General features: G+C 45.4%; 1 protein-coding gene across 1 annotated transcript; it reads left to right on the top strand.

Moving 5' to 3' along the window:
* The first annotated feature begins 95,032 nt into the window (after positions 1-95,032).
* Positions 95,033-134,771, top strand: MTHFD2 (methylenetetrahydrofolate dehydrogenase (NADP+ dependent) 2, methenyltetrahydrofolate cyclohydrolase). The gene is made up of 8 exons (XM_069617644.1): positions 95,033-95,199; positions 105,901-106,085; positions 113,626-113,748; positions 122,025-122,177; positions 123,148-123,255; positions 123,339-123,431; positions 128,025-128,150; positions 134,087-134,771. The coding sequence occupies exons 1-8, from the start codon at positions 95,111-95,113 to the stop codon at positions 134,224-134,226; spliced, it is 1,017 nt and encodes a 338-aa protein (XP_069473745.1). The 5' UTR covers positions 95,033-95,110; the 3' UTR covers positions 134,227-134,771.
* Positions 134,772-138,397: the final 3,626 nt, after the last annotated feature.

Below are 138,397 nucleotides of genomic sequence, written 5' to 3'. Positions count from 1 at the left end.
TTTATTGGTTACGCTGGAAGGTGTTTGGGACAAGCTGTGACTAAGCAGACTTTGTCTAGATGGATTATCTTGGCAATTTCTGAATGTTACCGCTTGGCGGGTAAGGACCCTCCGGTAGGCTTATGGGCCCATTCTACTAGGGGTATGGCTGCCTCTACTGCCCTGCAGAGGGGTGTTCCTATTCGTAACATCTGTGATGCAGCCACTTGGGCTTCAGTCCATACTTTTGTACGTCACTGCTCCCTATATTCTATCCGTGGGCAGGATCTTGCCTTTGGCAAGGCGGTCCTTTACTCTGCAATTAGATTGGGCATTCTAAATTTGTATATTCTAAATTCTTTTCCCACCTCCTTACGTTGGTACTGCTTTGGGAGTCTGTCATAGATATGGAATACGTCGGATGACCCAATCCCCTCAAAGAACAAGTTACTCTTACCTGGTAACGTTCTTTCGATGGGATGGTCCGACAACATATTCCATATTGCTCCCACCCTGCATACTCCGCTACAGAATTTCTTCTGCGTTTGCAGCTTACGTTTCCGCAAGGCTTTCTGTGGTCATAATGGTAGTAGATTGGTGCCACATGTTCTGGGAAAAAACTACAACTGAGGCTACGGGCGTCGTGCGTCCTACTTATAACATCCGGTGATGTTGGCTCGACGGAGGCCTTCGAGGACGTCGTATCGACGTCATCGACGCAGGACGCAGACGCCGAAAGATTTTCCGAAGCAGCACAGCTGTGGTGATTACTGTCATAGATATGGAATACGTCGTCGGACCATCCCATCTAAAGATCGTTACCAGGTAAGAGAGTAACTTGTTCTTCTGCCAACTTTGCTCAGACTGTTTGCCATTCTTTACCTTCCTACACAGTACAGTTGCCCTCACAGTTCTGGCCTTTCAATAACGGGCCATGTCAACCACTAATACCTTGGTCTGTCTGATTTACCTCACAAAGAAACGACTACAGAACTCTGCAGCAAGACTATTTCTCAGACTCCGCTGGTGGGAGCACATCGTTCCTGAACTAAATTCCTCACTGGCTAGTGGTTGTAAAATAATATACTTTAAACTCTACTTTGCCCACAGTGGTCTTCAGGGCGGTAGAGCCACATTTATTTAAGCAAATATCACCCAATGTAAACCATGGACACTAAGATCCAGCAGAGATGTACTGATGGAGACTGTGCACTAAACAAGAGGGACCCAGTGGATCAGCCTTCTCCAACATGGTATCCAAACTCTGGAACACTTCCAAAGTAAATCCGCACAATCGAGGACCCACCTGATTCTCACAAACACAAAGCATCTGGCTTTTTAAAAATCCTTAAGCAACTAGTAAAGCCCACAACTGCTGTTTCACATCAACCAACCCAGTCCAGAGAACAAGACTACTTTAAAGAGAGAGCCTTAGTGGCTCTTCCACACCTTCACATCCATGCCCAGTACAATCCACCAGAGGTAAAGCATGTGCACACTTGAACTCTGGTGCAGGAAGGAAAAAGTGAAAAGATGGACCTCTGTCTACGGACCAAGGCCCTGGAAACCTCCTCCCAATCAACATCTGACACATCCCCTCGCTTCTACAGTTCAAGAAGGAGTGGAAGACCCTCCTTCAAGGAATTGCTCCTTCCTAACACCTAGGTCCACACACTACCTTACCTGAGAATGGGTCATCTGATCCCCACTATTCAGTCCCTTGCTTACTTATAGATGCATTGCTGACTATTGCCCTCCCTCCCCTGTTGTTGGATCCCCACTCCCTTGTTTCTATGCTCCTTAGCCCTATTCTTACCCCTATGAATGTAAAGCGCTCTGTTGCTTCCCGAAGCTTGGTCCATACAACTCTTCCCTACCCAATCTCCTTTTCAGGCTCACTCACACCCACCACCACTATTCATTGTCAAGTAGCCACACCGGATGGAACCTCCAAATGGCCCTCTAACTAGCCCACGCCTCTCAGATCTGCCAGAGTTGTGTACAGTACAAATCGCAAAAACACAGCATGTTTTTGCTTAGAAAGGGCCACCTGCCTGGCCAAATAATGCACCTGGAGGAAAATGATAGGACGTATCGACTGGGCACACAGACCACTATTGAGGCTGGGTTATTCAATTTAGCAGCCGCAATGACAATGAGCACACAAAATCCCAGTGACCCTACAGAGGGAAACTTTTTTAAGTGAAAAGCTAGGCGTACCACCTTGCACAGAGGCAGTGTACTGGTGATGGAGACTGGAAAGGCTACACAGCAGCCAACCCCCACACCTAGGATGAATTGTAGCATTCATGAGGAAAAGTGAAGCCATGCATTTGGATTTGATAGGGAAATGAGTAGCAACCTAAATAGGAGTGGTCGTGTGGTGGTAATAACGCAACATGTTTTAATCAGTTAGGGCTATTGTATGTGGTAGAGAAATAACGGAAAAAAAAACAGAAGCCATATATAAAGGGGAAAACTCTTTGATAGACATGTGTGGAAGATTCATAAGTGCTAGGTGCCTAATTAAAGAGTCCCACTTAATCTTCGATTAAAGATTTTGAAGGTTATGCTGGCCAATAAACATTGGAGAGGGTAGCATGACTAGTCTTAGCAAATATGTCTGGCCCACCTTGGACTGAAATGCAGAAGAACATTAAAACACTTGCTGCTTCTGTGGTAGCATAGTTGCACAGAACTACTAACTTTTGTCACGCGCCATGTAATCTAAAGAGAAATGTTATTCACACAACTAGTATTTTGAGGTTCAGGGAGTGGGCATCGAGATGTTTGGTAGTATATTTTATCTATTCAAAGTGATTTTACAGTAAAGCTTGTAGAGTTCAATGGAACCTGGTAGCCCCAAATTCTATAATGTGCTTGTGCCAGTTTTCATGCAAGTTGGTAGGACCTTTTTCGATCATGATGCACACTGCAATAACATTAGCCATTACATATTTGGGAACAATTCTCTAATGGTTCCTTCATATGCAAGCTTGTAAGCCGTAACTGCAGTTAACCTACTATAGTACCCTGCCACTGACTGGAGGCTGCACGCTTCCCTATGTCTTAATGCATTTGTTTCAACACAGTGGTGCAATGTTTCATTCTTGAACCTTAAATGGCATTGCAGTTGCTGCATGGAGAGCAGTCACTGCAGGGAGATGTTGGAAAAACAGGAGGCCGATTGGAACAATAGCTTTGTAAGCATGCTACACCTTTAAGCAACCTCAGACTGTGGGCAAATTGTAAAACACATGCTACCTTCAAATTGTGTTTTCCAATCTCACATTTCTAGATTGTGCTACAAAACATGGCTATTCTTTCGCACTTAATGGATCCCACTTTAAGACTCCCTGTGCTTAGGTTTGTGGATACTTTGTGCAAACGTGTTGTGTGAATAACCTGTGCCTGCTGAAAGAAATGTCCATGACTGCTAAATTACAGATTCGTTTTCAAGTGGTTACTATTGTAATCCTAGATGTCTTTCTCCATAGATAAGGTGGCTGTCCGAGAACTTAATTATTTTCCTTTTTTCTTTGAGGGAAATGTCCTGCCGTGTTTTTGTTTTTGTTGCTCAATTCATTGCCACCACCGCAAGTCTGACACTTCGAAAGATAATGTGTTTTACAATCTGATCATATTTTCAGGTAGTCAGTGAGTCCGTCAAATAACTTTTTGGATTTCAAATAAAATCCATCAAAGTACAAACAGATGAAATAAAAGGCACGACAATATAAATATGATCATTAAGAATATTTCAAGTAAAACAAATACTAAATAGGGTCATAAAGCAAGAATCTAATTCATTAATGATTTCCTGAGACTCGAGGCACATTGTGGGAATTGGAGTAGAGTCCAAGCCATCACAGAAGTATTAGCCGATAAAATAAAAACCATAGCTGGCCTACACTGCCTAAAATTGCATTGTATCTATTTTATGGTTCTACCCCTGATTGACTTGTAAACTGAGCAGATAAATGCATAATATCTTCAGTTTCAGCATCACATGGCAAACAAACCTGCACCATTTGAAATTGCCGTTTGATCTCGTGACCATTTAGCATTAACAGCCCTTGGGGGCAAAAGATTGAGTCTTATCCCGGTTATCAGAACTTGCTCTCTTTTGAAGTTAGTCCACAAAAGGTATTTAGAAATAGTGGATGTGGACAAAAGAGCATACAAAGGGTTGGTGATTTTTATTTTTGTACCTTAATTTGTTCACGTTCTAAATTCAAATAAGCAATGGTATTCTGCATTATTGCTTTTCATGACCGGATATTAGTAATGGAATGCTTAACTAGACAATCTGCAGCAGATGTTTCTCAACATAAAATTCGCAGTTTGCCTCCGACTCTAGAATATGGTTTAAAAGCTAATGGGTCAGACTAGCTTTCATATGTAGCTAGTCTCTGAACCAGTTTGATTGGCTCAATGCAAATCTCCTCTACAATATATTGCATCCCAAGCTGTGTGTACAGCAAACGTATGGGCCAAATTAGGTAAACCCCATAAACATTTAAATGATTCTCTTCTAGTTGTAAGCCCTTCACATCTGCCATTGCCCATAAAGTTGTACCATATCTAGCAACCGCGTTAGCCTTTGAAGAGTATGTTCTCAGCACTATACTCTCTGTCTGTGCTTTGTATAACTTAGTAAAATGCAATACAACTGCACATGCCTGTGGCATTTTGGTTTTGGACTTCTGAATATGTGAACCCCCATTCAATCTGGAGATACATTTCAATCCCAAATAGTCATAACTTGTGCAAACCTTAACTAGGTCTGGCACTGTGACGCAGACTGGGAGGTTACATTTCCTGCAACCAGCCTGACACACCAAAATAGCTGATTTAGAGGTGTTGATGGATAGATCCTTATTGGACATAAAACTGAAATAGGCAGCAATCCAAGCTTGTAATGATTGTGGGGTTCTTGCAATTAACACTGTCATTGGCATACATTAAAACCAGGATCGACATACCACCCAATTTAGGAATGGCTACATTAAGTTCAACCAAACTGTTGTATAGATTGTTCACATAAAGAGAAAACAACAAAGGAGTGAGAACACCGCCTTGGTGTACTCTGGTACTGACAGAAAACTATGATGTAGAACGACCTTTACCTCTGGATCTTATGTAACATAGTAAGAACTTTTACAAGTGATGAAGGAAGGTCTCCACCTAAAGGGACGTTTGATCCCCTGCACACCATAACACTGGCAAAAACCAGTTGAAGTAGAGTTGCAGAAACTTTAGGGTTCGATTTATGGAATTTAAAGAGAAGTTTAAAAAAGGTGTGTTCAAAAATAAACAGACGAAATTCAATAACATTTGTATAAGAACTTCAAATCCAGCGAGATGTGATTGATTTGAATATTTATTCTTAAAGGGCTCTATGCATTTTGGGAAAACATTTGCTTCATCAGGAGCAACATATTCAAATTTGTAGCTATAAAAAGAGAAAAATAATATTTCAAGTAAGATTGTATTGTCTGAAGACTTCATGTTTTCAAGTGTAAATTATTTATACATAACCACATGGGCTATACACTTAAAGAAACATTGTAGACATCTCTATATGCAACTAGACAGAAATTCAGTAACTTGTGATGAGACATAGATTCATGTAATGAAATCAAGTGTAGTATGCATGATATACTGTGTGGTAAACTTCAGATGCTGTATACTGACAAAGTAAACAAATACAAGGATCCGTGATCTTTGGTGCTATTCTGTATTGGATCATATGAGAAAAGAGGGAAAAAATACCATCAATTTGTTCCTTTAGATGATTGCCCAGTTTAGTGTGTGTATAATGGAACTGAGGGTATAGAATGGAAGAATACTGTTACCTCCCAGGCTAAAATGTAAAGAGAAGAGACTGATCATGCTAGTCAATTAACTTACCGAAGAATTTCATAAAAGAATCCTGTGAGCACAAATGCTGGCAAGAAGAGTGCTGTGCAATGAGATGCATGTAAATATTCAGAAAAGATGGCCGCCATAACGTGGACGAGCGTGGGGACTTCATGCCGATAACTTCACCACGTTAGAACTGTGTAATGGGAAGAATTATTGGGCACCACAGTGTCTATAGAATAAACAGAGGTAAATAATGTTATACTGACGTTTAGTGTAACCAGATAGAGGGCAACGGTGAGCATAAAAAATAGCAAAATTAGGCATGTTTAAGGACAAAAGGAAAATTGAAGGGGTTCCCATTTTAAGATGGTAAAAAGTGTATTACAAATTAACTGTAATTTCATCACTTACAATCTAATAACGGGAAGGTGACAATGCCAAGTTGCAGAGTTATTTTCTGGGTGTAGAAATATGCATGTTTAAATACTAATTGATTAACCCTTAGAAAACATAGACAAAATATAGGCTGGTGAAAAAGAACGATAACTTGTTGCTGGCTAGCAAGAACGAAACTATGTATTAGATAATATAATTTTAGGAATCTAATGGGCAGATTGAAATAGGAAACAATCCTAATTTTGAAGGAAAAGTGATGGAGCAATACGATTTCTGATGTGCAAGCAATCATATTCATATGTAGATGACCTGGATATGTGCTCATAATATGTGGTAACATGTTTCAACAATACAAGGTACTTGACCATAGATTAGATTGTAAACACAAAAGGCACATTAGGGTAGCAAATTGCAATCTAGAAGCCATGTGAATAGCAGTAAACTGTACAGTGTATACTAGTCTGCACCAGGCAATACAAGAGCATTAAATATAGCAATGTAAGTTACACTTTTTGTTCGGTCCTTTAGGAAATAAAGTATCAAAGTGATCTATCCAGAATAGCTCTCTGGGACAATTTTCTGCTCGGGTCCCCTCCTCTAAATGGATTTTGCAGTGTTGCATATGGCATAATCCTTTCTCCTGAATAAGGACAAGTTATAATATTACCTCTTTGGGTGTTATTGCAATTAAGACAGTGAAACATCCCTGGCTTACGTTTGTGTAATGTGCTTTGAGATTACTTGGGAGGTTTCTTGGCTTTGACCAGTATGTCTGAGGATGCTGCCTCTTTTGTATGACATTAGTGGTGGACTAGGAAATAGTTTTAGTTTGGGCATCCATACTGTGAATTGTCCAGTTCTTTCTCATGAATGTGGCAGTCTGATAACTTTGTTTCGATTTAAGTACTCACGTACACTAAAGGAGGGTCAGATGGGTGTGTAATCTTCTCGAAGAGTTAACATCCATTGCATGCTAATGCTTTATTCCAAAGCTGCTTCGAGAGTCTCACTTTGATAACCTTTGATGATGAATCTGTTAAAATGGCCCATTCTATCTCCAATTGTGCTTAGTCATTAATAATCCAGTTTAGCCTTAAGAATTGACTAAAAGGTAAATTAGTAATGATTTTGGATGTGAACTGTAAGATATTATTAACATCAGTAGTCTTTGATCAATTTTCTGGAATGTGTTGTCAGTAAATTGCATTTCTACATCTCGAAAAGTGGAGCTTAGAGTTCCCCAATTCCATTGAATTGAATCGTAGGGTGTACCATATAGCCAATTCTTGAGACTAAGACGGATTGTTAATGACCAATTCATCATCTGGTTTAATGGTGAAGATTCTGATGAATGTATGTGCAGTTCAGGAATGGTGGTTTGATGCAGTGCTCATGGAAATCTGGCCTGTGAGGGCCACCAGGGTTGGTATGACAGCAAAGAGGCTGGTAAATGGATGTGGTTACTAATCGAGAGTATGTCCCATCTCCTTGGCGTGGAACCGCCCCAGTTGAGGCTAGGGAGAGATGAGCCTACTCTGCAAGGTCTTTTATTCCCATGAGGAACTATCTATATTAGCAACAATATCTGCTTATATGGGTTGTATTCTATACCAAGTCAAACGTCGTCTTTTCTATGGATTTCAGGTAATTCTGAATGAACTAGGAAATCTGAAGCTGGTGTCAGAAGTGGGATGTACACTAACTGACAAGTTGGGTACCTGTTCTATTCACAAAGGAATCCCATGACTAGGAACCCCACCATAGCTACCAATCAGTCAGTAGGATTTGACCTACAGAATATAGAAGAGGTTATAGATGCCCCTCAAGAACGACAAGTAATCCCTACGTGACTCGGCTGTACCTCCACCACAAAGTACATATATGAGATTGACCTCTGAATCGGGACTCGCCTGGAGATGTAGTATTGACATCGTAGCAGGTGAAATCGACTGTGATTTTAGGGGCAAAGTTAAAATTCTGATACATAACCAGGGTAACAACCCCTGTAAATTTTAAGGAGGGCGAGAAGATGGCCGAAAGGATTTTAAAATAACCCCCTATTTCCCATCCCAAATATGACACCTCGGGGCCCAGCAGCAATTTTCTATTTCTATGCATTTATAATGTGCCGAAAGCCCGCAGGCATCAGGGCGTGGGGAAACGAAGAATAAGATTTGCATGAAAGGGTAGAGGTTTTAGATTCTAGAGTACCCAAAGCTGAGTCTAGAAGATACCCTAGAGCATAGGAATTTACTGGAATAAGAACGTTTTCAATGATTTCCTAAAATTGAGGTAATTTCCTTCCTGTCTCAGGGTAGCTGGAAGCCTATTCCAAAATTTGGCTGCCCTGACCGAGAAAGCTCTACCTCGACCCGATGCCCGTTTAGCATCTGGAACCATCAGGAGACCTATGTCTGCTGATCTGAGGCATCTCTGTGGCACATAAAGCGAGAATTGTTCTTTGAAGTAGGTTGGAGCCACTCCAAAGAGGCATCTGTGGACAATCGTCATGGCCTTAAAATTGACTCCATCTTCTATTCTAAGCCAGTGTAGATCCTTTCCTCCTGCCGATATGTGCTCTCTATATTAAGTTTTCTTAACTATATGAACAGCATCATTCTGCAGGACCTGACATCTTTGTAGCTCCCTCTTTGTAGCTCCCAGTAACAAGGCGTTGCCACAATCTAGGCTAGACAGTAAAATCGCCCTTGCGATGGTTGCGATATTTACTTTGTTAATGAAGGGTCTGATGGCTCTTGGGAGGCGCAAATAGTATGCATTGTTTTTAGCTAGGTAATTGACTTGGGCTTCGGCACCAACTGACGCTTCCACCATCATGCCCAGTGTTTTAACTTGTGGTGATACTGAAATGGTAACTTCTTTTATAGCGAAATCCTTGTATTGTGCTCCCAGTTTAGATCTTGCTTGACGGGATCCAAAGATCATAAGCTCTGTCTTGTTGTTGTTTAGACACATCCAGTGTCTCTGCATCCAGATGTCTATGACCTTCATAGACCCCTCTATTTTGGCACTATCTGTGGCGTAATCTCCTGTTAGTTCAAAGATAAGCTGTGTATCATCGGCGTACTATGTGAAGAATACACCGATGCTTTCCAGTAAGTCACAGAGGCTTTGCATGTATAGGTTAACAATGGAGACAAGCTAGCTCCTTGAGCAACTCCAAACCGGATAGGGGCCGCTTCTGAAAATGTATCGCCCCAGTGTATTCTTGCCTTCCTGTCACTCAGGAAAGAAGCTAGCCAAGCCAATGCTGATGGAGAGCACCCTGCAATGTTATCTAGTGCTGCTTGGAGTAGCTGGTGGTCAACCGGATCAAACGCCGCGCTGAGGTCTAGCAGCATGAGCAGCCTCGATTTGCCCTTATCAGCTCCAGCATGTGTAATTATAAATCAAGCATGGCTGACTTGGTACTATGTGCTGCTCTGAAACCCGATTGCTGTTTGTGGAGTGTCTCATAAGTCGCCACATGTTTTTGCAGCTGGTTTGTGGCAATTTTATCTAATATCTTCAAAATAAAATTCGAATTGGTGATGCCACGTAGGTTGCTTGGATCCTTAGGGTCGAGACCCGCCTTCTTGACTAGGGGAGTTATTGTAACATATTTGGTTTTTTGAACTATTCCCTCTGTAAAAGAGGCATTGATTATCCTAGTAAGTGTGGGCACAAAACGTTCTTGTTGTCCAGTATGATCTTAGTGGGGAGAGTGTTTTCCGCACATGATGTTGGTTTCGTTTTGGCCAGCAACAGACAAAATTCCTCCTCAGTGATAGCTGCGAAACTGAATCTTTCTCTAGTTTCAGATGGAGGGTTTTCTATAGGGGGGGGTTTCTGAACTTGTGGTGTCCCTTGCCTGTGTAATATTGTTTCTAGCTTTTAGAATTTTGGCGGCAAAAGCTTCTTGCACTCTATTGCAATCTTCTTTAGATGGATTGTGAAGTGGTGAGAGCACCTTGGGTTTTTCAATTGCCTTAAGTATTTCAAAGAGTTTGCTGGTTGAATTGGGGGCTGCCTCAATTTCTTTGTTATAGTAGTTTGATTTTGCTTCTTTTACTGCCTTTCTATACTCTTGGTTGGTACATTTCCAATCTTCCCTGTTTTCTTGGGTTTGGTTCTGTTGTCATACTCTTTCCTTGGCGCGTTTTACTTGTTTAAGTGTATTGATTTCCTCATTGTACCATTTACATTGGTTATTGTTTTTTTCTGACTGACTTGTTTTTAAATGGATCATGCTTGTCAACTAGCTCTTGCGGGTGTATGGTGTATTTCGATAACATGAGCTCAAAGCTTTCATTGTCTGCAAATGACTCAAGAATTTTCTGTAGACATGGCTTTAGGGGGGCGTGGCTTGGTGGCCATGTAGGAAGATGTGGGTTTGCCGTGTCTCCCGCGAATCCTGAACAGATCCTGACAAATAAACTACTAAATGCGGCCGTGGAGGATCACAACTACATGTATGTGCTTATGAAGGAAGCATGCACGGGCAGGAACATTTGTAACTAGCTCGGCGCAAGAATTGAGAAGCTATGCCCAAGTAAAGATCGCTATGAAAATAAGCAGAGCGGTCCCAAGATGGCAGTGAGGAAGAACAAAGGGATCAGCCGCAGTGACAACAGCTGACCAGAGATTGCGCTCTGATATCTGTTTCGCTTTCTCCGGCAGCACCACAAAGCGACCCTGCACTCCCAGGAGCAAGGAATACGAGACTGGATGCCGTACCATCAGCGGGTCCGTGAAGGTGAAGGTGAAGGGGGACTGAGGTTGCGACACCTCAGACGGCGCCGGGTTGCTGAATGCGGGAAAACTAGCATCGGCCCTCTTAAAGCTGGCGAGGCTGGGATCAATGGGTCCGCACGGCGCTGCATGTCACTTTCCCCTCCTGGGGAACTAATGCCAGCACGCTCACTATCTGGCAATCGCTGGCTGCAGAAACTAACAAGGACTCCGCCGAATTGGCCATCCCCGCATAGCAGCACGTCCTCTTGCAGCCACGCGGAGAGCAAGGCCTGGCGAGCTGGAGGAACGGGTAGAGGTATACCCCCACACCAAAGCGAGCTGGACACAGACCTTACGGCCTGGCCTCTAAACACCAAACGCACAGGCGCTGTGCCAACAGGAGGTGAACTCCTGCTCAACATTGTGTACACACTGCCTACACGCATGAGGTTAGCGCCTTGGAAGACAGTGACAAGCCCCACAGAGGATGTGAAGCAGGAGACCTGAGTTGACGGAGCCAGCACAGGTGGTGTACCCAGACCACTTACACAGTGGCACCGAGAGGTCCTGTAACCCTTACCCAAGCACCACGAACCATATGATTGGGTAAACACAAAAGACCCCAAAGCCCCACCACATGATCCCTGGGGCAAATAAATCACCTACTCGGGAACCCTCACAAAACGCTGCCAAGGGGGAGTCAGATCTGAGTGTCAGAGACCAGACCATCGCTGGCCATATCCGGGGCACGTGACTACATTGAGATGGCAACCAAACAGGGCAAGAACAAAGGGAAGCAACCCACACAAGAAGAATTTACAAGAACACCACAGGCATCGGAGGGGGCCAGAAGCAAGGATAAGACCCCGCCAATAGACACGACCATGGTACGCAATGATCAACAGATCTTAGAAGTGATAGCGGACCTGAAATTATCATGGGAAACCACACTGGAGGTGGCCATGGCTGAACTAAAGACAACATTGGAACTCAAAGTGGGCGCAGTCCAGGAAGAAGTGAATCTGTTACGACGAGATGTGAAAACACTAAGGGAACGCACAGGCAAAACAGAGAAATAAGTGACCTCGAATACGGCTGCTTGTGGTGCTCATGCCTCGGAGATCCATATAATGAAGCAACATGTAAGCAATCTGGAAAATGGAGCCGAGGAAGCTGAAGGACGTGTCCGAAGAAATAACATACGCATCGTAGGGCTCCCGGAAGGTGAAGAAGGAGCTAACCCAACAAACTACGTTGAGATGATGCTACTGCAGGAAATAGGAGGAGGTGCGCTTACCCAAGAGCCCTATCACGGAAGCCACCACCGGGAGCCCCTCCGAGACCGATAATCGCTAAAATACTGAACTATCGGGACAGGGAGAAAATCCTGGAATACTTTCGGAAGGGTGGTACTATACAGAGAGCATCCACTGCAGTGATGGCATACCCGGATTACACACTATTGGTACAGAGGCAAAGGATGATCTATGGAACGGTGAAGAGATTGCGGGACGCGGGCTATAAATACATGCTAATGTACCCTGCGAAGCTGAAGGTGTTCCACAGGAACAGGACCCTGTTCTTTGAGACTCCTGAGGATGCAACTGAATGGCTGGACGCCCAGAACTGCCCATCAGAAACAGACAGCCAGAAGGAAGGCGGAAGGCGGAACAGATAAATGAAACAGCATCAGCAGTAACTAAGGTGCTGTATATTTTGTACATTGGGACTTGAATATAGGATAGGGCAATGCCATCTAGAATATACAAACTATGTGTTGAATAAAAAGAAGTGATCTGACACGGCACAATAATGCGAATCGCGGGGGGCGTGACGGACTCGCGCTCATACCCCTAGAGATAGTATAGTTGGGTTACCGATTACCGGCTGCCGGGAAAGGGCTAAATGCAGGCAAGCCTGAGTTCCAGGGATGGAGCTGGGCATCAGTTGGGAAAGGAGAGGGAGGGAAAAGGGAAGGGAGCAGGAGGGTGTAACGGGAAGGGCATGTAGAGAGCTAGGAGGGTGTTTTTGTTTTGAGGGAGGGAGGGATTAATTATGAAGATAAAGAAACTTAACACGGAAGGTTCGCAAGCACAACTATATTTGTTTAAAAAAAGGTGGGGGAGAAGGGCTGGCGGAGTAGGCTATAGCGGAGATGGGGGACCTTAAAGTTGGGACCTGGAATGTACGCGGGCTAAACACCTATAATCAAATGCAACAAAGTTATGATGTAGATACGCCAACAGAAGATAGACATAGCAATGCTACAGGAAACCCACTTAACCAAAGAGAAGCTGGAACTGGTGAAAAGGAAGTGGTGGGGGACCATAATAGGAGCCACATATTCAGGCTATGCTAGGGAGGTCCTTGTATGAATAGCGCCCCACGTCCCTTTCAAACTGTTGCAACAGGAGGTGACAGAAGATGGGAGAATGGTGCTAGTGAAAGGGATAGTGGGAAATAAAGTGGTCAACCTGATTAATATCTATGCCCCAAACAATGATACTGCATATTATTTCAAAAACATGTACGCCACTGTTAGCCTATACATGGAAGGAGCAGTAATAATGGGGGGGGGGGGCCCTCAACTACACATTGGAACCCAAGATTGATAGGCCAGACAATACAATAACCAAGCCCAATCCGGGCCGCGAGGGCCCTGACAACGTTCATACGAGAACTCCAGCTCAATGACATATGGAGGAAAGCTCTACCCCAACTGCTGGGAGTATTCGCACTACGCGGCCACACATGATCTATACACTAGATTAGACTACATACTAGTGTCCAGCTCTGTGGTGGAAGAGATCAAAGCAGCGGAATACAAAGCAGCAGTGCTATCAGATCATACACCACTGTTGGTAACATAGCAGATCTCGCCACCCAGGCCTAGCATCCCGACATGTAAACTTTGTGCGGAAGCACTGAGGGATACCATGTTTAGGGAAGACCTAAGACGAGCAATACAAGAATACTTCAAAATAAACACTGGCAGTGATTTATTTCCACTTGTGTACGAGCGCGATACAAATAAAATATCATATCATATCATGGGTCAGCAGGCACACTCTGGGAAGCATTCAAGCTAGTAATAAGGGGGGTAGCGATAGCAAAGCCGACTGGGCTGTTTGGGGGGGATAATAGCAGATCTACAAGCCACAGAGAAGGAGAGGCTAAAATGCAAGAAGGTCCAGACTCCCAAGAAAAGACTAAAGCGATAGGACACCTGACCGAAAAAGCTAAAGCTCGCTGTGGGAGACTGTGTAACCTCAACTACAGGAAATATGTAGAGAGACAACATGCGGAAGGGGATAAACCATGCAGATTGTTAGCCTGGTTGTGCAAAATAGAAACCCCGAGGCCGGTGATCCGGGAGATGCGCGGGGAGGATGGTGCACTCGAGGACACAGGAGGGAATAAACGAGTGCTTCCGGAGATATTATTGTAAGTTATATACCAATAAAACAGAAGCAGAAGACATCAACATAAACGAAGTGCTGGAAGACATAACCCTACCTAGGCTAGAGGCAGCTGATAGAGAACGACTTGAGGCACCATTAGAATTGGTGGAACTAGAGCACGTAATCTGCAAACCTACCTACCAATAAGACGCTGGGAGCTGATGGCCTTCCAAGTGAATTCTATAAGACACACATGGCAGACCTGCTACCACCAATGTTGGCCATGTTAAATGAGGCGTTCGAACGGGGCAGGTTGCCAGAAACTCTGAGAGAAGTGGTCATCGTTCAGACCCTCAAGCTGGGCAAGATAGACACTGATTGTGGATCCTACAGACCGCTGTCAATGTTAAATCAGGACAGCAAGATCCTTACCATACTAATGGCCAACAGATTGAAACCTCTGATAAGTGCCCTGATGCACCATGACCAGACAGGGTATGTTCCCCAGCAAAGCATCTCCGATAATCTCAGGAGATTGCACCACATCATTGACCAGACTGCAGGAAGCACTCAGGAGCTGGCGATAGTCTCATTGGATGCAGTCAAGGCGTTTGACTCTGTTAAATGGACCCGGCTGTTAGCGGTCCTAAGGAAGTTCAGAATAGGACCGGTGTAGTTGCAGTGGGTAAAACTATTGTATAGTGCACCGATCGCTAGGTTCTGGATGGGGTCGGTGATATCCAAAAAGTGGACACTAGGCCGGGGAACTAGGCAGGGCTGCCTGTGGTCCCCGATGCTGTTTATACTTGCACTAGAACCTCTGGCGGCATACCTCAGACACCAATATGGGGAGGTGGGCATCATGACGAGAGGCGGACAGCACCTAATTTCACTGTATGCAGATGACATGCTGTTTGTACCTAAGTTACCCTGAGGAAAACCTGCAATATGTGCTAGAGGTACTAGACCGTTATGCATTAATATCGGGTATAACAGTAAACCCCTGGAAGTCCATGATATTCCCATTGGGGAGATATGTAGGCATACCGCAAGACAGGTTACCGGTGTTACAGATCGAATGGGCGGTAGATACCTTCAGATACCTAGGGATAAATGTGTACCATAACTTTAGAGATGAACATAGGAATAATGCAGAACGGGCAGTTGAAGGGATACAACGTAGTATGACATTCTGGTCGAGGTTGCCCCTAACCATGATCTGGAGAACGGCATTGCTTAAAATGATAGTACTGCCCAGGCTGCTACACAACTTCACAAACGTCCCGCACCTGATACCTAAACGCTTTTTTAACAAACTCCACAACATTTGTAGAGGGTTCATCTGTCAGAATACTCGAAACCGGGCAGCCCTATGGAAATTACAAAATGCACACGACCGGGCGGGTATTACTTCGAGGTGTACTACCTAGCAAGCCAATTGCAATATGTAGCCAGATGGCTCTCTGAAGATACAACTTCGGAATCCAGACTGCTGAGGGCTGAATGTACACTTTTTTCTTAAATGAGTGGATGTGGGTCACTGAGCCCCCAAAAAGCAAGAGGGCGGCTCTTCTGTCCCTGGGGAGGAGGATCTGGCATAGGACATGCGTAATGCTAGGAAGCCAGATGCTGTGCTCCCCGCACGTCCCCTTGGTGACATTAATGGGGATAGATGATCAGTTGTGACGTAATATAAGGGAACACTGGCAGCCGGTGGGGGTGACAACAGTAGGGGATGTGTGGCAAGGGGATGGCAGAATAGAATTTCACAGCCTTAGCGAGAATACGGGCCTAAATGGAGGGCGGTGCATCACGTATGCAAGGTTGATGGCAATATTAAAAAAGGCGTGTACAGAAGAAGTACTGACCCAACAGCCAAACGAAGCTATAGAAATGTTCTACTCTGTGTCAGACGGGGGTCACGAAGTCTCCAGAAATTACGATATATTGATGTCTAAAGTGGGAAAGGAGGTGGTTTAGACGAGGCGTGACTGGGAAGAAGAGAGCGGGGAAACAATTAGCTATGGGAAAGGGCACAGAGGTATCACAAGAAAAATTGTTGAGGAATGCCCGACTACAACAGATTCAATTATACATTACCCATAGAGACAAATGCAGCTCCACAACAATGCCCGAAGTGTGGGGAAGAAAATGTCGGGATGGTACACGTGTTTTGGGCCTGCCCTGAAATAGCGAAGTACTGGAAAGAAATATCGGATCGACTGGCATCCAAGGGGATTGAATTAGTGATAGACTCCCTGTGGGCATGCATGGTGGTAGGCTTCCCGAGACCGTGTAAACTCAAGTATTTGGGCAAACTCAAAGACCTGGCCTATATTTTAGCAAAAAGGATAGCTATGGGTTGGAAAGCCCAAGCAAGACCTAACATAGATACCTGGTGGAGGGACCTTCTGCAATGGGGGGAGGCAGAAACCGTGGCTTGGAGGGAGGCAGCATGCAAAGGTGCGGATGAGGAATCGGAAACATATATGGCGTGGCAACAGCTGATTGCATCTCTGTCGGGTGCGGGACCCAAAGAATCAGACACTGATAGCTTGTTGGATAATGGAGAAGAAGAAACAATAATGGACTAGTGAACCGTGCTGGCCTTTTGTGTTGACACTGAAAGGGGGGAGGGAGATAAGGTGGGGAGTTGGGGTTTGAGCAGTTTTATGCACCATGTTTAGGTGCACTGTTTGATGTTTGTTATGAAACCAATAAAATGTTTACAAAAAAAAATACATGGTTTTAAATGCTCGGGCCCTAAATTCTTGAAGTTTCTGCTCCAAACTTTCACATGAGGGTTCTCTTGCTGTTTAGATGGGGGTTCTAGTACTATCTCGTAAGTGACCAGACTATGGTCAGACCAAATGCAAGGCTCTGTTGAAACCTGTGCTGACTGCAAGTTACTTGTACAGATCCAATCCAACTGATTCCCTTGAGGTGTTGTGGGTTTGTTGTTTATTATTTGGAAGCCCATGTTGTTCATGGTACTTTCCAAGGCCTTAGCCTCCACCTGCTCATGTCACCCACTAATAAGGTGGAGGAATTTACCGAGACTAGCTTGCTGATTTGGGCGGCGACCTCATCAAAATCCGAGATTAAGAAGGGAGGTCTGTATACCACAATGATGTTCAAACAGTTATTAGGTGTATGAGTCAGCTTTAGTTGAATAGTCTCTCAACCTGTACATTCAAAACTAGCTTTAAAAAGGTGTAATACCTCTTTGGCTATTACTGCCACTCCTCCGCCCTGTCCCTTTTCTCTATTTTTATTATACAAAGTATATCCCTCTGGGACAGCGTTTAAGGCTACTGTGCCAATTGGCTCCTTCAGCCATGTTTCCGATAAACACAGAAGGTCTTGGTCCATGTCTTTGATTAAATCATGGACACTGAGTACGTGTTTGTTAAGTGAGCGTGTGTTTAGGAGGCCTACTTTCAGGGTTTCTGTATCATATTTGCAACTTTTTTCCTGCTCTATCTTACTGTTCGACTGTTGCGTGGACCTCTCCGGGCTCCCTTTGACACGCGGTCGTGCTGGTATGTTACTAAAATGCTGCGGGAGGCCGACTCTTTCCTGCTTGCTCGCTGCCTCCTTTGGAGACCCCAACATTAATGTGGCTGGTTGGCCTCCAAATTGGGCTATTAAGTCTAAGAGTCAAAATAGGCAAAGGGAGAAACTCTACTGCTAGCTTTAGCCACCCCTATAAACGTACAGGGGTGCTGTCTCACTCACGTCTGGGGCACTCCTAGCACCTCCTTGCACAGACTGAAGCAGACTGTAGTAGACTGTGCCTGCCCGTGCGCGCCTGCGCATTCGCACCGGGTTTCAGGAGAAATGGGATTGGAAGACTACAATCCTGCTGGGGATTGTAGTTTTCTTATGGAACTGAACGTGTGCAGAGAAAACTAGTTTCAACCCGCGTTCTGTTTCTTACGAAAAGGAAAGCCTAATGCTAGTGTTTGCCTTACAAGTAGAAGCACAATGATTAAACCCAATAATGCAGTTACAATGAAAATTAAAACATTAAAACCAAGCTAAATGTTAAAATGCCACTGACAGGGGAAATGTTACTACATGCAACATTTTTAAATGCGTAATACCCAAGAGGTGGTGGAGCTCAGCACCAAAAAATGTTAAATACCACTGTTCTAAATGGGAGACATTGGGATATTAAGATCCGCTGTGCTCTTTTTGCTGTCCTTAAAACCGCTTGAGCAAAACCAAACGTTGATGGCTTGAAGATTTTGAAGAAATCATAACCATGGGCACAGTTCTGGGCAACCATCCAGACCATAGTTTATCAGCCTGCCAAGCCATTACAGAAGGGGAAAGGCCATATGCAAATCAGGCTTGGTCCCACCCCAAAAGGGTCAGTCCAGCCTGAACTGCTAGGTCACATCCTTTCTGCACGAGACCAAAAGCATCCACAGACATGTTTTGCCCTGGCCTGCCCCTTTTGGGGTGGGACCAAGCCTGATTTACATATGGTCTTTCCCCTTTTGTAATGGCTTGGCAGGCAAAGAATGATGGTCTGGAAGATTGCCCATAGCAATGACAGAGGTTAAGATTAATTCTAAACCTTCCAGCGATCACCTCTTTTGTTTTGCTGTAAGACCACGCAAGCCTTCCTGTGATACTCCCCCTTTGAGCTACTCTATGGGAGTGTACCTTGCAACGTATTGGACCTCCTTTAAAAGAAACCTGTTAGGAAAGGCCATTCTGACAATTTCCCAGACCACACCGAAATTGAGAAATCACATGATCGCTGTGAGGGAGAGAGAGAGTGAAACAACATCTAGGCCAAGTGCAGGAGCATCAACAGGCTAGTTATGACAAACCAGCAGTGGCAAGGTCCTTTTCAATAGTTCAATCAGTCTTGGTTCTCCCTACTTCGGACAACAAGATGATTTCCAAGTGGTATGGGCCGTATAAAGAAATACGGCTGTTAAACTACTTAATATCACAGCCTGAAAGACGTCAGAAAACACAAATCTATCATGTGAATCTGTTGAAAGAGTGGAAGATGGATCCTAGAAAAACCACCACGATAACCATAGCCACCCTCAATACAGAATCTGATGTTGAGAATCTGTTGTTTCCCCCAAATCCTTGCCCCTCTCCCAAAAGGGAGACCATAATGATTTACTGGGGCAATTCCCAGAAGTATTTTCTGAAAACCGGGTAGGATCTTGAACTTTTTTTTCCCTTGTATACAGACTCCTGCAGGGCAGACAGTGAATTGAAGGCCATACAGAATCCCAGAAGCTAGGAGAAAAATTGAGGAAGAACTAGAAGAATTAATAAACCTAGGCTCAATAGCTTTCGGTTTGGGTTAGTTTAGTATTTTCTTTAAATTACTTAATGGTTCAAAGAAATGCATGAGAGATAGTAGTTAAGGAACGTGAATATTAGAAATTCAACCACACCATGGATGTTAGGGTGTGCAACCCACACCAAAGGCTATTGAGGCTAGGTTCATTCATTTATGTCTACAATTTGAGTGCCCAGTATGGAGGCACTAAATTGTGGGTCTGTACCCCACTCGTATTTTATAATGAATTTTCTTAACATAAAAAAACCTGCTATTACAATAACTGAAAAACGATGTGCCAGTTCAGTAATTGAAGAACTAAAAGAAACCTTACGACTGATAACATTGAGCCTCAGACTACCTGGTCTTCTCCCATTGCATGCTCATGAATATTCCCTGTCAGGCTGGGAATCCTTGGTAAAAGAAAAAACAGTTTCACGTTCATTTCAAAACTGTATTTCTCCTCTAAGCCAATGACTGTCCTCTGGATCATACTGCCCCTATCCAATGACAGTCCTCTCCCTATGCCCTGCCTCTGGCAGCCATGTTCAGATTGTTACTGTATGCTTCAGTGTTGAGTCCTGAAGTTGCCCTCTGAGCTATTTTGTACTTTTCCCATGTTTTTTATGTTCCATTGGAGCCTGTGTGCTCCTATCTTCATTGGCCGGCAACCGGGATCCGTTGTCGGTGAAGTTGCGCACACCTCAAGGGCGATTATTCGTCGAAGTTTCTGGAAGTGTGTCTTGGGCCTACTGTGCGCCCTCTGACCATGACAGAGGAGAAAAAGGAGGGAAGGACACTTTTCAGGCTCTGCACCTAATGCAGGCTAAGGAGCGTCTTTGTGTAGGACAAACATCTAACATGTCTATATTACCTGCACCCAGACCACAATGAGGATGGGTGTGAGATATGCCTGGGCTTCTCGAAGAAGATGAAGAAAGATGGGTATAGCAGGCTGGTGGCATGGCTCAAGTCGAGCAAGGCCTCTGATCTGTGCTCCGAGCAGGGCCATGCCTCACCAAGGACCGCTTGGTCCAAGGAGCGTTCCCCATCTGTGGGGGTCCAAGCCAAGGCCATCTGCCTCCTTAGCCAGCCTGCAATCAGGTTCCTCCTCAAAGAGGAAATCCTCCACCGCAGCCAAGTTAAGGGAGAAATTGGAGAAACAAAGGCCGGAGGAAGAGAATAAGGCCCAGAGGCTCATCAGGTGTAGCCAAAGACGCCATCGACAGCTTTGACATCCTTTGGGGTGACAGATACGGTGGGTGGTACCGATCTGGCGAGGGTGATCCCTACAGCGCAGTGTGTCCCTGCCTCCCAGGTGCGACATGGCCGCCGAGGCAGAAGTGAAGGCTGCAGGCTCCCCTGCAGGGATGGGGGGGCACCGGTTCTAGTCTCGGTGCATGGCCCTGAGGGAAAAAGGGTGAGGCGAGGAGGCACCAAACAGCCCTCCAAGGTTTACATTCAGCCAATGGACATCTCCACGGACGACGTCCAAGCATCTGTCCATACTGTCCACCAGGAGGAGGATGACGGTGCATGGCCTAGCACTCAATCATTCCTTCTTCAGCCGAGGGACATATCCATGGACATCCTGTCAACTCTCCACATCCTGGTGACGGAGATCCAGCCGAGGTTGCCTCCAGCACCGGCACTTGTTTCTGCAGGCCCCTCACCAGCCTCCACGCAAGAAGAGGAAGCGTTGCCCAACGCCGCCGCATCAGCCTCCTCCACCACGTGGTATGGAGACAGCCACGAAAACCGATGAGGATGTGGACTGTGTCCCGGCAGATGTCGAATTGTTGCACCTGGACGCCCCTCATAGTCTCACCATCAGGCGAGGTGGGTTAATTACACTCTATCTCCAAGGACTCCAAGCTGTTCCAGCTGGTGCCAGAGGAAACCAAATAGGAGGGCTTCCTAGAGAAACGACTGGTGTCCAAGAGGAAGACTATCATGGCTGTACCCTTTTTGGATGACATTTGAGAGGAAAGCCTGGCCCTCCCGAAGAACCCATGTACTGCTCCAACCAAACGGAACAGGTTGGAGAAGAAATACAGGGTATCGGACTCCGCACCCAAGTATTTGAGGTCACAACCGTCGCTGGACTCTGTAGTGTCGGCTGCCGCAAGAAAACGTTGAGCCAACCCGGCATCCGCATCATCAGTCCCTCCGGACAATGAGGGGAAGAAGATGGACACCATGGGGAAGAGAGTCATCTACATGGCTGCATCCACGATCAAAGCGGCTAATGCTCTGGCTATCTTGTCCTGATATGACCGGGAGATCTGGTATGGGCTGTGCCCTATCCTGGAATTCCTTCCCTACGACAAGAAAACCGGAGCTCTCACCCCCTTCCAGGAAGGGGAGGTGGCGTCGGACCATGCCATTACAGTGGCACTAGACATCGCCGACTCGGGTTTCCAGCAGATGGGGAATGGTGTTTACCTTTGTTTGTGCAGGGATGATTGAAGGCCACTCACTTTCGCCAAGACGGTCATGCAAAGGTGCTGTACATGCCGTTCAGAGAAAATCTGTTTGGGAAGGCGGTCCACAAATCCTTTTAAGCCATTAAGACGGACACCGAGACAGCACGTTCCCATGGCACTCTGCTGCAGCAATTCTCGTCTTTTCGCTCCGCCAGGGGGAAATCAAGCAGATCATCCAAGGGATACTCCATGTCGTACAGACAACCTCCCCGATCTCCACGCAGGAAGCCTACAGGAACCGCTCCCAGGCCTATGGTAGTGGAGGTCAGCGTCGCCCACAGGACAGGGTGCCGGCGCCCAAGCAAGCCTGAACCGGCCAAGATGTCGGGCCCCCACTCATGCACCACAGTGGGAGGCCGGCTGACTAGGTTAGTCATTCATTAGTCATTGATTGGAAGAAGATCACCACCAACAGATGGGTGCTGGACGCTCTCGCCCATGGACACACCTTGGAGTTCCAACGCAGGTACCCTCGTATCCCACTGATTAGTCTTCGGGAGCAGCACATCCTTCAGCTCATGGAAGAAGTGCGATTCATGTTATGGAAAGGGGCGATAGAGCTCGTTCCCCAGAGGCCCTGGGGCTCCAGAGTCCATTCCAGATACTTTCTGGTCATAAAGAGGACAGGGGTGTTGGAGACCCATCCTAGATCAACGCTGTCTGAACATGTACCTGAAGTCCCAAAAACTCAGGATGGTCATGTTGTAGCATGTGCTCGGTCAACTGGAGGAAGGGGATTTCTTGACATTGTTGGATCTCGAGGATACGTACTTCCACAACCCCATCCACAGGAAACACCGAAGGTTCCTATGGTTCGTGGTACAAGGCCAAGACTACCAGTTCAAGGCTCTACCATTCTTCTTAAAGTTGTCCCTAAGAGTGTTCACAAAATGCCTGGCCCCGGTGGCGGCGCACCTGCATCTGCAGGGCATTCACATATACCCGTACCTGGATGATTGTCTGATATGCGCCTGCTCCTGGGAACTGCCCGATAAGCACACTGAGACTGTCCGGCTACTGAGGGAGCTAAGGTTCTCCGTAAACTATCCAAAATCCTGCTTAATGCCATTGCAGAATGCACTGTTGGCCGCAGTAATCGAACGAGAAGGACCTCAGGCTCTTTAGCGATCAGACCACTTGCAAAAACCAAGATATGCCTCATTTGACTAAGCGGAATTTATCACATTGTCAATATTGACTCCACAAACTTATTACATTAGTGTCAACATACCCAACACTCCTTCTGAAGAACCACCGCGACCCTGTGACGGGGAAACACGTGTTGAGGAATTGTATTGTTTTGTCTTGCATTATACCGACAAGTTGAGTCCACGACAGGACCACTGACTTAAGGAATTATTCAAACCAAAGAGTCAACCGTACTGGAATCAAGAATCGGGATCTATCAACAAAAATTCAGGCCACAGCCAATCTGCAATTTTCTCTTTGAAACTTTGATCCAAATACCAAGACTTAGTGACAGCAACTAAGGATATTTCAAGTCTCAGCTAATCTGCAATCTTTCTTTTTAAAACTTAGTGAAAGCAACTAAGGACATTTAAAGTCTCAGCCAATCTGCAACTTTTCTTTTTGAAACTTGGATCACAATTCCAACACTTAGTGCAAACAATTAAGGACACTACAATTTTGCAATTGATTGGACTCTACCACAGATTTAGTGAAAACAAATAAAGGCTAAGTGAATGCAACGAAGGACTTTACAATTTAGCATCAATTGGATTCCAACACTGACTTAGTAAAATTAACTAAGGACACTTTATTTTTGTATGTATTAGATTCCACTTTGATAAGATTTCCTCTTGAATAAGATTCTCTTTTCATATGTGTTCTAATATTTATGTTTCCAATTAACCCGTTTTTTTGACCTGCATGTGCCCATACCCACGATTTGTAATTAAAAATCATTTATCTTTTTAAATGTACTACTTGTGTCAACATTAAGTTTTGAGAAGCGCGACAGGAGGGCTTTTTTCCTTTCAGAATGCAGTGTTCCTCTGTGAAGACTCAACAGAGTGGCCTGCCTGGAGTCACCCTCTGAGGAGAGACTAGCAGCCATTCAAGGGTTGGTGCAGCAAATGTCGGCAAAGATGGCCATAGTTCGGGCCATCACGTCATTGCTGGGCATGATGTCCTGCATCTACCTCGTCTGTCGCTGCAGGTTGCAGATGCGATCCCTACAAGATTTCTTGGATGCATGTTGGATACAAGTGTCTGGAAATTTTGCAGACAAGATCCCCCTCAAGGAGGAGTTCTGTCACGTGATAGTGTGGTGGGGGGGGTGTTACCACATTTCAAACTCGCCATACCAGGAGACGGTCACCACAGACGCATCTATGGAGGGTTGGGGGATAACACCAGACATCTACACGCCAGAGGCCTGTGGCTTCCGGAAGAAAAGGATCTGCACATGAACATCCCGGAGCTATGGGCAGTGTTCTTGGCCCTCAAGTCTTTCCTACTGTCTCTGAAGGGCAGAGGGGGTGAGGATCTTGGACAACACCACCACCATGTTCTACAACAGGAAGCAAGGGGGCACTTGATCCCCAGCTCTCTCCATGGAAGCTCCGGGATAGTGGCACTGGGCCATCGGACGGGGGATGTTCCTCATCCCGCTCCACCTGGCAGGCATCAAAAACACTATTGCAGACTCCCTCAGCAGGGAACGGCGTGCCTGCCATGAGTGGGAGCTTCATCAGGATCAGGTGGACTGTCTGTTCTTCAGATGGAGCAGACCCCAATCGATCTTTTTGCCACAGTGGCAAACTCCAAATGCCAGAAGTTTTCCAGCAGATTCCACCAACTGAGGAGCTTGGGGGAAGTGTTCTCCTTCCCGTGGGAGGGTCTGTTCCTGTACCCCTGACCCCGTTTCCTCTCCTCCTACATATGATCAACACACTTGGTGTCAGTGCAGGATGATACTCATCGCCCTGGCGTGGATGAGGCAGATTTGGTATCCGGACCAACTCGGCCTGTCCGCGTAGCCTCCTTTCAAGTTGCTGGTACTTCCGGATCTGTTCACCAGAGAGGGAGGCGCAATCCTTCCTCACGACCCAGGATCCCTGAACCTGATGGCATGGCTCCTGCAGCCTTAGAGTTTGAGTGTTATAAACTTTCAGCAGACTGCCGGGAGGTGCTCGCCAAAGCCAGGGCGTCGTTGACACTGAAGTGCTACGGCCATAAGTGGAAGTGTTTTTCTACCTGGTGCTGGTCACAGAAGATTACCCCTCTGAGGGTCACAGCCACACAAATTCTTCCGTACTTGCTTTCCTTGGCAAAAGCTGGTCTGTCTCGTGCATCCATCAAGGTACACCTGGCGGCCATCTCACGCTACACCAGATCCCCAGGAAGATCCTCATTGTGGTCACGCAGACATGTGAAGGAGTTTCTCAAGGGGTTTTTTTGTCTTTCCCACCAGTGAAGGCACCTGCCCTGGCATGTGAACTCAACGTAGTCCTGACTAGACTTATGGGGGTACCCTTCAAACCTATGCATCAAGCCCCACTCAAGTTTCTCTCGAGGAAGACTGCATTTTTCATGGCCTTCACCTCCGCCAGACGAGTGGGTTAGCTCCAGGCCCTGTCTTGCAAGCAGCCATACCTGACTTTTCCATGAATTGAGGGTGGTGCTGTGTGCGCACCCCTCTTTCATGCCGAAGGTTCAGTTGGAATAACACCTCAACGAGCCTTTGGTGTTACCCGTTTTCTTCCCGAAGCCTTTGTCGCCGGCGCAGAGGATCTTGCATTCGCTGTATGTTTCTCGTGTTTTGAAGGTCTGCGTGGCACGCACAAAGAGTTTTCGGAAGTCTTCTCAATTGTTTGTGAACTTTGAACCTGTGAATAATGGGAAGGCCTTGTCCAAGGCTTCCATCTCAAGATGGCTCTCGAGCTGCATCATGCACTGTCATCTGGCTAACTGCCGGGCTGCCTGAGAGCCCACTCCACCAGGGCGATCGCTGCAATGACTGTTACTTTCTAGTGTACCCCTGCTCGACATCTGCAGGACTGCGACGTGGAGGTCCAGGCATACCGAACAAGGTTCTACTGCGTCAACAGATATTCCAGTGAGGAGTCCAGAGTCGGCCAGGCAGTGCTATGCAACCTGTTCGCTTGAGGTGAGTTTGCTCCAGGGTTAAGTGTTGATTACTTCTGTTGAGCCTTGCCACCTGCTGTGGTTGTGTAATGTGTACTGCTGTGTATTCGTTATTCATGAGCATGTGAATCCATGCCAGACCCAATACTGGAGAATGTTTAAGTTACTTACCTGTAGCAATTGTTCTCCAGCATGGGTCTGGCATGGATTCACATGTAAACCCTCCCTCTGGCCCCTCTGCGGCGGCTCTTGGTCATACTGCCACTTTATGTGCTTGCCAAATCTAAAGATGGCTGCCAGAGGCGGAGCTTAGGGTCAGGACGGTCATTGGATGGGGGCAGTATGACCCGGAGGACAGTGATTGGTTTAGAGGAGAAATACAGTTTTAAAGTGAAACTGTTTTTTCTTTAACTGAGGATTCCCAGCCTGACTGGGAATATTCATAAGCATGTGAATCCATGCCAGATATATGCTGGAGAACAATAGTTACAGGTAAGTAACTTAAACCTTCAATATCCATGTTTCACAACTATCCCATGGCCTGAATAGACAAATTAATTGAAATGATGGGTACTGCCAAGTACATCTAAACACAGGCGATGGAGAGAAAATTTCCTGTTCTCGACCACAAAGCTTGTTTCAACTTGAGATGCTTGTCTTTGGCCTTCACAGAGCTCTTGCTACCTTTCAACGGCTTATGTATAAAATCTTGAAACCTTATGCTGCTTTCTATGGAGCCTTCCTGGATAACGTAGTACATAAAGATACCTGGCTGGAACATTCAAATCGTCTGTATATCATCGCCTGTACCCTCAGGAAAGTTGGTTTAAAGGCTAACCCCTGAAGATTTTACCTAGCCCAATCAGTTGTATGTACCTTGGCATGGCCTTATTCAACCCCAGGCTGATAAAGTGGAGGCGGTGCAGCAAACACCAACGCCGAAATCAAAACGAGATCTTCAAACCTTTCCTGGGTTGACCAGATACTACCGAAGTTTCATCCATGACTATTCCACCCTGGTGGCTAGTCTCACCAATGAATACAAAAATTCTCAACTTCAAAAGTTAATCTGGAGGCAAGAAGACACACAGCTTTTATGGGTTGAAACATAACAATGAGCCAAGAACCTTTGTTAAAAATGCCAGACTTTAATGAGGAGTTCATCCTACAAACCGACGCTCCTAAAATGTGCCTGGAGCAGTACTGTTTCGAGCACAATGGTATAGAACATCCCACACCATGTTCTCGAGGAAAGAGTTTCCTACTAGTATAGTCATATACTACTGTAGAGCTTGATGCCCTGGCAATCAAGTGGGCGGTAATACACCTACGATATTACCTCACAGGATGTAAACTCCACGTCATAACAAATCATTCCCCATCAACATAGCTGAGCCTAAGAAAAGACTCTAATCCTTGAGTGATGCAATGGTTGCTATATCTGCAGCCATTTTGTTTCACGGTGGAACACAGGGAGGGGAAAGAACAAGGATACTTGGTCTTTTTAAGTAGATTCCCGCCACACACATAAGGCAGAGGGTATGTGAGGAACCGAGAGGATTTATCCCTTCTCACCAGGAGGGAACCACCCCATGTGAGGCTAGGGAGTTGAGCCTGCTCTGCAACACCCTCTCTAGTGGGTCTGGGCAAGAGGGACCTCACTGTGGGCGACTACCCTCTAGGGGATAAGGACTTTTCATTCCCATGAGAAACTCCATATAACAGCAACAATATCTGCTTCTATGGGATTATTTTCTATACAAAGTCAAAAGTCTTCTATTGACTTCAGGTAATGCTGGTTCAACTAAGAAATCTGAAGCCAAATGTAGCGCCTATTTGCATTCCGACGTATATGCAACTGAGACTAATTGATTTAGGGAGAGAAATGAGCCATACGCAGGGGAAGCCCTCCATTGCTATGCCTTGGTGGGACGGAGCAGTGAGGAACCGCAGAGGCTGCGGTTGTCGTGAAGGGGAGAACGTCAACCGAGAACGCTCGAAGGCTTGTGCTGCAAGTGGGGGTGAATCTGATGGTAGGATAGAGTCCAGGAGACTGTCCAGTGTGGTGGCATGACCACAGCAGATCGGTGGTGGGCCTGGGGCCCAATGAATGACGCAGAACACAAACTGGAGCAGGAGAAGTGAAATCTCTCACCAGACGAACAATGCTGAACAGCCAGAGTTGACCAGACGCATGGAGTGACTCTGGCTGAGTCAGGAAGACAACAGCAGAACCAGAGCGAAGCTGCTCAGTCTCGATGCCAGAGTTCAGGAATCTAAACCCTGGGAATAAAGGTTCCATAGTAAAGCAAAAGGGAGGAGGCAACAGACTACAGACAAAATATGAAATTAAATATAAGAATATGCATTGCAGAGAAACCTGATAGTGTGTACTGGGAGGAACCCTGGGAGTTGCCAAGTGTCAAATTTGTCAAACATTGGATCATTCTAGAAACAAGCAGTGAAAGGCATTCAATTTTAAGTTCAAGTATAAGGCCCAAGATTAGCAGAGAACAAGAGTGTGGGTAAACCAGTGAAAAGGCCCCAGAAGTGGTGGAATCATCATAGTGAAAAGGAGGTGCAAGAGAATCCAAGTCCTAATAGAGGTGGACCCCAGTACGAGTACAGCATAGAACTGAAAACAAGAGGAATAATCATAAGGGACTATATTCACAAGGAAAATAAGACTGATATTAAGGTCCTCAGGAAGTCTGACAAAAACCAGGAAGGATTAACTAGAAATGTGTACTACGAGCTACAGGAGCGCATGAGACACCTTGTGAAAGTTCGGACCAATATTACTTGTTGACTGATTTTAAAACACAAAGAGAGCCGAAACTTTTCTTGTTGAGAAAACACTACAGGAAAGGTTGCACATCCAGCAGGCCAAAAGGGAACGTACCAGAGAGAATACAAACTGGTAATCTTTAATTATTACTTTCATTGATGGAGCAAGTTAGAAGTAAGGTGTTGGACTGCGGACATTTCATTTTGAACTCTTATTGACAGAGGAGCACCCTTATTTAGTTCTGTTAGGCAGGGACTATTCCCAATAGCAGTACGATAAGATAGGCATTTTATCTTACTGTTTAAATAAAAGCTTCATCATGTCTACAATGTAGCGAAATCCTCCTTCTGGTTCACCCCAATAACACAGTTCAATTAATGCAGTGTTCAATTTATGGTTCCATGGGGCCACAAGTATTGGTTCAACTGTTGAAGATCAGCAATGAAGATGTAGGTGGCTTGAACGTGGCGGGTTCAACAATGGGTGTTTAGTTTGAGCCGAGGCACTGATGCTCTTCACTGTTGCGGTGCAGCAGCTAACTGGTTCATACATGCGGTACAGCAGTTTGTATGTGAGCAAGTACCAAAGGCAGCTCCGGCGGGTCCTGCTGTTTTGACGTGGGTCTAACTGACTAATCATGGCTTGCAGTAGTTTGACAGCAAAACGGGTGTTCTGGCTGTATGGTTCTTGGGATCCAAGTCCTCGGGAACAAGATTAGCAGGTCTTGCTCCAGCAGCATGTCACCCCTATGTGCTCTGAGGATGGGTAAGGGGAGAGCTTCCCTCTGCCTTAGACACTCCCTGTTCACCTCACTGTCGGAGGGCTTTGGAAAGTCAACTCTCCCAACAGAGGTCCAGTGAATTCTTACTTAGATATTTGTTCAAGAGTGAATAAGAGAAGAAGTGGGAGACTCCTTCTTTTAAAGGCAAAATTCCACAGGAATTTGGAATAAAGCAAGCCTGCTCTAAGGGGGTGCAATCACTGTTCTTGAGACAAGTGGTCTTTGTCTTCTGACATCATACCCAAAGTGCTTTGTGCTAAGAGTGGTGGAGGGGACAGGAACGAAAGAGGAGAGGTGTGCAGAAAGAAACAAGATACTGGGATCATCCTCCAGCTATACTGGGCTCCCTCTGTCTACACTATCTCCTCTCCCTTCCCATGTCAATCGCATTAAAGGCCATTTTGGTATTGGATTGTATTTACGTTTGTAACGTGCATAACCCGCAGTTTCCAAGCATGAACTGCATCTAGGTGCTGATGTTATGATGGCAATTAGCATAAGTTACAGAGGGATGTCACATGAGACTCTCAAAATTGGAAGTACAGATTACATGAAGAGAGGTTTTTAAATTGCTTCCTAAAGATAGTCAGTGACTCAATCAGTTGACGGTCCAGCGGAGGAGAGTTCCAGGACTGAGGTCCAAAAGAAGAGAACCGCCTGTCTCCCCAGGTTGTCGTTTTGACAAGCAGAGCTGTCAGAAGGCACTGGTCCATGGATCAAAGTAGTCAATGTGGGCAATAAGGTTGAATTTTTGAAGTTGTGTATGCCGGGGCAAGACCATGAATGTACTTTAAGACCAAATGTAAGACCTTAAACAAAATTATTTGATGCACTGGAAGTCAATGGAGGCCCTTCTGATATTGCGCAACAGTTGCCTTTCTTGACAGTGAGAAAATCAGACTAATAGCAGAATTCTCAGCAACCTGCAGTCTCTTAATTTGACATTTGTGAACACCCATAAGAAGGAAGTTACAGTAATCTAATTTTGAATTAATGAGTATACCCACCAAAGTTGGGTTGTCCCTTTCAGCAATAAGAGATAAAACAGGCCTTATACATTTGAGTTGGTAGTATATGGATTTCACCGTCTGGCTAACATGGACACTACAGTCCATCCTCGACTGCCAGATACACCCAAGATTTTTTACTGCATCTGAAAATTTAGCGAGGACCCCAAACCGGGAAGAACACACAATGCATTGTAAGGCACTCATTGCCCTTTTCTTAGAACCAAGTACAATGACCTACGTCTTTGGTGGATTTAAGTGGAGTTGATTTTCCAGCATTCAGTTTGTGATTTTATCCTCACAGGATACAATTCAGTCTATTGCCTCCAACAGTTTTTAAGTCGTACATAGATTTGGGTGTGTCAGCATATGAGTGATGGTACAGACCAAAACCAGAACAAAATGTCAACAATGGATGAATATAAATATTAAACGGGGATAGCGAGGATCCCTGAGGCACCCTGTACTCCACAGGTAAAGTGTCAGAGAGATAGGCGTCAACTTTAACCTGCTGAGTACGATTAGTCAAAAAGGACACAAACCATTTCAGAATTTTGTCTGAAACCTGAGCCACCGATGACAGCCTGGAAATAAGAATCTCAAAATCGACAGTGTCAAAGGCCGCCGACAGGTTCAGCATGAACAGCATGCTTATGTCCCCTTTATCAGCCGCCCTCAATAGATTGTCCCAGGCTGTCAAAAGGGCTGTTTCAGTGCCATGGCCCGGCCTGGATCCTGACTGAAGGATCCAGAATGTTATGTTCTTCCACATAACTCTGCAATTGACCGGTCACAATCTTTTCTAAGATTTTTGCAGGCCACAAAAGGCTGGCTATTGGACGATTATTGGAAAGAGTTTTGTGATCCAATGTCGTTTGTTTAGCAGCAGTGTGAAAAATGATTTCTTAAGGTCCAAAGGGACACAACTTTGTGCCAGTGAAGCATTTATCACAGTTTTCATTTATTTTATTTTATTTCACACAGTTTATACAAACTTTTGAAATTTACAACAAGAAAAAACACAATTCATCACAATATAAACTAAAATTGAAACTAAATTTACAACTAAGCTTAGAAAGACTACGATTGGGAAAGAAAGAATACCACACAAACCAAACTTTGGGCATTAGTTCTCAGTTACTGCAAGGAAAGATTTCTTTCATTTCTGGACAGCTGGCACCGACTCCAACATCTTTTGAAGCTGATCTAAGAACCTCATTAATGCTAGCGAGAGTGATTTGCACTCGCTGTTGTGCATTTGCCTCCACCAGTCCTCCATGTTATAAGTCAGACATTTTTCCATCTCTTTCATTAGGAATTTCTCACGTTGGTCCCTTAGATTGTGGCAGGAAAGGACTAGATGTTTTAGATTTTCCTCTTCGCTTAAACAGAATCTACAGTTTGTATTTCTGGGCTGAATCATCTATGCCTTAAGATTTCTTTGGTTTCAATAATATTTAGGCGAAATTTCAGGTATAGTCTTCTTACATGGTGCAATGACAATATATTTGGGCAGGGTGTTGAGTCTTTTGGCTTCAAATGGTGAATTTTTCATGCATTGAGGGTTTGATCTTTGCTCTCCAGTTTTAATCCAATCAAGTTCCAACAACTTTTTCTTTACTGCGTTTGGGTTATTCCATAATGTTGTTTCATCTGTGTCTAACTGCTTCAGGATATCCATGCATTGTTGCCTCCATTCTGTCAATGCTGTTTTCCTTTGTACTTTCCGCTCAATTAATATTTCAAATTGTGGTAGATCTGCTTCTTCCTCGGTCATTCTGAATGGCGATAGCTTGTTCCATATTAATCTAGCATTTAATGTAGAGGCCCCCACCTCATACAATATGCATGCAGTTGGACAACTTTGTGGTATTTAGAGGATTCGCTTCCAAAAGGAGCCCTCGCATCTTGACCAGATCTTTGCATCACACCCAAACATGTTTTCGGCTCCATATGTTAGTATAGGTTTAACCTTGCATTGGTAAAATGTTCTTACCGGGATGTAGGAAAATGTACCGTATTGTTTTTGCAGAATTATTCCCTGCGATGTTAGTTGTTTGCAGTTGCTAAATAGTTTTTTTCTTCATTGGCTCATCATTTATACTAGAGTTTATGACAGTTCCTAAATATCGCGTGTATGGAACTTTATTCAGGTTCTTTGATCCAAGGGCCCATCTTGACCTATTTTTGCCTGATAGCCTACCTCGTTTGTTTTCCAGCACTAAAATGTTGGATTTAGCGACATTATTATCCAACCCTTTTTCTTCTATAAAGGTTTTTAGTGCAGACAATTTTCTTTGTAGGCCAATAGGTGTGAGGTCAAGGATGACAACATCATCTGCATAGAGAATGTGATGTATGCGAGTTCCATTCACCATTGGAGGAAATGACACAACACTCTCTAATGCTAAGCCAAATTCTGATCTATAAAAGTTGAAGAGGGTGGCTCCTAGGGGGCATCCTTGCTTCACCCCCTTTCAGTAGGTATAGGGTTTGTTAGGTTTCCCGAACCATCCAACCAAACTTTTATGTAGGTGTCTGAATACAACTCTTTGATTGCTTGAATAAGGCTGACAGCACACTCTCTTTCCTTGAGTTTTATCCATAGCGTTTCTCGATCCACACCATCAAATGTGTTTGCCCTATTGATGAACGCTAGGTAAACTTTGTGGCCTGTTCTGATGGCATCAATTTTTAACAGGTTTAGGATGAGGAGATTTAGGCTGCAACCTACTCCTTTGATGAAGCCAGACTGTCGCTCATCAAAGATCTTCTGTTGTCTAATCCATTTCATCAATTGAGCAAGCATCAAGTTTGCAAAGACTTTCCCCACCACATCAAGAAGGGCTATTGACCGATAGTTTGCTGGATCTGTGCGGATACCCTTCTTGAATATCAGTACTATAGTACCAGATTTCCAGGTTGATGGAATATGTCCTTCTTTGATTATGTTCTGAAATAGGATATCACAGAATTCAGTCCACTCATCGATGTTCGTTTTCAGGTCGGCATTCGAAAGGCCATCCGGGCCAGCTGCTCTGGAGGAGCTACTTTTTTGAATACATGATCGAATATCGTCTCGGTCAATGTTAAGCTCCCATGGTTGACCTTGTTTGTAGGGACGGACAGGTTGACTTTTTACTTTTTTTAAATAAGTGTGTGTAATGTCTCTCCCACTCTTTTTCCGTTACCATTTTCGTTAATATTACATTTTCTGGATTTGTTGACTCATTTATTATTGTCCACAAACCTCTTGAGTTTCTTTGATTTAATGCCATCAGCATTATCTCTGCATCTCTCTGTTCGAGCGTCGCTCTGTACACTTTGCACCAGTTATTAAATCTGTTTTTAGCTTTCCTTATCTCACACTTATAGTCGGGCTCTCTTGCAGCCTATATTCTTCTTAAGTCTTTCCTGAGTTCTCTTTTTTTTTAGCACGACTTGAGGGTCCTACTTGTGCTTTCGGTAGTTCGGTTTGTTTTGGGAGTTCTTCTTTTTTATTTTATAGATTTCAAACAGAAGATGGTATTCTATAGAATCGGTTTTTCTCATGTTTCAGTCTCATGGTTTCCGTTACTGTTGTGATGTCATTATTTCTTAATCACAATCTATTGTGGCCAGGTTCTACAGCAATTTGCTGTTTCCATTGTTTTGCATTGTTGACATTTTTTTTCTGCCACTGTATGGAGACTACATTATGATCACTTTGTTTAGTCTTTGTGACTTTGAGGAGTATAAATTCTTGTACCATTGCTCCGGAAGTGGAAATATAATCTATTATGGATTTTTGAGGGCCTCTTTCCCAAGTCGGCTTCGGTGGACTATCGCGCATTATCGATCCATTCAACAATGTTAGATTCCTGTTCGTCATTTCCTCTAGCCATCTTTTACATTTCGACCACTCCTTATGATTTCGCACTGCTTTTAGTTGCTCCACTTCTATCCGCTTCATATTCAAGTCTCCGCATAGTATAATCTGAGCATTTGGATCTAGATGTTATCGATCACATCTAGAAGATCATCCTCAAATTTTTGGTGGGTTGCCGGGGTTGTATTCCAGTAAACATTTAATACGTGGAGAATTTCTGAAGTGGACATCAATGGGTCAGATGGTTCGAGACATACCATCTCAAGATACGGTGACTTTTCCGAGCTGATTTAATTTGTAATCCACAGTTTCGGTTGACAAGGATTAGTTGGCCTGACATCGGGTGGCCTTTTTTTTTTAGTTACAGCTGGATTTATTGTAACATCAAAACCTTCAACACATGGTGTTCTTACTAACCATGTTTCCTGCAAACTTATTATGTCAGTCGTCACTAGGATTTCTGGAAGGGACACAAGCAGATACGAAAACCCTCTCGTGTTCCAAGCGGCGAGCACAACATAATTCGGTTGATCTTGGCATTAGCTCTTTGGTGAGGTGTTTAGAGATTTTGGTATCCATGCCCAACTGCTTATTTCGACTTCTGTTGTTTGCACTTCCTCTTTCGTGGCTTGATTTGTTTTTCTGTACAATGGATTCTCTACAGTTATTTTGATTTTCTTTTGTCTGATTTCCTCGGTTGGAATCTGAGCTTGGAGGATCTCTTCCTCTGCAATAGCATTTACCATCACCAAGTTCTCATACAGTTTTGTCAATGGCGCCACTGCTATTGTAGTAGCAGACATCAAGATTGGGCTTAGTTCAGAGATTATATTCTCTAGTATACCAGGTATTAATAGATGACTTCTTGACCCCTTCAACCATGAGGTGTTTGTGCCCAGGGGACTCCTTTTTCTTTTTACTGGAGAGCTATCTTCATCGGATGAGTCAGAGGAGGGGGATGAATCAATCGCTTCTCGATCTTTCTGAGGTGTTGGAGGCCCACCCTCCTCTTCACTTGCTTTTAACTTCGTTTTTTCCCAGCCTATTAAGTGTTTGTTGGGGCCACTCCTCTCGGTATCTGAGCTTGCCACCCGTCTTACTCTTTTTTTGGGAGGACAGGATCTCGTCATTTCGGGCCTCAAAAGGCAGCGTGTTCAGTTCTAGGTTCAACACTTCACTAATGCTCTTATTCCTATGGTGAGTCCACGTGGATGGTGGCATAGTTCTTCTGCAAGAGCTTGCGTGAGATTCTCTCATCGGTTGCATTAGTTTGAGGTTAAGAGCCACTTGATCAGCAATCACTACTGAGTCACGGCGACCAGACGGCTGAGTGTGAGAAGATATCTCATTTCCGTCTTTCACGAAGTCTAAAGGTTTCCATACATCATTGAATCCTTCTGCTACAGAGGCTGGACTTTTAACCTCTGATGTTGGATATCAGCCGACACCTCACCAACCTCACCAACCTTTAGATTCTGTTCATCTTTTCTTGCATGCATAGGTCGTTTTTTTCTCCGGTTCGGCTTGTGCATCGCAGCGACCCTTAGCCATGCCGTTAGTTTTAGTGGAGGAACTGGCCTTCCCATTTCTGCAGTATTCCACAGACGACTCTGTGGTATTGCATTTATTGTTGCACTCCAAGAATTTGAATTTGAATGAGAGGCTATTAACTGTTCTGTGAACGGCCTCACTTCCCCTACACCATTGTCACTTTTGTTCATCTCTATGTTCTGGGTACAGCAATTATTGTTCATTTTAGGCCTTTGTTGTATTAACAAGACTTCTGTGACTGCCTCCTTGTTTGCACACCATGGACCCGCTCTCCAATTGGACACTATGATGGCTTTGCTCTCCATGAAACGTTTGCATTTGGAGAAGTGATTGCTTTTTATGAGTATCAGGTGCCGTGAACATGCTCACCTCAGCGCTGAAAGGTTTGTTATTCCATGGCATGCTCCACGGCAGTGCCGGAATTATTACCCGTGGGGAGCCGTGAATCACGGCAGAACACATGATTTCTGAGGGGAATGCAGCACGTCCTGGTGGACACAATGATGGACACAATGACTCCGTTTCTGTTTCGGACGTTTGGGGCAGAAGCCCCATCTGTATGGGAGTGTTCCCCCCCCCCCCCCCACACCTCCCGTCTCCTCCTCTTTCTCTCCCTTCTTTCCTGGTGAACTCTCCAGTCTCCTGGTCGGATGAACAATTACTCACCTGTGGTATCCAGTGTTCGCGGGGCACAGCAGAGGCTCCATTCCGACTCGCAGCATGATTGTCAGCGAGGGGGCATTGACAGTCCTTGTCCCCCTGCGGTATATCGTCTGCTCGACTGCTCTGAGTTTGATTATGGGGCATGGCTTTCAACAAGACCCGTTTGACCTGTGTGCGAGTCTTTGCTCCGCATAGTGCAGGGGTTTTTGTAATTAGACTCCACCTTCCAGCAGCAGCAATGGCAAACCGACTGCTCCACAGGTAACACACTCCTGCACACTCTGCTACGCTCCGCGTAGTGCAGTGGTTTTTTTTAATTAGACTCCACCTTCCAGCAGCAGCAATGGCAAACAGACTGCTCCACAGGTAACAGGAAACACACTCCTGCACGTTCTGCGTACGGCAGGGTATTTTGTAATTAGACTCCACCTTCCAGCAGCAGCAATGGCAAACAGACTGCTCCACAGGTAACAGGAAACACACTCTGCACATTATCACAGTTTAAATGGCCCCATTGGCATGCTGCGTGGCCAAATAAGCTGAAATTGGGTCACATCCAAAATTAGTGGGTTTAAGCTTAGGAGAAAGCACACATTTAGGACATAGCTTTACCATATTCAGTTTGACATTTGTGTTTTGATGTAAGAACATGATAAATAGACTGAGCATCAATACTATCTCTAATCACCTTGATTTTGTCCCGGAAAAAGAGATTAAATACATTGGCCATTTTGGATGAAGTTGGCACAGTCAGGATTGGTGACATTTTCTATAGCCAGAAACAGTGCTTTAGGTCTATTTTCTGCAACATTTATTTGTTTTTGCAATGAAGAGGATTTTGCAAGAGTAATCTCTATTTTATATCTAGCCACCAGGCAATCTCCTGCGTCTCTAGTCTTCAACAATGTTTTTCCTCCAGCACAGTAAATCTGTGCTGGAGATACAATCAAGATCTTTCTTTCGGCGAAGCAGTTGCCTGCTAGTAGATATGGTTTGTGACTGAGGGAGGCAAGTAATAGGAATTGAAAATCTTACTATGGAATGATCTGACCAGCTCACAGTGGTTATTTCAAGTTCACCTTGCCTTAACCCTTGATAAAGCACAGGGACCCTGCTGCAACACCCATGTATGAGGCTAGTCCTTTTGGGATGTTTTGTAACCTTTAATTTCTGTTTCCCAGGACCACGCCTGTTGTGAGGCTTTCCTGCTGGACAGAGGTGTTGGTAGGCCTCCAATGGATCAAAAGAACAGGCCCAGCCATTCAGGCTCCTGCCCTGAAAGTGGTAGGGCCAGGGGTTCTGACCAGAATACACACAATCCTTCCACAGTTGGCCTGGGTTCAAAGTGCTGACACATGTATGATATTAATCTGATGTGGCTTCTTATCGTTATGTGAATTACTATCCACCATAACCTAAACTCTGGTATGGTTTTATGTTGAAATAGAAAACTGCCACCAGAATAGTAATTCATCATGACTATATGGTTTTGGGACAGAGATGCAGACTTTAAATGCAGCATCTGTGCTGAAGTGGCTTTGCTGTTAAAGAAGCTACCAATTGGGCACCTGTGACCCCTGGAGCTCCTTGCTGCTAGTGGACAGTGTTATGTTGTTATTGTTAGTGAAGGATTCCACTTTCTGGAAGGCCTCTGAGCCAAAATGTGGTAGGCCTGTAGGAGGAAGGTTGGTGGAGAAACACAATAGGGTTGGTGGGAGAAGCAGAGCCCGAGGTTTAGATATGTACAGGTGGTGTAATGAAGACAGTTGAACTTTACATGTGTGGTGCTGTGATTGGAACTGATACAACAGTTTGCTGATGGGTGTTGCATGTTAACCCCTCCTGGGAGCATGGTAGCTCCCAGGATGTTGTAAAGGGTCACGTGGCAGTGGCCACGTGACCAACCTAATAAAAGAAGCGAGCCGCTTCCGGCTCGCCAGTCACTCCATCACGAGACTCCAGCGTTGTTCTTGGAGCACCATGCTGGTGCTGCGCTGTGTGCGTGCTGGGCCCAAGGACGGGGCCCAGCTTGAGGACGGTGCCCCTGCCGGGCAACGCCGTCCCTGTGGGTCCCCCCTAACCATGTGAGGCGGGTTGGGGAAGGTGACCCCGGCCTGGGTGCCCCCAGAGCCAGGGCCGCAGTGAGCCAGGTGCCCCCGGCCACGTGTGCGGCACTCCGGTGATCCGGAGCGGGTGGGCGGAAACCCCACCCTTGAGTCGGCGGCATGGGCGCCGCATCAGTCTGTCTTTTGTCGGGTGCCACCCGACCTGAGTATGGGGCTGCCCGGTGTCCCGGAGCAGCCCCCAACAATGGCGACGAGGAACGGGCCCGCGAGCCCAAATGGAGGAGAGGTGTGGCGAGCCCATCTACATCTGGGCCTGCGTAGGAGGCATGGCGGGGCGGGCCCCACTCCAACTGGGCCCGCAGGAGGAAAGGAAGATGGTGTGCTGCCTGCCTGTCCTCTGAGGGAGACGGGTGAAGTTCGCGGCATCGGCCGCGTGGGTGCTGCGCCCCTCCCCCGCTTTGGATGCGGACTCTGCCGTTGCGGGGGAGGGGAGAGACGCATGGGCGGCGTCGGCCGCGATGAGAGGGTGGCGAGGCGCAGGAAGGAGTGGCATGTGCGGGGAGCTGCCCCCCCAACTCCGTCAGAAGGGGGTTGCTCCGCGGCCCCAGCCGCAATGGGAGCGGAGCATGCCCGCGAGGGAGAGGTGTGTGGCCAGCCCCGCAGTGAGGAAGCTACTGCCCCTCCCCCACCGGGAGATACCTGGTGGCCCCTCCAGCCGCAAGAAGAACGCGGGTCGTGGCCCGTGACGGGGCCGGGAAGTAGGAGGCGGCGGCCTCCTCCACAGGAAAAGAAGTGAGGCGGGCCCACCACCTGGGCCCGCAAGGAAATGAAGCGCTCGCTCTGAGGAGTGGGCAGAGCGGTTGCGGCCGCAATAAAGAGGGGAGCTGCCGGCCCCCCCACCACCCCGGGTGAAGAGCAGCGAGGTTAGCTGCAGAGAAAAGAAAGAGGATAATCGCTCCGTACCGGAGCGTTTGGAAAAGAAAATACACGCAACGAGGAGGCGCGGCCCTGCACCCCCCAGATGAGAGGGGCTCCGGTTGGGCAAAGCGTGGCTGCATCCCCCAGGCAACGACCCCGACAGCCACAAGGAGAAACAAGAAATGCTTGTGGCGGAGCTCGGGGAAAGGTGAAATCTCGGGCCCCATACCCCACCGATGTCACTCTGTTCTCACGGGCCCCAGAGAGAGCAATCCTGAGAGAACCAGCAGTGCTCGTGTCAGAGAGGCTGGCTGTGCATGGAGAGGCACCCCATGTGTGCCCGAGGCTGCTGATAGTGAAAACAAAAGAGGAATGAGCACACACGCTGGCGGAGCGTTCAACACTGCAGGGGGCCTTTCCGGTCCTGGGCTCATGGGTGGTGAAGTGTGAGTGCTCTGGGTGGGGCAAGAAGAAATGAGCAGCCCCGGTGCCCAGTGCACATCCTGGGACAGCTGGAGCTCAGTGGTCGTGTGCTCCATGCCGGAGCCAAAACAAAGAAGGCATCAGTGAACTGATGTGCTCCGGAGTGGAAAAAGAAGCCAAAAGGCTCCATGTTGGAGCACATAAGTCACATGGGCACATGTCAGACCCGAGCCACGGGCGGTGAGGAGGCCTGCAGTACTCCACGCAGGAGCAAAGATCAGAGGGGACGGGTTTTGGGTGTCCTGAAACATATCCGGGCCCATGGTGGTGATTTGTTATGAAGAGAAAACGAAAAGGGAAGGTTGTATCTCTCATGAGGGTTTGGGCGCACACTTAGGCCTGCAGCTCAAACGCCTTGCCACCGGTGGTTTTTATTGCCACCCACCCATGAGGGAGAGGAAGTGGAATAAGGGGCCTGCCGCCAAGGTGCCAGTAGTCCATCACAGGCACCCCAGACTATGGATGTGGCCGATGTGGCCCCTGGGCCTCCCCAGGTGCGGCTTTGCCGGTTGTCTCTTTGTGTGACTCTGGTGTGGCCATCCGAGGTGAACATGGGGAGGACTCAGGCTGGCCTCCTGCAACTCCACGATGGCGGAAGAAGGACATCGGCACCGACATGTCCATGAAGACGCGGATCCTGCAGCCACGGACCTGCTTAAAATGGCCTTGTCGGTGGGAAATGGAATGTGGGGCCAGTATCTCTCATCAGTGTTTTGTGATAATAGCACCACTCACCCAGGTAAATAAAGGGTGTATTAGTAGAGTGGTCCTAGGAGTAGTAGAATGTAGTGATATATATTTTGTTTTGTTGTTATTAAAAAAATGGAGTGGTGTTGCATGTTAACCCCTCCTGGGAGCATAGTAGCTCCCAGGATGTTGTAAAGGGTCACGTGGCAGTGGCCACGTGACCAGCCTAATAAAAGAAGCGAGCCGCTTCCGGCTCGCCAGTCACTCCATCACGAGACTCCAGCGTTGTTCTTGGAGCACCATGCTGGTGCTGCGCTGTGTGCGTGCTGGGCCCAAGGACGGGGCCCAGCTTGAGGACGGTGCCCCTGCCGGGCAACGCCGTCCCTGTGGGTCCCCCCCTAACCATGTAAGACGGGTTGGGGAAGGCGACCCCGGCCTGGGTGCCCCCAGAGCCGGGGCCGCAGTGAGCCGGGTGCCCCCGGCCACGTGTGCGGCACTCCGGTGATCTGGAGCGGGTGGGCGGAAACCCCACCCTTGAGTCGGCGGCATGGGCGCCACATCAGTCTGTCTTTTGTCGGGTGCCACCCGACCTGAGTATGGGGCTGCCCGGTGTCCCGGAGCAGCCCCCAACAATGAGTGTGGCACACCTGCGGACAAACCGCGTGTTCCAGGTGGTATCATGTACCAACCATACTGGAGTGTGTGTGTATAAGAACCAAGACCCAGGAGATTCATTTGTGAAGAAATGAGTGGAAGTGCATCGCACTGCTAAAGAAGTACATAAATAGTTGAATATCCTTCCTAAGCATGAAGAGTGGTGCTTGCGAGCACTTGAGAGCATGCTTACCTTTTGAAAAGGGCATGGCAATGTATTAGGCGTTCATGTGAAAGTTTAGAGCAAAGGACCTCAGAATGTTATAAATGTCCATAGGAACAATGAGAAGTTTGAGCTGTTACCGGCATAAACAAATGACAAAGCAGCACAAAAACGAGTGAGAGACATTTGAATGTTAAATTAAAACAAAGCAGCAAGAAGTTGATAAAGTGTACACAACATGAGTGTACGTTAAAAGTATTTTAAAAGGATATTGAATTTTGGAAGAAATCTCCTTATGCAACTATTTTAAGACTCGTCAAGCAATCATGTTAAACATGCAGGTGATAATGGTTCACCCGGCCTGAACGTTTCTTGCTCAACCCTGGTGAACCTGCTATTAAATGGTCAGAGTGGAAGGAGGACTGGAAACATTATATGAATGCTGTGGAGTATGATAATTTATCAGGAGAAAAGAAAAGGTCATTTCTACTTAATGCTCTGGACCCTGAAGGACAATGGAATTATAGAGAGCTGCGACCATGGGCAACTACAGGAATTGGTGCAGGTGATATGGATTTGTATGAAAGGACTGTGGCGTGGCCCCTTTAAGGGCAAGCACGCGACGGAGTGACGTTCACTCCGTCGCGTGCCATATAAATAAAGGGGCGTCGCCCGGCGGCAGCAGAGCCACCGGGGAGCCCACACGAACAACATCGGTCTCCGTGTGTCTCTGTGTGCACGGGGGTGTGGGGGCTCACGGGGGCGGCGGGATCGCCCGCTAACAATGGCGACGAAGTCGGATCGATCCCTGGGACAGGTGGCAACGTTTCCGAGATGCGCAGATGATCGCGTGTGAGCGCATCCGTGAAGGTTGGCCGCGGAGAGGGGAGAGACACGCGTGGCCGGCGGCCATTTTGACGACAAGGCCTCGGAAACGCACGGCTTCATAACGAAGCATCTGTGAGAGATCCGGACCCAATTTCTGGAGAATCCAGTGGCGGACAGTCACTGCTTGCAACACGTGCTGGTGGAAATGCAAGTCATTTGCATTTTCACTGTTTTTCATCGAGTTTAAGGGTGGAGCTACCTGGAGGCCTACTGGATGCACACTGGGGCCTACCCTGCTCAATTTTTGGACTCTTCAATCCTACACCGGCTGAAGTCTGGAACATGGTGGTCCTACATTTGCCTGGAAAATCCTCGAACCTGGACATCATCTGAATCATCTGAGGGGCTGGGATCCTCATCAAGGTACTGGTTGTGTTTGGTGTCCAAGTTGCGGCCCCATCACGGGGTGCCTGTGCGCTTTACACCATGGATCAAGGTGCAGCGGCCGCCGTGGCCCAACAGCAGGCTGCTGCTCCAGCCCAACCCCCGCCTGCCCTTCCACCAAGACCATTGCAGAGACCTCCCGGTACCCTACAGCCAATGCCAGAGTTTGATGTCTCGGGCACGCCATCAAGCCTGGGACAGAGGTGGAAGATGTGGATGGACAGGCTGGAAATGTACTTCAGGGCCACGATGGAGACGAGTGACGACAGTAAGTTGGCCACTCTCCTGTATTCTGCAGGCCCTGCTGTGCACGAGATCTTCTTGTCCTTGCAACCAGCGGATGGGTCTTTTGATGCCGCCAAAACTGCGCTCCACAATCACTTCCTGCCCATGGCCAATGTGGATTACGAACGGTTCCTAATGGGCAACACCAGACAGAAAGATGACGAGACTTTGGATGTGTTTTATGGGCGGCTGCGCAGGCTGGCGGCACCTTGTGCTTGGAATGACCCTGATGAGATGATTCGCAACCACCTCATTCAGGGCTGTTCCTCTGGCAAGCTGAGACGTCAAATCCTGCGCGAGCCTGGTATAACACTACCCCGCATCCTAGAACTGGGGAGGTGCCACGAGGTGTCGGAGCTGCGGGCATCAAGGATGGAAGCGGGCGTGCGCCCTGGTAGGGTGGAAGAGGTATGCGCAGTCGGAAGAGGTCGCGGATCAAGACGCCCCATGAATACTCAAAGTCCACGGCCCCAAGGGGCGCAGTCCTCGTGCCTAAAATGTGGATATGACCTCCCGCACCCAGCAGACTGTCCAGCAGCGGGAGTGAAGTGTGGACGATGTGGGGGCACAGACCATTTTGCAAGAGTGTGCAGATCGACGGTCCCGAAAATGGTCCCCAGGGGACCTGTCCGGGCTGGCTCTTTCCACCCCCAGAGAACATCCAATGTTGCCCAGGTGGACCAGGCCGACGATGGCCCCCCTCAAGAAGGTGAGGAGGAAGAAGATGATGAAGAGAATGTTTTCTTCGTGTCATGCGTAAGAATGCTGAAATCGCACTCCAAGAGACAGCCGAGATGCGATGTACTGGTCAATGGGGATTCAGTACCCATGTTGGTGGACACGGGGGCGTCCGTGAACGTGATGGCCAGGCAACACTATGATGCAATGCAGGCACCGCCACCGCTGGCGGCACCGAGAGCGCGCATTTTCACATTTGGAGGCAACCATCCAATCCCACTGGATGGTGTGTTTGTGGCTGACACTCAATATGGCAACTCAGGCATTCGGGCAAGGTTTTACGTCACGCCGGTGAGCACCAACACGCTCCTCTGCTGCGCAGCTGCTGAAGCTTTGGGGATTGTGACATTCGCATACAACGTATATCTTGACGACATCCAGGAGCTCCTGGAGAAGCACACATCCCTCTTTGAAGGCATTGGACAGTTGGTGGGGGAACCAGTCCGCTTGCACATTGATGAGTCCATACAACCGGTGGCTCTGAAGCACCGGCGCATACCGTTTCACCTCAGGGATCTGGTAGACCAGGAATTAGACAACCTTGTTCAGCTGGACATAATTGAGAAGGTGGAAGGCCCCACTCCTTGGGTCTCACCCATTGTCGTCGCACGGAAGCCCAAACAACCAGATGCAGTAAGGATTTGTGTCGACATGCGCCTGCCCAACAAGGCGATCAAAAGAGAGAGACACCTAACCCCCACCATGGACGACATCATTGCAGAATTACAGGGGGCGAGATTCTTCTCCAAGCTGGACTTGAGGGCAGGATATCATCAGGTGGTTCTGCACCCTGAGTCCCGATACATCACCACCTTCACCACCCATCGGGGCCTGTATCGGTATAAGAGGCTGAGTTTTGGAGTGTCCTCTGCAGCGGAAGTTTTTCAAAATATCATAAGAGGGGCGTTAGCAGATCTGGATGGGGTCATCAACATCAGTGACGACATCTTAGTACACTCCAAGTCAGAGGCAGAACACATGGCCCGCCTTGAGAAGACATTTGAGCGCCTCTGTCTCTTGGGACTCACCTTACACAAAGAGAAATGCGAATTCCTCAGGACAACAATCGAGTTCTTTGGGTTCGTGTTTAAAGTGGATGGGGTGTCACCCGACCCCCGTAAGGTGAAGGACATTAGAGAGGCCCGCCCACCTGAAAACGTCGCTGAGGTGAGGAGTTTTCTGGGCATGGTCACTTATTGTGGCCGCTTCATCAGGAATCTAGCGTCCCGCTCTGAGCCTCTAAGATCTTTAACCAAGAAAGACTCCGTGTGGCAGTGGGGGCCCCTCGAGCAGGCGGCATTTGATGACATCCGGGGTGCCCTAGCGGCAGAAGACACCATGGCGTTCTTTGACCCTAGCCTGCAGACGGAAATAGTCGTGGACGCCAGTCCCTATGGTCTGGGGGCGGTCCCCACTCAAGTGGGGCGCGAGCAGGAAGTTCGGCCAATAGCCTATGCGAGCAAGGCACTCTCGGACACTGAACAACGCTACTCGCAAATCGAGAGGGAGGCCCTGGCGGTGTTGTGGGGTTGCAGGCATTTTCGCCTATACATTCTAGGGCGTCCTGTGACTGTCATCACTGACCACAAACCACTGCTACCCATCATGGCAGGCTCCTCCTCCAGACCACCAGTAAGGATAGAGCGCTGGATGCTTGCCCTGCTTGAATACGGCGTGTCGCTGGTGTATCGGCCTGGTGTAAGCAACGCTGCAGACTATCTGTCACGTCACCCATGTGGGGATGCCTGGGCGTCTGTGTCCGCGGAGGAGGCTGATGAACACGTTCGTCTCGTCGTTGAGTCTGCCACCCCCAACTCCATGCAGGTGGAGGAGCTGGAGCTGGCGTCGAATGATGACGAGTGCTTCGCCATTCTAAGACTGGCCATGCAACAAGGTGCGTGGAAGACGGTGCTTGAAGCGCTTGACCGTCGAACATGCGAAGCCAGGGTGGCACTGGAACAGCTCTGGAAGGTGCGGGAAGAACTTGCATTCTCGGAATCGGGACTCCTGCTGAGAGGCGACAGAATAGTGGTGCCACAGACGAAGATCCCACAGATAATCGCTCTCGCCCACCAGGGCCATCAAGGGGCGCCCAAAACAAAGGCTCGGCTTCGCCAGAAGGTGTGGTTCCCGGAGCTAGAGCGGAGGGTAGAAGAGTTTGTGGCCTCGTGTCGGTGGTGTCAGGCCGCATCCCCAGCCCAGCGGGACCCATCCATTGAGACAATGCCTAGGGGAACCAAGCCATGGGAAGTAGTGCATGCTGACTTCGGCTCTACATCTAGAGGGACGCACTTCCTAGTGATGGTCGACGAGTGGTCGCGATACCCGGAGGTGGAATTTGTGGAGTCGCTGGCGTTTGGTGACGTGGTGATCGCCGTGGAAAAGATCTTCGCCACCCATGGCCTTCCATCGGTTGTGTGCACTGACAATGGCGCACCGTATCAGGGTGAGAGCTTTGCTGAACTCTTAAAGAACTATGGCATTCATCACAGGAAGGTCACACCCCTCTGGCCCAGGGCAAACGGGGAGGCCGAGCGCATGATGCGCACCCTTAACAAGGTGTTCCGGATCGCCCAAGGCAAGGGTGAATGTCTGCAGAGGGCCCTGTATGTATTCCTACGGGGATACAGAACCACTCCCCATTCATCGACAGGAGTAGCACCGGCGGAGGCCCTCTTCCAGAGGTGCCCTCGGGATGTCGTACCTGAGGTAGGGGCCCGAGAGCCCGCCATCATTGACATGAGCAGGTGGAGGAAGATCGGCTGGCAAGAACTCGGGCGGAGAACATGAGAAGAGGTCTGAAGCCACCCAACATTGCCCCAGGGGATGAGGTATTAGTAAGGAACCGTCATCCGCAGGGCAAGCTCTCCCTCACATACGAGCCCGCCCCCCTGGATGTTGTAGCGGTGAAGGGGTCTATGGTGACTGCATCAGATGGGACATCGTCGGTGACCAGAAATGCCAGTTTCTTTAGGAGACTGGGTGACCCGGGAGCGAATCGAGTAGAGGCTGGCGAAGAACTACCCGACGATAGTGGAGGAGATGTCCCCACCATGGACTCGCCTGTTCGTGGAAGAACCGACTCAAGTACTCCGGTAAGGGACAGTGGCAGGAGGTACCCCCTGAGAACAGGGCGTGGGAAACCTGCCCACCTGAGTGACTATGTGACGGACTGATCTGGGGTCATGTTGGCGATGGGTCGCCGGACTGTATGAAGGCACCGCTGGGGATCCAGGGTGGTTGCCAATAAATGGGGGATTCCTAATGTGTGTGCTGTAAAGTAGTGATTAGTCAGTTTTGTGTGCTGTAGAACGTAGAACAATTGTATCCTCCTTTGTGTTTGTTGTTATGGAAAAGGAGGAGTGTGGCGTGGCCCCTTTAAGGGCAAGCACGCGACGGAGTGACGTTCACTCCGTCGCATGCCATATAAATAAAGGGGCGTCGCCCGGCGGCAGCAGAGCCACCGGGGAGCCCACACGAACAACATCGGTCTCCGTGTGTCTCTGTGTGCACGGGGGTGTGGGGGCTCACGGGGGCGGCGGGATCGCCCGCTAACAAGGACCATAAACAGCTGAATTTGTGATGAATCTGGAGATTTCGTCCCTTCTTCCCTAGGGGCAGGGGAGCCTGCTAAGCAAAACCCTCCCTGGTAGTTTGGGAAAGTGGGCCCTCACTGGGAGTGATTCCCCTCTAGGGGACAAGGACTCCCATTCCCGTGGGGAACTTCCTACAGAAAATATATTATCTGCTTACATGGGAGTAGCTGATGTGGATGAAACCACAGCATTTTTTACTTCAAAGTATGTGCAACTTTCTATGTTTTTAATATCCCGTGATGAACGATCCACCCCTTCTCGTTTCTGGTATGAGACTAAAGAGCTGGTGACACTGGAGTGGAAGAGTAGAGAAAACATGCAGAGGTGAGGCCCTGAAGTGACGACTCCTAGGTGCGGGGCAAGCGGTGGTTCAGAAGGAAGTGAGCGTCAGGTGATGATGCCGCTGTGCAGACCCAGAGTGGGCCAGATCGAAGAAGAAATGATGAAGCACGCTGACACCTGCATGGAAGTGCGACCACGCAATCAACGTGGTGGGCCAGGAGTCCACGAACGGCAGCCGAGACGAGGGGACGAGAGTGGAGCGACTCCTTTTGCTCACGGATCAGATACGAATATCTTGCTGAAACGCGGAACCGAACAAAGCTTTTTCGTTCCCAGTAAGAAAGCAGAGGGCAGTGCAAATGTCCAGACAAGCAGAGCGCAACAATCACTTGCATCCATAGAAGGTGAGTGAAAAGCTGTGGGGAACCTCCCTGAAGCGTCGAACGTTAACTGGGGCAGACCCGCCAAGATACAAGGTACACGAGTTGCCCAGGCCCTGGAGTCTTAGAAAGTAGAGAGAGCAAGTGGGGAGAAAAGGAAGCATATTCAAAGCACAAATCCAAACCAAACAATATTCCCTCAGGAAGGAAATGAGAAGCAGATAAATGGGAAGCATAGAGGCACCCAGTTTTTGAATGTGATCAGAAGTCCAGATACATTTTATTTTTATTTATTGGGCATTGTATGGTGCCTATACAGCAGAAAGTGTTTCCAGACGCCACAAGACAAAAGGGGAGGCAGAACAGGGGGGGGATAAACAACAATAAAATGGTCCTACTAGTCCTTGTGACATTCGGATCGTGCAAGTGCAGTAAACTAAGTTCAGGGGGACGAGGGCTGAGGCAGGGTAAGTGCTAGCAGAGCCCATGGAGGGCCAGTGCGCAGTGCGGCCTGGAGAAGGGTAAAACGTGCAAGGAACAGGGGTGGACCAGACTCAGTAGGCTAGTCAGGGAAAGGTGCCCAAAGGCAAGTACTGGTGATGGGGGGGTACGGCAGAAGGGGAGGAGCAGAGGGAAAGAGGAGGCGAAGAGGAAAGTCGTGAGGCGCTTATGGAAATTAAGGCAGTCCGGCTCAAGTCTGAGAGGGGCAGGGAGGCCATTCCAGAGTGAGTCTCCTGCCAAGGAAAGAGATCTACACCCCTACTCTCTGCTTTGAGAAACCTTTGATCTGCAGAGAGTTAGAGCTAGAGGTCCGAAGGACTCTAACGGGAGGTTTTTATGGAGGGAAAGTTGAATGTAGCGCAGTGTATGATGCAGAGGGTCTTTCAATTGCAGCCACCGAGAGCCAGTGGAGAGATTTTCGGGCTGGAGAGATGCGGTCACTGGGCTTGAGGCCAAGGAGGAGTCTTGCAGTCCTATTCTGCACTAGTTGAAGAGGGCAGAGGGAGGAAAGGGGCAGATTGTGGAAGAGGCTGTTGCAGTAGTCCAGCCCGGAGAGAACCAGAGCTCTAGAGACATTCAGTTTCTGGGGGAAGGTGAGGAAAGGGAGAGTGCTTCTGAGGAGATAGAGCAGAAAGTGGGCCTTCTTGGCAAGGGCCGCGATATGAGGTGAGAAGGAGAGAGAGGAGTTGAAGATGACTCCCAGGTTTTTTGCTTAACATGGGGATGAGGGGAGGGGGCCCAAGGAGGGCGGCCAGAGATTAGGGGGCAAGGAAGGGGCAGGAGTTCCAATTAGAAGGATCTCAGTCTTACTGATGTTAAGACCAAGATCATTAGCAGCACGCCATGCCTGAGTAGCAGTCCGATAATCGGGAATGAGAGAGGAAGGGGAGGAGGTAGAGGACAGCTTAAAGGAAGCTGTGTGTCATAGCACTGGAAAAGAGGAGAGAAGGTGGAGATTAAGTGGGCAAGAGAGGCAAGGTAAATGTTGAAATCACCACAGCGAGAGTATAGAGCCCTGAGGGAAGCCGCAGGTAGAGAGTTTGGTAGAGGAAAGAAAAAGGCCCATTTGAGCCTGGGAGTGCTGATTTGAAACGAAAGAGGTCAAGCAAGCCATTGCCCGGTTCATGATGCCCAGAGTATCGCAGAGACGATTTAAGAGGGTGGCATGATTGACGGTGTAGAATGCAGAGGACAGATCAAGGAGGATAAGAACAGGAGGAGAGCAGGAGTCAAGATTAGAGAGCAAGTCGTAACAGGTGTTCAGGAGAGCAGTCTCTGTGCCCCTGGCTGCTCTGGAGCCCGACTGGTGGTCATGGACACGTCCAACAGCTTCAGTGTGGTGGGTTAGTTGGGAAATGGCCAACTTCTCCAATAGTTTGCCCAAGAAGAGGGTAGTGGAAATAGGGCGGTAGTACATTTACCACCGAGGTGTCTATGAATGCATTTAAAACTGGTTCAATATCAAATATAATACTGCATATGTTACACTATACACCCCTCAAAATCAAAAAAATATACCAAGACTGTAACGGGCAATGCCTGAGGTAGGTCACCAGATGCAGGTACGCTCGACATATTGTGGAGTTGCCGAGTGTTGGGACAATATTGTGAGTCAATCTATGCTGCATTACCTAGTATTACGGGCAGACAGATATCTGTATCTCCTATGTTTGGTCTGTAGCAAGGGACAATGGACAAAAAACTGAGAGCCTTACTGAATATTGGCTGTGTGGTAGCAAAAAGTTGTAAACTGAAAAAAATTGAAATCCTGTAGCCCACCTAACTTTAGTGAATGGATCAAAGATTTAACGTGGATCAATGATTGGGAGGAACAGTATATACTGAGGCTGCCCTATGCGTCCAGACCAAAGGATATCTGGTGTGAATTTAGAGTCTACTTGTCTATAGATTAATCTTGTGAAAAATAGTTATGCTTTAGATTAGAAATTGGGAAAAACGGAATGCTGATTGTGCTTGTGTCATGTACTACTCCGTAAAGCTGCTTATTAATTTAATTGTATGTTGCACTGACATGTCATGCTGAACTTAAATAAAAGTTTTCAAAAAAAGGAAATCGGTCGGTAGTTAGCCAGGCTGGAAGGGTACGCAGAGGGCTTTTTTAAAGAGGGGGTGCACAATAGGAGTGCCTGAAAGGTTGTGGGAAGGAGCCAGTGCCAAAAGAGTGGTTGCCCAACTCAGCCAAAGATGGAGCGAGGGTGGCAATATTGTCCTTGAAAGTTCTAGAGGCGCAGGGATGCACCTGTTTGGAGGAGACTTTCATAGATCAAACTCTTTGTGACCTCAACCAGTTCTATAGGTGAGATCGAGGAGAGTAAGAGGGAGGCAGGGACGGAGTGAGAGGGGCCAATGGAGGCCTGAGAGCAAGTGGAGGGGGGGGAAAGGGGAGGGGCGGGGAGAGTGAGGACAGAGGGTCCTGAGTTTTGGTTGTGAAGTGGGAGGCCAAGGCCGTGCATTGGGACTGGGAAGGAAGAACCGAAGTATAGACTGTGGTAGGATTTGGCATGTTCCTTACAGATTTTGAAATGTTCAGCCGCGTCTTGATGGTGCCCCCAAGATGTGGGATTGGATATGGGCCCGCTTCTAGGACTGGATGGAGAGTCTGTAATGTCTTTGGAGCAGGTGGCAGGTCGTTTGTCAGAAGATTTGCGAGAAGCCAGCCACTTCCGTTCTGCAAGGCGAGGTCGGAATCATACCAACTGTTGCTCTTAGTGGCAGGATTCATGCAGATCCTCATGGTAGGGGCAAGGATGTCAAGGGTGTTGGAGATGGAGAGGTGAAGGATAGCAAGGGCTGAGTCAAAGTGAGTGTCAATTGCAGGGGCAGGGGGGAATGAAAGAGACGGCAGAGGCAGTGTTACGCTCACCTGGTATCCACGGGGACGCCACCCAGGCGTAGGGACGCTGGTATCCTTCTCTGCGGTTCCCAGGTGTGACCAGCGGGGAAGTTCTGCCTGGAATACAGGTGTGCAATGTTCAAGACTGGGCAATTGGGGTAAGCAACCCCCCACCACCTCGTATGCCTGCAGCCCCTCTGGACCTCTCCTCATCTTGTTGTTAATTCAGGTGTGCTCTTTTTGGCAGGGGCGCGTTGTCCTTTGTGGGCGAATGCGATCTAGTTACTTCACTGATGCCGGCCCGTTTCGAGTCTTTCAGGTAGGTCTTATTGCTGTTGTATATTGTTGTTATTCTTGCATGCCTTTCTTTGTTTAAATAATGTCTTTTTCTCTTCCTTAGGTGCGCGGAAGTCCAATGTGATGCATTGGCTGAATTGGGTCTCGCTGGTAAATGATGGCGTATTAAGAGCGCCTTGATGCGGTAAGTAGGCGCGTTGCGCAGCGCCATGATACCTTGCCTTTGCTAGCCTGTTGTCTTTTCTTTCCCATAGATTGCGGTGCTCACCCGGTGTATGAAATCCTGAGGCAATGCTGGTCGATGGGCGATTTGCGAGGTAAGCTTTTCGGCACAATTCGTTATGTTGTAAAAGTGTCTAATGTCTTGTTTCTTCCTTTTTTGCAGATCTGTCGGTCTGGGAGACGCGCTGATCCTAGGATGCTGTTTGCAGGAGCTGTGGGCAGCTAACGATGAAATTACAGGTAAGCTGCTGCTGTTAACAATGTCCTTTTGTCTCTTTACAGATGCTGTTCTTCCGAGGTTCGCGGGTGCAGCTGAACACGATGAGCGTCACGTTGCAGGATTACAAAGTAACGCGAAGCGTGTTATCCAAGTCGGGTGTGGTTTAAATAGCTCCAAGAAAGTAGTCCAGGTAAAGTAGTTCCTAGGCTACCACACCCAAAACACTATACTGCATAGCTTGGTTCCAGGGAGCCAAGCTATGTGGATGCCCATTCGCTTGCCAGGGGGGTTTCTGGATGTGGGTCGTGACAGCCAGCTACTGACACTTGCTTCATCAGGAGAGAGAGAGAGAGAGAGAGAGAGAGAGAGAGAGAGAGAGAGAGAGAGAGAGAGAGAGAGAGATACCAGATCACTTAATTACATCAGACATTCAGAGATGATTCTGGGAATGATCTACCTATGTCTTACAAATAACATCCTTCTATTCGATCACAAGTACTATAGGCAGAAACGGGGAACGGTGATGGCCACTACATTTGCCCCCCCATATGCAAACTTAACCATGGGATATTGGAAAAAGTATGAGGCTTTCAAAGAAGAACACGAAAGGTTCACAGAGAAAGTGGTAATATGGCATCGCTACATCGATGACCTTTTCATTATTTGGAAAGGGACATCAGATGAATGGAAGGACTATGTCAAACAGTTAAATATAAACGACTTCAATCTGCAGTTCACTGAGACACATAGTTACAAAAAAGTTGTTTTCCTGGATCTAACTGTGTTTATAGAAGATGGAAAAGTCAAGAGCGAACTCATTAGGAAACCGACTGGAGTGAAAATGCCATTACATGCAAACAGTGCACACTGTAAGAACTTGGTCTGGTGAATTACCTACGGAGAATTTATTTGATTGAGAAGAAATTGTACCAAGATTGAAACATACGACAAGGAAAGTAAGATCACGGCCTGGGGATTCCACAAGCAAAATGATCCCAAACGGATAATTGAACGGGCTTATCTGAAGGCACGTCAACGAGAAAGGATGTCATACTCAATTCTCATGAGGCCAATGAGATACCAAGGAAAAAATAGATGGTACGGCTGGTATTAACATATGGACAAACAGCCAAGTCAGTGAAAAACATAATTAAAAAATACTGGCATTTACTTACAACAGATACAGACTTACAGGAGACACTTGGATCACATCCCAACTTCTCCTTTCGGAAATGCAAATCCATGAAAGATACATTAGGGAGTAGCTACAGAGCACCTGAACCCAAAAAAAGTATATCTACGTGGCTGACGCAAAGAAAGGAGGGTTTTTTCAAATGCTCAAAATGTAAGATCTGCAAATATGCGGACGAATGTTCCACATATGTTCATCCAATTTTGAAGATGACTATCACTGAAAAAAATCACCTGTGATTCAGAATACATAGTGTATGTTCGCAAATGCGCTTGCAGTAAGTGGTACATAGGAAGCACTAACTGCAGATTGAAACTAAGGATTTTACAACACATCAGAACAATAAAGAATAGAGACTATACGTATCCAATTGCTAAGCATTTTTGGGAAAAACACGAAGGAAAGCTCAGTGACTTCTCATTTTTTGGACTAAAACAGATAAACATTGGTCTGAGAGGAGGAAATAGGGAAAAACTATTAGGACCGCATGAAACACAGTGTATTATAGATTTTGAGAGTAAGACCCCCTCAGGACACAATATCGATGAAGAACGGTACACCTTTTCGGGAGAATGATGACAACCCGTGCATTATTTGGGAACAAAATGACTGTCCTGTGAGATCTGGATACTTCATTTATCGAATATAGAAGTTGTCCATAGGATAGACAACCAAGTGGGGTATATCCAATAACATGATGAAAATGGTGTATGAACCGAACCTGTGGGAAATATCTTGGTTACCTCTCTCTTTCTATTTCTTAAAGTAATGGGCATGTGTCACAGGTATCTGAACCCCTACAGAGTATAACTGTTTTCAACATTTATTACACCCTCTCCAGCTTTGTCTAATGTAACTGCATAAGATTTTAATATCTTCTGTCAATCGGTTAGATTGTCGGTAGCTTTTTAAAGACCATGGTCAATGGCGACTAGTTGAATCTGCATAGACATGGCCTCATATGTCGGGCCAAATAGAATTTCCAAATATGCACTGACACAATATGAACTTTATTCTGGGTATCCATAGAGCGGTATCGGCTAATTCACCAGATGGGGTCAAAATCTGGGAGGTCTATGGCGGCATTGTGTTGAAGCATTTCATGATATCCGATCAACTGTACTAGTTTGCTGATTATGAGTTATCTAGGAGGTATTAAATTAACAGAAAATTGTAAGTTACACTGTTGAACCAATTTGGATTCGGCTTGATGCACTCTAGCGTAGTAGATCCACACAAGCATTAATAATGGTCCACATGGGACCGATTGCATAGTTAGAATTGCACATTGTCTTGTTAATGATGTTTTTATAGAACAGCACCAGCTTGAACCCGGATTTTGTAACCTTAACAATGCCAAATTTGTCTTCCCTAATCAGTTGAATCAGGAGATATGACTTGCAATAGATATCACCAAATAGAAACACCTGTGCACTATGCACTTTTAATGGATTAGAATAAGGGACTGCTCAACTAGAATGACTGATTGGATCCATTATTGGGTCATTTGATAACATGAGCAAGAGAGGCACTTGGCACTTTATGTCCGAATTATTCCAAATAGAGCACTATGCTCTTATTATCAGGCTAGAAACGTGTTTCTCTTATCTGCAATACTATACATCTGATTACATATGCTGACCTCCATATGATTTGTGAGATACGCAAATAAGATTGTAATTATTTTCAAATCTTAAATGTTGCTGCATAAGATTAGTATAACATTTTTGAAAACTCACATACAACTGCAATGAATGTTACCATTAGTGTTGAAAGTTCAATTGTGTCAGTAGCAGTGCAGTCATTGAAGGAGTGAACGTTATAGTCCTCTTTCTATGCAGATGAATTACGGAGTTCATATATGTGCCTTGACCAGGGGGAAACCATGTGATCAAGATACTGGAAGTAGCGAAACGCGTCATCCCGTTGATGGCCTCCCGTGAATAGATGCTGGGTGCAGGTTGCAAACCCACAATTTTAAACTATATTTTTCTAAATAAAGGATGGATTGCTTTTTTAACATGGAAAACGGCTGGTTTGCAACATTATTTGAGGAAACGCCCGAACTGAATCCGAAAACCCTGATTCTGTGAGTGCGGCTCGATTTTCCAACAAAAAGATTTTTGGCGGAACGAAGTTCGATATATATATGTCAGCTGAGATGAGTGTGTTCAAGGTGTGCCCAGCTGAGTGGATCGGACTAGAGGGAAGAATGGTGAGGGAGAAAGAGTCAGAGGTTGCAGAAGAGTAGGGTAGCCGCATCAGGAGAGTCAATATAAATATTTAAGTCTCCAAGGAGTAGAAGCGTGGAGGTAAAAGGAAGGAGAGAAGAGGTGAGGTTGTCCCACTCTGATAGGAAGAGGGAGACCGGCCCAGGGGTCCTATAGATGGTAGCAAGAGTGATTGAGAGGGTAGGAGAAATGCAAAGCTTGCAGACAAGACATTCAAAGGAAGAGTAGGATTGAATGGATATGCTAAGGCAGGGACCCATTCAGGGAAGACAAGGGCAACTCTGCCTCCAGGCTCTGTTCGGTCTGCACTTGGAGAGGACCTTATAGCCCTCAGGAAGAAGAGTGTCAAAAGCAGTGACAGAGCTGGCATTGTACCACGTCTCAGTGAGGGCGAGGACGTCAAGGTCAAAGTCGTGAAGAAGGTGACCGATATCGGAAGAGTGTTTGACAGCAGAGCGAGAATTGAGGGTAGCTGAGTGAAGCTGGTTGCCACCTTTAAAGGTTGTCCAAGGAAGGGGACAGGGGCAAGGTACCACTGTCAGAGGGGACGAGGAGGAAGGGGTGGTGGCAGATGGAGGAGTAGCAGGAGAAGGGAGTAAGTTAATGAGAGACTGAAGATGCCTGTCAAGGAGGAGGAGATAGGGCTGAGAGTCCTGGGCCATGACTGTGCCATTCAAGTAGACATTGATGATGCACCTGGAAAAGTGTGCCAAGAGCACTTCCCATCGAGTTCCACCATTAATGGGTGAGGGGGAGAGGACAGAAACCATATAGGGAGTCCTCAGGTCAGGAAAGGGAACGACCAAGAGAATGTCAGTGATAGTCTCCCTGAAGGAAGCATTTACATAGGTGTCAGCAATGAGCAGCCCTGGATTAGAGACCAGGAGGCCTTTCTTAAACGTTTTCCTTCCAGGCTTCAAAAGAGAGGGAGGATAGGTAATAGAGTAGCAGTTAGAGTAGATACAGGAGATGGAGAGCACCATAGGGCTAGGGGCCAGAGGGATACACAGGATAGATGGAAGCACAGAGAACTGCACAGTGCACAAAGCACTCACCAAGCAACCTAGCAGCTGGAGGGCAAAGGCAGATCTGCACGGTCACAGCGCAAGCTAGCAGAATTTCAGAAATAGAACTCTAACTGATTTTCACAGCAGGGTGGAGAAGCCTTGCAGTTAAGCATAGCCCAAGGAGTTAGAGCAACAGGATTCATTTATGAAAGTGAACATTTGAACAGGGCTTAGCAGCTTTTAAAACAAATCTAGATTCGAATTACAAGCAATGCAGCCAAATGAACATTTCAACAGGCCTACCGGCTTATAAAAAACACTTCTATATTTGAATTGCAAGGAATGCTGCCACATGAAGAAGGATCAGGGAAATATCCCTCCACCTACACATTTTTAGACATTTTGTTTTCTCTGGAACTTAAAACTTTTTGTGTTGTGTGAAGTTGTGGAGAACCTTTGGCAACCATGAAGTGATTGATGAGAACTGTATATTAAGGAATAACTATTGAACGATTAGAACACTAAAACTTGATCCAGGGAAAGGTCCCTGGAACACCCGGAAAGAGACTTCTTCAAGAAGCCCAAGAGTCCAGTGTACTGCAACTAATTGTGTTAGGTTTTGATAAGTGGTAGGGCCAGTTAGTTGATAGGTTGGGCATAGGACTATTTTCATTTGGTCTAACAACGAGCACCTTAGTTTAGTTAGGCTGGGAATCTCCCCCTAGAAGTAGGGTTAGTGAGGCATTTTCTTTAAGTTGAATAAAAAGACTTGAAACCTTTGTCCTCTGGTTCAAATTCTTCTTTTGGCTTACCACAGTTTGTATTATACTCCTGAAACCAATGAGGGGATAAATAGATTTAATGTGTGTACTGTGTGCAAAATAATTATGGAATAGTCAAAGAATATGTATCTGCATTAAGGGCATTTTCACAAACATACAAATGTGGCAATGGAATAACAAACGAAATAAGAGATAAAATTATTATTCACACAAATAACAGTTTTGAAAGAATGCCTTTGGATGGTGCAGGACCCATGATGATCGGAGACAATGGCCATTGCGATAAAAAGTGTGCACACTCAATTATGCTCAAAGAAAGAAAGAAGCTCAACTAAACAGGTGACAAAGAGAATGAGAACGGAGCTGGCAGTGAAGCAACGGAACAAATAAATATAGCACACAAAATGGAGAGTAACAGAAATAAGGAAAGGGAAGTCAAGAAATTGTGCAAGAACATTGCATTGGAGAAGTACAGGAGGAAGAGCACAGCACAAGTGGAGTTTGAGAGGAACAAGTGTTTACGGTGCAGCAAGACCATTATTCTAATTCATGAAATTGTCCAGCGATATGTTTCAATTGTGGTATAAGAGGACATTCTGCTGTTGTATGTAGTTACAAGCAAAAGGTAGCCAAAGCACATGATGACCACTGCTCGGAAGAAGAGCAAGTAATGATGGCGAGAACACAAAATCAAATGCCCATCTAAAATGCCTGTCCTGTTTTATTCAAATTGAAACTTGCAAAGTAAGCATGATGGTCGACATGTGTTTGCTTTACATGATAATTACTGGTCAGGGATGGAGAGATTTGGAAGAGCAAGGTGTAAAAATGAAAATACATAAGTTGGATATAAGAAACCCAGGAGGATTTGAAGACATCCAAATTGAAATATTTGAATGATTTCATTCAGTGGTTGAATAAAAAAAAAAAGGGTGGCAACTATAAACAATCACTTAGCAAAAAAGTTGTGAATGTACTTGGTTGTAGAAATCAAGCAGTGTTGAAGGTAAGATTAGATCCAAACATGGATCAACCTGTTTTAAGTATACAGGATTGTAATCAATTGGTAAGCGTTTTTTCCAGAAGTATTTTTCTTGGAAATTGGATGTTTAAATGGAAATGCACATACAATTGTTAAACCTAATGCCACACCAGTAGCTCCTAAAGCAATAACTGTGCCTTTTGCATTTCTGCTAGATTACAGGATCAATTTCACTGATCTGGACTCTCAGGATTCTCAGGAACCAGCTATATATCACAACTAGAGGGGGAGAAGGAACTGAACACTCTAGTTTCACCACAGAGCTTCGGATTCCCCTCCTCTTCTAGTGCGGGGGGTGGGGGAGTCGTGGAGGCACAAGAGAGGATATCTGTCTTCCAAAGATGTGGAACAGGATGTTCAGAACAATTGGCCGAGGTTCCAGTGTTATATTCAAAATGGCAGGGACTGGAATGAAATAAGGACACAGAATGAAATATAAGACTCAACCCCTATTAGTTCCACCTTTCCCTTGTGAGTTTTTTTTTTACCTCGGAATGGGAAAGCGCACTTGTGTAAACATAGTATGTTCAATCCTTCTCCTAAGCCATTCCAACTAAAATCTTGAGAGTAACTTGTCCCAACAACAAAATAAACAGAAAAATAAATTGCCTAGTAACATAACTTGAAGTCCTTGCTCTGAAAGTAAGGGTCCATAGAAGAGGCTCAGCGAGTCTCCGGGTCCTGGGATGAGGTTTTGCAAGACACCTGTACCTTGTTCACAACTTCGTTATATGATGCCAGCTTTGCCGTTGTGAGATGTGAGAAAGCGCTCGTGGCAGCCATCTTAGTGATGGCATGGATGGGGATATGGGTGGCCATCTTGGTATGGGGCTGCAGAAGGTAAATGCTGTGTTGGGAATGCGTGGCAGCCATCTCATAAAGGGGAAAGAGGCGATGGCAAGATATCGCTGTGTCCATCGAGGTTGCCCCGGGCGTCTCGGGATTAGGGTACTGTGGCTGCTACGCCTGTGAAGGAGATTCCTCACAGTACGATCCCTCCTAACTCCCCTCCTTCCAACCATTGACCCAGGATCTCCACCCCTGGGTTTCTCAGGGAACATACAGTGAAACCTGGCAAGCGGGGCAGGAGCGTATACGTTCTTGGAAGACACCCAATTATGATCTTCAGGACCATAACCCTCCCAGTCGATCAGATACTGAACAGATTTCCTCCTACGACGGAAATCCAGAATCTTTCAAACTTTGTATTCCTCCTGAGATCCCACAACTGGGGTACATGATGGCTGTCGATCTTCTGGAGCTGGTCATGGGTTTCAATAAGAACACATGAAAGACTGGGTGGATACTGTATTGAGATGGGAGGATGAGTTCCATTGCCGCCGGGTTTATGATTTTCCCTATGGGAAAGGGTCCAATATACTTGGGCTTCCATTTGTGCCCACAGGAAGTATATGTATGTTTCTTTTTGATAACCAGACCAGATCTCCTATCTGGTATTGTGGAGCCTCAAGTCTCTTGACTTTGGCATGCCTTTTTTCGTCGCTTTCTGTGCGCTTTTGAGGTGTTCAGTGGCTTTTGTATAACCCAGTTGCAACAAGCAGAGTCGTTCTGTTGCTGCTGGAATGGTTGACGTTGTGAGGGTGATAACCGGAAAAGAAACCGGTTGAAACCCGTAAGATAAATGGAAAGGTGTAACCAGGATGAAGGCATGATGGGAATCATTATATGTGAATTCCGCTTAAGGCAAAAGTGTGACCCAAACACTGCTCTGTTCCGTAGTATAGCATCAGAGCTATAGTTTTATTACTTCATTCACCCTCTCAGTTTGACTATCACTTTGAGGGTGATAGGCGGATTTTAGGGAGAATTCTCAAAATGTGCTAATTCCTCTCTACCTTAGAGACCCCCAGCTCTTTTTCTAAACTTTGGGACTTTGAACATTTTAATTCTGTTTGTTTTCTGTGTTTATTTCTTTGGTTGTGGAATTTTAAACAACTCCATAGGCATCCTCTTTTTTATTTGAGTCACACAGCACCCTCAGTGCAGTGGCACAAATAAGTCTTTTAGACTTCCCAAAGGTTTAAATACCTTCTCTGGAATAAACTACTGTTTCCCAGAGAATGTATGGTTAAATTGACTTTACTAGTTTTTTTAAATTCCTTGACCCAGCACACACTATCTTCCTATAGAGTACTGGAGGGGCTACCTAGTATCCCCTGTGTTTAGAAACTCATGTAGCAGTCAAATGCTACCCTTTTCTAATGAAATGGCTGGTGGCAGTGGTTTTACAACGAACTACCATGATTTTTCCCAACCGTGAACACGGGTAGCTTAAAATCGCAGGAGCCATGTTTTTCAAGATGGCGCCTTAACCCCTTTGGCCCGGTCTTCTTTTTTCAACATTTCTTTTTGGAAAGGTCCTGCTAGTGTTTGTCCCTGCGCGCCAAACCAGGTTTGGTCGCTTTGTTTCTATGCCTTTCACTGGCTTCAGGACTGAAGACCACCTCTGGCGTCTGAGTGTCTGATGTGGGCAGGAATTGAGGGAGGTGCCCGACGCTCCCTGTGCTTAGTCTCCTAGGAGACCTAAATGCACTCTGTCATGATTGGCTGGCTGACTGTCCGGCAAGGACAGCGACCCTGCTTGGTGAGTGGCAGCTAGGCTGAAATGAATAGGAGAAAACTGTTTAAAAAGCGAGTCTCTTGGACTGGAAAGCAGAGTCGACCACTGGAACGAAAGAACCGAAGACGAGCTGGAAGAAGACAGCTGCTGCAACCCCTGGACCATTGGTTTGCCTGGTGAAGCCCTGCTGCAGGTCCGAATTGCCAAGTTCACCTCGACAGAGAAGCCCCTTCCAGGACTACTTCTTCCTTTGAGTTGGTGGGACCAATCAACTCGTAAGCCACCTGGATACCATTCTCAAAGCTGGTTAGGATTAACCAGGGGGAAGGACACCAGTTTGTGTGCTTGAGTTACAGCTACTCGAACTGAAGTGACTCCATTTTGTCAGCGTTTTCCGACGATCCCGTGCAGTGCAGGAGTGCCCCGACATCCTCCCTCTTGTCCCCACGACTGAGGCTCAGGAACAGTGAGATCTGCAGGAACTGCCAGGAACCAACGTCTTCATCTGCCTCTTTTGCTTCATACTAAGGTACCCAACATATTAATCTTTTTCGTACAAACTACTTCTGAGAACATTTGCAAAGACTTTACCGTTTACATCAAGAATTGCTCTTTCCTATCCAAGACACTAGTCCAATGACTTTGGTCTAGGCCTATTGAACTCAATTGAGTCCTCTAGTGAACTAAAACTACTTGCACTGTCCAACTTGTGCCTTTTTACTCCCATTGAAAGTAACTGAAATGCCTGTTTGCTCCTATTTCAGGGGAGCCTAATTTCTTCTGAAACTCATTGGTTTGTTATTGAAGTGTGTTTGTGTATAATATTAATTTACCTCCTTCTAGTGAATGTTTATGATTGTGTAATAAATTAATAAGTGTTTTACCAAGAAACCTTGAGTATAAGTGTCTACTTGAACCACTGTGATTGTAAGACCTCTGTGTAAACTCTTGTACTGCTCACATTCCCTCTTGAGATAAGCCTGGATGCTCAGCTCGCTACCACAAAACTGTGTAGTAGAGACTTATACCAAAGGTTGGTTTTGCTTACACCTGTAGTCCTAATTGTATGTGGTGGTCCTAGAGGGTACTGCATGCAATTCTGCCTAACACTGGTGGCAAGCGGTGAGGATAAAGTATAGTTGTTACATTGAGAGTGATGCTCTTACTTTTGTTCAAATAACCTTCACAAGGCTAAGCACCACTAGAAAAGCAATTGTTTCATAACGCCAAATATGGATAACTTCAAACAGGAAGCCCTGATCATTCTAACAGTAGATCAACTGAAAGATATGTGTAAAGTCAGGTTTCTCTCTGTTAAAAGCAAGAAAAATGAATTCATTGAGAAATTGTTGAACCATCAAAGACTGGGAGGTAAAGCTATAACCCCTACCCCCTCAATGTCAGGAAATCAGGAACTAGATGCTCCTCAAAGGCTTTCCATTACACTAAACGTTCATATTCCAGATCATGTAAGCCTTTGGCTCGCCCAGGCGCTGCTAAACCCATTTCGCCTAAGCCGGTACCTAAACGCACTGCTTACCCATGTTTCCAGTCATTCAGACAGCGTTGGGGGCTGTCATGGAAATGTTGGTTGCCAGGTTACCTATGTGCTAAACTACGGCGTTCACAGCGTCCTTTCGAACGGTCACGTGGTGTTCTATAAAGCTCCTCCCATGACAACAGAACGCCGCTTCTGATTTTCGTTTGGAGCCCATTTTGTATCACAGATTTTGCTCATGTGTTTTTGACCCTTTTCTGCTGACCGGATTGTCTTTGCATTACCCTTTGCTTCGTCGAATTCTAGGATACTTTGTTTATCTTGACCACGGAACGCTACAACCATGCTGCATTTTCTCTACGTTTTGTTGTGTATCGACTTGGAACTTGCCTGACAGTGGATTTTCGCAACTGCTTCAGAAATCCACGTTTCCCGGCTTATTGCTATTTCACGGAACTTTGTTTCATCACAAACTTTTCTACGCTGGATGGGACCTGAACCTGGGAGCTTTCATTATAACAGTTGTGTGTGGACTAGAGACTTCCTTACACACATTAGGCGTCCGCGTGCCGGCAGGGACAGGTTCATAGGTTGGATTGTCTTCTGCTCTGGATTACTACTTAACAGACAATTGGTTTTCATCAGACTGCATCTCATCACATCACCTGTTTCCTTGACATAGAGGGTAAGCTTGTGGGCTATATTGTTATTTGCAATTCCATACTCTCTCTACTGCATTTATCTAAGATTCCTCTCCTGTGGTTATCTTTTACTACAAGATTATCCCCCGACCTTGTCTGAAATACCACATCCTGAGGTTTTCCCATTATGTGAGTTTTAGAGACGTTTTTTGGGGAATTACCTATTGTTTATCCTATATACCAGTAATCTGATACTGTCTTCCCTTTTTTGCAGCCAGCTGTGTTCAGGGGCTTGCTTATTCCTTCTTCCAAGCAATTTCCCTCCCAAACAGTCCATTAGTACTTTTGGGAGTTACATTGTCGGGAAGAATTCTACGGCTACACTATGCGCTCAACAGGCAACTGACTTGTAAAACCAGGTCTCATTTGGGAGATTCTTTACACTCAGCAAACGTGGATAATGTTGATGAGGATGATAATGATTCATAGTCCAACTCTGTTATTGATGAGTTAGAAGAGTCAGAGGAGTCTCAAGATGTGATCCCCACTGCACATCTACTTGCTATGGGTCCTCAGGCTATAACCACAGGGACTCTACCAGGTCTAGTGCTGAATCCAGAATGTGTATCTCTTGAAAGAAATGAGACTTGAGTTAGGGTTCAAAAGGCTCCAAATGCAAACTGAAAGTAAACATCAAGAAATCATACTGGGATAAATGGAAATACATCATGCTCTTGAAATGAAGAAATTGTCTCTTGAAAATGGTTCTATCCCAGAGTCTTCTAGGTCTTCCAGTCCTAAGAGGCCTCGCATGCCTAAAGAAGCTGTGAGTATGTATGAGGTGAGACTTTATATTTTGGATTGGTTGGCTGCTTTTGAATATAACTATGGGATTCAGGGTTTTACATGGAATCAGTTGATTCCTTGGCTTTTGTCTAGGTTCCCCCAGGTTGCAACTGATGCTGTAATGGAGGTGGGGGAACTTTGAAAGATTGGAGTATGAAAATGTGAAGCTAGATTTGATAGCTAGATTTAGGAAAACTCCTTCCCAGTGCCTTAAGAGGTTTAGGACCCTCAAAAAGCATGATGGTACTCCTTAGGCTACCTGGGTGTGTGAGTGTTTAAAGCACTTAGATGCTTGGGTAAAGCGTTACAGAGTTAACACTTTTGAAGCTATGAGAAATCTGTTTTTATTGGAAACTATTTTTGATGCCTGCTCTCCTGAGCTGAGACAGCACTTGGCTGACTCTAAGGAACTTGATCCCAAAAGGTTGGCAAGGGCGGCTGACTCATGGGTAGCCAACAGGGCCACTCCTAAGGATTCTGAGGCCACTCACAAAATGGATGAGGGGAATCAGCACAAAAATGAGAATAAAGATCATTCTAATTCCTACCAACCAGAAGAGGCCCCCAAACCACATAAGGGTAGATCCACTGGGAAACTGGGTAGGTCTAGTGTATACTCTGGTGTCCAACCAGAGGGAGGTCAGCAGAAACCCCCATTCCAGAGAGCATTTGGTAAATGCTATGTCTGTGGGTCAACTGACCATATCAAAGGAGATCACAGATGCCAGGGTAAACCTGCAGGGGTCAGCACTGCCTCCTTAGCCTTCATCCCTGAGGAAGAAGTACAAATGGCTAGTGTTCACTTTCACCTATTGGCTGAAGAACCCTTGGGTGTTCAAGCCAATGTATCCTTAGAGCCCCTGGATCTGGGTAAGAAACAGAATATGGATGTGTATAACTCCATTCCAGAGAACTCTAGAGGGTATTATATGGACAGTGTTCTTGTAAATGGCCAGGACACCCCTGCCATGAGAGACACTGGGGCCAGCAGAACAGTTGTGGATGAAAGCTTTTCCAAGCCTGAGGATGTTGCTAAGGCACCCAAAGGTCCCACTAGATTTGCTGGAGGCCCTGTCCAATTGGTTCCAATTATACCAGCTCTCATTCAATGTAACAATATGACAGTGAGGATTCCTGTCAGCTTTCAGAATGAGGTGCCTGGGAGAGTCCTGTTGGGGAATGACTTAAAATCTCTAGGAGTAGTGTCCAGTACCCCCAGACTTCCCAGTGAGAGAAGACAGAACCAAACCAAATTGGCTAGAGAGGCAACCTTAAGAGACCACTCTGAGCCTGTGGGAACCTCTACAGAGACCCCCACTGTAAGCCCTTGTGTTAGTAAGTTGACCTCTAACCAAGGCAAATCTGAGGCTAGAATAGTAGGGAAATGCGAGCCCCAACCAAGCTCCATCATTGCCCATCCAATTGTAATGTCTTTGGACCCCCCACCCCCTGCTTCTGAGGAAGATGTGGATAGACAAATTGGACCCCTCGCTGGGCCAGTGAGAACTGGTACTTCTCAAAGCTGGTGGAAATCCAGGAAAAATAGGTCTAAGGCTAAACACCTTAAGACTATTGGATCTTCTGCTGAAGATTACAGTGTAAATCCTATTGTTGGGAGGGAAACTTCTAAGCCAGGTAAAATGAGATGTCAGAGGATGTGGAAGCATGTACCTTGCTTGACCACAGCCCCTCCAACCAAGATACCTGAGACCCAACCTGCTCTGGTGAGAGAGGTGGTGAGGAACCATGGAGGCCCCTCTAGGTCTAAGGGATTCCTTTCTAAGAACCCCTTGAAGAAGGCTCTAGGCTCAGAGGTTGTTACAACTTCTGGGGTACTGTTAGATCAGATCCCCCATACCTTAAATAAGAATGATGTACCAAACAAGGTTTGTAGGTCATATAGCTTGCAAATGAAAACACCTGATAGAAAGTGTCATAGCAAAGGTTACAAAAGGTTGCTGGTATACTCAGCAGGCCATTTTACCGACTTGCAACAGGAGATCCATCCAGGTGGGGATTAGATCCTCCCATCCCTTAGTCTGGGGGGGACGAGTGTTGGGGAGAATTCTCAAAATGTGCTAATTCTTCTCTACCTTAGAGACCCCCAGCTCTTTTGCTAAACTTTGGGACGTTGAACTTTTTGATTCTGTTTGTTTTCTGTGTTTATTTCTTTGATTATGGAGTTTTAAACAACTCCATAGGCATGCTCTTTTTTTATTTGTGTCACACAGCACCCTCAGTGCAGTGGCACAAAGAAGTATTTTAGACTTCCCAAAGGTTTAAATACCTTCTCTGGGATAAACTACTGTTTCCCAGAGAATGTAAGGTTAAATTGACTTTACTAGTCTTTTCAAATTCCTAGACCCAGCGCACACTATCTTCCTATAGAGTACTGGACGGGCTACCTAGTATCCCCTGTGTCTAGAAACTCATGTAGCAGTCAAATGCTACCGTTTTCTATCGAAATGGCTGGTGGCAGTGGTTTTACAACGAACTACCATGATTTTTCTCAACCGCGAACACCGGTAGCTAAAAATCGCGAGAGCAATGTTTTTCAAGATGGTGCCTGACGCCCCTTTGTTTAAACAGGTCCCAGTCTTCTTGTTTCGACATTTCTTTTTGGAAAGGTCCTTCTAGTGTTTGTCCCAGCGCGCCAAACCAGGTTTGGTCGTGTTGTTTCTATGCCTTTTGCAGGCTTTAGGACTGAAGACCGCCTCTGGCGTCTGAGTGTCTGGGGTGGGCAGGAAGTGAGGGAGGTGCCCGAAACTCCCTGTGCTTAGTCTCCTAGGAGACCCAAATGCACTCTGGTGTGATTGACTGGCTGACTGGCCGGCAAGGACAGCCAACCTGTTGGGTGAGTGGCAGCTAGGCTGAAATGAATAGGAGAAAACTGTTTAAAAAGCAAGTCTCTTGGACTGGAAAGCAGAGTCGACCACTGGAACAAAAGAACCGAAGACGAGCTGGAAGAGGACGGCTGCTGCAACTCCTGGACCGTTGGTTTGCCCGGTGAAGCCCTGCTGCAGGTCCGATTTTGCCAAGTTCACCTCGACAGATAAGCCCCTTCAAGGACGACTTCTTCCTTTGAGTTGGTGGGACCAATCAACTCGTAAGCCACCTGGATACCATTCACAGAGCTGGTTAGGATTAACTAGGGGGAAGGACACCAGCTTGTGTGCTTGAATTACAGCTACTCAAACTGAAGTGACTCAATTTTGACAGCTTTTTCCGACGATCCCGTGCAGTGCAGAAGTCCCCCGACATCCTCCATCTTGTCCCCACGACTTAGGATCAGGAACAGTGAGATCTGCAGGAACTGCCAGGAACCAACGTCTTCAGCTGCCTCTTTTGCTTCATACTAAGGTACTGTGCCAACCCGATTGGGAGAACGTCTCTCTCGCGGTGAAAGTTTGTGAAACTTTCCCAACTTGCAGGCCTAATCAGCTTGTGACCCAACATATGAATCTTTTTTGTACAAACTACTTCTGAGAACTTTTGCAAAGACTTTACCGTTTACTTCAAGAACTGCCCTTTCCTATCCAAGACACTAGTGCAGGGACTTTGGCCTAGGTTTATTGAACTGAATCGAGTCCTCTAGTGAACTAAAACTACTTGCACTGCCTAAGAAAGTATTTGTGATCTAGTCTGCTAACTTGTGCCTTTTTACTCCCATTGAAAGTAACTGAAATGCCATTTTGCTTCTACTTCAGGGGAGCCTCATTTGTTCAGAAACTCATTGGTTTGTTATTGAAGTGTGTTTGTGTATAATATTAAGTTGCCTCCTTCTAGTGAATATTTTCTAAATGATTGTGTAATAAATTAATAAGTGTTTTGCTAAGAAACCTTGAGTATAAGTGTAAGTGTCTACTCGCTCGCTTGCTCGCTACCACAAAACTGTGTAGTACAGACTTATACCAAAGGTTGGTATTGCTTACACCTGTAGTCCTAATTGTATGTGCTGGTCCCAGAGGGTACTGCATGCAATTCTGCCTAACAGTGGATACCAAAAAGCTTGCTGAGTTCTCTCCAGAATTGCGACGCAACTTGTGAACCACGATCAGTGACAACGGCATCTGGACTCTATGAAGACGAAAAATATAGACCATGAATAGATGAGTCAATATAGAAGCAGAGGGAACCTTAGGAAGAGCGATGAAATGTGCAATTTCCGTGAAACAATCTACCACCGTCATTATAGAGATCATATTTTGGACAGGCGGTAGATCTGTGATGAAGTCCATAGAGCACATACGCCATGGTCCTGAAGAAATAGGCAATGGTTGAAGAAGGCCCATGGATTTGTGATGGGGTACCTTGGTCTTTTTTCATGCCATAATGTCCAGCTCCCCCTACGTCATGGCACCATCGAAGCAACACGGATTGGGCAGGTAATGTAGGTAACCAAAGCTTTGTACCTACGAATAGTAATCCATGATGTTCATGGTGTTGAGGACTTGTGGAAATGTCTTCTTCATGTTATCTCTGTAGTTGTTCTTGAGGACTGTTTCAAATGCCGATAGGTCTTTAAGATGGACCGTAACTATTTGAGCAGGCATCTCGAAAGGGACGCCCTGTACTGGTTCCGTGTTGGGTGAATCCTTAAGTGATAGAGAATTTGCTTTAGTGTTTAAAACCCCTGGTTTGTATGTGACTTGAAAGTTGAAATGAGAGAAGTGGACCCACCGGTTTTGGTTTTGATTGATGGCCCTGTCACTCTTGAGGAATTCTACGTTTTTATGGTCTGTTATAACAAATACTGGATGGTTGGCTCCTTTTGAATAATGTCTCAATTTAATGAAGGCCTCTTTGATTGCAAGCAACTCTTTGTCAAAGATGCTGTAAATCAACTCAGCGGCATTAAGCTTTCTTAAGTGGTTTGCAATAGGATGATTTTGTCCGGATGAAAGGTCTTTCTAGCTAAATACAAAAGGGGGGGTGTTCCCATCAGGAATTATTAGCACTTAGTTATAATGTTATAATATAAATCAGTCCTAAGTAGAAGGTAACTCATGAACAGATGCTGAATTAATGCATTCATTATTTCATGCATCACATGAATTCTTGTGATGCATTAAATAATGAATACATGAATTCAGCATTTGTTCAGGAGTTACCGTCAGCGTCAATTTGTTTGACTGTTTGTTTTCTATATAGTACTGTTTGGGACTCTCTCCCATTATAGATCTGACACCAAAGTGAGGGATGAGGCTAGGGCCCACCTTGTATGCAATAAATAATATTATAACTAGTTGCTAAAAAAGCCTAATGTGAACAGTGGGAACCGCCCCTTTTCTATTTAGCCATATTTTACTTCAGTTCCCATGGGAGAGGGAGTTAGCTCTTATGTGCTAAGAAAGGTCTTTCTGGGACCGGACAGCCCCTAGGGCTTAATTATCTGCGTCCGCCTCTATGGTGTAGGGTTTTGAAGGGTCAGGTAACTGTAGAACCGGGACTGTAGTGAATGCTGCTTTTAACCTATCAAAGGCTTCATGAGTGAGGTCATCCCATTGGAAATGTTTCCCTTTCTTTAAGAGGGCTTTCAATGGTAGTAGAGGTTGGGAATAGGCCGGTATGAATCTTCTACATAAGTTAGAGAACCCTAGGAATCTTTCTAATTCCTTGACGATAGTAGGAATGGGCCAGTCCAATACTGCATACATTTTCCGTGGATCCATTGCCATCTGATTTGGGGTCTATATATATCCCAAGTCAGCTACCCTTTCTTGATGGAACAGACACTTGGAACTCTTGGCATAAAAATGGTTTTCTTTTAATATAGTGAGAACGATTCATACATGCTTTGTGTTCCATCATTGAGAGGGAAAACACCAAAATGTAATTGAGATAATGACAAAGATATCCATAATATCCTGAAAGATATAATTTAGGAAGAATTGGAACGCCGCTGGTGCATTACATAGCTCAAAGGGCATTACTAAGTATTCATAATGGCCACACTTGGTGCAAAAAAACAGTTCTTTTCCTCCTTTTCTTCAAAGGAGAGTACTTCTATATGTCTTCAAGAACATACAATATGCAATGGCTTAGTCTGATGAGTAATGGGTCTGGAAACGAAGTCAGACCCATCTACGGAAATGATAGGTTCGCTACATGGTTTACGTATTAATGGAATGTTATGAAAGTTAGCAAAACCGAGGTCTACGAAGTAACCAGTGGCTCCGCTGTCTGTCATGGACAGAAATTCACCCCACACCTGTGTGCTGTCTTTAAGCAATATCTTGATGATGATGATAATGATGTGTGACATGCAGGGGTCTTAAGAGCCTTTAGGGGAGAAGGGTTTTAAACTTGTTATCTGCTCACTTCGGATAGACAAGTCGGTTTGTTTCCCGAACCTATTGGAGGTTTCTTGGGGCATTTCCAAAACAAATGTCCAGGGTCCCCCCAATAGTAACATAGAGTCCCCTTAATTCTTTGTTCACGTTCAGCAGGGGAAACCGGCTCTCGAGTACTGCCCAGCTGTATAAGTTCAGCAGTGGTGCATCCGACAGGGATGGGTTGCATATCCATTGCGTACGCCTCCACTTTCCTTTTCTTTCACCCCATCTCTGATCCAACTGTAATGTATTCTGTAATGTATTCTTTGAGTTCCATGGGGGGGTTCACGACTTGACTCAGGGTAGCCTTAATCTCTTCTCTTAAACCTTTCTGGAACAAGGGCAATTGAACTTCATCAGGACATGCAGTTTGTGATGCTAAATTCTGGAATTGCCTGATATATGTCAATAGTTCGTTATTACCTTGGCAGAGATCTATCAGTTTGTTTCTGACCGACTGGGCTGCATAGTGGTGGTCAAACATGGACCGGAATGCCTCATAGAATTGGTCGTAGTTTAATGATGGAGGATCGTTGGTGTCAACCATGGGCATTACCCATGCTAAAGCATTTTTCTGTAAGGTAAGCAATATAAAGGAAACTTTAGCTTGGTCTGAATTGTATAACTGTGGTCGATTCATAAAATGAATCCTGTAGTGTGTCAAGAAGGGTTTGAATTCTCTGGGATCACCACTGTATTTCATTGGCATAGGATGTGAAGGAATGTTAGGTCCCAACCCTGGGTGTTGTAAAGTAGCTGGAGTGAGTACGTGGCAACCCTCGGCCCCATGCCACGACTGCTCGATAGGCTGCTGCCTGTAACAGATCCCCACGGGGTGCTAACTACGGGAGATTTATTGCCCATGCTTTCCAACCTTTCCTTGTAGGACTGTAACCGCATGGTAGATGACAGCGTTTTCTTGCCAGGAGGTAGCAAATTCTGCTTGCAATTTATGCAAAGCACCTGTCAATTCTTTAATAATGGTTTCCATGGTTCAGGAGAGTTAAAGTGGTCTTGCAATCTGTTAGATTACAGTATCAATTCCACAGACCTGGATTATCAGGAACTAGGTGTAGCTATCACAGCTAGAGGGGGAGAAGGAACTGAACACTCTAGTTTCACCACAGAGCTTTGGATTCCCCTACTCCTCTGGTGCGGGGGCAGGCTTGGAGGCACGAGAGATGATGTCTGTCTTCCCAAGATGTGGATCGGCATGCTTGGAACAACTGGCCAAGGTTCTGGTGTTGGATTCAAAATGGCAGGGACAGGAATGGAATAAGGATACAGAATGAGATATAGGACTCAACCCCTATAAGTCCCCCCTTCCCTTGTGAGTTTTTTTTTACCTGGGAATGGGAAAGCGCACTTGTGTAAAGATGGTCTGTTCAATCCTTCTACTCAGTCATTCCAATTAAAATCTTGAGAAGCACTGGAGTAAAGCAACTTGTCCCAACAACAAAATAAACAGGAAAACAAATTACCTAATAACATAATGTGAAGTCCTTGCTCTGAAAGTAAGGGCCCATAGAAGAGGCTCGGCGAGTCACTGGGATGAAGTTTTGCAAGACACCTGTACCTTGTTCACAACTTTGTTATATGACGCCAGCTCTGCTGTTGCGAGATGCGAGACAACGCTCGTGGTGACCATCCTGAAAGGGTATGGATGGGTATACGGGGTGGCCATCTTGGTTTGGGTATGGGGCTGTAGGAGGTACATTCTGTGTTGTGATTGCGTGACGGCCATCTCATAAAGGACGAGAGACGATGGCGAGATATTGCCGTGTCCATTGAGGTTGCCACCGGAGTCCTGGGAGTAGGGAACTGTGGCTTCTACGCTTGTGAAGGAGATTCCTGACAATTACGAGGTGAAGTTGGGAAGGAGTTCAATCGACTACAAGGAGAAGGTCTTTTTGAGACGATGGATTCGGCAGGATGGATCAGTCCAATTATGGTGGCATGAAAAAATAGAATGATTAGAGTTTGTATAGACTTGTGGGATGTGAACTGAAATATACAAATTGGCAAATGCCTTAATCAGATTATATCGGACATGTTAAATTGTTTACAAGGGGCTGATATATTCACCACATTAGGCTTATCAGCTGATTACCATCAAATACCGTTAACGGAGGATAGGGCAAGTATCATGTCATTCATAGCACCATATGGTCTTTACTGTTCTGGTCAGATGCCATTTGGATTGGTGTCAGCATCAGCAGTGTTCCATAGAAATTAGAAATTATGATGCATTTATTGAAGGGATTAGAAGGTACTTTTATTTACCAGGATGATATTCTGGTATATGGGAAGGAGCGAAGAACACGATAACAGACTACATGCAGTTTTGAGTAGATTAAAGAGACCAACTTTGGAGGCAACTAAATGCAGGTTTGTGGAACGTGAGTTAGAGTATATGGGACGTCTAGTGAATGTAAGGGGATGTAAACCCAAATATGATCCTGTTTTGGCAATCAAGGCAGCGGCCACTACAACAAGTAAGCAGGAGGTCCGATCATTTCTAGGATTAGCACAATACTATAACAAATAAGGATTTTGCAGACATAACACAACTGTTAAGAAGCTTGCTAAAAAAGCATGCCACGTGTTTATGTAACGATGATTGTGAAAGAGCAATGAAATGCATAAAGGAGTGAATCGCCACATTTAGCTGGGTTTGCAATTGGTAAGCCAGCCAAATTAAATGAAGGTGTCAGTAGGAATGGACTAGGTGTGGCATTAATACAAAAAAGTAGATGGTGTGGAAAAAGCAGTGATATGATATGATAGGTTATTTATAACACGCTTAATACCCAGAGGTTTCTAAGCGCAGACCCGGGGATCGAACCTGTGGTGCTCCATGTCGTCTTGCTTCCAAGGCGAGCATGTTGCCCCTGAGCTATCCTCCCGAGACATGACAGTGTGTCATGCATCTAGATCTAACAGACACAGAATCTTGGTATTCTGTCATTGAACAAGAATTGTTAGCCTGTGTATGGGGAATGAATGACTTCAGAAATATTTGTGGTAATCCATTTACTGTATGCATAGATCCTGAGCCGTTGGTTGAAGGGTTCTCAGTAAAGGGTATGGTTAAAGCTTCACCACATTTGAGTTTGAAGTTGCAGGAATACAATTTCAGCGTGAGTTATGTGCTGGGTGTACAGAATAGGGTAGCAGATTTTCTTTCCAGGCTACCAATGGCTCAAAATGACGTGGTTGGAGAGGTTGAACAGTAGCATTGCAACAGGAAAGCTTAAGGAGGCGGTCCACATCAAAGGAAGTATGGAGCAAGGAGTTAAGTTCTGAAAACATTTTAAGGAAAAGTGTAATGTAAGTAAGGGGGTAGCAATTGATTCCACCAAAAACAGTAAGAGAAGAAATTGTAAGGTTGATCATGGGGACACTTTCTCACCTATCCAAGATGGCGTACGACGTACGCGTATGTTTACTGGCCCGTCGGCCACGGCGGACTTCATCAGCGAATGCCATTTACGCATGCGCACTCGCATCAAGAACTCGATCCTGTCTGTCGGGCTGTTGAGTGCGGCTACCGGCTCGCAGGCATTTTGATCACGAACAAAGGGAGTTTAGTTGCTTTATCGGTAAGTGGACACGGGGTCCGGTTGGGGCACATATTGAATTCATTTATACGGTTGGCTTACGGATAACAACTTGTGTCTTATTGATACATGTGAGTGATGACCACGGTTGTGGTATGACTTGAAAGCAGAGGTCCGGTCTTTTCGGTACGTGGGGATTTTACATTTCCACCCTATTTGATTTTACTACCTTCTTTAGTGGTGGTTTTTTGTTTTTTGATTCTTTCTATGTGGTAATGAGAGCATGGGACTGGGGAGCACTGTGGTGTCTTATGGGCATTGTGGTCCTCTGTTGCTGGTGTAGTTATTTTTACTTTCAGGGGCTTTCGTATTATTATCTACACGGTGTGGTGATTTAAATTTGGGGTACAGTAATAAGCAATTGATGCTTTTCTGTAAGTGATAACGTGGTTGGCACTACTTGAACTACTTTGTTCATTATTGATTTTGTTTCACTAGGATTGTGTTGGAAGATGTTTTCTCACTGTGCCAAACGCTAAGGTTGGTATTGGGGGAAGTTTGGACAAGGTATTGTTTACGTTTATGTTCTGTTTTGGATCTGTGCCCTAATGGGGATATGTCTGTACTCTTACAGGTGTCTCTCCCCGAGTGGATTTGACTTGTGGAACATTTAGGCTTTCCATGCCCTGAAGATGGATAGTTTTCCAATCCGAAACGCGTTGGCCATATAAGAACATCTATTGAAGCCTATTTGGATGTATTTTTGCAAAGAAGTCATTTGAAGAAGTTATGTTGTGGCTTTAAAAATTGTAATTGTCTCATTTGGAAACGGAGCAAGAAGCCATATCAATTATATGGACCTTTAAACTGTGAATCATTTAATGCACAGTATTGCTGGTAATCACTTTGTTGGGTATAAATATGAGCCCTATGAGTTAATAGGGGCACATTGCGAAGTGTGCTTTCTTTTTGGTTGAGAATGAACAGAAATTGTTTTTTTTTTGTGAATGAACAGAAATTTCTTTGAAAATATTATTATTTGAAGTCTACTTTTTTTAATTTGCTTTTCAATTAAAACCCCTGTTGGAACTACGTTCTCTGAATATTTGTGTATAGACCTTGAAAATCTGTTTTATATAAATGTAAAGTGGGGGCTTTGACGTGGTGCGAAGTTCCAGAACAACATATGTCATTGTGGGTTCGGAGGGACCCTTTTGGAGTGCATTCTGGGGGTTACTGTACGGTGACGTATGGTCTTGTTTTGGCTCATGGGGACACCCAAGCATCACTGGCACTAAAAGGCAGTCCAGAGAAAGATATTGGCGGCCTGTAGTTGATTTATATGTGGAATGTATGGTTAGGGATTTCTGGCTGTGCAGAAATTGTGATAAAGGTATTAAGATGATGAAACAGGAGTTACATCCTGTACCACCTTCCTTTAGGACAATATCATATGTTAGGAGCAGGAGTAAAGATTGAGTTTGTGATGATAGATTATTTCACGAAGTGGCTGAAGTGAGGTTAGTGAGAAAAATAACTTTGAATATTATACAATTCAGAATATTTATTTAGGAGGAAAGGATATCCCTATTTGGTAATAAGTGATAATTGGCCTCTTTTTAAAGGGATACAAATGAGGGAATATGCAAAGAGGCTTGGTATGTATTCAATGGGAGAATGTTGCCAATTATCACCCAGAAAAAAAAAGGGCTAGTAGAAAGATTCAACCGAGCAGTAGTGGAGACTATAGAACAAGAAAGAAGGAAAATTATTGATATTGCTATAGCCTTGGAAGGAAGGTTATGGATTGTGATACTGTATGGGAGTGAGGGGTCCCCAGCCCCCTCGCGCCATTTACTCCTCAGTACAAGGCTTGGACCACGTGCCTCCGGTAGTGGGATTGCTCCTTGCCCTTATGTAAAGTTAACCACGGTTGACTGCTACATAGATGGGACTACTGAGCAGGGCACGGGGCATCCATCTTTTGTGCCCCCTTTCGACTCCATCTTGGGTAAACAGGCCTCACTGCGATAGTACAGCAATGCTCAGCTCCCTTTCCACCGCAGCAGCCAAGGACAGAGACACACACACAGAAGGCGTGCAGGCAGCTGGCTAGCCCCCACCCTTGCACTTCCCCTGCAAAGGAAAGCTCTGCGCTCTCATTCTCACGCTGAAGCCGGAGAAAGTTGCAACAACCAATATGATTCAGTTTTCTTCCTCTGAGATCACTGCTAGCATGAGAACCAGCATGTGAACCAGGATGAACTAAGCACTCTCTGCTCGTTCGTCCCCATAAACGTGCAAGCCACCCCCCCCCATTTAGAGCAATGTATTGCCATCCTGACCCTGCGCTCCCTGTAAGGTATTTCTTTCAAGTGCCAGACCCTCGCCTGTGCTGCAAAACCCACCCAACACACCCACTACTAACCTTAAGCATTTTACCACAATGTATGTTTTTACTTATACTAATAGGTCTAAGCTGAGGAGATATGTGAAACACAGCTTGATTCTTTTCACATGCACAGTGTAAAGGTCAAGGCCTCCAATTAAAGCCACAAATGACCCAATTGTACTGACAATAATTGCTATGTGTAACTTGTGTAGAAATATGAAAAGTAGCATAAAATGTTTAGATAATTTGTTATTTAGTGTTTTCGAATGCAACATATTAGCTTAGGTAGTGACCACAGTGACCGGACCCTGACCTGCGTGGAGCACAAGATATTTGACGTCCATCATCTCGTCAGCCGCTCCGCCAATCAGGAGGAAGAGATGCCAACCACACCTACAGCACCACACCGCCTGGCCAATCGGGTCCATTTAGTATTTTTTGTTAGAGTTACTTTAATTGATATGTATACAAGTATGATGTAAATGTTGGGTAGGGTTCTTTGGATTATTTCCTAGCTGGAGAAATAAACCATCCTTTGAACTCTTGCAGCCGGGTCTCGGTGCCTCCTTCCCCGACAGGGGTTTGTGTTGGTTATTTCATTTTCTCTCACACGTAGTAAGCCGGGGAAAGGCAGCTACATTTTTGGTGACCCCTGCGACGTGATTTAGAGAGGTGCCTCAAGGCCTGCACCGCCCGGCAGCTAGATCCAGGGCGCCCCCAGCAAAACCATCGCCTCCGCGGTTGACCAGACTGTGCACACCAAGAAGAAAGGGTCAAGGGTTCCTGGTTGACGAATACCCGATCAAAAAGGCTGCTCGCCAAGGCAGGCCACGGCTTGGTTGGGGGACGGACCTGAGCGAGGTCCGGCCGTGAGCGGCGACCCTCGGAGTACCTGACTGAACACGTGGAGTCCCGGTTGCAAAGACCCCAAAGGAAGGTAAGGGGAAATACGGGAAGAAGGGAATTAGCAACAAAGGGAAGGTAGTTAAGAATAGGGCCTGTGTGAATGACGGTGAGGCTTTTCTGATCTATCCTTTATATGGCCATTAGGTTTGTAAGAAGTGAGAAGAAGAGAAGTGGAATCCTAGCCCGTATGGGGTAGAAGGCGGCGCCGCGTAGCATTTGTCCCGACCAAGTGCAGAATAGAGATAAAGAGAAAATAGTAGGAGTCTCGTATGTTGAGTAGACTCAGAGTAGTTTTAGAATATTCTTTTTCCGTGGAGGTAAGAAATCTTGAGATATAATAAAGATGAAAGGGGTGGGGAGTGAATGCGAAATAGTAAGATAGGGAAGAAGAAAAACTAGGGACAGTAACGGTTTTAAGGAAAGAACAAACGCGCGCAGGCAGTGCATGTGTATGTTGCATGATTATATGTTTGTCGGTCTGCTTTGTGTATATGTCTTGTTGAACACGCTAAATTATTTCAGTACAAGTAAATTGTTGATTAATAATAAGCAAAGAAATAAATTGTGAGAAGTGACTAGGTAACACCTCTCAGAAAGAACAGCTAATGTGACATACCATAATTGCGAGTATTGATAAAGAATGTATTTTCACATATTGTAACTGACATATCAGGTGAGAGGTGGGAAGGGACTCAAGGGTACCAGAACACACAAGAAAGGAAAAGAAGCATTGCCATGGGGGGAGTAACGCCACTCTCACACATTTGCCAGCACCTTCCACTATATAGTGACAGGATACAGAAGTATCACGATCAGTGGATCACTGAGATAAAAGGAGATGGAGTTATACCAATTTGGCCAGAAGGAGGGTCATTCGACAAAAGAGTGTTCGACCTAATATCAACACATTTGCTATCACGATACAAAGGGAAACAGTTACAGAACCGGAGAGAAGTATTAGATGTATGGCGAATGTTCGAGGAAGTTACCCCCACGGCAGAGGTCTGTACAAGCCGAATGATAGAAAAACAGAAAATACCTGAAGAAGTAAGCGGGACACCAAAAGGGGAGTGCTCGACAACTACAGCCGAGAACGAAGTAACAAAAACCTATCCCTTAATGACCAGGCCAGCAGTAGGGTTTAGTGAGCCCCTGTATATACCACCCACCCCCACTGCTCAGCGCGGGGCAACAGCCCCAGAACCCCCACCATATGACAAAGAAGGCCTGTACGGCCCCACGAGTGCACCTCCTGTGGACATAGCACGTTTAACAGGCGATTTAAATCGCCAGCTAGCACACGCACAAATGCAAATAACACGATTAAGAGCTCTATGCGACAAGGGGCAAATGCAGCCAGGGGGAGGGGAGGTACCCCCGCTGTCACTGGCAGATCTCACACCTCCGATAGGGGCAGTAAGCAATACAACCCCAGCAGTCTCAGTATCAGGACAATCTATAGCATCACAAGGGACGTCATCACAGCAAAGACAAGAACAAGAGTGGCAGTCAGGACAGTTCCTGTTCCAATTGAATAACAAGCCAGTGAGGATTATACGCCCAGATACACCAGAGAGTCAACAAAGTGGAGATCAGGGTGAAAGACAAGGAAGTGAACCCAAGGAAAACTGGGAGGAAAATAACGAGCTAGAGTCAGAAATAGAAGAAGTATGGGATGATTTAGATGAATACGAAGAGGCAGCTGCCGCAGAGGGTTCCCCACTGCCAAACTGCCGTTACCCAGACACACTATCACCACCATTATGGCAAGGTAGATTAAGACAACGAACAGGGAGGACAGGGAACATACTGGTAAGTAAAACGAAAAAAGGGAGAACGAGCAAAACAGGAAAGAAACAGAAACTACAAATGCCACTGATACATAAAGGAGCAGGTAGGCCAAACTATATTCCGTGGGCCCAAATGGACAAAAACAACCTGTTAAAACTCCTCCCCCCGCTGACGGGAGGAGCAGGTAAGTGGATACATGTATTTGAAAAGAACACGGCAGGCGTACCGTTAGCTACAGGTGATGTGAAAAGCTTATTAGTATCAACAATCGGGGACCAAGCAGACACAATCTGGGAAAGGGCAGGGTTCCCGGGAGTAACAATGAGCTGTGATCGCCACGATGGATCACCATTCAACAATGTTCGAGCACAAGTGTTCCAGACTTACATGCAGTGATGCAGTGCACGATGGAGGAGAGCGAGGATCCTGCGCAATTCATTTTGCGAGTGCAAGACTTATGGAGAAGCGAAACTGGTACGGCATGGAATCAATCAACAGCCTTATTTTATTTTATCATTAAAAAGGGGTTGCCGAAAGAGGTGCAGAAGGCCTTGGACAAAATAGCTGGGATCGAAGCCAAAGGGTGGCCTGAAATTCAGAGCATAATTGTACACCATTGGAGGAGGATCAAAGAGAAGGAAAAGGAGGTCACACAAAAGAGACTGGCCGACGAAGCAAAATGAGTGCAGACAAAATTAGTGAAGGTCGCCGCCATTGCTGCCAGTGTAACCGCAGACAAAGGAAACGAAGGAGAGGAAAACACGGGAGGAAGGCCCGTTGGGATAGCAGCGCAGTGGATTGGAAAGGACCAAGGACAGTGGAACAGAGAGGAACAGCCATGCCGAGGATCACAGTGGCAGAACAGGCCGGCCCAAGGAAGAGGTGGGTACCGTGGGCAGAGGGGAGGATACGGAGGAATGGGAAACAGAGGGTATGGTGGGCAAGGACAAAGAGGAGGACAACAGGGTCATGTTGGAATTGTGGAAGGTGGGGACATTATTCACGAGATTGTAGAATGCGACCATCAGGGTATTTTCAGGGGCAGCAGCAGCCCATGAATAATGAACAGGGGTTGGGCTGCCCACACCCAGGTAGCCCTTGTGGAGCTCCAATGGGGAGGGGGGGGACAACAAGATCAGTACTGCTATGACCCCCAAATGCTACAAAGACAGCCAGCCCCACAACAGCAGCAACAGCAGCTGCCACAACAGCAAAATGCACTACAGCCCATGGCAAGACAAAACTCAGTAGGGAACATAAACAATAACCCTTTTGCAGCGGCCGCAAACGGTGCCCCTGCACCATTCCGTGGCGTAACGGTCGTAGGTGACAATGTTTTTTCAGTGCCAGGCCAGCAAAGATACCAAGACTAGAACAGCCCACAGGGAGTACTTGCGTGTCCAGTCCTATCCACCACACAAAGTGCAAATGAGGAACCACTAGTGGCGGCAGAAATAGGAAACAAGCAGTTTATCTTTATGGTAGACTCGTGAGCAGAAAAATCATGTCTCACAGAATGGCGGTTTCAGCTCTCGGGAAGAAATTTGGAGACGCAGGGGTTCTCTGGGGCTATTTTAAAAGTTCCTTATACAAAAAATCTGGATGTAAGAGTAGGGGGAAAAACAGTGTACGCACCCTTATTGTATTATGAAGACGCGCCAATCAATATGATGGGACGAGACTTGCTCAGTAAGTTAAACATGACCATAGCCTTTACTGAAAAAGGGATAGTGTGCTCGACGCCAGGGGTATGCCCCTTACGAGCACTCCTGATAATAAGCACGATTACAAAGGAAGTTGCAATAAGAGGGATCCCCATTGACATGGACATGTTTGTCTATGGAATACAGGTATTAGCCCGAGTAGTGCCTGAAATAACACAAATAGAATGGAGAATACCATCAAACTTCATATTCCGCCCAATCACACCAACAGATGTAGTGCCAGGCACAATTATATCTATAGACATTGAGGCACTTCACAAACGCATTGTGGTCATAAGCCTGGACGCGCAGGGACGCGAGTGGAGAAGTGTGCTATGCATAGAGCCGAACATAATGCTAAAAGATATAACTGATGAGGAATTGTTTACCGATTATGAGGGGGATAGAGAAATAATAATGTAAATAAGCATACCATGTGACATCATGATCCAATACAGTGAAATACACAACCCACTCATGGCTAACATAAAGGCCCCACTGACAATATTTGAGGAAGACATGGCCAGGGTAGCACCTGAAATTTGGACTACAGGGCCACACGATGTGGGATTGTTGCATGAGGTGACTCCCATAAAGATAAAACTGAAACCAGGTGCCCTCCCACCCAGAGTGAAACAATACCCAATATCCAAAGAAGCAGAGGAAGGTATTAGAGAAACAGTGAATGTACTCCTAAGCCAAGGTATTTTAGTGCCATCAACTTCCCCATGCAACACAGCGATTTTTCTGATTAAAAAAGCGAAAGGAGGGGTGTGGAGAATGGTCCAGGACCTCCGCCCACTCAATGACGTCATCCAAAAAGAGTTCCCATTAGTGCCTAAACCGGCATCAATATTGTGCAGTATACCAAAAGAGGCAACTTCCTTCACTGTCATTGATTTGAAAAATGCCTTTTTCTCTGTGCCACTCGCACCAGAGTCGCAGTACCTTACAGCCTTTACATTAGGAAACAGCAGATATGAACACCGCAGACTTCCACAGGGGTATTGCGAGAGCCCAAGTATTTTTAACAGAGTACTGCGAGAAGACATCGGCAACATAGATGTAGGGAGCACCATTATACAGTACGTAGACGATTTACTCGTCTGCAGCAAAACAGAAGAAGAGTGTAGAGAAGACTCGATAACACTGCTTAACGTATTGGCTGCCAAGGGATACAAGGTGGACAAAGGAAAGTTACAATACTGCCTTGCAGACGTTGTATATCTCGGCCAGCAAATATCTAAAGATGGAAAAAGAATACTACCAGACAGAGCTGCTGCCATTCGACACATTATCATACCAAAAACAGTGAAGGACATGCAGAAATTTCTTGGCATATGTAACTATTGCCGAGCATGGATCCTCGATTATGCAGCATACACACGGCCAATGCTACAAGCACTGAAGGAAGCACAGAAGAACAGGGCCCCAATAAAATGGACACATGAGACAATTGCCCAATTCTCCCGATTAAAAGACCTTATTGCTGACGCCCCAGTCCTTGCAAATCCAGATTATGAAAGGGAATTTTTCCTGTTTTCACACAGCAATGGAACATTGATGACAGCAGTATTGACACAAAAGACATCGCTAGGCCACAAACCATTAGCGTACTACAGTGGCATATTAGACCCAGTAATGCAGGGACATTTCACCTGCGAACAGGCCCTCGCTGCAGCGGCCTTCGCCATTTAGAAAAGTGCCACGATCGTAATGGGATGTTCAGTGACGCTATATGCGTAACACTCATTATTTGCTATCTTGGAAAGATCGAAATCTACTCTCACAACACAGAGAGCATCTGCTTATGAAATAATAATATCAAGTCCAAATGTACACGTGGTCAGATGCAAGACAGTGAACTCAGCCACATTCATTTACAGAGCCATGCACAACTGAAGATTTACAGGAACACGATTGTAGCACGTATGAGGGAGAGGGCGATGACATTCCCAAAGCAAGAGAAAATGCCCTTACAGAAGGAGAAATCTATTTCATAGACGGGTCAGCATCCATAAACTCAGAGACAGGAGAGAAACATGTGGGGATGGCAGTAGTGCGCATGGAAGAAGACACATACGAAGTGATTGTTCAAAAGCGCCTCCCCTCACATTACTCTGCACAAGCAGCTAAACTGACAGCACTAGTCAGCGCGTTACACACAGCCAAAGATTGTGCCGTAACAATATATTCAGACTCAGTTTACGCCACCACCACAATTCACTCAGGGCTATCACGCTGGCAAAGGAGAGGGTTCAGAAGAGCAGACGGGTCCCCCGTACAACATGCCACGTTGCTAAATGAACTAATAGAAGCTTTAGCTGAGCCATCGGTAGTGGCAGTGGTTAAATGCCAGGCCCATACCAATAACACAGACGCTGTCTCATTGGGCAACGCGGCAGCCGACACAGCAGCGAAGGAAGCCTCGTACTTCAATAAGACACCAACATCAGAGTACGTTGTAAAAACAGCCACAATAGAACAACCAGCAGAAGCATACAGTAACACGCCCATAGCACAATTGATAGAACTCCAGAGAAGGGCCCCACCGGAAGAGCAGAAGTTGTGGGGCAAACGAGGGTGTAAACAATCAGCCAAACATCTCATTTGGAGACAGGAAACGACAGGCAAGGTAATGATGCCTGTAGAATTATTAGAAGTAGCGTTCCAACAACTGCATTTCCCAGCTCACGTTGCAAAGCAACACATCGCCTCAGACATTCAGGAGGATTGGTTTGTTCTCAATCTGCATGAATACTTACTTACTTACTTACAATTCAGGAATGACATTACGAACTCTGCGTGGCACTTTGCCACGCCCTACAGGTCCATTCAGAGAACTACATATCGATTACGCCGATATGGGAGAAAGATGTAATGGAGCAAGATACTTGATTGTGGTGGTATGCCCTTTTTCGCGATGGGTGGAAACGGGCCCCTGTCCCCATCCTGATGCAAAATGTGCTGCCAAGTTCCTTGTGCGAGAAGTATTCTTGCGGTGGGAAATCTGTGACGTGATCCGTTCAAACAACGGCACGCACTTTGTGAATGATCTTTTCAAAGAAGTAACCTCCCTTCTGGGGGTGAAAACATAAACTATGTTCGATTTATCATCCAATGGCCAATGGAGTTGTGGAGAGGATCAAAGGGCTGCTCAAAAGCAATTTATCGAAATTATGCAGCACATTGAAAAGAAATTGGGTATATTGTCTGCCCCTAGCACTGTTCCAACTCAGAAATCAACCATGCAAGGATCACCATTTGAGCCTGCACGAAATCATGATGGGGAGAAGAATGCACACGCTGCTCTCTCCTGTTAGGAGGGCATCTGATGCACACAGGGCTGCCACAGTGCTGGGGGAAGAGTTTAAGGAATACCTAGCACAGCTAACGCGCGCAGTACGCAGCATAGCAAAACAAATTGCTCCGCCATTTACTGAAGATGTAGCAACAGACACCTCCATGGCGGCAGCAGATAGTCTGGAGGGGCCTTTAATGCCAGGGGAACACATCTATGTTAGAAGTTTTGTAAGAAGGTGGAATTCACCAAGATTTCATGGTCCATACACAGTGGTGTACAGCACCCCAACTGCAGTTAAAGGGAAGGGACTGAAATACTGGGTGCACCTCTCGGACGTGAGAAAGGCGCATGGTGTCGCACTCCCCCAAAATGAAACAGACTGTGTGGATGGCACCGCTAACACGGTCTGAAACGATGAAAACTGCAACTAAGACAGGGAAAGAATAGTGAAAAAGTAAAATGTTTTTTTTTATATATATTCTGTCTTTCCCTCTCTCTTTTTTCTTTTTTTTCTTTTAAATCTCATATGAATCGTGTTATTTTTTCCATTTTTCTTCATTGTTTTCATGATAAATGGAAAGAAATTGTTAAATGCCTAATTGAGCAAAAAGATGAAAAAGAATGAACAATTGCAAATATATTTCTTTTCATGATGACTTAACGAATTTGTCTCGCCCACATAGGTTCAACATGAGCCAATGCGATGAAACGGCTGAGCAGGCTGAAATGTTAGATAGTAATAGGGATGCCACTAGAGCCAGTAGATTAAGTAATGTGGAATGCGTTATAAAATATGCTGCCATACTATTTGCAATAATGATGTTTTATTTTATTTGGTATAACGTTTTATTTGTGGCAAAAGAAATGAACAAAGGGGGAAGCGGGGCTAACATGACAAAACCAGGGTCTAAACTAATATGGACTGGAGTAACGACCATTATGAAGGACACTTATAACGTTGAATCGAATAGTATAAATACAACGTCACCCTATGAACAATTGCATGTAAACAAAACTGCTATTCCATTGTTGAGTAATACTATGGCCAAGGAAATAGAGCTTGGATGGAACGTAAATGACGATTACTATTGGTTGACTAACTCCAGAAATACAAGCATACACACACACACGGCACCAGAAACCACTACTGAATACACACATGTCACCATGAACAACATTGATGATGCATGGTCCAGAATATTCCCGCTGCAATATCAACGAGTTGGTACCCAATTAAAAAACAAAAGGAGGAGGAGAAAAAGGGGGGCGAGAAAAATCAGATATGATATTTATCACAATCTGGGGTTAGATGAAATAGAGGACCCCCGACACCCTGACCAATCAAATAAATGGTATTCAGACATGGGCACCGCAGCGAAGCAAGCAAGTAATGAAAGTTGCTACGTGTGCTCACTTATTCCTCATGCAACTGGAACCCCAAAAATGTTAGTTCCACAGAAAGTACCCTTGTCTGAGGCCCAATGTTTGATTCATCTGATGCTGTGTAGAATAAAAAAGACATTTCAGGCACACACAGTCGCCATGGAAAAATTGGAAAACGAACAAACATGCACCAGCAGACGACAAGGAGTAATCTGCTTCCAAGAGCCATTTTTCATCATAAAAGGGACAAGGTATGCAGGCGACAAGTGGCATGACGAAACGATTAAATGCAAAGCTGAGGGGCTTCGAGGGCTGCCAGACGAAACATACGAGTGGGAAAAAGAAACGTGCATCCCCATCTGGTCACAGCATATCACCAAGCTGACATGGGTCACACCCCTGGAGAGACCCATAAAGTTTCAAAGGGAAATACCGCACAAACTTTGCTTCCATGGAGAAGGGAAGGTGAATATGGGAACCGCACAGCAGTGCAATAAGACTTTAATAATACCAGATATGAAAAAAGGCACTGCTGCATTAATGGACATATACTGGATCTGTGGCAAACGAGCTTACCTGCATCTCCCAGCATCCTGGAGGGGCACTTGTGCCCTAGCCACACTTCACTCAGCACCAATGGTGATACCAGAGAGCCATGTTCAGTTTACAGCAAGGCCTTCGGCTGACAGTTCGACAGCAGGCCAATCGGTTGACAGTTCGACAGCTGGCCAATCGGCTGACAGTTCGACTGCAGGCCAATCGGCTGACATATCGGCAGCAGGGCAATCGGCTGAAACATCGACAGCGCCCGATGAGACAATCACGGAGCCCCCAGTATACGAACTATTGTCAGAAGAAACATTGAGAACCAAGTTGTCATGCAGCAAAAGATCCAATTATATTTCGTCCAAATCGTCAGAACTCCTTGCTGAAATCCAGCAGCAGTACAAGCTTTTCTCATCTGCAGAGACATTTTTTGCATCATTTCTAGCACCAGGTGTTCAAGCAAGAACAAACACGAAATGGCTGCAGATAACACGCTGGGAGCTCATCCAGCAGGCTAACGACACTGAAGAAGGATTCAACATCATAAAAATAGAGCTCCGTGCACTGCGCCGATGACGATGCAAAACAGATATGTCTTAGATCTTATCACGGCGATGGACGGCGGTGTTTGCAAAAAAATTGGGGAGGCCTGTTGCACGTTCGTACCAACTTCAGATGCTGATAACGGGACACTGTCACACGTGATAACAGCAGTGCATAATTTAGGAGAAAGAATGAGAACAGAAGGTGGAGCAGACAACAACACGCGGTTCGACAATCTGTTCAGCTGGATACCATCATGGGTGAACATAGCAGCGAAGATACTAATTCCCATTATTGTCTTTCTTCTCCTAATATTCTGTGTGTGCCAACTGGGACTAAGATGCTGTGAAAATAATATGCCTAATTCAGCGATGATGATGGTAACAGTGGGACGACAAACAACGGTGGCTACCATGATAGATGCCCAAGTACAAACTGGAGAATACACCACACCGCAGTATAGAATGACTGCCATCTATAGGCAGTATGGGGACGTGGTCGATAGTCTACATCACACTACCATTAAAGAACCAAAGAACTTGCTGTGGTATAACGAGGTTTGGATAGATTTAGATGGGGATGGTGGGATATACTTAATCAGGGGTCTCCAACCTTTACGGTAGCTAGAGCTACTTGTAGTGGATGCCAACAGTGGAGAGCTACTAGCGGACGATATCGGGGTGGGGATATTTATAAGCCTCGGAATTTTTACCAATATTTTTTTGGCTCGATTATTTCCCCTCTATAAACAGATGGAATAACCTATGCCTTCACGAATATATTAAGAACTTCAAAAACTTCTTTGTTGCATTATTATTTATTAGTAGCTGTCTCAAAAAGACAGATTTGTTGGACTACCATACAAATATCCTGTAATTTTTGTGCCCCTTCCTTTGCGTTTTATGCAGGCTTTCTACATGCTAGGCACACTATTATTTTCCAAATAAAAAAAAGTAATTTCCAAATTGAAAAATGTTGCTTGCGTTCAAAAGTTTTCTTTGAAATGTTTTTTTTTGTCAGACACCACACATACTCTGTTATTTGCCGGTAAGATAGCTCAGCGGGTTGAGCGCTCGCTGCTGCTATCTGAGCGTGATCTGCAGGTCGCAGGTTAAAATCCCGGCAAGACCAACTCAGCCTTTCATCCTTCTGAGGTCGATACACGTACCAATTTCAGTTGTGTGATATTGCATGTAAATATGTGCTCTGTAAAGCGCTTTGGATTAAGGCGCTATATAAATAACACATCATTATTATTTGTGTGCCCCTCTGTGTTTTAGCACAAGTTATATTTATAAAGATGTTAAATGCTTGTCAAACTGGTTAATCACAAATGCTTCTGTTATGCTGACAGCAGTTTTTAGGAAATTAAACTGTGGGTTCATGGGTGCCAACTTTTGATTTTCACAGGGGCAGAAATATCCTCACCTCAGCCCTGAATATAAGCAAGCAACCAGCCCACCCATACCCTGGCCAAACACATTGTATAGCACTTTGTTTATAATGCATTGCAAAAAGTCATACGATTAACAACCTGTAGTTTTGAATATATAACATCTCAGCATCGGTCTGTCAACCTGCTGAACTACCCTGGTAAGCTTCTACTGTACAGTGTGTCTATGGATTGCTTAATGTACTAAAAGTGGGTGTACTTGTGTCATGGAAGTGATTTAAAGTGGAAATGTACGGTGTGGAATTTGGAAAGAAATTGCACCATTTTTTAAAATATTATTTTGAACATTTCCAGGCGAGCAGCAGTGCTACTGTGATATTTTCATTGCGTGGTCACAATGATCCTGATCCTGCCCCAGCCCCTCCAACATCTCTGGCAAACAAGAGCAGCTTGCTTAAGAAAGACTGTCGTGGGGGCGCACAAGGCCAACTGTGGTACTACAGGCGGCTTGCAGAAGCATAACGTGATACTGACATTTGTCAGTGGATTTACAAGCAGTTCCAAGTGGCACAGTAGCCAAGCTCTCTGCCTGCAATTGGGCCGACTAGGGTTATGATCCCCAACACGGAACATGGCTGCAAAAATCACCATTAAATAATATAACTTAGGATAAATGTTTATTTTTCGGTATCTTCAGCGCGGGCGACTGAAAAGGCTCAGGCGAGCTACTAGTCGCCCGCGATCGACTGTTTGGCGACCTCTGTACTTAATGGTCACCCCAGAAGAATACGCAAGAAGAGGTAACAGCTTAAGAAGTGTGTGCAAAGCATGGATGCCAATAAAGGGTACACCCGCTTGGGATGAGGCTGTGGCTGAAGCTGAGTGCTACCGAAGGGAGAACGGAAAGAACAAGATAAGTAGTTCGTTACTTTAGATGTAACGAAAGGGGGGAATGTATGGGAGTGAGGGGTCCCCAGGCCCCCTCGCGCCGTTCACTCCTCAGTACAAGGCTTGGACCACGTGCCTCCGGTAGTTGGATTGCCCCTTGCCCTTATGTAAAGTTAACCACGGTTTACTGCTACATGGATGGGACTACTGAGCAGGACACGGGGCATCCATCTTTTGTGCCCCCTTTCGACTCCATCTTGGGTAAACAGGCCTCACTGCGATAGTACAGCAATCCTCAGCTCCCTTTCCACCGCAGCAGCCAAGGACAGATACACCACACACACAAGCCGCGCAGGCAGCTGGCTAGCCCCCACCCTTGCACTTCGCCTGCGAAGGAAAGCTCTGCGCTCTGATTCTCACGCTGAAGCCGGAGAAAGTTGCAACAACCAATATGATACAGTTTTCTTCCTCTGAGATCACTGCTAGCATGAGAACCAGCATGTGAACCAGGATGAACTAAGCACTTTCTGCTCGTTCGTCCCCATAAAGGTGCAAGCCACCCACCCCCATTTAGAGCAATGTATTGCCATCCTGACCCTGCGCTCCCTGTAAGGTATTTCTTTCAACTGCCAGACCCTCGCCTGTGCTGCGAAACCCACCCAACACACCCACTACTAACCTTAAGCATCTTACCACAATGTATGTTTTTACTTATACTAATAGGTCTAAGCTTAGGAGATATGTGAAACACAGCTTGATTCTTTTCACATGCACAGTAAAGGTCAAGGCCTCCAATTAAAGCCACGAATGACCCAATTGTACTGACAATAATTGCTATGTGTAACTTGTGTAGAAATATGAAAAGTAGCATAAAATGTTTATTTTATTTGTTATTATTATTAAATTTGTTATTTAGTGTTTTCGAATGCAACATATTAGCTTAGGTAGTGACCACAGTGACCGGACCCTGACCTGCGTGGAGCACAAGATATTTGACGTCCATCATCTCGTCAGCCGCTCAGCCAATCAGGAGGAAGAGATGCCAACCAAACCTACAGCACCACACCGCCTGGCCAATCGGGTCCATTTAGTATTTTTTGTTAGAGTTACTTTAATTGATATATATATGAGTATGATGTAAATGTTGGGTAGGGATTTTTGGATTATTTCCTAGCTGGAGAAATAAACCATCCTTTGAACTCTTGCAGCCGGGTCTCGGTGCCTCCTTCCCCGACAGGGGTTTGTGTTGGTTATTTTATTTTCTCTCACACGTAGTAAGCCGGGGAAAGGCACCTACAATACCCTCACCGAATAGGGTAACAGGGGTATGACCATTTTGTCTTATGATAGGCAGCATTCTTAACACTGTGTTTAATCCATCCTGGGTCAATTCCTTGTTTAAAAGAAACAGGTTTTGTAATCGGAAGATTAAGCAACGCATATTGGAGGACCAAAGTAGATACAAGAAAAGGTTTGACACCAGGAGTAAACATTTGCAAGTGCCAAGTATTGAACAATCAAAGATGCAAAAAACATATGCAAGACGGAGCAACCAAGTCTCCAGAGGCCAAGAGGAGTAATAGCAACCTGAATAATTGAATCAAATCGCACTAAATAAAAAGTCAGGATGGACAAAATCATGGTCGCCTCACACCTGGTGCAAGAACAGAAAACAAGGCCTATTCATTAAACTCCAGACGAAGATAGCAATGTACCTTCACTCCCTTTAAAGTTCTGAGGAAGAGAACAGTCAGCAAGGTCAAATACAAACAAGAGGCCTTGCCTTAGGGCCTAACTGATGAGAGATGGTAGGCTAATTGGCCAAGTGGCATTGTTCCCCACAGCTGTGTTTCATTTTGCTTATGTGCTGCTAACAAGCCGAATGTCCAACGTTGGGAGAGAATGCCAACCAATCATAAGGGCCTGTGTAATGAATTATACATTGTTGCAGAAGCCAATCTGCTGCTGTTATTCTGCTATTACCTGTATTATACGCAGTTAGAGGCAGTTCAAGGCGCGCCTACCAGATAAGGGGCAGCCAATAATGTTACTAACATCCAAATAAGCTATAAGTATTTATGTTCCCCTAACCAATCCGTCCGTATGTTTTGCCATGTAGGATGACGTCATAGCTGACGTATATATTGAGGTATAAAGCTTTTCTATAACCAAAATATATGCAAGCGTGTGTGAGCTGCAATCTGTTCACCAGGTTTCCCTACTTTATTGAGTTCATAATAAAGTAGTTTTTTGCCATATTCTTTGAGTCAGGTCATTTCGGTCTGAGTTTGTTTATTGGTAATTCCATCATGGCACTTGGAACATTTCAGGTGCTACTGCACACTTTTAAGTCAGGGAATGGCTAAGGAATGCTAACAGATAAAGGAATATCAAAGTTTTCTGAATCCATGGCATGTGACTGAAGTGTTTTCTAATGCTTTGAGAGTACATGATAGTTCTGTATGGAATCTCAATAGCGTCACTAAGTGGGAAACTAGAAGACGGAATACACTGGACAGAAAAGAAGATGATGTAGGAAATTATAAATTTTGCAGTAGTTACTTGTGGGAAGCGGATGAAGAAAAGAATAGAGTAGTAAAGGCAGGAGAAAAAAATGTGTCCGATGTGAGCTGTGCAGTGAGAGAAGATGAAACACGTTATAGGGAGGGTGCATGCAAGAGATCAAATGTGATGTCTTCAACATGTTTGAGGCATCACATCCGACATGGATAGGTCCTGGAGACCACTGGCATGGATCAAAGACCGTAAGTTATAAGGAGTCTCATAATATTATTTTCTAATTCAGCCACAGTTAGGAAGTACATTTTTTATTTTACATAATGGGTTGGGAGGATAGCTCAGGGGCAACACGTTTTTCTTGCAAGCAAGACAACGCATAGCAACACAGGTTTGAATCCCAGACTTGCGCTTAGAAACTGGTCGCTGGTCTTAAGCGCCTTATAAAAGAACAATTATAATTGCTAGCTATAGTTTTAGTTTATATTCATGTACTGATTGAAAGTAAAAAAAGAAAAGGGGAGGAAACAATGATATGTTATGTTTTATAGACAAATATGTGTTATGCTGTTATTCGCTGTTAGGGTTTGTGCAGGATTCCACATTCTAGATTGAGAATGTGGAAGGCCTCGGGGGAGGATAGTTGGAAGAGAAAGGTGGGAGGGTTGGTGGAAGAAGCAGAGGCTGAGTTTTAGGCATGTACCGCAGATGATGTAATAAAGACAGTTGAACTTTACCTGTCTGGTGGTGTGATTGGAACGCATACAAGGGAGAGCAGGTGCTGCAGATCGGATTCTGATTCATTTATTTATTGTGATTCAGTTCATATAGAACTTTGCACAAATCATTAGTAAATAACTATTACATTTTTAGCTAAAGCAAGATATTTATCAATTCTTTCAAAAAATACAGACCTAATAAAACTATACAGGGAAAAGGATTAAATATCTTCCACAAAATAACAAATAATGAAAAGGAAAAGATTTCACATATTTGAAGCAATCCCTCCCAATTTCAGACTGACTTTCATCCATACTCTGTAAAGCGCAAGATGTAGGTCTCCACTATTAGAATTTTAACAATACAACCAGAAATCATTGCTGTTGGCTTAGGTATACCAGAGGCACTGGGGGGTCACACTACAAGCTCACCGTTCCAGCTCAAAGGACCCAACAAACCCTCCCCCAGTTCACAGACGGAGGACTCAGCCATGGGCAAGTTAGAACTGTCATTTATTACACAGACAGGGATCATACAAGACATTCGAAATCTCCCGGACTCACAGCTCCTGAGCTTGTATCATGCGGACGTCCCAACTCTGGGCTCTTCCCCAGAAACCTAACAGCCTGCCTGGTTGGGTGAGTGGGGCGGTATCACCTAGGACTGGCACATGTAGATATTGTGCTGTTGGTCCTCACAAGTCAAGTGGCTTGCTGGCCCCTTCCCCAAGAAACTATTACAGCTCCGTTCTCAGCGCACCTTCTCAATGTGCTGAGAAAGACTATGAGTTGCAAATGTAACTGTTAGTGCTACCGCTTTTGCCTGCGTGAGTGCCCTCAGTGTTGCAACGTTGTTAGCGATTCCATGTTTCACTTCATGTCTGTGTTACTGAGAGCTGTTTGTCTTCCACCACTGTGAATGACCATTGTCTGGCATGGCTGCATCATGTGGTTGATGACCGCAAAATCAAGCTCTCTGGTCTGCAATTCATGAGGATTTATTCTGATCCTCTGCAGATGGCCTGGTGTCTCTTAGCTTTGGAATGTGCTGTTTGTTTCTGACCTTGGCTGTGAGCCCTGGCCTGCTGTTCTGTGCAGCCTAGTTCTGCTTTTCTTTGTCTCTCGTCCTGTGGCTTGTGGCGTCCTGTAAACTCATTATAGTTATACTATGATTTCTATATATCTATACTGTGCTATGTTTCCTATAGGTTAGTTGTCGTTTGGTCCTTCCAGGCTCCTTATATGATCCTGTAGTTCCATAGGGTTAGTTGCAATAAGCGTCCGCAAGCTTGCTCTGCATCTCTTCTTTAGATTTGTGTTCAGCATTTCTGCACTTGGCTAATGAGGAAAAATAATAAGCTTTTGACAGTCTATATATGTATCTGTCCTCTATCTACAGAACTGTGTAAGCATGTTCTTCGTATGCGCACGTGTGTGTTCGTGTAACTTCGTGCATGGTTGCAAGTTTACTTCATGATTAACGCTGCTATGTCGTGGTGTCACTAATGACGTCAGTACAATGGTTTTCCGTTATTAGTCAATCTGATCCATTGAGGCATTTGGATCCATGATCAGCGTAGCAGCACCTGTATCTATAAAGACATTGACTTGATAAGGTTTGAAGGGCTGTCTAAGAGAATATCTGTTTGCATATGTGGATACCACTGGCCCTCCTGGGGGCTGACCAAACAGTGAGTTGCTTTGTGTGTTCTTGACTCTTCGGGCTGTCATGTTGATGGGAGGGAGGAGGGGTATTCTAGGGAGCCTCTTTTTGTCTTTTTAATTGATTCGTAGGAGTGAACAAAATTGCCATAATTAGTCATATAGGTCGCTCCCATCATAGAACATTCAGTCATAACATGCTTTGGATTTTCGAGAATATGCTCAATTTACATATGCAACAATATCTTCCCCTTTATTCCAAACCCTGTATCTTCAGGCAACAATACTGAGAACTGCCAGCTGTCTAATCTGAAAGAGCAATAGGAGATCTGTCTAGCAGATCCCCCTTTCCGAGGTGGAATTACCAGCATCATTGTATTAATAAAAATAAAACAGCCAGGGGCAGGGCTCCCACACCCTTGCCAGGTGTCAATACTTCACAGGGCTGGCCCACTTCATGTCATTACGCCTATACAGCATTAAGGTCTGGGGCCCAAGTTACACCAGTCAAATAGCTTGATACAGCCGACTGTATGCTAATGGCTTTATTTACATAGAAGCAGTTGTCAGTAACATACAGCGGAGAAACTATTAGACGTATGATATACTGCGACGCCGAGTTATTAACACGTGCTGGGCTGCTGCTGTCACGCATGGGTGTGACAGTGAGGTACAGCTGGTATCACTGAGGAAAGCACATGCTCCGCGCTGCCAGTTGCTCACACAAGATAGCGTATCAGGGAGGGACACCTGGTACGGTAGCTGCCGGTGGTTGAAATGAGGCCTAGCAGTACGGGACTTGGAAATGACATTAAATACAGTTGCTGTCGGTGAGTGACGTGGGGTTTCGATCTACCCGCTCTAAAGGAGAGTGACATAAACTACAGTTGTTGCTTGTGCCTCCGATTCTCCACAGCGGGTGTTCGGTTTCAAACGTCTGGCTCTCCGTGACATTCAGGGGGCGTGGCCGAGACGTCACGTGGAAGGCTATAAGAGACGGCGCGCGGAGCAGCTCCTCCCCGGTTACATACTGCAGGACTGGAGAGAAGAGCAGGTCTAGCGCACGCGCCATCACATCTCTATGGCAACTTTCAAGATTCCGGGAGCCCTGCGCAGCCTCCTGCGGGCCGCCAGCGTGCAAGCCTGCCGCCTCCATGTCAGCGCTGCCAGGTAACCGCGCGCGATGGACGGGCGAGGGGGGCGCGTATCATACGCGGCGTATGGCGATATAATACGGGTGATGTCGAGGTCGATTGTAAAGCTTCATTGAATCGGAAAAAAGAAACGAGCGCAGCTGCACGGGTAATGGCGGGTATCCCCCAACCTCCCCTGGGATTGGGCGGAGGGGGGTACAGGTTTGTTTCAGAATACCACAGAACGCAGAGAGTGGTACCAGACGGAGTCATGAGCGCATCTACTATGCCCGTTCTATCCGGCTCTGCAGTGAGCCTTGCGGCTGGCAACTCTTCCGCACGCCCCCTTCCCGCTGCAATCGGCCGAGCCCCCCCCCCCTGGTGGCCGCCGGGTGAAGTGCAGCTGATGAAATCCCGCTGTTCGCTTGCGTGCACAGTCAGCTGTGTGTACATACACTCGCCCCATGCGCCCCGCTGGCACGCCTTGCAGTAGGCTGGCACACACTGGTGGCTGTTGATGCCCATCTGGAGGCTGTCGAGCACAAGTTAGAGTTCTACTAACGTTTATTTTTCGAGCAATTTCATTTTAGAAAAAAAAAATAGTAATGCACATTTTATCTTTAAAATGCGCCTGATAAACTGCTAGCCACCGCTAGCTTTTGCCCAAGAGCTGCCGTTGCATTGAAATATAATCTATAACCAATCTATTTTGACGTTGTACGTTTCTTTAATATGAGTGATCCCAGAATATTCATGCTAGGGATAGTATAGGGATGTTCATACGGTACGATTATTATTTTTTTTGTATTTGATTGATAAATTACGTACTTGGCTTGCATTTATTGGTAGTAAACTGGTTAACCGCGTCAAACTTGCGGAAACGGGCAGTGTACGATTATTGTGAGGACTGGACTAGAATAGAAACGAACAGTCTCCAAAGAGGGCTCTCGAGCCAGGGCTCACCTCTGACTAGCCCCAGCCACGTTGACACCTAAGGAAGGTCCATGTAGCCGAAGCGCTGCACGTTTAAAGGGCTGCTTGCAGGTGTTAGTGCTTCAGATTAGAACAAAGAAACGACTGCCTTTTTTTTCTCCTACACCGAAGTACTGACACGTGCAGTCAGCCTTTTAACCGCATAACCTTCTGCTAAACGGGCTGCCGTCAAGCCTTTCAACTGTGAGTACAGAGACATCACGCAGCAGGCAACCCTTTCACTCAAGGAGCCTGTGATTAAACTGTTGCCTGCCGGGGTCTTTTTTTATTTTTAAAAATGACTTTTATAAGTAATGACAAACAGAAGCGTTATGTGGAGCTTACATAATTTCGAGTGTCCAGTAAACCATGGCTCCCCTCATTGTATCATGTAACATCAGTGTTCATAACATTTTAACTTCTGTAGCCATCACTTAGTCCCTTACAGAGAACCCAATCCTAAAATTCTGAAAAACACCCTTGGGTCATTGCGTACATTTCCCCTCGATTGGGTCATTGCGTACATTTCCCCTCGATTGGGTCATTGCGTACATTTCCCCTCGATTGGGTCATTGCGTACATTTCCCCTCGATTGGGTCATTGCGTACATTTCCCCTCGAAAAAAACATACATTTTATAGCCTTGGGTTAGATTAATAGTGGTTTATTTACTACTTGTATTTTAATTGATGGCATATTTTTCCTCAAGTACTCTGGTAAGTTTTCTTTGTGCTTTATAAAAACTGTTTACGGTGCATTGTCTTGCAACTGTGCTCTTAAAGGGGGCTCTAAACAACTTAAGGGTGTTCCGTTCTTGTTGAAGTAGATGATGCCCGCCTTCTCGTTTTCTCTTGTGCAAGGAAAGCGATAAATCCTGTTGAAGCTGCCACGTATTACCAACATATATATTCAGGTGCTCCTAAAGGTAACTTTCCCTAAGAATGTAGCACCAAACGATTGTTTTAATAAATCTTCAGCAGAAGAATGATCAGAAATCACACATAGGGATTTCCTTGAATACAAGTAGGATTTTAACAAACATTGGAATCCACGCCAACCATTTAATCGGATACTTATGCTGACATACTTAGATTGGTTTCCCGTCTCTGGGCTGAGTTATGTCCTGCTTACGTTCTAAATGTGCAATTCATTGTTCAATCTTAGACCATCAGAGTATTGTCTATTTCCACTTAACTACGCTTTCGAAAAGAAAACGGATGCACCATAAAACCGCAATGGGAATTGTGCCTCTCCCCTCCCCCACGCACCCCCCCACACCCAGCGTATCAGAGGATTGCATGTTTTCAGAGGTCTGAACTCTTACTAAGCTCTTTATCGTAGGAAGGTGTTAGTTATCTCATGGTGCTCCATTGTGCCATGCTATGTCTGCTGATGGCACCCATGAGTTTACTCTTGTTACTCTCATACTCTCTCCACTTACATGACTATTGCTGTTTGCATGGTTTCCTGGCTCTTCTAGTCGTGCAAAATAAGGAAATGGGGACGTCTGGTGGTAATGGGCTAGCTGCAGGAGAAAGATTGTGGGTAATAGGAGTGTGTTTTAAGCCAGAAGGAGAAACTGTGCTGATGTCCGAAAGCATCTATGTAATAAGAAACCTAGCATAATACCTATTGTCAGGGTTTGAAATTGAGGGTAGCTCCTGATTGTACCCTAGAAGAGAATGGTATCGCTTGATACCAACATCATGACCAAGCCAACTAATGCCGAACAAACATTTAACTCTGCGTGTTTGGGACAATGTATAAATAAACTTTAGGACACGTCTACATGGCATTTAAAGCATAAAGGGTCATAAATAATGGGAAAATTATGTTTCCATCTTATGTGGAAGTTAGTTTTGTAAAACGCTGTGTACTAGCTCCTCATTCTCCAATGGTAGCTCCTGGTCATTGCTCGATAACCAGGTGCTGGGTATCTAAAATAAATGCGAAAAAAGACCGGTTACTCGCTGACCCTGGTCACAAACAACTTCTTAACAAGTCACCTTCCTTTGAGCCAACCTGTGAACCATTTAGTTTCTCACCCTCTCAATTTGGGAAGTAGAAAACATCATTAGGAAACTTAAACCATCGAATTGCCAAGGCGACGCTGGTCCTGCTCCGATTATCAAAGCAGCAGCTCATGAACTGGCACCATTCATTACTAACCTTATCAACGCCTCCTTCAAAACGGGAGTAGTGTCTGATAACCTAAAAGACGCCTGGGTCATCCCACTAATGAAAAAACCCACTCTTGACCCAGCCAACCCGTCTAACTATAGGCTGATAACTGTACCCTTCTTACTAAAGATACTAGATAGAGCAGCCTACCTGCAAATACAGGCTTATCTAGAAACCATCTATCTTCTGGGACTAAGGCAATCCGGCTTCCGACCTAGACATGGCACGTAAACTGCCCTAATAGATCTCACTACTCGGATTCAAATTTTAAAAGACAATGGCAAACTAGCACTGCTCTTATTGCTTGATCTGTCAGCAGCTTTTGGCTTGGTCAACCACCAAACGCTTTGCCACCACCTGAAATCTGCAGCTCACTTTTCCGACGCAGCCACTGCCTGGATCAGCTCCTTCTTGGCTAACAGAACCATGAGGGTCTCTTCTCCTACTGATTCGGCTGAACCCTCACCAGTCCCGTGTGGTGTCCCGCAAGGCTCTTGCGTGTCCCCAACGCTCTATAATGTATTTACGAAGCCTGTTTTCGATATCCTTGACTATCTGGGTGTCACATATACTAATTATGCGGATGACACCCAGATACTCATTCCTATCTCTGGCCACTATGAAACTGATAGCAGAACCCTCAATGAAATATACGCAGTAATACAAGCATGGCTGGCACACCATGGACTTTGTCTCAATGACGAAAAAACTGAGTTGATTATCCTTGGTACTCACGCTAAACTAAAAAAACTAAATACAGCTTTCAAATCGTTCACTATTGATGATAACCCCATCCCTGTCTCTAATAATACTAAAACCCTGGTATCTACCTCGATGCCACATTATCCTTCACCAAACAAGCCAATGCAGTAACGTCTTCTGCCGCCTACACATGTAAACTTATTACCGCATGTAGGCAGTTAATCGCCACTCCCAACTGCATTACTCTTGCTAGAACGTTAGTCTTGTCCGAAGTAGATTATTGTAATGCCCTCTACTTAGGTACTAGCTGCAAAAATATTCACAAACTACAAGTAACTCAAAATAACGCCATTAGGGCAGCCCTCAACATCCCTAAGAAGTTGCATATCTCAGACTAGACGTAATCTGCATTGGCTCCCTATAGAGCACAGAATATCCCTCAAAGCTCTTGGCCTTACCCACAAAGCCAGGGCTAACCTCGCACCATCCTACATCTCTAACCAACTTACCCCACACACATCTACAAGACCACTTAGAACAGCTCAAGTTATGTCTATACCAAGATTCAAACTCCATAACTCGGGAGGAGTTAGTTTCCCTGTACAAGCCTCAAAACTATGGAACACTCTTACCTGGTCCAATCAGGTCTGTAACCTCCTTCAACCTATTTAAACGCAACACCAAACATTGGCTTCATGACCTGGACACATTGACAGCTTAACATCTTAGAGCTTAGATTTACTGCCTACCCACTGTACATATTGTAAATAATATTACTATCTGTCTCACCTTCGGCCCACCGCCTTAATTGCAACATGTATGCTTGTACCTGTAATACCAATGTATATATTTATTCGTAACCGCAACTATTGTAACTGTTGCCTACTGCTTGCTAATGTAACTGTACTCTTATGTAACATGATCAAAAAACGTACGCGCCCATATGCCCCTGGGCCTGGTTGCGCTTTATAAATAAACCAAATACAAATGCTGCTTTTAGCTCCTGCTTATCCATTTTGAGTTCTGTATTCTGGCCCTACTAGCATGCCATGGATGTTCAGATCTTCTCCTGGTACTACCAGACCATCTGGAACCCAATGCCCCCAACTGCCTCCAATTCTGCAAGCCACTAAAGCAGAGCAGAACTCTATGAAATGCTCAGACCCAGGCTGGCATCCTCCTGTTGTAAAGTCTTCTGCTGCTCTTGAGCCTGGTTCCAACTATAAGCAATGAAAATGTAATCCGATTCATGGAGTTGCAACGTACAGATTCCATTATATATTTTAGAAAACATTGTAGTCTATGGTCACCAAATAGCCTGTTGCCTTTTGTCTGAATGACTAGCCCTGTACTGCAGCAAAAATAAAGGCAAGCCGGCTCTTATTGGGAAGGCATCTGTTCTCTTGGCACTCTACTCCAACTTTGTATCCTTGATACTTTCCCTGTTTGTACTTGACTGGTTCAGCATACTTGATCATTGTTCGCTTAATTACCGTGGCACATCCCGAACCCTTCTGCCTCAGTTTTGCTTTTTGGTTAGGCTAGAAGTCCCTTGCAGTAGGTGTCTGCTGCTACTGTATTGGATTTTCACCATGGACCTGAAGATGTTTACGGCATCGATGGGCTAATTGAGAGGAGCAGGTCCATGCCGTATTCAACCAGTTTAAATGCCTCTCTGAAACATTTTCTGGGCCAAAATCATTTGCCGCAGACACTGGCGAACTCTTCATTTGGATGCTGCGTTTCCCGAGGCCGTACTTTTGATAGTTGGAAAGACTTAACGTTGGTATTTCCTTGAGTATAAAGAATCCATGCCCTCTACCAGACACTCTCAAATCAAATGGAAGGTTTTTTTTGTCCCAATTTCCCTTAAACCAGTCCTGTGGGGTTAGGTTTTGTGTACATCTGATTGGGTTGGTGTAATGTCAACACATTGTCACGTTTATTTTCTATTTAAGTTTTCATGAAGCTGAAAACCATTCTTCTGTATCTATTGGGCAAGGCTAAAGTCAGCATTACCAAAAATGGGCCGCCTTGTGTTTCAGCACGCTCCTTATGCTTCATTGTTTGCAGAGCGCTCTGCAACTCAAACTGCTTTGTATTATTTCAGCCAATGGCATCAGGTACTTTCAGATGCACCAATAAACATCCATTTAACTGATCTCCGGGATAAAGTAGCCAAGTAGGGCTTCATGTACACATTGCCACATTCGAGGGTAAGCAAGCATGTCCAGTTTTTTTTTACAATTCTTAAAGGGACTTTCTCTAGGCATATAGCTCAGTCTTGGGCTTTACATACTTAGGAGCTTGTAGTGGGAGGGCTGGGGCGAGGAAAACAGGTAAAAGGTAGCCTTTTCATGTTACCATCTCAAAGCATCTGACGCTTGAGCCGAATCACTTGCAGGGACCTGCAGCTTTTTGAAAAAAGAGCGGCTTCCTCCCGAGGCACTGAATTGAAGGCTTGGGGTCTTAGGGGCCCTTAATAAAGAATGCCATCCCCTTTTGCTCGAAAGGTAGGTGCTGCCATAGGAGGCGGCTCTCTTGGGATTAAATAGTAGTTCTTGGTCCATCCTGTAAAGTTATTTTGTGAGTTGTCATTCGAAATCGTTGAGGTGATTGCAATGTCTTGTGTAACCATCTATGTATGAGGTGCTGCCTACTGGTTGCGTGCATAGCGATTAAACGATTTGATCTACTGAAATATACGAAACACATTTCACCCACTCGTTAATATCCCCCTGGCCACTAATGTGACCCTCCATTTTGGTTACTACAAGGGTAAGAGGTGTGCTTTTTCACTCAACCTGAAAATACTTTTTTTACGTATTCCCTTCCCTCATCTCATGACTATTTACCCTTCGCTTGCCTCATTGCTCGTGATGCAATATTTATCTTTAAGAACGCTTGACGATTGTCTGGCATTTTTTAATATCATTTTGTCTCTTTTCAAATCTGCCAAGAAATGGCAACTCGCCAATCTAAAACCGTGCAATGGAATGCACATTTTAGTGACGCTCACATCCGAAGTTGTGGGCAACAGTTGGCCATCACAAGCAAGAAAAGACTTGCAATGTTACCATTAAGCATATAGACTGAGCGGGAGAGGGTCATTATCTTGGGATAATGAACTGCTCCAAGCTGAAGCAGAGGATTAAAAGGTGGAGAAGGTTATTATCCAAACCAATAACTTACCCCCCAACACTATTAGCATATGGAGGTGTGCAACAAAATCGTTGGGGTGAATGAGCACACACAAGTAACTAGTAACTTCAATGTTTACAATACATGTTACAGTAACAGAACACTTTAGACATTTTGCGTGTTCATTGTTTGTTAATTTGGGAATTGTGCTGCAGTTTCTCCTTTCTGGTTCTATAATTGCCGAGCTACACTTTCGCCGATATCTTTAAAAAAAAGTGTAAGTGATTTTTCCCGTGTTTTTCCTGCAGTTCCTCCACAACCTCACCAACTTCTCCCTTCCTCCTGCACACACGCACACTGCTTGATTCCCCCTAATGGTGGCATCTCCATTACATTATTTCCATGTGCAGCTCTGCTTGCATGTCGCTGATACACCACGGTTTGCACCATAGTAACAGGTTGGCTTGGCATCTGCAATAGACGGAAGCGTGTTTTGGAGAAGCTTATAGTAAACTTTAGAAATGCAATCCTTGCGTGCAGCCAAGGTTTCTCTGCACGTTAGTTGGTAAGCTGTGGTCTCTCGGTGGCCTTTAGTGACCCCGCAGCAGGCAGCAGCCTGCCCTCCGCCATCGAAGGGATGTGCCCAGAAGTTGAACGCCTGACGAGGGCTACGGTTACTTGGTTTGATTGGCAGCTGGGAAATTAGCAACCGTTCTAAAGTTAGACCTAAAATGCTCGTCTCAGCTTCACATTCCTAGAATACATTGGCCTTGAGGGGCGTGTTTAGGGCCAAATGTAAGCCCCGAGGAGCATAGAATAGATACAGCAGAACTCTGCTTTAGCTGCTCTGAGCTGTAAAGTTGCCGTGATAATTTGCTCATGAAGAACTTTATTGGGCATATCTTGTCACTGATAAAACAACGGATTGGGACAACGCGTTAAACTTTTTTTCTCTTGCAACAAACTTATTAGCGACTTAGAGAGCGCACCAAACTATCTGATGTTTGTGACCTTTTCAAGTGGTATTCATGGTAGCCTTTCGTTGTTGGTGCTTGTAAATGTTTTTGTAACCTAGCCCTATTTTGACATTTTGTTAGTTTCTGAAGAGGGTTCACTGGTGGGCGTCTGCATTCTTCGGGCCTGGTTATTGCTAGGTCTAATACCATCTGTCTTTTAAAAGGGACAGTTCTGTAAATCGGTGGACAATTATCAAGGACAACATTTCCTCCCTCGCTCCTGCCTTGCCTGATTTCTGCAATCGCTCCTTTGCCACTGGCTGCTTCCCACTACCCCTAAAGCGCCCTCTCCTTAAAAAGCATTTGCTCGACCCTTCCTGTCTGGCTAACTACCGCCCCCTCCATTACCCCCTTCCTGGGCAAACTCCTGGAGAAGTTGGTCATCTCACAACTGATCCACCACACTGAATCTGTTGGCTTTCTCTACGACCACCAGTCTGTTTTCAGAGCAGTCAGAGGAACAAACTGCTCTCCCGAAAACCGTGAAAATGTGCTCTCAAACTTCGACTCCAACTCTCCTTCCGTTCTCATCCTTCTTGATTTTTTTGCCTTTGATACGGTCAATCATGCCACCCTTATTAATTGGCTCTGTGATTCCCTTGGCATCACAGACCTAGCACTGGACTGGCTGACGTCCTTCCTCTCGACAGACCTTCCCAGGTGCAACTGGGCCCTGTCCTCTCTTCCACCGCACTCTCTACCTGCAAATTCCCTCAGGGGTCTATCCTCTCGCTGTGGCTCTTCATCTACCATGCCCCTCTGGCCCACTTGATTTGAACCTTCTTTCTTCACTTCCAGTGTTATGTGGATGACACGCAGCTCTCCTTAAACATCCCTCCACTTCCTCCTCTTCTTCCTCTCATTTCTGACTGCTATTCAGGCATGGTGCGCTGCCAATGATCTATGACTTATTGCCAATAAGACAGAGATCCTTCTTATTTGGACCCCTGCTCTCGCCCTCCTTCTCTCTGGCCTCCCTACTTAGGTACCCTCCCCTCACCCTCTTGTGAGGCTAAACACCTGGAAGTCATCTTCGACTCCTCTCTTTCCTTCCCTCCTCACATGGTGGACTTTGCCAAGAAGGCCCATTTTCAGCTCCACCCCCTCAGAGGCATTCTCCCTTTCCTCACCTTCCCCCACAAACTCAATGTGACCAGAGCTTTGGTACTCTCTAGGCTGGACTACTGCAACAGCCTCTTCCCCAATCTGCCTTTATCCTCAGTTTGCCCCCTTCAACTAATCCAGAATAGGACTGCAAGACTTATCCTTGGCGTCAAGCCCAGGGACTGCATCACTTCAGCCCCAAGATATCTCCACTGTCTCCTGGTGGCTGCGAGGATCAAATTCAAGACCCTCTGCATCATCCACAAGGTTTTCTGGAGTCTGGGACCCGCCTCATCCAACTCTGTCTCCCTAAATACCTGTCTTCTAGCTCCACCTCTCTGCAGGTCAGACACTTTTCCAAGCAGAGTGGGGCATAGATCTCTCTTCGGCAGGAGAATCCCTCTAGAATGGCCTCCCTGCCCCTTTAACCTTAAAGTTCCGGGAGCTTCTCAAGACCCTCCTTTTCTCTTCTTCCTTCCCTCTCCCCCTCCCCCTCCCTTGCCCTCTCTTCCACTTTGCCTGCCTGCTCCCTTCGCCTGCTCCCTTCTGGGTCCTACAGGGCACCAGGCCCTCCTTGACCAGTCTACCCCAGCACCCACCCCACCCCGCACTTGCCCTTCCCCTGACCAGCCTGGTGTGGTGTGCCTTCCTACTGAGTCCTTTCCTCCCCCATCTTCACATTTAGCATGTGGTCCCCCCACACAGCATTCCCCTGGCACAGATGGTCCACCCCCCTTAGCACTTGCCCAGCACAATCTGAATGAAACAAGGCCTAGTAGGTCCGTTATTGTTGTTTTTCTCACCTGTCTTACCCCTGCCCCTTTTTGTCTTGTGCCACCTTGAAACACGATTTGCTTTATAGGCTTAGAGGAAGCAATTTTATGTGAAAGGATAGGAAAGGAAGAAAGTCCAATGTGACCAGGCAAAACTGAGGGTGACAGTCAAGTTAATGTACAGTCACATGCTCGCATGACTTTAGGGGACTGTTTCCACATTTTTGATCAAAAGGGCTTTGGGCATACATGAATGAATTACTTGAACTAGACAGACATGATTATGGAGCCCTGCAATGGGTGTTTTGTGAAATGTAACCTGCACTAGTACTGTTAATGCCGTGCATATTAAAGAAGTGTGTTAAAGTATTTGCCATGGCGAGTAATGTTAACACTGGCTAAACATCTGGTGGCCCCACCCACCATATTGTAGGACTTGTTTATAAGTATTAACAGAAATTAGGCTGTATTATCTTGTATTCCCTTCCTTTCCCAGTGTGTGTTAGCCCTGTTGCTGTGATGCCATGAGCGAGGGATGAAATACATTAGTATTAGGGAGGGTTCCGTCCAAGAGGTTCCAGGAGACACCGTTGGAAGAGCTACCTGGGATGGCAGAGACCGGTGGGTCTTCTCCTTCCCCTTTACTTGTAACCTATGGACTACGATTGAATAAAGGAACCTGCTTCTACCCTCACGAGTCAGACTTTCCATTATTACATGGGGCTTATCAAACATTTTATTTTGCTTGTGTATTAACTCTGCAAAATGTTTTTCATTGCATTATCTCTAGTTTAATCCGAGCGGTTTCTTGCTGGAGCAAATTTTCATGTAGATTATTTTTTTTTTTAAGGCACGATGCAGTTATCATTTCTGGAAGAAAACTGGCCAGGCAGATCAGACTGGAAGCACGACACGATGTGGACCAGTGGGTTGCTGCTGGTAACAAGAGGCCTCATCTCAGTGTTCTGCTAGTTGGAGACAATCCTGCAAGTCACTCTTATGTGCTCAATAAGACCAAAGCAGCTGCTGATGTGGGTATGTACATACAGTTCTGTGCTCCTGGCCCTACGTTGTATTTTCTGAACATGGCAGTAGTTCGTGGTTGTGTAACCCAATATTTTAAATTTCGCTGGTGCGCTGACATGCTTTAACATCTTGTTTCTCAAAGCTGTGTTTTTCACAGTTTGTTCCTGTTTAAATGACCATCAAATAATGACCTATCGATACCACCATGTGATGCTGCATTTTTCACAATGGCAATTTAAGTGGGTTATTACAATATTAACCTAATACCATTGAGTGATGGAGATGCGTTCTTAGGATTGTAAGGATCAAGCAATTTAATGTGCACCTATTCTAGTCTGCAAGTGTATACCATCACTGGGCATATTAAAGAAACATGACCATCAGTCTGGCTTCAGTACTGCCTGAAGCATGGAAACTGCTCTACTGAACATCTGTGAAGATCTGCTCTCCAACCTTGACTCTTAACATCCCATCTGTCCTCATCTTACTCAATCTCTCTTCTGCCTTTGATGCGGTCAATCATGCCATCCTGCTCAAGCATCTCCATAATAACCTCGGTATCACCGATCAGGCTGTCCTCTTTCCTCTCTGATCGACCCTCTCGGGTCAAACTTGAGTCCTTCCTTTCTTCCATCTCCCTCTCTACTTGTGGTGTTCCCCATGGGTCTAACCTCTCTCCTTGGCTATTCAACCAATACCTGGCACCTCTCACCCACTGCATTGCTGCTCTCTGCTCCAACTTTCAGTGCTATGCGGATGATACTCAGCTCATTTTCAGGCTTCCTCCACTTCCTCTTCTGCCTCCCTCATCTCTGACTGTCTTTCTGGCACCCTGGAATGGTGTGCCGCCAATGATCTCTGCCTTAATGCCAGTAAGACTGAGATTCTCCCCATCGGCACAAGTGCACCCTCCTTTCTTGTCACTCTGGCCGGCCTCCCTTGGCCCTCTTCCTGCTCTCACATGTGAGGTTAAGAATCTCAGGGTCATCTTCGACTTCACACTCTCCTTGTCTCCCCACATCTCTGACGTCTCCTCAGAGGTATTCTTCCTTTCCTCTTCTTCGCCCCGAGAAGCTTACTGTCTCTAGAGCTTTGATTCTCTCTAGGCTAGACTTCTGCAACAGCCTCTTTCTAAATCTGCCTGTTTCTACTCTCTGCCCTCTGCAACTCATCCACAACAGGACTGCAAGACTTGTCCTTGGCCTTAGTCTTTCCTCTCAGTGGGTGGACCCTCTGGAGCCTCCTGCCAGGCTGGGTGCGGCATTGGAAACCGTTTCCCACTGGTAGGATTCAGTGGGAAAAGGTGGTGCCGCTTCTTGCACTCCCTTCACCCCTCACTGCTCTTTCTCAGTCTCTGCGCTATACTCCTGGCTACTTGGTGTAGTGCTGCCGCCTTGGTCCTCCTTCTGCCTCTACAGTTTTCCACTGGACAAACTGGCTCTTCAGAACCTCTGTATCCTTGCTTTTTTGGGTGGTCTTGCCTCCTCTCTCCTGCTTAGCATAGCCCGGTTCTTTCCCTCTCTAGCGTCCCAGTCTCTTCCTCTCACCTGATGGGATCCATTCTCTTCTTCCACCCAACACTATTTTCCTAATGGTCCCTGCCTCCACAATTCAATTCACTACAATGACTGCTTGTTGCTTCCTCTCCATAGTACCCTCCGCCTTACTTCTGGCACTTCTCAGAACAAATCGCTAGCTTAGCTGCGCCCTATCTTCTTAATGTGATCTTTCTCTTTTCTGTCCCAATCCACATCTCCTCCATTCTTCCAGAAGGTATCTTCCTCCTTGGTTTCTAGAAATCTCTCCCAGCTAACCAAGCAGTTTTACTCCAAAGATTTCTCTGGTCACCTTCTCCCTCTGGCACTCCCTTGCACAAAATTTCTTTTCCCATGTGAAATCCCCTTTTCTCTGGTCCTAAACAATGGATCTAGCCTTAAGCAAATCCAAATGTGTCCGTCCCAAAAATGTAGCCCTCTTCCTACAGCAAACCTGAATCTCTTGCCTGCACCTCACTCTTACATACTCCCCTCCCCTCCTTTAACAACACTTCTTCCTTCAAGATTTCTCCCTTCCCAGCTGTTGGACATTGGCTTGCTTTTAAAGAATGGTCTCTCCTCCCTTTGGGTGATGCTTAGGGGCATTGGCTGTTACCTGAGCTCTGTGGACTGAGCGGCATTGGCTAATAGGCTTTAGGGTGAATCACATTTGTATGCGTTTCTAAATGTTTCATTGTGAAAGCGTTGATTTAATTTCTGGGCACTTGGCATGCTCTTGTTTAGGCAGAGCACTCGCCCTATCCTGTCTCACATCTGGATTATCCCTTCGATTTTGTAATAATTGAATTTTAATGGATGTTTAAATACACTGGAGTGATTGTTTATCTAGAGTGACAGAATGCAATGAAGCAAGTCAACTGAACAGAAATATGAAATTTGGAGAGAACGAAGGTGGAAGAGCAAGAGAGATTGTTAAGGGGAACTGAACAGGAATAAAACAATGAAAACTAAATAGAAAGGAGAACTGATGTCTGAGGCATAATGAGATGTCTAGACCAAATGGGTGAGCCGGAGAGCCACAGCAGGGGAGAGTGGACAGCCGGAACTCGTGAACAATTAAGGGCTACAACGGTAAAATATGGCAAAGGGAGGCAGGGCGTGATAAAATGAGAAGCAAGAGAAATGGAGCTATGGTATTAGCATATAAGAGAGACAATAGGGAGAGAAGGAGGCGGCTAAACATGAAGTGATAGAACGGGAGTGAAAGAAAAACAAATAACAAAGAAGAATTTGAATTGGGAGGAGGGAGAGAGACTGCTGTACAGGCTGAGGATTGAAGGAGAGAGCTTAGTGGAGAGGGATGGTGAGCATGATGGAGAAATTTGGAAGCAAAGACTGGTGAAGGAGTGAGAGTGAAGGTGGAGTGCTAGAGGAACAGTGAAGGGTGTGAGAAACAATAGGGTGTCTTGCCCACTAGTCCTCATGGGCTTGTCATCCAGGTGGCCAGGACACGGCCATCGCTTTTGGATCCAGTTCCTGGGGGTGAATCTGTGCCAGAGGATTACCTGGGTGAGGGGTCTTCGGGGAGTGGAACAGCTGATGGTGAGATGGGTATTGCCCCCTATTTTGTTTTTGATCCATCCTATTTTGTAGGAGCCTGCTAGGTCCCAAATTCCCCCACCTTTTAAGCAAACACTGGGCCGGGGAATAGGGTGACTGAGAGAAACATTGACTTTCACACACCGTACTGGACATGTCCCGCTAAGGGTCAAGCAAAGTCAGGCACTTAGGTCTAAGTGCATAGATCTGATACCAATTGGCTCTCCTCACACGAATAAAAGGCAGCACATGGAGACACACTCTAAGCAAGGCGGAACCAGAGTATGAGCAAATCTTGCGGGGCAAAGAAAAACCTACTGGAACAGAGCGAGGGACAAAGGGACGAAAACACCAAGAGTTCCCTACTGGAAGTTGGTGCCTCCGACAGGCCGCGAAAGGCATGTGGAGAAGGCCAGATCCCACAAGCAAAGATTGCATTGTGTTTCAAGGATGTCCGCAACCCTCCCGAGTGAACAGCAGAATTGGGGAGGCGAGGCGAAGCCTGTGGTACTAACCTTGACTTGTGAGTTGGAATTGCAAAACCAAGAAAGACTTGCACATCCGATGAACTGGCAAGCGACCTGAGACCCCGGTATGTGTTCGTTTGAAGTAGCAACATTATATTGCAGGTGAAGGCTGCACACGTGTGGATGAAATGCGAGGAAAGGCAGACCTGTGAATGAACTATGAAGTAAAAAGACAGCTGCGAAATCAGCGATACGGAGTGTTCCGGCGAAAGGAAGTAGCCAACTCGAAAGTCTCTGTGAAAGGTACATTGTTTGAAGCAAATGAATAGCACAAGTAAATTAAAGATTAACTCCTAGAAAAGGGGAGAATGAAAGTTAAACCGTGAACTTGAGTCGAAGTGGTCCTGTGGTGGTCTGTAAAGAAAGCCACGCACATTCGAACATCTTCAACATTTGAAAGTGGTACGAGACGACACAGCGAGATCTGAAGTATAAGAAGCTTGGGGAAGGGAGCCCCCTTGCAAGTTTGTGATTGAACTGTGTTGTGAGAGGTCTGAGCTGACACAGGGGAACCTTTTGAACTTTTTATTGAAACATTATTTTGGAAGTCAGCAAAACAGACTTTAACGTGGAAGGCCATGCAGGCTGCCATCCATGTTTTGGAACTGTGTATTGTTGGAAATGCAGCCAGTGTGTGTCTTCCTGCCTACAGGAACGGCCTTACTTTGTGAGGTCTAACGTGGGGAGAGCTTGTGAAGCTACATTTATTCTTTTGAACATTGATGGGGCAGACATTAGTTTTTTTTAGCATAGGCCATTTTGATTTGATGGACTCCACTAGGACTGTTTTGTTTATCGTTTTTTAATGGTCGAGACTACGCCCATCTTAGTTATAGGGCAAACTAGGAGTTTTTCCAGCCCCAACCATTTCAATAAAGGTTTTTCAAATTGTACCCATTGTCGATGCCATACTTGTGATACCATGACTCCCCTACATACGGTGTCGGGAGTGGGATCCAACTCAATTGATAAAAGTTGAAAACCCATGCTAGTAATTGTCGTCCCACCGGAAGGGGAGAGTAGGATTATTGAAGTCCTTGATTCTGATCGAAAATATCCACCATTAAGGAGACTTTATTCTCCCAATTTCAAATCCCAGTTAACCAAAAGGATTTATTTTTCAAAACCGAGGTGCTATTAGATACCCTATTGATAGCCCATTATCAAATATAACAGTGGGACCGAGTTTTAAAGACTCTCCCATATATTCATTAGACCTAGCGCCTTAAATTCACATTTTCCTGAACTTGTGGTTGTTTTTTTTTTTTTTTTTTGGGTTCCAAACCCCCTTCATCAAATTCAAGCTCGGAAGGGTCAGAAGTCTTCGAAACCCTCTTTGAAGAAGTTGAGACCCTTTTCTTCTCAGAGTCCGAAAACCCAACAGAGGGAACCCTTACCCCTCCTGAAAATATGGCCGATATTGAAACGGCCATGGCTCAACTGGCTGCCCATTGGATGCAGGCCGAAGCCCAACTTCAAGAAAATCTTACAAAGTTGGTCGATTTAAAAGCCAGACCCCTAATACCTCAAGGGATATTACAACCCTACCAGGAAGGAGAAGACCTAGGGAATTTCTTTCGGAATTTTGAGCGAATAGCTGAACAGCTGCGATGGGGAGATAGCTTAAAGAAATGCTATTTGGGACCTCTGTTAAAAGGCGAGCTACAGACCTCTCATCACTTAATCTAGCCTTGAGAGCTATCTTCATATCCATCAAGGAAGGACTAGGCCAGACCAACAATTTCCATCGACAAAAACTAAGGTCCATCAGATGAAACCCTGGTGAGAGCCCCTGGAAGTTGGGCAATTAAAAACGCTGGTTCCTTCTGGGTCTGCAATCAAACTCTGTAGGAGTTAGTAGAAAGTATCGTCTTGGAACAGTTTACAAACTTGTTGCCTCCTTTTCTACAGAAAGCCATATTGCAATTAAATCAGCCCACCCTTAGCATGGCTAGAGACTGACCAAAATCATTCGGATGCAGTAAAACATTTCCATTCCTTACATAAAAATGAAGGGAAAAAAAGATCAAAACCTGACAATAGAACGAGGAGGACTCTCTAAAACCCAAGAGTGAATCCCGAAAGAGTGGGTAGACAAAATAAAAACGATGTTAAGGGTAAGGAAGAGCTAAGGAAAGGATAACCCAAAGGGATTAAACCTCCACCACCCATCTGCTTCTCATGTAGGGAGACTGGTCCTTTGGCCCGGCATTGTCCCAAAAATCAAAAGGAGGAGCATATGGAAATAGGATGCCTAAGAGGATAGGAATGTGAAGAACAAGAGCAAGATCTAGAAACCTTTAGCATATGTTTATTCCAATCCTCAGTTGAGTTTACATCTGAAAAAGCTCTAGTGAATGGCAAAGTAGTATAAGCATTGATTCTGGCAGTAAACAGTCATACGAGCCGATTTGGTCATTCCGGCAGATCATGCAACCATGGTTAGTCACCTATGTACACACAGACAACGAAATCTACCCAGAGTACCAGTGTACATTAATATCCTAGGGGAAACCCCGCTAGTGTCATTGGCCTTTATCCCTTAACTTCCGAAATAAGTTGTTATAGGGAGAGACTTTGCAGAATTCTCCACCCTTCTTCAAGAACCTCCTTTTCACCCCAGAGAATGTACACCACAAGACTGGTGGCAATCTGATTTCTATTCCCAGACCTTCCTGGTATGGGAATGGACAAAACAGACCCTCATAGACATTCTGGATATCACAACCCTTCGTTCCCAGTTCATGGTCTATTCAAAAGGAACTAAACTTAACATACAGCCCCTAACAGTACGGCTGAAAAGAAATCCTGTGGATATGCGTGAGTCCCTGGATAGAATGTCCACTTGTCGTCTCCAGAGCCCGCAGACTAGAGGACTCTGGAGCAGAACAAACCTATCCACCCCGCATAGGAGAAGGGTATGTGAGAAACCAAAGAGTGTCTCACCTGCTATTCCTCTGGGACTTGGTGTTCAGGATCCGGCCATCAATTTTGGATCTAGTTCCTGGGGTGGACCAGTGTGGGGGCGGGGGGGGATCACCTTTGTGAGGGTTCTTTGGGGAGTGGGGGTGAGCCAGCCGATGGTGAAATGCGGTATTCCCCTATATGTCCTATTTTTTAGGATCCTCGGTCTCGAATCCCCCCCCTTTTTACACAAACACTGGGCAGAGGAAGAGGGTGACAGAGTAACAACATTAACTTTAGCACATCGTACTGGACATGTCCTGCTAATTGGGTCATGCAAAGTCAGGCATTTAATTCTAAGTGCATACACCTGATACCAATTGGCTCTCTTATCGGGCAACCTAAAAGTTTTTCCAGCCCCAACAATTTCAATAAAGGTTTTACAAATTTTACCCATTGTCATACTTGTGATATCATGCCTCCCCTACAAGAGATGACCAGATAAAATTGCAGGTGTAACGGGCAAGTTGGTGTTGTGTGGTGGGCAACGGGCTCTGTGGCTAAGCTACCCTTTGGTCCAATCTGTGAGATTGTCTGATTAGTAGTTATCCTGCCTACCACCCTCCTGCCATGAAACAATCTAGGACAGAAAGCTCTTGGCGCAGATCCCTGCCCCAGCACCTACTCTATAAACAAACATTCCCACCACATTAGTATAGTATAGCGCTCTGCATTTGCTCATACGGACAGGGTCACCCTTATTGAGGCTTATTTTCACCCTTGCAGCAAAGAAAATGCAACATTTTAATTACACATGGAAAAACAGGTGGTGTAGGACATTTCATTTCTCTCCAATTTGTTCTGATATCCTCGTTTTTCCTGTTTTTTTTCTTAGCATTTAAATTTTTTAGGAATCCATTATATGCAAAAGAGGTGTTTTATAGAAGAATTCCCTTTTATTTGTGCTAATTACTCTGGAATGCTAGATTGTTGTGGTTTCAACCTGCATTCTACATCATACAGGTATCAGCAGTGAAACTATTTTAAAACCTGCGTCCATCACAGAGGATGAATTGTTGGATGTGATACACCAGTTGAATAATGACGATAAAGTAGACGGCCTTCTGGTGCAGCTTCCACTTCCTGGTAAGATTTCTGTTGGTTTATTGTCTTCTGTTTAAATATGTCCTTGTTATGACACGTTTTATTGCAGATCAACCCTATCCTAAACCCAGACTGTCATTTAGAAATGTCCACCATTATGTGCTTACAGTTTGACCTAGCAAGAAAAACATTCTATTTTGTAGGCCGTCAGTCCTTGTGGTTGCTTTTGGTCCCAACCAACGGGGCCTTGAGTAGTTGGAAACTAGTCCCTCCTCTTCCTCCCTTCAGATTCTTATTTTTTTAACTCTTTATAATTTTCAACATGGATTAAAAAAAGAATATTTACAGTTTAGGCCATTGTACTATACATAACACAATAATTAAAACCACATTCAAAGCAAAGAACAAACTGTTGCTTTACAATCTACAAAATGACCTAGACCGAATTCAACAACGTAAACCTGGACACAAAATTGACAACAAACTGTGAGGACTTGACAAAGAAACATGACACACTACCACCCACCCCAATCCCCTCATTAGTATTGAGAACAAAACAACTCAACTACACAATGCAATATTTGGTCATCCATAAAGTTCAGTGAAACTTACCCAAAGTTCATCATAAAAACGCTTCCTTGTGTTACTTAAAATGCATAGTCTTTTCATACCTTGATCTAAAATCCACTCTTCCACTGTGGGATTCTTCCTTGTCTTCCAAACCCTTAATATCTGCTTAGTCACCACCAACAAAGTTTTGCTAATCCAGCAAGATGTTACCCAACCAATATTATGACCACTTCCAACCGTGTGTTGAACCTGATTGAGTCCTCGCATTTCTCCACATAGAATCTACATCACAATCTTCAATAAACATCTTTCTCCTTGAGAAAATTCAACTTAGTCTTCATTGATGACAGGATCTATGGTGGTTTATCCCATCTAGATCGTGTGACAGATGTGGGGATGGAGTGAAAACGTAGACGCCTGTTTAAGGCCTGTGCCACCTGTGGCCTCAAAAATGTGTATGAAGGGGACAAACACATATTATTTGTACCCCCATCGCACGGTCGAGTGTGTCGGCATCTGTAAAGGGCTTAGCTTGAAAACCCTTAAGGATACAAACCATGGACTAGTATGTTGCCTTAAGGGCAGCTATCGAGAGTATCCCTCCAATGTTGAGTCAACGAAAAGCATGGCCATCCCAAAGAGAAGCGACCACGCTCCAAGGAAAGGGCTAGGTCAGAGTAGCGGCCGTCGAAGAAACATGAACACTGGGTCACACACGGCTAAAAGCAGTCGACGGGGCAGGACGTTGCCGCGGTGGGAGAGAAAGCCCTTCAGGGCTCCAGAATGGCAGTAATAGCCAGAAAAAAGGCTGTTGTGGGACAAGCAGATGAACAGCCAGTCGTCGAACAAGTCCATGACAGTTTCTACTGCTTCTACTCATACTTGCTTGATTATGCCATTTCACCCTGCTTAGGTGGTCTTATTCCATCAACTGCTTTCAGGTTCTTCAAAACACATCTTGTCTTCGCCACTCTACTCGTATTTCTCTTTTTCTCATTAAACTTAGGTTTAGGTCAAGTCGCGCATTCTTTTCAAATTCCTCTACTTGGTCTATTATGCACAACACTGATCCGGCTTCTTCATTGCTCTCACCATCTCTTCCCCATTCCTGCTTCTCGGTTAAGGGTGGACTCTCTTGCTTGGTCATTCCTCCATCACTCTAGAACTCTTCCCCCTGACCTCAGGCTGTCCCTACCCTCTCCCTGTCCTGTAGTTAACACAGAACCTGGCTGTTCTCCTCTGCCTTTGACTTCTAACTTTTGCCTCTCTGGGTCAGTGCCAGGAAGCCCCTATGTTTATGTGCTCTACAAATGGATTTAATAGAAGTGATGTATGCCATCTGCAAATATTACTTACTGCTTCAGCCTATGTTTCACTGTCATGAAGGCTCCACTGTGGAAATGTTGCAATTGATTTTCCCCTTCCCCATTGCTTAACTAATATGCCATCTCACATCCCATTGAAACAAATGTTTAGTTAATTATTGTTCACTCACCCCGCCCCTTCCTGTCTATTGATGGAATAGCTATTTTTAAAGCTTATCCATTGGAGCATCACCTACCGGGGAACATATTTTTACCCATTCTTTACAGTTAATAAGAGCTCATTATTAAGCGCCACCCCCATTAGTCCATTCGTTTTGTTTTTGTTGTAGCCCCTTGGAGGTAGATGCACGTTTATCCAGAATGTATTTTCTTTTTGTACCCCTCCAAGGAATTTTGGGTATGGGGATAGGTCTTCAAAATGAGCTTGTTTTGTAACCTGATCAATATCAAACTAAAATGCGTGCAAAGCCTTGTATGCAGTAATGTATTTATTTACTGGTGCCAGGTTGCATAAGTGCTTTAGGGGCGGTTAAGTCATCTGGTTGCAGCCAGAAGGTAGGGTTGGAATGAAAGTGTAGTTTACTGAAGAGGTAAAAGTGCTATGTGGTCATAAAGTGCATATAAGGTAAGTGTTTTTGTGGTTACCTGGAGAGAGGAGGGAGCGAAGGGGGATGGTCAAATTGTTAACTAAGGTGAAAGAAAAGGGGCGATAGTGAGGGGAGTCTTAAGTGCTTATACAATTTAAAAAGGTGCTGTCCGGATGAACACGTGAGTGTGGTTGCGTAGGAAGGTTGAAGCAGGTGGTGTTGGGTTTGTGTTTGGAAGTTGGTGGTTTACCAGTTTGGATGGTTTGTTGAAGGTGTTGAATTTGGGTTCCTGTGAGATGCAGTTTGTTCCATAGGGTGGGGCAATGGAAGAGAATGCCTGTTTTCTGCGACTTAATTTGAGAGGTCTTGGTTTAGTTTCATTTGATTACCATAAGTATCTGCGTGGGCAGGCAAGTAAGGCATGATTGGAGGCACGAGGGCCTAGAAGAGTGGATGTCTTGTTGGTAAGGTTTATTAGGATTTTGAGCTCTTTTAGTTATGGTGGGTAACCAGCTAAGTGTTTTTAAAGCTGGGGTGATATCCTCCTAAGGCTAAGTATGCATCTTGCAGTTTTATTTTGGATGGTTCGGAGCGATGCTAGGTTTTCTGAGGACAGGCCCATATAGAGAGAATTGCAGTGTTCTAGAGTATTAGGACATTGGTGGTGATGATTTTTGGGTGAAGTTCCAAATAGGGGATTATCTTTCTGAGGATGTGTAGGTCATTTTTTGATTTTGTTTTGTGTAGGGGTCTTTTACATGTGGTTAAAGGGATAGGTCAGTGTCTTAGAATTCACAGGTTATGTGCTTCTGAAGTAGATGAAGGGGAGGTTCCTAACAAGCCATATTAAAGGACGTTGGTGAATGTTTGTTGCCAAAGACCATGACCTCTAATTTGCTGGGGAGGGGTATACATTTTGAGACATTCATTGTTGTATGGCTGTTGGGTGAAATTGAGAAGACAAGTTGTGTGTGGTCTGCGTATCCTTGAAATGTTAATGTGCGTTGTTTTATAATGTGCATGAGGTGCTTAATCTAGGCATTGAATAGTGTAGCGAAGCAGGAGGAGGACTCTTGACAACAATGGGTAATGTTATATATCCGTTTATTCAAAATAAAAGGCCTTACTGGCATTAAATCCCTATGATTGAGAGTCCCTGCCTTCTTAAACACGAAGGGCGCTCTTCGCAGTTCAAAATCCAGAGTCTTAATTCCTAACTGGCTGTACCATTTTACCATTTTAGAACAAAGCTATCTAAAAAGGCTTGCATAACAACTCCGGCATATGCTCCGCCTGGCCTCTTGGAGCACTTATTTCAGTCTCAAAGTTCCAGTAGGGTATCTAGTCCTTATCTTATTTTAAATGATGAACTGTATATATCTGTTCTTGTTCTCCCCTTCTCTGGGAACCAAAAGTAAATTCTTCTTGCTTTGTCATTCATTGTTTACCACTGGCCAAATTCCTCCTGGATCCATTTAGTCTTTACCAGTAGTATAAATCCCTCCAGGATTACTTTTTCATATATTCGTTTTGCTTTACTTCGTGTGTCACTGGGACTCCACAAAGTCCTGTGGCGTTGTGATAGATTTGATACCTCCCAACAAGTCCTTTTTATTACATTTCTTGGCTTCCCCAGCCTGGATACAATCACACAAATTCCTTTTGACTCCCTGGTCCACAAGACGTGTGTCCATATAAATCTTTCTGATATGGAACACAGCTTCCTCAGCCTTTGTAGATATTGCATGTGTCTCTTTCACTCTTTACATGGGGCCACGCGGCCATGCCAAGCTTTAAGGCTTTCACACTCCTGGTGCTTTCACGTGAAGTTAGCAACAATCTCACTCCAGATTACCTGGGTCTTGTGCTTGTTTCCGTTTCTTTGTATGAAATACAAAATGCAACAGCCTCCCCAGAGCTTGTTGCCTTTGCAGGCGTTTCTCCCCTCCTGCCTACTCCAACACCCACCACCACCATCTTGTCCCTCTTCCTGGTCGTGCTGGTTTTACCCGGATCGGCACTTGACATGGAGCCTGGAGACTCTGGTTCCTTGCTGGGTTTTTGTTTCGGCATCAGTTGCTGGGTGCCTTGCGCACCCCTGAGCTTTTGTGGTCACACCAAGATTTGCTTTCTTTCTGGTCTCCTTTCTTGTAGCCTCCTTCTTGATCAGCGTACCCACTGCGTATCCTGCAGCTAGGGTGCTTTGCCATCGGCGGCTCCACGGTTCTGCATAGCTCTGCACCTCAGGACTTATTTTCAGAGGCTCCCCATTCACAGTTCATATTCTGGGCATGTACGTCGTTTAGGCCAGAAAAGGTGTCGTCCTTCCTCTACGGTGGAAGGAGGATTGCTGGTATTTGAAGTTAAAACTGAGAACACTCAGTTCTTTCTAGTACTATGTATGCAGACAACATAGTCCTTTCAGGGAGGTCCTCTTTGGACTGGGTGTCCTTGTCTCCTATAGGGGAGTCACTCTCGGAAGGTACCACTTGCCCAGATCCCTAGTTAGTGTCTTGGGGAGCGGACTCACCTCCCTAGCCTTACAGGGAGTGGCTCCCCTCTGAGGAGAAGGGACGAATTGTCCAGATTCCTCACAATAGGAGAGGATAGGGTGGATCCCTGATGCACTCCTTAAGGAACTTCCCCAGGGAGCCATATAAGACTCCATCCGTTTCATTGCAGAGTCTTGTATGGCTAGGTGGAAATGCAGGTGTTTACGAAGTGTGGGGTGACCGACTGTAAAACGCTGAAGAGAGGCCTACAAAGATCAGGCAGGTAGGAGTGTTATCTAGTATGATGAGGGTGTGTTCTCTCATGTATAGAAGTGAGGTTTGTGCTTCTGTGGGGCCTGAAACTGGATTGATTGTTGTGGAGGAGATTGTGTGTTTGAGAATTGGGCGAGTTTGCATGCAAATTCTCCATGATTTTTGCTGTGAATGGTAGATTAGAGATTGGTCTATAATTGTCTGGGTTATTCAACATTAATCTTTTTCAGGAGTGGTCTAACTATTGCTTTCGTTAGCTCTATGGGGGTCCAAGGCATTGTAGAGTTGTGCTATGTGAGAGGCTAGTAGGGATCCATTTGTTGTTCTGGCGCCTGGGCAAGGTTCACTTTGAGTGGAGGGTGCCTTCAGGTTCATTCTTCTCTTTTCCATTTCTTATGCTAAATTGAGCATGAAGGCTTTGAATGTAGTTGGACTAATGCTGTGGTTGAGTAATGGGGCAGGCTATGAGTTGTTGGTTACATTGTCTATAGTGTTTGGGATTTTCTTAATATTTATTTGGAAAGCTAGAGCTATATGGTCAGCCCAGTTTTGGGTAGGAATGGGCAATTGTTCAAAGTTTCAGGGTTCGTGTTTTGGTGGTATATTTACTGCTGTTTGGGAGTGAACTCTGGTGATGATGGATTGGTAGACGCATTGTCTTTCTCTCGAGTATCCAGCCATACTCATTTTCTGTGTTTAGTTTAGTGTGAGAGAAGGGAGGTTTATGTTGCCAGATAGTAGTGAGGAGGTAATGGTCAGTCCATGCAAGTGCAGTAGAAGTTGCTTTGGGGAGAGGAAGATTTGAGAAATTATTTTTTCAATGGAAAGCTCTTTCTGGTGGTGTGCCTTGAGGTTCTTTTTATGGGCATATAGGTTGTTGCGGGAGGTGCGCGATGGTGTTGCTTTGGTCATCAAGTCTGATGTTGATATCTCGTTGCATGAAGTCTTTGGGTACTGGCAGAGTGGTTGGAAAGAAATGAGTTGGGGGAGGGGGGGGAGTAGTCCCATTCGTCCTGGCAGTTTGGGTTGTGAGGTCTTTAGATAAATGTTAGGGCAGCGTTATGGTTGATGAGTTTGATTGCAAGGTTTCAAAGTTGGTTGTTGAGATGGTGGTGACAGTAAGTGCAGTGCAGGTCTTGTGTTATAGGAGTGCTATGCCTCTGACCTTTTCTGTTTCTGGTTCAGTGTTTGGATAGTGAAGAGGTTGAAAATTAGTGTGTAAATTGTCTGGAAACCATGTTTCTGTGATTGCCAACGCGTCTACATTAAAGTCTTCTATAAGAGATGTGATGTGCATTTTGCATTGCTGATCTATCCTTGATTGAACATCTGTGCATTTGGCTTGGCAGTGTGGTTGTGAGTGCAGTGGATCTAGAGTAGTTCTAGTATGTTGAGGGGTTGAGAGATGTGGTGCTGGTACCTCTAGTTATTGTTGGGTGGGAATGGCTGAGCGTCTTTTAAACAGATTTATGGAGTGCGTGAGTTTTATGAGGTGGGTGGTTGGGCTGTTGTGTACGTTTTGAAGGGGGTGTGACAATGTGTGGGGTGTGGTTTGAGGTATTGTGTATGTGGGTAAGGTGTTTAGGGTTTGGAATATTCTACACCGGAGTGTGGAGTGACTTATTTGGGAGCAATGAGATTGGTACTGGTTAGTATGGTGCGTGTTTCTCGTCTGAGTACTTTTTGCTTGGGCTGATTGTAAGTGTTGGTGGACTTGTTCAAATGGTAGTTATTTGAATTGGTGAGTGTTTTTGGGCAGATTGTGATAACATGCTAATATGGTTGGAATGTTGGTGGCTAACGCTTGTTAGGGCGGGCTGGTTGACCTGCATAGGATCATTCCTGATGTATAGAAGTGGATGGTGATGAAGATGGTCATGTGTCCTTTGAGGGTGGTGATTGATTGAAATATAGGCATAGGCATGCAAGTACGGTGAACTAGTAGCCAAAGGGTCTTTTCTTTGGAGGGCATAGCTTGGCAATGGAAAGACCCTTTCGTCAATCTTTTGAAATTAACTAAATTTACTTGCGCACAATTGCAATGTCAAGACTACCACTGGCAGTCGAGTATGCCTTAACATGGTTAGCTTTCATACTGAACACCATTTTCTTTCTTTCTTTTTTGACAATAGTTTTATAAAAATGATGCCACACAACTCTGTATTCCATTAACTGCTTTGATTGAGTTTTACTTTAATTTTCCTATACAAGACTTTAGAATAATTACAATTTAAACTGTTCAGCTGTAATGGAGGAGCACAGATTATTGTTTAAAGTTTGTAAGTTTCAAGCAAGTATTTAAAAACACATATGTAATTCTTATCTCCTTGCATCTGTTGGCTACCATGTTCTGTTTACTGAAGTGCTCCCTTCCCTCTTGTGGATGAAGTGTGCTGGGACAGGATCTCGATTGGACAGTGGAGACTGTTGGGGAGGACACCACCTCCTTGGACTTTCCTCCCATCCCCAAAATTAGGGTGTGAATTAATTATATACACAGTTTAGTAAATTGGGGCAGCTTTCTAATGACTACCCAGAGGTTCCACGTACTATTTATTTGTTTGTACTCAAGTTAAGGTCAAACGAAAATGATGGTATCAAAAACTGCCATGTCATGCTAGAAATACTTGATTGTGTACCAATTGCTTCTAGAAGGAAAACTGTTGTATTGCTGATTGGGTATTGCTTTTATACAATGTGGAGCGTGAGTGGTAATCCTCCCAACATTAAATGGGCAGATATTTCTGTATTCAAGCAGAGTTTTACTCTACTTGACCTTTGTTGCGACAATGTGCTGAGTAAGCAAGACGAGGATAGACCAGAAATGTGGTTTCCATGGGTGCCTAGTTTAGTCATGCGGGCACTATGATAAAGAGCGTCTTTGGATTGTGGGCCACATATCTCTTGTTAAGCGGCACCTCTTGAAATGGTCACATGAACGCACTTTGCATAGTTATGATGCTAGTTGGAGATTGATTTGTGACATTCTAGAAGCCCATGGCACCATTTTTTCTGCCACTTTTCTCATCAAAATGAATGTATTCATCCTTTATCGTCTTTTTTTTCCCCAGAGCATATTGATGAACGAAAAATTTGTAATGCAGTGACTCCTGATAAAGACGTTGATGGTTTCCATGTAGTAAACGTTGGCCGTATGTGCCTGGACCAGTACTCTATGCTTCCAGCAACACCTTGGGGTGTATGGGAAATCATCAAAAGGACTGGTAAGAGCTTCTCCCATCTTTCGATGTAAGGGTGTTCGAATAATAATAGGTCTGTGCTTTGATGAACAAATTAAATGCCTCCCCATCTCGTTAAATGGTTTGTATCCCTCAGTCCACAATCCTTAGCATGACAATTTGAACTCCCTGACTCAAGACCACCATTGGAAAAAAATGTATAGACATGCCTTTAGTTTTCCCAAGTGCCGCTTCGGTGTGTCAACACCTGACTCTCGGACTCCGAACCTTTTGTAGCCAACCAGCCAGAAAATGAACAGTATTTTACTGCCATACCATATGCAGCAGGGACAGAGCAAACGTGGAAGGTGTGTGGCCGGTTTAGAGCGCCCCTCAGCCCCCATTCTACCAAAGCCAACTAGATGAACGCTGATGCAACTGATCAATGTCTTTCTTCACTGTCATTTTACAAAGGCAATGCCAAACCCTATTGGCACTAGTCTCAACTTGCCTACTTTACAATTGAACAGAAATGTACAGATTTATTTTGAAAGCGGACTAGAAAGATGTGTGTTTAGCAACTAAGATGTATTTCAGATGATGGGTTTAATCTTTCATGTGGCGAGTAGAGGGATTTATGACTTTATCTGCAGTATGTTTTTTGGTGGGTAACGCGCCACTCAAACTTTAGAGTACTGTTCAGTTAGTCACTGGGATAAATGCACTATATAAATGACCACTACTGTTAAATACTGGATGAAGGGCGGCATTTAATCTTGGACCCTTTAGAGGCTTACAGTGGGAGTGAGACTTGAAGCAGGTCACAGTTGCAAAATATCACTATTTCTAAAAGGATGCATTTATTGAATCTGGTGTTTAATGCGAAGAATGACTAGGCGAAGGTTCAGTACCAACATGTATTAAATAAGCTCACTATAGAAATCTATTACAATCCTCCTTCTGCAAATGTACCCCTTGATAGGAAAGGCTTATTTTAATTGTCTTTCCATTATAGGAATACCAACACTGGGGAAAAATGTGGTTGTGGCTGGCAGATCAAAGAATGTTGGGATGCCCATTGCTATGCTGCTGCATACAGATGGAGGACATGAGCGCCCAGGAGGTTTGTAACACATTTTATCATTAGTGTGATGGTGCCTAAAAAGCCTTGCAAGGTGTACTGAAGCATTTTCTTTGTTTTGGTAGGTGATGCAACAGTAACCATTTCACACCGCTATACTCCCAAGGAACAGCTCATGCAACACACAAAGATTGCAGACATAGTAGTAGCAGCTGCAGGTATGAGGTTTTGAAAAATGGAAATGTGATTTTAATTGCTGCATCTCATATAAGGTAATAGCAAGTATATAATTGCACTGTAACGTTGTTAACCCTTTATCCATTACGCATGATTGTTGGATCTGTCCTAGAGTTGTGTGCAGTGTGAGCAATCTGAGGGTGTCATTTCTTTCCCCAATCTATACACCCCCACCCGAAACCTCCCCCCAATAGGCCGTCTCTTTCGGAACCTGACCCTAGGCGTGGATATGCGAGGAAGGATCAACTTGGAGGATGAGACTTGGGGAGTAGCGACAAGGCACCCTTGGGTGAGACGCGGTATCCCCATTCCCCTTTCACAATAAGTCCACCATTTCCTAGGCTTTCATAGGCTGTTGTCAATCCCTTGCATGGTTTTCCCGAAAATGTTCCTTTATAACCACACTGGTACTGGGAAGAGGAAGCGGGAGGCTGCGTACCAAGATTGTTAATGTAATGAATGAACATTGCCTACACCTAAAGCCAAGGGAATGGTATAAACTGCCCGCTCAGGTGAGGTTAAGACTCATCAGTGGAACACTTGCTAGAGAAGCTGGAGGTGAGGCCAGAGAGACACGTGCCCATAGCGCCGACAAGCTGCAAAGTCGTTGCAGCGGGAGCTGTTTTCAAGAAATCTCTGGTAGCAGAGCTGGTCTGCATACCTCCTGGAGTCAGACTCGCTCTCCGTACAGTAGAGGCAGCGAAGACCCTGAAGGGAGAGGCCCGCCGTGCCAGGAGAAGTGACGGCCACAGCGAGCCTGCTGTTGCGGAGAAGAGCACCTGGAAACAGTGTACCCGGTGAGTCAGAGAAGCCAGAGTGACTCTGGCACGCGGAGGTGGAGACCGCGTGGCTGGCTGCGGCAGGTTGGGTCGCTCGTGAGAGACCGTTTGGGCGACATGAATGCCGGTCGAGTTTGAACTCAGTCAAATTACTGAATAAGCATGATGACCTAAAACTGCTAAGAAAACAGAGTAAAAGTTTGTGAATAACAAACTGTAAAACAGGTGAGAAAGGTTAACCTGGAGCCGAGTGAAACCCCAGGGTGAAATGCATGTGAGTTAAAGCAAGCTTTGTCAATGCCAAAAGGAGGTTGTAAGCCTTGCCAAGGGTTTAGAGGACAAGCATTATCCAGGCCCAAGAGGACAAAGTGTCAAGAGTGCCAATATTGAAAAGGCCAAGAGATTTGCAGGGAAAACTATACAATTTGAACTTGTGAATATGCCAGTGTGCAAGTTCATAGCAGAAGCCGATGCTGGGAATTTTATGTTGGTTTCGACCAAGTGATAGATCTGAGTGAAAGCAAGAAAATAAGCACTTTTTGAATATTGATTCGGATGAAAGTTGGTGAAATCCTATGCTATAGGAACTGCATACAATGAGAGAACAAGCATTGGCAAGAGCCATAGAAAGATATGAAAATGCAACAAGTGAATAGTGGCAAACCAAGCAATGGTAAAGCATCATGAGGATGTGAAAGGGGAATAAACCAAGTACCACTGTAGCGCTTGAAACAGTGACCACGTGTACACAAGGAACAAGAGGCAAGACAGGTGTCGGTTATGTGTCCTATAAAGGTGGACCATGTGGTCTGACAACTGCGCCTAGAGCGAGGACACCCACTTATGTCAAAGGCACTTAAAATACGTGCAAAGAAGCTTGTAATCGAACATAAAGGAAATTTGGTGAACTGAAGTTAGGGACCTGTACTTTGGGAAATTGCTGAAAGGTAACCAAACCAAAAGAGCTGGAAAGTATCGCAAAGAACTGTGTTTTGGAAAAGATTAAATACTTGAAAGCGTGGAGAAGGGGAACCCCTTTGCATTGTGAACTATCTTGAACCTTGTGGAAGGGAAAACCCTTTCCAAACTACGTGCTGGAAGCTCTGAACTTTTCTTTGAACACTTCTTGTTTTGACGCTGACATCCCTACACATTGGATACAAATAGATTTGAGGGCAAGCTTAGGTTTTGGGCACAGACAGACTTTTACTTGGGATTTCCTGATGCAGACTATCCTTGGTTTATTTAGGCAGGCAAATTCCACGTTAGCATAGGGCAAATAAGGTCTTTTTCCAACCTGCTTTTTGTTAAGTGTGTAGCCCAATCTGAATTCAGTTGTCTGTCTACTTCATGATGCCTTCACAGCAGTTGGCACGCTTAAGTGCCTCAAATTTGGCACAAGTGAGTTCATAATAATGAAGTTCCTGCTAATCCATGGACAGATGGAAGTAACCACCTTACTTTATCCTCTATTACTGCAAGAGAAGATTTGGCCAAAATACAATGACTTGGTTCACGTGAGAAAAAGGGTGACCTGACATCAGTGCATGTATGCGATGCAACGTACCGAAGATGTTTTTGGCTTGCAGGTAATTTAGAGAGTCTGTGACTTTACTGGACTGACTCAAGCTGAACATTTACTTAAGTGGGTGCTGATCCGTGTTCTTCATGGTCGGGGTATAAAGGCTCATTGTGCCACATGTGGCTGCCCGTGTATATGGGCGTTGAGACTTCTGTTCCACATGTTGGTGTCGTGGCCTTAGATGAAACGAACATTGTCTCCATTTAATGTTTGTGGCATCGTAGTGTGTGCACTCATCCAGGCAGGCTGCCGGATCTTCAGACTTGGCTGCAGAATCCCGCCCCACCCATAGGGGTGCAGGGTCCCAGGAAATGGACAGGAGTGTTCCCTGGATGATTATTTTTGGCAGAGGACACATTTTGCATGGGCATGTTTGCCCACCGACTCGCGCTGCAGTAGTGTTGTAGTATTGTCTACTGTTGTGTATTGTTTTGTTGAATGGTTCTAAGGAAAGGAACTTGTCGGTGATTTATTTATTTTGCATCCAGCTGAACGATTTAGTTTTCGGTGTTAATATTGGCGGTGTGCTGCATAGGTGCATACCTTTTTAAATCTGCTTCGGAGTGTTGGGTACCTGATCAGATGGCACTCATTTGGCAGCACATGTGGAGCCAGATGGGACTTTGCTGGAACAGCAACATGTGCAAATGGCCAGGCTACAGGCATGTGTTGGACAATTGTTCCTCTATCCAGGAATGGTTGAAGAAAACAAGCATTTCTCCTTTTCTGAACCTTGTACACTGCCCTAAGAGTACGCTGCGAAGGAGGAGTTTTAATTGCAGGGGAGCAGTGATTCATTTGTTGAATTTGGATGATCAGCGCCAGCTATTTCGCCTCCCTGGCACGCAGAGAATGTTGAAGCTTTGTTACAAATGACTTCCAGATCCATCGGAACCTTTAAACCCACATCCCAGTTTTAGAGATGCATTTTGTATAGAGGGTGTGTATGTTAATGTTTAACTTTTTTTAATGTTTTTTTTCCTTACCATCTTATTGTACTTAGTCACATAGTAAATTTAGCGTCTTTTTATTGTGTCTTCCTAGGTGCTATTTTTCTGGATGTTCTGAAGCCCGAGATGAGGAATAGGCACGGGGAGGTGGGGGAGGAGGGCAAGCTTTTTGCATCTTGCCTGTTGAGGGAGCAGCCTGTGTGGAGTCTGACCAGGTGTGCCTGGTCAGCTAGTACAGAAGGTACACTTTGGTCAGGTAGTTGAAGTTGGCAGTTGTTGGGCAAATTAAATTAATCTGCTTCATTGGTAGCTAGAAGCCGTGCGACCGGGTCTGTTTGTTTCAAGTAAAAAATGAACATGTCATCGGGGTGTTTTACTTCTGGCTGCCACTGTATAAACCCACTCCCACCACCCACTCTGCTCCGCCGACCCGGAATCATTGTTTGGAATTCACCACTGCAAGGATGATTTCAATCAAAGGCTGGACGAAGTTTAAAAGTCACTTACACGGTTAACCCTTTCATGGCTCCAGACTTTTTTGTAAAGTTCAAACCGATATTAACATTGATTGCAGAAATAAATGGTCACATCCTCAGCAAACGTAGTGTCCATGATATGCACTACACACCCTGAATTTGAGGGATTCGATACCATTCACTTCTGAGTATTTGATTTGCATTTGGAAGGATTATTTTTAATCTAGCACTTGGTTGTCTTGGCGACACAAATGTTTTGCGTATTGATATCCCTGTATGAAATGTGCATATGATGTGTGATCTTTACTCGTTTGGTGTGCCTTAACCCGCTTTGCTCCTTGAATGTTTTTATGCTGGGCACTATAATTTGCTGTAGACTATTTCATCTGATTTTAAATGGAAACCTTAGTCGAAAAGAAAATAAGATTTAAAAAAGTTCTAACTGGAATCTCAACAGTCCCTCCCGTTCATTGCCTGTGATATTTGAAGTGTTAACCTTTTTGGCCTCTTAATCAGTCATGACGCCTTTGGTGAAAGCTGCGCTATATAAATACTACATAGAATGCTGGCAGGAAGGTGGTTGGAGGTATGTGCAATAATTAGCATATGGGGGTTTTGGCCGTGTACCTAGTTGGCTTATTTTCGTAGCCTAGTACAGGGCGTTGCCAGGCTACTATGGGTTGTAATGGCAGAGTTGAGTTTTGTCCTCCCTCACCTTTCACTTGTTTAATGTGTAAGCCTAGATAAAGGTGAATATACTACAAAGAACCATTTTTTGTATTTGCAGGTATACCTAACCTAATCACAGCAGAGATGATTAAGGAAGGTGCCGTTGTCATTGATGTGGGAATTAACCGTGTGCAGGATCCAGTCACTGGAAAACCAAAGTTAGTTGGAGATGTAGATTTTGAAGGTAAGCATTCAAAACGTGTTTTAGCCATCTCAGTTGCAAAGTTTTCTTTCTAGCATGGCTGGACTGCATATCCACTGTCTGAAAGAGCTCTTGAAAATTGTGCAGTCTTTAATCTCCCCTGCCTGTGCCGCCTCAGTTGTCCCAGGATCTCGGGGAAAACCTCTCGGCATCTTTCGTCCAAAATATACAGAAACCAGCGTTCCTATTATTCCCTACCATGTATCAGACAAACTAACTGTCCCTCAAACACTTGAAACTGCACGTGCCCCTTTCTATGTCCAAACTCTCAAAGGTACACAAGTACCCTGAGTCGCACTCCAAACCCAGCAGCACTTCTAATGAATTAGTCCATAATCTGTGATGAATTAAAGCATATTCTTTATTGATCCAGACAAGGACTGCGAGATTTGTCCTTGGCCTCCAGCCTAGGGATCGTATCTCTCCAGGACTGAAATCTCTGCACTGGCTCCCAGTGCCTGCGAGGATTAAGTTCAAACCCCTCTGCATTGTCCACAAGGCCTTCTGGGGCCTCAATACCTTCACTTTCCTCTGCTGGGGGCCTCCCTCTGGAATAGCCTCCCTGCCTCTCTGAAACTTGGAGAACCATCTCCAGTTCCGAAAGCACCTCAATACCTTCCTCTTTGCTTCTGCTTTGTCTCCTCTGCTTCCTTGCTGATCCCCTGGCTGAAACTGCACTGGTTTACCTGGCTACCACCTGATCTCTCGGGCCCAGGTCCTTTCCCCACCAGTTGCACACCTGCACTGCCCTGCCCCCCCCGTCCCCCCAGAAACCCTGCACTCAGACTGTTTCTCTATATACCTACAGCCCTTACTCTAGCACTTGCCACTAGCTGGCCGCACTCTTTATTTATTGTCTTATTATTTTATTTGTTTTACGGTTATCTTATGTACTGCACTGCCCCTTCCCTCTTTCCCCCCGCACTTGCGCGATCTCAATGTCACCTGGCCTAGTAGGATCGCTGTCTGTCTTGCCTCTGTTCCCCCACCCATGCCTCGGTGCGCCTTGAAACACTTGTGTATAGGTGCGTTATAAATGCCATAATGTATCAAATCCTCATCCCAAGTTCATCGGCATGAGCAGCATGTGCCTTTCTATGTTGAAATTCCTAATGGTCTCCGTAAGATGCTGTGCATGGGTACATATCTGCCGCCCTGCTGTCACTTGTCTGCAGAAGTCTCAGGACTTTGTGGTGATAGGGTTGGGAAGATGCGGAAAAGAAGGGCCCTTTCAAAGAAAACTGCCTCGACTGGTCTGTAATGATTACTTTTCCACAGTCTATCTGCATTCATTTTAGACCAACATTTATTAATTTCTAATTATGTTCATAACTTTAGTACTACTGTATGTTGAAACTGTTTTAGAGGTATGGCCAAAGTAGCTGCTAAACCACTGACCGCCCACACTCTAATCATATAAAAAGATATGGCATATGAAGCTGGAATCCACCAGAAGGGAGTTAACTTTCTTGTCAAATATTTTTCTAGAAGTTGTCTAGAGTGTATGAGTCCTGAGAGAGCTTCCTCCTCTAATTCTATGAGGAAATGACGACATTTTTGCAACCTCTAGCAAAAATGTGCTTCCAATGAGGGAGACCAAGGGTGGTAGCAGCAGAACGTTCCTTATTGATATTTCTGTGTGTCGACCAGACTGGGTGGATCCTGGAAGCCCAGCAATCCTGTCAAGCAGAAGGGGGAACTGTGCCTAGAGAGGCAGCAGGGGCTGAGCCACAGACATTTGGCACAGTAGCAGGAGGATCCCGGGGTCTTTTGCAGCTTGCTCCTGTCCACACTTCTGAGATAGCCGTGGCACACGAGCAAGCATGGGCATGTTTTTTGCATTGTTGGCCTTCATCAATTGGTTTCTCCCTCATTCTGTCAGCACGGCAAGCAAGGAAACTGCCTCCAGGTATACGCATACCGTGTGGGGTTGCTAGATCGCTGCGCCCAACTTAAGGTTGCTCTTTCTCCTGGCAGCGTGGACGTGGCTGACACTTTGGGATGTGCTACTTCTTTTTGGAACAGGACCGAGACTAATGTGGTTTTGGTTTGCCCTATTCTCTAATGGCACAAACCACAATACAATGGAAAGGTGTCAGTGTTATGACCAGTGGTTATGATTAATTCAATGTTTTCCACCAATCGCACTTTTTATTGTATATAAATTAACACATGTAAGGTAGAAGTCAATGAAGGCAGCTGTTGTGGAATCATAAGCAACTGTGGTGCACTGGTTCCAATTGTAGTACGTTAACATATGCTGTTGGGGACCTTGAACCTACAGCTCACACAGGGAATCGTCCCACCAAGGCTAACTGCTATCTTTGCAAATTCTCATTGGCTCCCTGCTTCTCCAAATAGTGTGATGCTGGGCAAATGCTGCTCTTTAAAGATCCTGGTTCCCTTATCTCCTAAAATTGGAAGATGCTGGCCGTAAATTGATGCGGACCCGCCCGCAAGCTGGGCATTACCTTGGGCTGGGTGGCCCAGGCCCACTGTCATTACACTCCCAGATGTGATCCATTAAGTAGGTTGTCAGTTTCCTTACTTGGCCAAATTGTTTTCTTGGCCCAGTCCAGATCTTCCATCTGTTCCAGTGAAACAAATTGTGTTGACTTGGGCAAATTACTTTGTGGAAAGCGCTTGGACCAAGGGTCTGCAACTTTTGTTTTGCCAGATGTTTGGACAACAACCCAATCAACCATCGCCAGCGTAGTTAATGGCGAGTGATCCGAGAAATATTAGTCCATGACCCCTGCAGAGCGGCTGATTGCAGACCATTGGCTTAAACGCGAGCTGAATTCTGGTAAAGTTGAGACCCTTCACTAGGCTCCCTAAATAAACAGCCACTCTACTCGAAAACATATTTCACACTTGTAACAGGTTTAATAGCGAGTTTTCCAGTCTTAATAAATTGTATACAAGCTATACAATGTATGCTCATCCGTGTGTAAACGCCAGGCCTATGGCTTGCTTCGGAATGGTAATGTCCTCTGTAGCTAGAACGTCTCCCCTTGATCATGCAGGTTTACTTACCAATAGTGCAGATAAGATCTGGGCCCACCAGTGCCATGAACCCCAATGAGTAGGATGATGCTAAAAGGTTGCAGATGACTGTTGTCAATACAAATAGTAGTGCAAGTAATAGCAGTGTTTTTATAACTCAATGGACCACATTACGAGTTTACGCTTACCACCACTTGGTCGTGTGGGTTTACCACTAGATTTCACGCGGTTAAAGGGCGTTGTTAATCTCCATTTTCTGAGTCCGTAGGACTCGATGGCGATTTTGGCGGCATTACCGCGAGCAGTAATTCTGCTGTGGTAAGTAGTAATTCTGTCGATTTTTGTTATTAAAAAGGCAGTCATCTCCAGCCTGATGCTGGAGGAAAAGCCTCCACTTCAAGGTCAAACTTGAGTTCGGCTGTGCAGTAAAAGCAGTCTGTTACTGGCTGAAAAGTGCCTGTAACGGAATTACGGCCACTTTTTCCCCCACTGCTGACACCTTAAAGACATGTCCAGTTTATTTTGGCCAAATTTGGCCCATATCGGAGGCCTGCTCCTCCAGCACCTCTAGTCAGGCTTTTGCCACACAACCAAATCTACCTTCTCGCTCTGGGACAGTGCACTGCAACTTGTTCCCATTTGACCTCCCGCACAGCCAGTGGTGGAAATGGAAAAGAATTGGTGGGCCGGGGTGGGGGCGGTGCCAGAGGGGGCGGTGCCGGAGGAGGCAGGTTTAAGGTGGGCGGAGCTGGCAGTTGACCTCCGATCAAAGGTAATGTCCAAAATAATAGTTTAAAACGGCACCATTTCTTTCATGCTGCTTCTTTAACTACGGAGCCGGCCCAATGACCAGCGCTGTGCACACCCTCTTCCTCCTTCACAGGTTGATACACTGTAAAGCTCCTTTTGCCTCCCACCTTAGGCTTGCCTCTGAGCCTGCTCACATTAAATCATAGTGTGCCCCTAGAAAAGCATGAGGCGCAAGTTGAACACTGCCGTGACTACTGCCAACTCTTCCCTTTTCACTATGCAACTGCATGCTTTCCTGTTGGTTACAATTGGGTTTCCACCACATTCTGAAAGCGCCATATAATAACCTACAGAGTTCAAGTCCCTTTAAGAGGCTACACTAAAACGCTTCTCCATAACCAGTTCTGCTAAGGCTTTACATATACTGTATGGCCATTCCGCAAGCATGTGTGGATGTATGATACCATGTGCCTCCTGCCGCCCCGGGTTGCCTCTGGGAGTCTTGCATTGGCATTGCGGGGAAGCTGGGATCCATGGTTCTGGTGGGCCGAATGAGGCCTGTAAACAATGGAAACTCCAGCACGTAGGCGGGGGTATTTTAAGTGTGACGGGGATGGGTATCTTGGCTGCAATGCTGCCCCGGCAAAGGTAATGGGAATCCAATGCTTGACATGTTCACGTCCGAGAAATAATGCGGGCCCCGTGCACTGCATAGATACTATATGCAATACGGCAGTGGGCAACACAGCTCATCAGAGTGGTATAGCGACTGGGCACAAGTGGACATTGATTCACCTCAGTGTGTGGCTGCAGAGGGTGTGTGAACTCTGGTGTATGTGTGGTGACATGTTCATGCATGTATGGGTCATTTCCTGTTCATTTTGTATGTTTCCAGTTGCACCTTACTATAGCACTTCACCTCGGCCTGAAATACTGGGTTTGCACATGCTATTTTAGGAAAGTGTAAACTAGTTGGGTTTGTTGTGACGCCATTTCGGTGGCGGGAGCAGAGAATTTGAAGTTGTGGGAGTTGGAGCTCCCACTATTCGGTGGCATTAACTGTATTGACGTTAGTTTTGAATTTTGTACGGGAAGACAATGTTGCCTTATTTCCCGGCTGATAAATGGTGAACCCCATTTTCCTATGGCCATTATCAGACTTGAGCTGTGGTTACAATCTCTGAAATCAATGGTCTTTAGGAGAAGGGCTGGACTTTTCTTGAAATTAGACAGCACTTCTAACCAATTTTTGGTATCTTTGTGGCAAGAACTCAGCATGGAACCTAAGAAGTCGTCCTTAAAAAATAATACAGAATATTTTCTGAACACTTTGAGTTGGCGGAACCAATATTGTGACTTCTCCCCGGTAGTTAAATCCGCTTTGTCAAGGAAAATAGATCTAGGTGATTGGCTAGAAAATTATGCTCACCTGGAACAACTAAAATATCAATTTGTGAAATACATTATACAAAAAACCCCCCAACAATACTTAAATCTTTGCCCGGGAATTAGACTCGGGCGATTTATTTTGTTGGTTAGGATTAACCATCTTCCATTTTTGGAAAATACCGGAATTACAAACAAATTCCCATCCTCTGAGCGCTGGTGCAGATTATGTGAGGATAAGGAAACTATTGAGTCAGGGAAACATTTGATGACTTGCTGTCCAAAGATGATACTTCTCAAGGTAATTATGTGCACAATGTGGACCACATAAAGGAGGACGTCTTCCGGTGGCAGGATTTGAACTCTACCAATTTGAAGTGCCTAATGGCAATGTGCAACGTGTGGCTAGTGATCGAGGGGCTGTTGGATATTTCAATCTGATATGACTGAACTTATTGTATGTTTGAGCTGGAATATAACAAGGGAAGAAGGATGGAATTGAATATATAAAAAGGGTACTATGTATGCCTCAGGACCTTTGTATTTTACTTTAGGAATTATGACATGTTTTTAGTAAGTAACATGAGTATTATTCCTTTCGATTATGTAAATTCTATTTTATTGATATTTTGTATATATTTTATGGAATTATGTGAAAAGTTTATTTTTAAACTAACACATTAATTATTAAGGATAAATGGTGAATGTGAGCGAATAGTCATGAAGTTGGTCTCCTTAATATCCCGTTTTTAATTAAAACAAATCTTTCTTTTTAGGTGTAAGGAAAAAAGCCGGTTACATCACTCCAGTCCCTGGGGGAGTTGGGCCAATGACAGTTGCTATGCTAATGAAGAACACCGTGATTGCTGCAAAGAAAATGTTAAAACCAACAGAGCTCCAAGCAGTGGCATTTTAACGCCGCTTCACTAAGACTGTGCAACATTCCAAATGGACTCCCGACAGACAGGCCGATATAAATGCAATATTTTTTATTTATTAACCTCATGGAATCGCTTTGGATATTTATTGAAGAAATATGGAGACCCTTTAAAGTTCTACTGGCGCTTCTACATCCCGAATAATTCCCAAGTTCTTCAAGGTTACACTCCGGCTCTGTAGCGCGGCAATCTAAAGTGCTGCGGCATGGACGAAGGCGTCATCATTTTTCACTGCTCGCACATTGCGAGATGGACGGGGCGGCGCGCACACGGCTCGTGTTCTCAGGTCAAAGGCTGAGTGCCTAGAAGCTTTTGCAATGACTTAGGCTCCTTGGGTGAGAAAGCAGGCAAGCGAACGACATGCTGTTGTGGGCTGCTGCAGGCTGTCTCTATGTACAACGTGAATAAATAACTATTTTGTCAGGTCACAATACTTACTGCTCGTTTGCTTTTGTCCGAGAATATTCCTGCAATTACCCTTTCAGAATGCTTGACAATTTTTAATAAACGTTTTTAAAGAGGATTGCCGCCACATAATACATTTACTAGTTAAAATGTTTCATTATAAATTCGAATTTGTATATTTAAATTACATTTTTCTTTTCTCATTTACCAGCTGGTAACCGAAAATTGCACTGTTGATTATCCGCAGAATGCTAAATACGTAAAGGCAATCGACCTACTGGAGGGGTGTGTGGGTCTCGGAAGCCGTAGGGTACTGGCGTGTTGCCGCTCAGACCCCCCCCCCCCCTCTAGCTCCCCCCGCCCGTGTCTTCATTTTCCTGCTTAGCATGGCAAGAGTACACTTGCATTCTGAAATTAATTTCCTCCAGTTCTCTTCTGGGACACTGTGCGGACTTGGAAGCGGTGGCCTAGCTGGGAAGATCCTGGCTTTACCTGCAAATGTGCCATCACTTACCGAGTTCTAGTGCTACTTTTGCTCCCTGGAATACCTAGTCTACCCCCCCTCCCCCCCCCACCATAGAACTTTGAAATGCCCTCTCTACAATGATAAATAATTTGCAATAAAGATCAAGTGTCTCAGGCGGTAGTGTAGGGAAGACTTGCAAACATTCCTACACAATGGCCAGTGGTTGCCAGATGAAGTTGGGTTCACCACTTGCTTGTAGAAAGAACCCTCTTCAGGATGGTTACCAGTATTCTCTACGCTGAAGAGATTCTCTTAAGTTTCACATATTCTCCCCTTATGCCCCCCACCAGAAGCTTTTTTTATTTTTTTTAATGTATTTTTTGTTTTTTTTATAACCAACACATCACACCAATGTTACATGTGTATCAATTTTAGATTTACGTCCAACCACACTTCTCAACCCCCCATACACCTTGTCTACATCTCCCAATTTTGTACATGAAGTCCATAGTTTCCGTCATATGCACGCACCGCTTGCCCACTTATGGGGTTACATCCTCCAATGTCGGGCTGAACAGTGATACGGTCAGGGCTATCCACTGTTGAATGTCTATGCTCATGTCCAATTTTTGTGTTCGTAGCGCATTCTCCCACACTCCCGTTTCTGCCGCCACCCATTTCTTTAGATCCTCCCACCATCTGAAAACACTTGGTCCTTTAGTATCCTTCCATCCCATAGTTATGCATCGCTTGGCCAGTATATCCCCCCACTGGATGCTTACTGCTATATTGATGCCCATTGCAGCTGGTTTAGGTGGGTACAGCTCAGTGGTGTAGTGGGTAGCTATTTTTGATCACTCAGTAATATAGGTCTGCACATGGGGGTTTTTTCTCCTTTTTTCAGCGAAACAAGAATCAGTGCTGCGTGTAGCACTCGGTGGGATTCTGATTTGTGTGTGCTGCCATGTACTCTCAGCCTCAGCTTGTGAATGCATGCCACTGGACAATAGAACAGTTCTGCGCTGGAGCATATCCAACCGATAAATGCTCTGTGTGGCATTTATGAATAATGTTCTCATATTGAGGTGGCAATGACCCCAATCTTACATGATTACCTTTTTGCTAAATAAAGAACTGTTGTATTTTTCTGTTGGACAATGCGGAGTACAATAGTTAAGGTCTGTTGGTAACGAATCCACCATGATTTTAGTAAGAAACAGAAACCTCATTTTGATGCAGCAGTGATGAGTAGCATTGCACCGGTTCACGGTTTATGCAACCAGATTATTGCTGAGCAAGCCACTTGCCATCTCAATGTCTTAGGACAATTTTATTAAGCATGTTCTGCTTGGCCCGTCTGCTTTTTTTCTTACTCATGGGAAGCCATCCCCGTGAACGGGATTGGAGCAGTGTGCGCATCTGACTTAGTTGAACCACTTCCTTCATGCATACTCACATTTTCTGTAAATGGTTTGGTCTTTAGCATCGCGCATGACAGTCCGCATACGTGTGCATCAGAGTGCTGCCATGGGACAAGGGGAAGGAATTGTGATGGTGAGCAATTTCTGGTTAAGGGTGATCACTAAGCCCATTTGACAGGAAGAGGTATGTATGCTTTGGGTGCATAAGTCATGACAACATGGTGGCAATCCCCTGGTTTTATGCCTGCAGCATCATATGCCAGATGTGTGGCAAGAATTGTCATAAGCAAAGTGTCTGCCATGGTGGCCTAGATGTGCTGCCAGAGAGCGGTGGTATGAATGATCTTGATGTTGCCGCTGTGGAAGAGAATGTGGAAGCTCCATGGTGTGAAGTGACCTGGAATGGCAGCGTTTTAAGTATGATGGTGACTCTGGAGCCTGCTACATGATCATTGGTGTGAAGGCATAGTTTTGGAAAGACTGGAGGATTTTGAAGCACCCAAGATCAACCAAGCGGCACATCTGGGAGTTCTGATTGATGTTGCAGTGTTCTGGGCCCTGGCATATTAATGTACAGGGAGGAACACACATGATCAATACGTGTCCCACATAGGCCAAGGGTTGCAGGGGTGTTTCACCACCAGAAGGCCATAGGAGTTAGGCTGAACCCCAGTATGGTGGAACAGGGGATTCTGAAAGAGGACAATATTTGGGACAGGTATCGAGAGGTTTTCAACAATGCTGTTGGGAGCGGGGGGGGGGCGGGATGAGCTTTAAGCACAAAATTCTACTGTGGTGTGGGCCAATGCCAGCGTACACAAGGTGTGCCCTTATATTTCAGAGCTTTTGAAAGGGGAATTAAATGGGTTGCGTACTAATTATTTAAGCAAGACTGTAGTTGCTTAAGTGTGTGGCGTCCTTAGTCATGGTGTGGAAGGGCAACGGCCCCAGTAGACTGTGTGAACCTCATTTCTTTTAAACAATTGTATTTGGGTACATAGCCACACTTTTCCAAGCCCAAGGAAGGTTGACCCTGTTATAGGGGACCATGTTTTTCTCAAGCTTGTACCTGTCAAGAGCGTATCGCCGGATCGAATTGTACCAGCAGTCGTGGCCGCTTACCTCCTTTACGCACCACAGGGGCATTTGGGATCCTAGGAATGCCTTTTGGTTTGGACTTCCACTCTGCTGTTCTCCTGTTTGTGGAAGTGCATTTAGAGGCCGGAGTAATGTCAAGCTTCCGTGACGATACCATGATTTATACGCAACAGGTCAATGAGCACAGTGTTTCATACTCATTCAAGATATGAACATCCTGAAAGAGACCGAGTTGACTATCAAATACGTAAATGTGGGTTTACGGGGCCAGAGGAAATGCCAAGGTCAGCGTTGCTTGGATCCGCTATTGACATTGGTGAAAGCGGTTAAAGAAGCTACCATCTTAAAGGAAAGTGGTGCAAGCTTTCCTAGTTCAGTGGAATATTTTCTCTATGAAAAGTGCTGCATTGAGCAACTTATTGAAGTAGTGCAAGATTCAGTGGTCGGAAGAGTGGTTGTTTATTTTCATTGCTCAGCATGACTGTCATAACAAATAAAAGTGGTAAAAAAAATGAATAAAGGCTGTAAATACTCCAAATATGGTAAACCTGTCTTACTGCAATGAAAAAAATGTGGTACAGCTTGTAACCTCCAAATACACACAGGACGAGACCAATAGTATACTATTTTAATTCCGTCAGATGCAGGCCTTGCAGGACTGCATCGCAACTGGCGCAAAATGAGGGCTCATCTTCCAAGCTTTTGGCAGGAACATTTTGATACCATGCATTGCTCCTGTGCCTGCTTAACACAAGCTTC

Source organism: Ambystoma mexicanum, chromosome 10, assembly GCF_040938575.1.
Source record: "Ambystoma mexicanum isolate Mex_15411 chromosome 10, UKY_AmexF1_1, whole genome shotgun sequence".
Taxonomy (NCBI): Eukaryota; Metazoa; Chordata; class Amphibia; order Caudata; family Ambystomatidae; genus Ambystoma; species Ambystoma mexicanum.
Note: the sequence above shows the minus strand (reverse complement) of the source record. Positions and strands in the feature narration are given on the sequence as shown.

What these genes read in the sequence shown, in the direction of transcription:
- MTHFD2 (XM_069617644.1), top strand. Translation starts at nt 95,111, where the DNA reads ATGGCAACTTTCAAGATTCCGGGAGCCCTGCGCAGCCTCCTGCGGGCC. An exon ending in CTCCATGTCAGCGCTGCCAG is followed by an intron (nt 95,200 to 105,900) that starts GTAACCGCGCGC and finishes TTTTTTTTTAAG; the next exon opens with GCACGATGCAGTTATCATTT. An exon ending in TGGAGATGTAGATTTTGAAG is followed by an intron (nt 128,151 to 134,086) that starts GTAAGCATTCAA and finishes CTTTCTTTTTAG; the next exon opens with GTGTAAGGAAAAAAGCCGGT.